Genomic DNA, 143843 nt, shown 5'->3' on the forward strand with positions numbered 1-143843 from the left:
CCCGGTTTGGAACCCTACAAAAGAAATGTATATATAGTCTGTATCAGAGGTGCACACGATCTGCAGGAATGGCAGATCTTTCTTTCTATAGAAAATACTGAATTCCAGAAGCAGATCAGCTTCAGAGGGGAGCGCTTTTGCTCGGCAGTAGTCCAGTAGCACCTTAAAGGCTAACAACATTTCTGGCAGGGTATGAGCTTTTGAGAGCCACACCTCACTTCTTCAGAAAAGCTCAGACCCTGCCATAAATTTTGTTAGTCTTTAAGGTGCTACGAGATTCTTGCTCTTTTCTGTGTGTGTTAAGTGCTGTCGAGCCGCTTCCAACTCATGGCGACCCTATGAATCAATGTCCTCCAAAAGGTCCTATCTTTGACAGCCTTGCTCAGATCTTGCAAACTGAGGGCTGTGGCTTCCTTTATTGCAGGGGTGGGGAACCTTTTTTCCACCAAGGGCCATTTGGATATTTATAACATCATTCTCGGGCCATACAAAATTATCAACTTAAAAATTACCCGGCCAAGCCCCAAGCAGGCAGCTGACCCAGATGACACCCCCCCCCACTCGCACGGGCAAGCAGGCAGGCATCCAACCGGTGGCACACTCGCACACCTGGTGGCACAGGATGGTCTGTTGCAGCACATTCCCTGCACATTCTCCCCCACACACACACATTCTGGCCCTGCCCCCTTTAACCCCTCCATTGTCACCACTTCCGCCCCCAGCCCTCTTGTAGTACAGAGGGAATACATTTCTCCACAGCCCGGGTAGGAAAGGGTTAACACCGTTTCTTGGGTGGTCCTAGCAGCTCCATAGCTAACGACTCTTCTGCAAGGGGGGAAAAAGGTTCCTATTCTCGGCAAAACAAACTCACATCCGCCTTGAATAGAGGCTATTCCTGTCCACAGGAGGGGGCAGATGGCAGTCTTAGATCTTTCTGAGCTAGAGATCTGCCAGGACCCATAAAGGGCCAGACCAAATGATTTTGCAGGCCTTAAACAACCCCAGACCTGACGTTCCCCACCCCTGCTTTATTGAGTCAATCCATCTCTTGTTGGGCCTTCCTCTTTTCCTGCTGCCCTCAACTTTTCCTAGCATGATAGTCTTCTCCAGTGACTCTTGTCTTCTCTTTTCTACAGCTATTTTCTACTGCCACATTATCAACTGGAACTGGGTTTATACTGTAAATTGTGTTCTGTCCTACCTGTGAGGAAGAAGCAAGGGATGTGGCTAGGGAATCGCCACCCATTCTGTCTGCTCTGGGCCAAAATAATTGCAATGAATGGCATACCACCTCTGAACTTCTCTTACCTTGAAAACCCTACGGGGTCACCGTAGGTCAGCTGTGACTTGACTGCAGGCAGTCTCACACACACACACACAGAGAGAGATCAGTGTGGGCTGAGAAGGGACTTTTTAAAAACTGAAGACTTAAAAAAAACTACACACACACCAGAAAGAAAGAAAGAAAGAAAGAAAGAAAGAAAGAAAGAAAGAAAGAAAGAAAGAAAGAAAGAAAGAAAGAAAGAAAGAAAGAAAGAAAGAACACATCTGCAGGGGGGTTGCTATTCTCCAGGAATCCTCTGCGGCAGCTTTCCCCCCTTCCCCCTGGCTCCCCTCCCCCTATCAGCTCCCCCCCACAATTGTTAACAATGGTCATTTATTTCCCAAAGAAGACGACGAAAGACACCGCATTTGCAACCGAGAGCTTTGAAAGAGGTTTTTTTTTTCTTTCCCAGACAGAAGTGGTTCTTCGTTTCTCTTTTGCTGGGATTTTTTAAAGGGGGGAGGGAATCGCAGCAATCCGAATCAAGCGCTGGATTTACACCTAACGACACCACTCAACACAGAATGAAATGGTGTGAGATAGGAGAGGGATAAATCAATGACATCCTACCCATGCATTAATGGCCGAAGATCCGGATGGGAATGGCGAAGGTTCTAACCCGGGTAAGGAACAGGGGCCCAGGGCACGTGAGGGAAAGCGAACCTGCCCACGGAGGCTTTCTTTGAACGCTTCTGAACCTCAAGTTTACACGCAAACGGTTCAAGCATGCAGACTCGCATCTGTCCAGTCGGTAGCCGTGAACACGTGTTTGCTTCGCAGCACAAAACCTTTGTAGCAGTAAACCACAGGTGTGGAGTCTGTTGCTGATGGCGACAGGATTCTGAGCGAAGAAAGATCCCTGGGATCAGAATGGGATTTCAAGAAACATCCCCAACGCCCCGTGAAAGAGATCTCATCGATTTGGGACCAACGGGTTTTGGGTTTTTCAGAAGGCCCAGATTCCAGCCTGCTTTGGGATCTCAGCCTGGCTGGCGCAGATCCAGTGAACAGCAAACAGTTCCCTGAATACAATTTATTATAAGGGAATAGGATTGCAGTCTATTGCCATGTTTTGTTGAACGCATCATCTCGCTTTTACGGCATCATGGTCTTCTGCAACCCACTTTCTGCACTGTTTGCGGTACCTCACGTTTTAGACAATTTTTATCTTAGCACTCTTCTAATTTCTGTCACAGTAGTCCTGTTTGAATGAATGAATGAATATTTATTAATACAGCACAAGCCAGACAACAATATATATAAATGTAGTTCTGTTTGCCTTGTTATTAGATGTCTTGTGCTGTCTGCTGGAATTGTTTTCTATATTGTGTGATCCGCCTTGAGCCTCCGTCAGAAAGGCGGGCTATAATGAAGTAAGTAAATAAATGATCGGCTTCCGGGGGTTTGCTAGATCTAATCCAGTCTGGTGGAGACCTTTGCTTCCCGAACCAACTTGTTTTTTTTTCCCTTAGGGACTCATCCGGTCAAAACCAAATATTTCATCCCTCTGATTGCCAAGGGAGGGGTACTCGCGTCCGGCTTAGCCCTGTTTACTTGGAAGCATATCCCCGACACGAGGGACTTTCTTTCCACTGTTACTATTCCTCAGTTTCAATCTCAGGCCAGTTTACTTGATAGTTAGTTCCACTACATTTACTTTCGAGTAAGCATGGTGTTACTCAGAATTTTACCGGTTCATCACTTCTGTAATATTAACTCGTGCTAATTTCTTTCTTTCTCTCCATCTCAACCTTCCAAACTATCCACAACAATCTTTCCTTCCTTCCTTCCTCTCTCTCTCTTTCTTTCCATCGCAACCATCCAAACTATCTACAACAATCTTTCTTTCTTTCTTTCTTTCTTTCTTTCTTTCTTTCTTTCTTTCTTTCTTTCTTTCTTTCTTTCTTTCTTTCTCTCCATCTCAGCCTTCCAGACTATCCACAACAATCTTTCCTTCCTTCCTTCCTTCCTTCCTTCCTTCCTTCCTTCCTTCCTTCCTTCCTTCCTTCCTTCCTTCCTTCCTTCCCTTCCTTCCTTCCTTCCTTCCTTCCTTCCTTCCTTCCTTCCTTCCTTCCTTCCTTCCTTCCTTTTCTCTCTTTCTCTCTTGCTTTCCATCGCAGCCGTCCAAACTATCCACAACAATCTTTCTTTCTTTCTTTCTTTCTTTCTTTCTTTCTTTCTTTCTTTCTTTCTTTCTTTCTTTCTTTCTTTCCATCTCAGCCTTCCAGACTATCCACAACAATCTTTCCTTCCTTCCTTCCTTTTCTCTCTTTCTCTTTCTTTCTTTCTCTCTTGCTTTCCATCGCAGCCGTCCAAACTATCCACAACAATCTTTCTTTCTTTCTTTCTTTCTTTCTTTCTTTCTTTCTTTCTTTCTTTCTTTCTTTCTTTCTTTCTTTCTTTCTTTCTTTCTTTCTTTCTTTCTTTCTTTCCGTCACAGCCGTCCAAACTATCCCCAGCAAAACTGAAATCTCTTGGGAGAAGAGGGCGCCTTTCCAAGGAAAGAGAGCCGACCCCTTAGCAAGACCTTCCATGAAAAGTACACCAGTATTTCACGCGTCCTACCGACTCCACTTCTGGCCTTTTGTGTGTGTGTGAAGTGCCGTCAAGTCGCAGCCGACTTCTGGCCTTTTACACGAAAGGAAATCTGGGCACTTGAAAATCCACCGACGAAAATGAACCCGATGAAATTCGCAAACGTGGAACTTGTCGGGCCCCGATTCCCTGGTGGAATGGGGGGTGGGGGGCAACCAGTTTCCCTTTTGCGGATTTCGTCGGCTTGGCCTTAACCGGGCGTGGCGCGCGTTTGAGGGCGAGCGCGAGAGGCCAGGCAAAGGCCTTGGACAGCGCAATCCCGGACACGGTTGCTCGACTCTAAGCCAGTCGATTCCAACGGACTTTGACCGGAGCGACTTTGCCTAGGATCGCGCTGTCAATCCCTGCGGTCTCCAACCTGCAAAAAGGGGATGAAATTGACCAGAAACTCTGGCGGCAGAAACCATTTATGCATGGAAGGTTTTGCCACGGATCTGCCGCTCTCTAGATGCGCATTTTCCCCATCCGAATTCTCAAAACTCTACACGGGTTTTAAGGATTTGGATGTGGAAAATGTGCATCCAGAGAGCAGCAAATCCAAGGCCAAACCTCCCAGGCATAAGCGGCCCTAGTTTGGCGCTGAAAGCCCGCCAGCGTCCTGCGGCAGAAGAAACCCGCAGATATGAAAGATGGGAAAGTCATAAATCAAAGAGAGAAAAGAGAAAGGAGGGGTCCCTTTCGGATCAAGGAACGAGGCTTAAGCTGGGTTGAGCTCGTGGCGGATGGGTGGCGCCGTCCGGAGCTGGCCGCCTCCTGGCGTCACCCGCGGCAAGACAAGGAAGATCCCCAAAGGCCCTCTTTGCATCCATCGGTGTCAATTTACGACCGGCTTCGGCGGTCGGTTTCAGCAGAGGCCGCTGAGGGAGGCGATCCCGAAAGGCTGCTTTGGCCGGGGCTTTTGCAAAGCCCGTTTGGGCGGCCTGGTCCTACCCGCGTTCCCTCTGCAGTCAGCCTCGCCGGTTTGAAGGAAGAAGGAAGAAGGAAGAAGAAGAAGAAGAAGAAGAAGAAGAGTTGGTTTTTATATTCCGACTTTCTCTGCCACTTAAGGGAGAATCAAACCGGCTTACAATAACCTTCCCTTCACCTGCCCACAACAGACACCCTGTGAGGTAGGTGAGGCTGCGAAAGTGTGACTAGCCCAAGGTCACTCAGCTGGCTTCATGCGTAGCAGTGGGGAAACAAATCCAGTTCACCAGATTAGCCTCCACCGCTCATGTGGAGGAGTGGGGAATCAAACCCGGTTCTCCACCGCTCCAAACCACCGTTCTTAACCACTACACCACTCTTTTACTCACGAGTAAGTGTGCAGAAGCCCGCAATAGTGGGGCCTGGATTGGATCAGGCCCGTGTTTATTCAGAAATAGTGTCAGTTGCGATTTATTCCCAAACTACTTGGGATTTATTCCAAAATAAGTGTGCCTAAGATCTGAGCTACGGTGCAGGAAAGCTCTGGATTCGATCTCATCGCTACCCACAGAATTATCTGACTGATCTTAGCACACTGGCGCATTTCTTTCCAGGATCACAGGAGCCTATTATATTAGGTGCTGTGGAACCCAGACAGGATAATGCTGCTGTAGTCGTCTTGTTTGTGGGTTTCCTAGAGGCACCTGGTTGGCCACTGCTGGACTTGCTGGACCTTGGTCTGATCCAGCATGGCCTTTCTTATGTCCTTACGTTCCTCACCTGCAGGATAGTGATCCCCCGAGGTTTTGAATAGAAAGGAGGGAGGAGATCTCCTCCTTCGGGGAGCTGTCTGGTGGCACCGTAACTGTGCGACCCTAAACAGATTTTATACCCTTCTAAAGCTATGCGTGTAACTCTGTTTAAGGTCATTGCAAGAAGCCTTAATTGGAGCAGAAGCTCTCCTGAAATAGACTGTTGACCCGGCAGCGGGTTCCAGGAAAAGGTCTGCCAAGCTTGTTTGGTTTCTCGGTCCCAGCGCTGCATTGTTTTGTTGATCTGCTTTTTGTAAAAAAAAATTAAAAAAACAACCCACCTATTTTGTAATCCGCCTCGAGTCTCAGTGAGAAAGTGGAGCTATAAATGAAGTGGGCGTTGTTGTTATTTCAAGTGCAACTAGACTTCTCGTTGTTGCTACCACAGATAACGTATAGATTTACGTTGTTTATAGTCCGCCTTTCTCGCTGGCACTCAAGGCGGATAACAAAACAAGCAACTGCGATGGGACAGTCAATAAAAAACGAAAGAGGATTTGGGTTGTAGATTGGCGTGGTTTGGCTCCTTGCAGTCAGGGCCGCCGGCTTTGCCTGGCCGTTTTACGCGGGGGGGGGGAGGTGGCTTAGGGGCTCCGATTCCCCCCACGCTCTCCTCCTTCGCTAACAGACCCCCTTTCCCCGAGGCTACGTTTGTCTTCCCGGATCGCCTGGGCTCCGCACGTCCCCGGGGGCTGCTTGCACCCTCCCCGCCCTCCAAGCAACATTTCCCCATCTGAATTCTCCAAACTCAAAAATAAGCCCCCCTGCAGAGTTTTGAGAAACCGGATGGGGGGAAATGGGCATCTAGAGAGCGGCAAATCCAAGGCAAAAACCTCCCAGGCATAAATGGGTAAACGCGGCTCCCTGTTTGCCCAGGTCACGGGTAACTTCTTCTCAACAGCCGGCGCCATTGATCCCTCCCCAGGAACCCCCCACCCACCCCCGGCGATCGATCCCATGAATCATCCCCCTTGAAGGTAAACGCGTGAAAGGGGCGGCCGGCTTTCTGCCCATTTACTCCGACTGCGAAAACAGACACTGGGGGGGAAGGGGGGTTTAGAGATCAACAAACACGCTTGCTGAAAGGGGCGCTTTTAAGTGTTGCGGATCTCGGGGGCGGGGGGCTGGCACCTGCCCGCCTAGGAAGCCCGCCTTGAATGGGGCTTTTGATTCTAGCGTCGGAGGGTGACAAGGTGACTTTTAAGAAATAGTTGGGGGGGCGAAGAGAGAGGGGGGAGCATTGACTTTAAAAATTAAGCAAGCGGAAGAGGAGAGAATCCCACCCGTCAAAAACCCGACGTGTAGACAAATAAGTGAAGCTTTGCGTTTAGGGTTAGAAAGGCATTTTTATAACAAAGTCAAAGACACTCCCTGCCTTCCCGCACCCCACAACTATTCTTAACTTCATATTCTGGTTCTTACAGACACGTGCAAAGTTTTGGATTCTGCATACCCAAGTAGGACTGCCTAGATTTGTGAAAACTGACTGGCAATTGCGTGTGTGTTTGGGGGGGGGGGGAGAATCACCTTCAGATCTTCAAATCACCTTCAAATCACCCTTTAGAAGAAGAGACCCTCCCCAATCCTTTTAATCCCTTCTGGGAGCGGGTTGCGCCAGTTCACACATCACAGAGCCTGCGATCCAGCAGGTTTCTCACTTCAGCCGCACAAACTCACTAGGTGGCTCTCTCTCAACTTCCCATCCGCAACGGGGGAACAATATCACTGGCCTACCTTACCGGATTGCTGTAAATATGATTGCAGTAACATAGATGAAGCACGCTGAACACTGAACGGGCTGTACAAATGCTTGCATTAGCGGCCAAGGAGCCCATTAGAGTAAGTCCCTGAACAGACAAGAAAAGTATCGGTGTAATGAGATTTAGAACATAAGAACATAAGAAAGGCCCTGCTGGATCAGACCAAGGCCCATCAAGTCCAGCAGTCTGTTCACACAGTGGCCAACCAGGTGCCTCTAGGAAGCCCCCAAACAAGATGACTGCAGCAGCACCATCCCGCCTGTGTACCACCCCACCCAAGATAAAAGGCATGCTCCTCTGATACTAGAGAGAATAGGTATGCAGCATGACTAGTATCCATTCTAACTAACAGCCATGAATACCCCTCTCCTCCATGAATATGTCCACTCCCCTCTTAAAGCCCTCCAAGCTGGCAGCCATCACCACATCCTGGGGCAGGGAGTTCCATAATTTAACTATGCGTTGTGTGAAAAAATACTTTCTTTTATCTGTTTTGAATCTCTCACCCTCCAGCTTTAGCAGATGACCCCGTGTTCTAGTATTATGGGAGAGGGAGAAAAACTTCTCCCTGTCCACTCTCTCCGAACCATGCATAATTTTATAGACCTCTATCATGTCTCCCCTCAGCCGCCTTCTTTCCAAGCTAAACAGCCCTAAGTGTCTTAACCGCTCCCCATAGGACAGTTGCTCTTGTCCCCTAATCATTTTGGTTGCTCTTTTCTGCATCTTCTCAAGCTCTGTAATATCCTTCTTTAGGTGTGGTGACCAGAACTGTACACAGTATTCCAAGTGTGGTCTCACCATAGACTTGTACAAGGGTAGTATGATATCAGCAGTTTTATTCTCTATTCCTCGTCTAATTATGGCCAGCATGGAATTTGCCTTTTTTACAGCAGCCGCACACTGGGTTGACATCTTCATTGAGCTATCCACCACCACCCCAAGATCCCTTTCTTGGTCTGTCGCTGCCAGCACAGATCCCATCAGTGTATATGTGAAGTTGGGATTTTTTTGCCCCAATATGCATCACTTTACACTGTCCGCTCCCCTCTTAAAGCCTTCCAAGTTGGCAGCCATCCCCACATCCTGGGGCAGGGAGTTCCACAATGTAACTATGCCTTGTGTGAAGAAATACTTTTATCTGTTTTGAATCTCTCACCCTCCAGCTTCAGCAGATGACCCCATGTTCTAGTATTATGAGAGAGGGAGAAAAGCTTCTCAGGGCGAAAACGCACGGTCGCTTTAGCCTCCTTTATTCCCCGTTTCAGCCAGGATTCAGCCAGGATCGAACTCACGTTCTCCTCCTCAGACTAAACCGATTTCCATTTCTCGTATTCTGCCATTAACCCTTTTCGCTTTCCCAGGGAGCCCAAGATAGTGGGGAGCGACACTCGGGCTCTTGTGAACCGAAACGACCCCTGGTTCTTTTCTTTCTCGCGGCTTCTGCTAGAATTCAGAACGGAGCAAACTCCCGGCAGCTCCGTCGTCGGAGCCTGATCGTTTGGATCTCCGAAGCACTCCGATTCTGCCACCCGAAATACCCTTGCTGGGGTGTAGTTCAGTAGGACATGCCGCGAAGTAAACATATTCACGACCGCACTGCGCGGTTTCCTTTACCATACTTATGGAGAGGAGACAGCGGCGCCACTCGCGATCCTTCCCCAGTACCGGAGAAAAGCGGGGCAAAACCCTTTCAATCATCAGGCTGAGCAACATTTGTCTGACCGTCTGAAATGTTCTTTGAATTCTCTTTCCTGAGCTTTACTTCTTTCTCTTTCAAAAGCAATTCAAAACTCGGCAAGAAATCCTGCATTTATGCACTGGAGGTTTTGCCTTGGATTTACCGCTCTCTAGATGCACATTTCCCCCATCTGAATTCTCAAAACTCTACATGGGGGCTTATTTTTGAGTTTTGAGAATTCAGATGGGGGAAATGTGCATCTAGAGAGCGGTAAATCCAAGGCAAAACCTCCAGTGCATAAATGGCAGAGCAACCACGGGTTTTCTTCATCCTGATTTCTCTCTCCTAACTTAAAACAGAATGCGGTCTAGCTAAACCCCTCTTATTTTCTTCCTAGCTTATTTTGTTCCAGGTATTAAAAATGGAGATTTGTTAAAACTTGAGTCGTATACACAATTACATCATTCCGCTGCTTGGCTATTTTTAAGTAGACTCTGTCTCTGTCAAGATCTGTTCGATACTTACCCAAATAAATTGTCCGGTCAACATCTTGACAAGTATATCTGCAACCCTTTAGAAAACTAACGATTTTGACCATGTGCGCAGGTCCAGCCCCTGAAAGCACAATGTTTTTCTAAAAAAAATTCTGATTACAAAGTTCGGTTTCTAAAGTTTAAAGATATGCCTGTGAAACCTGCAGATTCTCGTAAAGACAAGAGGCCGTTTATGCAGGGGCGGTTTTGCCTTGTATTTGCCCCGCTCTAGATGCGCATTTTCGGCAGTCGAATTCTCAAAACTCAACAATAAGCCCCCCTGCAGAGTTTTGAGAATTCTGATGGGGAAAATGTGCATCTAGAGAGGGCAAATCCAAGGCAAAACCTCCCATGCAGAAATGGCCAGAGAGATCCATTGGGATTTACTTTCGAGGTTAGGATCCTGTCCTGCAGCCCCTTATATAAAATATTACATATTTTAAGGGTGTGCATGCGGCTGCGACTTGACAGCACTTTACACACACATCTGTATATAGACATATATACCTGCCAGTTTAATGCTGTGGATACACAGGCTTCCACAGCCAACCTCCGTCTCGTCTTTTTCCTTCCTCTTTAAAATGCCAAAAAATAATTACAATCGACGACGGACAGGCAGAGAGACCCGCTCTAGCCCGGCCTTGGGAGCTGGGAAATCGCTCCTTCATTTCGATGCCACAAAATCAGTCGCCATTTACGCCTGGGAGGTTTTGCCTTCGATTTGCTGCTCTGTAAATGCACCTTTCCCCCATCCGAATTCTTAAAACTCTGCGTGGGGGGCTTATTCTTGAGTTTTGAGAATTTGGATGGGGGGAATATGAATTTAGAGAGCGGCAAATCCAAGGCAAAACCTCTCATGCGTAAATGGGCAGTGTGTTTAGGATTGCAGCCTGCCATTCCTCTCCTAAACTCTGATCCAGATTTTGTCCGCTCCAAGAGAGACGAAGGAAATCCCAGGGGCATCTTCATAGTCCGCCTGGTGATGAACATTTATGGGCAGAAGGCGATGCGAATCTGTGGGGGTGCAGACTTGGAAGAAGCCTGCCGATGCTAGAGGCACAAGCCGCTCCTCATTTAGCATAGATTTACTCGAAAGTAAGTCCTGGGGAATTAAAAAGCAGCTTCCTTGCCTCTGTTTTGTTGACCCCCACAATTAAAAAAAAACCTTCAGCTTCACCAGTATATTCCTCTATATTTCCTCACCTGCCTCTTCTGTTTCAAACAAATCATAATTTATATGTCAGATTACTACTAATAATTGTACATTCTGGATTGTGCCACAAACCCATAAAACTCACAGTGGAGGAAATGGCCATGTGCCGTTTACTCGGAAGTAAGCCTCGTTGAACTCAATAGGATTTATTCCCCGAGGGTGAGCACACGTGTGGGCTATTTTCGCAAAAGAGTTAAAGACTTTCTCGGGATTTGCTGTCCAAATATTTCCACAATCTAAAACATGACTTATAGTGGCGTCGGGAACCCACCGCCAGGGACGATTAACAGGGTAGTCCTAAAAATTCTGAGCAGACCTGTTTAGGATTGCACGGTATGGTCTTCTAATAGGTAGAGACCTATGGCGTTTGTAGAGAGAGAGAGAAAAATAGATCTTCTCATTCCGAGATGGAGACTAAACCGGAGTGAGCGGAATGGAGTGCGTTTAAATCGATTTGAATGAAAGGGCTGAAAATCCTATTGAATGGTAAACCAGAATAAGAGCCCGTGGGAGCCGATTGGCTCTCTGATCCTTCCCACCTTACTTAGAAACAAGCCCCGTTGCTATTCCCTGGTCCTGATCCGACTTTCAGTAGTGGCACTAAAGTCTCATTGAAAGATTCGCCATGACACGCACTCGAGTTATGTCTAGCATTAGTTTTTATAAAGGGAATACGGTTGTAGTAAACGGAGGGTTCTTTCAAAAGGCGCCAGCCTTGGAGTTTTATTGCGCTGTTCATTGTGTGCATTGTCTTGTTCATTCTGCATTGTTTTCTAATTTTTGCAAACCGATTGCTGCACTGTGTGTAGTGCGCTTTATACTTTTCCTTTATTAGGTTGTCTTCTCAGGGGGAAAGAAAGACAGACAGACAGACAGACAGACAGACAGACAGACAGACAGACAGACAGACAGAAAGAAAGAAAGAAAGAAAGAAAGAAAGAAAGAAAGAAAGAAAGAAAGAAAAGGTGTAGCTGGATCGGGCCATTTGTATTCCTGAATTAACAATAGTTTCGGGTTAAATCCTATCTCTTCCGTTATTCTGGGCTATGTATGGGGTGATTCTTTGAGAGTGAATCTCATTGATTTCAACTGCATTTGTGTGTGCGTGTTAAGTACAGTACAGTCGCTTCCGATTTATGGCTACCCTATGAATTAACACGGCCTCTGAAACGTCCTCTAGTTAACAGCCTTGCTCAGGTCTTGCAGACGGAGGGGCCGCGGCTTCCTTGATGGAATCAATCCATCTCAGGTTGGGTCTTCCTCTTTTCCTGCTGCTTTCAACCAACTGCATTTCCTTCCTGCTAAATCTGTGATCCTATAACACTCCCCAGGAAGAAAGCGCCCTTGAGCTGGGGGTGGGGGTTTGACTAGGATAGATTCCGGTTGTTCATTGACTTACAGGGCTTACTCCCAGGAAAGTGTTTTTAGGATTGCAACACACTGCTATTCAGTTCTTTCAAGACGGTTTAAAAACAAACAAACATGTGAATACTTCCAAAGGGGCAGCCGGGTTAGTCAGTTAGGGAAAGAAGCCAAGGGGCCGCCTTAACGTTTTATCCCAGATAAGCTTTTAGTGGACTCGAACCCAGTTCTTAAACCCGGGAGAAAAAATGTTACTAGTTTTTAAGGCACCACAAAACGCTAGTTTATTTTCCCAAGCAGGTGTTCTCTTGCAACCAGAATCGAAGTCGATACGTTATGCATGGGAGGTTCTGCCTTGGATTTGCAGCTTTCTAGATGCACATTTTCCCCATCCGAATTCTCAAAACTGCATGGGGGCTTATTGTTGAGTTTCGAGGTTTCTGAGGGGGGAAATGTGAATTTACAGAGCAGCAAATCCAAGGCAAACCTTCCCATGCATAACAGTGGCATGGATAAAAGAATCAACCTAAATTCCGGTTGCAAGTTCTGAAAAGGCAAACGTTGCAATAAGTGAAGAAATCTACGGCTCGCGGTTCAGCCGGCCCCCGGGAGGAATGGCTGGAAGGTCAGTAAGGCTGAAAGCAAAACCCAACCAAACCGGGCCAGACCGGAAACTTTCTGCTGGGAAATGGAGGGGATTCCAAGGGATTCGGCTTCCATTTCGGATCGTGGGAGGGGGGGATCTGAACATCCCCTAGCGGCTCGAGGGTCCTCACCGAAGCCCCACCATTCGCAACGGTTTAGTTGCGACACGACTGGTCGGTGCTCGTGGACTTTATCGCCCACCCTGTGCTCGGAGCTGTCCCGAAGGTTATTCTCTGGCAAGGACTAGAGGAGCCCAGCAAGGCCCAAGGAAACCGGTGCGAAACCGGAGTGATGAAGATCCGGGTGGCAGCCCGCCCTTGGAGACCAGGAGGGCATCTCCCCACCCCCAAAGCGCAAGTACCGCTCACGCGGGGAGGGGGGCGGCAACCAGTCCAAGAAGCTTGAGCGGGATCGTGCCCAGTAATATTGAACGTTGGGACGGAGTTTCTCATCACAGATAAGCCGGCTCTTAAGGGTCAAATGATGACAGGAAGAGGCAGATTCCTGCTCTAGATCCCCTGGGGAATTTCTTCTTAAATTCAGAAGGGGGGGGGGCAGATGGGGCCTCGACAACCGCAGAGGGGGGGATAACTCCCCCCAACAGTTGTTTTCGATCCATATCGCCCCCTCCCAGGTAATCTTTGTTAAGAGGGGGGAAATATACAGGGGTAGTGAATCTTGTGTGTCTATGAAAAGATGCTTATATATTGAGAGAGAATCTTGATAGGGATTTTCTTTTTTCAAACGGAACCCAAACGCCCTCTTAAATCAGATCTATATTACACACACAAACCTTGGATGTATTTTGTATGCCACTTTCTAAGACTTAGGTCAGTCGCTGTCTCTTAAGTCTAGCCTACCTCACAGGCCCGTTGTGAAGATAAAGCGGGGGAGAGGTTTCAAATGCAAGATAATAAACACACATAAACAAACACGATGTTGCAAGCGACTGAATCCGAGTGCCAAGGAAAACCAGCCTGATCCTGTGTACATTTGCCCAGACTACATCAATATTGAGTTGGATGGGACCCGGTTCCAGGTACGTGTGCACAGGATCGCAGCCTTGTCCAGATAAAAGGCAGCCACATTTTGCGCCTGCTCTGAAGTATCTCGAAAAGAGGAGATGAAGAAGGGACCGGTGTTGTCTACGCCGCTCTTTGGAATGCCCTTAGACGCTGGTGTCGTCTCTTTGTCCTGATCTTTCGTCTGTAAAAATACAAGAGATCTCTTTTGCCCAACTGTCACTCGCGCCCACGCTTCCACTCTCGACAAGAACATAAGAAAGGCCCTGCTGGATCAGACCAAGGCCCATCAAGTCCAGCAGTCTGTTCACACAGTGGCCAACCAGGTGCCTCTAGGAAGCCCACAAACAAGACGAGTGCAGCAGCACCATCCTGCCTGTGTTCCACCGCACTCAAGATAATAGGCATGCTCCTCTGATCCTGGAGAAAATTGGTACACATCATGACTAGTATCCATTTTGACTAGTAGCCATGAATACCCCTTTCCTCCATGAACATGTCCACTCCCCTCTTAAAGCCTTCCAAGTTGGCAGCCATCCCCACATCCTGGGGCAGCGAGTTCCACAATTTAACGATGCGTTGCGTGAAGAAATACTTCCTTTTATCTGTTTTGAATCTCTCACCCTCCAGCTTCAACAGATGACGGCGCGTTCTAGTGTTATGGGAGAGGGAGAAAATCTTGTCCCTGTCCACCGTCTCCAAACCATGCATAATTTTATAGACCTCTACCATGACAAGCAATGCAATCGAAATTTCTAAGGTGAAACTGAAGACGAACCCGATCGCAGGCCTTTCAGTGGCCACCTGGAACGGCCCACCCTTAAGAACATCAGGAAAGCCCTGCTGAATCAGACCAAGGCCCCTCGAGCCCAGCAGTCTGTTCGCACAGTGGCCAACCCTTCCTGAAATGACTTTCCACCAACCCAGCCTTCAATGGATGTGGCAGGAATGGGCGGTGGAAAGGGCCCTCCAGTCGCAGCCGACTGATGGAGACACCCCCCACCCCAGGGTTCCCAGGGCAAGAGACGTTCAGGGGTGGTTTGCCATTTGCCTGCCTCTGGGTAGCGACCCTGGGCTTCTTTGGTGGCCTCCCATCCAAGTCCTAACCAGGGCCGACCCGAGATCGGAGGAGATCAGGCTAGCCCGGGCCATCCAAAATGACATCAGGGAAATCTGGTTGGGGATGGAGGCCTGGATGGACGTCCGGGGCGGGTGTGTGTGTGTTAAGTGCCGACAAGTCGTTTCCCACTCATGGCGACCCTATGAATCAGTGTCGTCCAAAACGTCCTATTTCAACAGCCTCGGGGTCTTTCACTCTTCAAGGCCATTTATGCATGGGAAGTTTTTCGTTGGATTTGCCACTCTCTAGATGCACATTTTCCCCATCCGAATTCTCAAAACTCTGCTTGGGGGTTTTATTGTTGAATTTTGAGAATTTGGATGGAAAAAATGTGCATCTATGGAGTGGCAAATCCAAAGCAAAACCTCCCATGCATAAATGACCTTCGTCTTGATGTAGGTCGAGGGGGGAGCAGGTACTTTTCTTCCACTCAGCTGTCCCTGCTCTGTTAGCAACGCCTAATCCATAAAAAGAGAGGTCCCGGGGCTAAAAACGGCTGTCTTCTGGACCTTTACAGCTCAACTCTTAGATGCTTGAGGGCACTTCCTTGCTTGGCTCAGCGATCTTCCACCTGAGGACTGCAACATCCAGCGAGGACCGGCACGTGTGAATGACCCATCCGGGGTCAAACCAGGTGGAGCTTTTAGGTCAACTGACAGAACCAGAGCCCCCTCCCCAGGGGATCAGTCCCCCACGGTCAGAAGGCTGTCGTCCTACCTTGGCAAACGTGATGAGCATGTATTTGTGTGACTGGTGGGAGGGATACCCTCTGCACATGCTCAGAGGCGCCTGAGTGTTATTGCTATGGTTTCCCACCTTCCTGTGTACGGTCAGCAGGTCCCTGAACTCTGACGCTGCCAGCCGAAGTCCTGCCTGGAATTCTAAGTCCCGTTTGCTTCATTAGTTTTCGGCTTGGTTCATACAGATGAACTTGGAAACACGGGTTAGAGAAGACGCTGCTCATAGGTTACTTACAGTCTTTGCTCATCCCAGACACGGTTTCTTTAAATGGGGGGGGGGGGCGTTCAAGTCCTGGAGAAGATCTGGAGAACCAAAGATTTATTGAGGAATGTGAAAGAGGAGAAGGGAGAGGCGGGGGGTGGACGAGAAGAGGAGATGAGGATTGAGAGCGAAGAAGATGAAAGGCAGGAGAGAGTGGGGGGATCGACCTGGGGAGGAAAGGAGGGGTCACCACAGATACTAGCATAGAAAATGGGGGGGGGGGGTCCGCAAGTCATATGGTGAAAATACAAGAAGGAAGAGGGTACAGAAGTTACCAACTTAGAGCCTGGGAAAGGTGGAGTCAATATATTTTCTCCACTACCCCTTACTCCGTCGTTACTACTACTTCACAAAATCATTAAGGCACATAAACAAGTGACAAAAAAAAGTTGTCCTGTAGGTTTACAATTTGGGATGGATGGATGGATAGACTGTTAAAAAATCTAGCCGGCGGGCAGAGACCGACCTAGCTATGGACGCGTTCGGTATCTCTTAGGGTCCATTGAGGTTTCCTTAATTTGAACTCAGGCCCAGCATCTGTTCTGACTGCCAGGGCTCTGCCGTGGCAGATATGAAGTCAGTAGAAAGAGAACAGGCTGTTTCCGAGCATGTGCAGAATGTCTTTCCCTCCGCCACCCCTCAGCATTTCCCAGGCAACCGAGCAGGGTTTAGAGCAAGTGGCTCCCAAACTTTTCGGGTCACCGCCCCCTTGGTTCTTCAAACTCAACCCCCAACGTCCCCTACCCTATCCAACAACACAGTTGAAGGGGCCCACCTCTAGCACCCCTCTTGCTTCTTATTCCCCCCCTAAGTAATCCCACCGCCCCCCAGGGGGTGGTTCTGCCCACTTTGGGAACCCCTGGTTTAGAGGGAACCCCCTCTGTTCGGGAGCAGACCGCTAAGAATAGACGTGGGCACAGAAGAAGAGATCCCGCGATCCACTTCTGATCTAACTTTACATTTTTCTGCATGTTAATCCCAAACCATGGTGAAATAATCGACGTGCGACGAACTCTGCCAGCTCCGTGCAGCCGACAGGAGAGACGGAGCCCAGAAGAAAAGGAGGGCGCGCCGCGCCTACCGGCTGAGCCTAGCGACGCCCTGCTGAACCCTCCGCTTCCACCTCTGGCAGAAAGGCCTTTCTGTGCCATTTAGCCCCGCAACCGCTCGAGCACCGTAATGCCCCCAAGGCAGCCGACCCCTGAATTATTTTGGGGTCTTCTCCCCGCTCCAAATCGCCTTTCTTTCTGTCCCCCATCCCTCTTGTCGGTTGTCCCCCAAGGTGCTGGGATTTACATGGGGCCCCTGTGACCCCCGCCCCCATTCATTGGGGAGGGAAATAACACGTTACATTTAATGCCCCACTTTCTCCCTCTTACCCCCACCCCAGAACTGAGCATTGCTTTGAGGACTATGGCCGTAGGAGAGGAAGCAAGTTCCGCCAGGGTTCTGTAGGGAGGCTAGGAGCCGGCTCTTCGGGCTGCAGGGAGAGGAGGCAGCCCCCACCGCGACAAAAAAAGTTTGCAAAAAATAATCCTCAGGGCGTCGCTAGGCTCAGCTGGTAGGCTTGACCCGGGCAGCGCCTCTCCCCTGCAGAGCCCGGCGACAGGAGGGCCGCAGAGCGGACCGGATAACGGGAGGGGGGCTGGTGGAGGGGGGGCTCCGGTTGCCACTCAAGCCACCCAAAGCCGTCGGGGAGGGAGGCGGGCCGCCTCCAACGAGACGGGCCGGGCCGGGGATCGCGGCGGGGCGTCTTTTGCAGCAGGGGAGAAGGCGGGAGGAGTCCAGGCGGCGCTGCGGGCCGTAAGTCTCCGTCTCTCTTCGCCGGGCTCTGCCTTTAAAGGCGGGGAGGGGGGCTCTGTTTTCGGAAGGGGCCGTTAACCCTTGCCGCCCCGCTCGCCCTCCAGCTTCTGCCGCCTCCCGCCACCAGCCCAGCGTCGATGCGCGGGGGGAGTCGCGCAAAGCGATCCGAGGCGTCTGGGCTGGGGGCTGGGGGCTGGGCGCTGGGCGGGCGGTCCCCCCGGGGGGCTTCCGTCTCCCCCTAAGCGCGCCTAGGATCGCGGCGGGACGGTGCCACTGGACGCCGGGATCCGCTGCGCTCGGTCGGACTTGGCGCCTGGGGGATTCGGCCATTGATGCGCGGGAGGCTTTGCCTGGGGTTTGCCGCTCTCCAGGCGCACGTTTTCCCCATCCGAATTCTCCAAACTCTGCCTGGGGGCTTATTGTTGAGTTTCGAGAATTTGGATGGGGAAAACGTGCATCTGGAGAGCGGCGATCTAGGCTAGTAACTCTGCAAACCCGAGTCCGGTCGCGTTTACTAGGAAGTAAGTCCGTCCCACTCGGTTCCGCCAGATCTACTTCCAAGTAAAGATGCGTGGGGTTGTAACCGTCGTGTGATTTACCGTACAATTATTGTTGTTGTTTATTCCGTTGCAATAATGCGCACTATTAATCCTCGGTGGCTGCTACTGCTAAGGAGAATCGTCTTTCGCTTTGATTTTCCTCCCTTGCAAAGATTCGCTCCCGCTTATTAGTTATGCCGGAGCAAACAGGTTTCGGAAGGACAAATGCTGTTCTTGTCCTTTAAACACATTAAAGATGACCAGCCGGTGGATGTTTACTCGGGAGTAAGTTCCACCGAATCCACCGTCGCTTCCCCACCCCCCACCCCCAGTTAAAGGCGCTTGGGAAATCAGAGCTCAACTGGTTTGGGGCGAGGGGCGGCTATTTGCCAGAAGCCAAGCGGAACAAGATTTCAAAGTACCGTCCTGTGGCAGCTACATAACTCCCGCGGAAAGAAATTGGATTTACTTCCGAGGAAACGTGGCCGGGATCGGCCGTGTGGATTTAGTTGTTTCTGCTCGCTGCGGTAGTTTTACCCCGGGGGTGTTTGCGGACCCGTTTCGCAACCATCCACAAGCCACCCAAGCCGGGATTCTGGAATTCAAACAGAGCGGTACCGTACCAAAAAGAGAGACGCTCAATGCTCTAAAGTCGGGTACTGTGGCTTAGCTGGTATGTGGATCTCAGACAAAAGAACTATCCTCTTGACTAATAATTCTCACACACGCACGAGGAGGGGGGGGGAGTATATTTATTATTTATTTCCTGATTTTTATGCCCCTCTTTCCCGCCCCAGATTGCCTCCCAACCCGTCACCCAGCAACATGAACACACAGCTATCGATTAAAATATAGTATTTAAAAGTTCGGGGGGGGGTCAATGCGGAGCCCGGGCCAGGGGCGAGGCGGCCGGTTCTTTCCTCTTCTCCCTCTGGCCACGCGAATCCAGAGCTATAGGATACAGTGGCGGACTGGCCATTGGGTCAGCTTGCCCGAGGGCAAGTGGGCCCCGTGGGCCCCTGATGCAGTGGGGGCCCTTCAACATTAGACAATATGTTAAAAATAAAAAAAAATTAAAATTAAATGATAGCCTTATAGTTGTGGTTGTCTCCTGGCAACCAATATATTGAGACCCAGTCCGCCACTGATCGGATACGTACCCCGGAGCGCCCAGCGGGTGCGGAGGGAGCCAGGCCGGGCGGGCGATCCGGCGCTCTTAAAGCCGGCCACGACTTCGGCCCGTTGAGTCCAATGGGAGATGATCTGGGACCTGGATCCCGAAATAAACCCACGTCGACGGGGAGGGCGGCGCGCCTCTTTGGCCAGAGCACCAGAAAGGAGCGAGCGTTTCATAGAGAGACATTTCAACCGAGGAGTGTCTGGAAAAAGAAGAAGGGGGGAATCGCTAAGGTTTCTCTCGCTCCCGAACTGGCCCCCTTGAAGGGGGCTGCCTGAAACCTGAGCCTTAGAAGGAGGAAGGGACAGGGTTAACCGTCTTACTTAATTACACAGAGAGAGAGAGGCTGGGAGATCGCTGGGCCCAAGGAAAACTCATTTGAAGTCACATTAAATCCGCCAGCCTTCCCCGGCCAAATCCCCGATTCGGCCAGAGGCGCGATCAAGAGCAGCCTGAACCCCTTTCTTTCCTTTCCAAAAGCGCCCACCCAACATTCAAACGTGGCTCCTTCTCTTCCCCGGTCGTTCGATTCGAATTATGCCTTGGTCGGTGAATCGATCCGGAGTAGAACCTCCGATTCCCTCCCCTCCCCGTTCTGTCCCCAGCAAGGGCATTTTCGAGCAGGCCAAATCATGCACTTTCAATCCACGTTTGCAGCTGGATTTTATTGTGCGAAATGGCAAAATCCGCCTGCAGATGATTATTGTTAAAAGTGCACTGAAAGTGGATTGAAAGTGCATGGTTCGGCATGTGTGAAAGCGCCCCCCCAAAGGTCCCCAGCCCAGTTCCTTCGCTTGCCAGAATCCAGGAGGCGATTCACACACCCGCACCCATAACATGCTCGGTCCAAACCCTAAGCAAAGCCTGTTGATCCAGGAGTTATCTAAGCGGCTGGCGACTCCATTCACAACCTCCCCCCCCTCCCGGGTGGATGTTCTCAGCGCCCCTCGGCCCAGTTAGAGACGGAGGGTTGTGTGGATCACGGAGGTCTGGAGAGAGGCTCTGGCTGGAAAGAGGGGGAAGCCGGAGTTTGAGGAATGGTTTGGAGACGCCAAATACCCGGGGGGCGAGGAGGTGTGTGCATCTGCTAGTTGAGAGGGAAGACATCACGCGTGTGTAATTCAAGAAGGGAACGGGTTGTTTCTGTCTGTATTTTAAAGATTTCTTCCCGGCTTGTCGATCAGATCAAGGTGTTCTTACATTGCAATCGCCGCTCCCCCCCCCCAACCCTCTACTCAGTTTGGTTGCTTCTAGTTTAGCCCCCCCCCCCAAAAAAAAGTTTTAAGATTTTTTTTCTATCAAGGTAAGTAATATATTTTAAAGCAGGGTCATGTTTACTGAGAAGTAAGTTCCAGTCTGTTCAATGGGGCTTTCCCCAGGCGAGTGTGCATAGGTTGTAACCTTCGCTGGCAATCCAGAATAAGGGAATAAATTCCACTGGATGCAGAGGGTCTCACTTCTGTATAGATTGCCCCACCACATAAGTTGGTGGAATTGAACTGCGATATATTTGCCCTCAAGTTGCAGTCTCACGGCAATCAAGTAGGGTTTTCAAGACAAGAGAGGAAACACTGGCAGTTTACCATTGCCCGCCTCTGCATAAGCAGAACTGATATAGCGAGTCGTCTCCTGTCTAAATACTAACCGGGGCGACCCTGTTTCCCTTCTGGGATCTAACCAGATTCCGCTAGTCTAAGATGTCCATGTCAGGGCATAGATGTAAATATAGATGGGTGTATCAATTCAATCCCACCAATTTTAGGGATTTTGTGTTTGTGTATACATCCTCTAATTCATTTTTACCGGCAGGTTTCACACAGAATGAACCCTGATTTCCAAAGCAGGCAGGACTTACACATTTTAATTCTTTGCTCAGGCCCAGTCTTGGTCCAGTCTGCATTAGCAGGGAGTTCCATAATAGGTAGCTTATTAATTCAAAAGCCTATAAAAGCATAAGGATATTTTTTTTTTACTGATGCTGTGAAATGACTCACAACTTGGGTTGACAATAGGAAAATGAATGTCATATTGGTAGCATATTCGTGGGAAGACCCATGAATTGCTTGAAAAAACACATTGGTTTATTAGAACAGCAGGACGATGAAGCATTTCAACTCTAGACTACAATTTAAATGCAATTTGGAAGGCTAAAGGCATCCTTTACACTGGAGAAAGGATGCTAACTGTATTCCATTGGAATGAAATTCAGTACACACAGAAGATTTTTATTTGAACAGGACGGTGAGGATTAGCATTAAAAAAATCAATATTCGAGGACTACTACTCAGATGAAATTATTCCAGTGCCTACTATTGGGAAAGCATCCTTTCCTCAAGGGAGAAAAACCTCACACATTCGCGTTTAGATCAATATTTTCTTCTTCCCAGGGCAGCTTACAGCACGGTTCTCTCCTCCATTATATCATCACAGCCACCCTGGGTAGTAGGCTAGTCACCAGTCCAAGGTCACTCTAGTTAGCTTCCCCAGCAGCAGTTGAGGCCGGTTCTCCCTTGTCCTAGACTGATACGCTCAACACTACAACACGTCATATCTATAACTTGTGTGCCCAGAGAGGGGCTATTAAGTTTTGTTTTCCTTCCCCAGAGTCATTTACATTTTCACAGGAACACGTTTATTCCTTCAACATTTCCTCTGGATAGACCATCCTTTGTTTGTCTGGTTCCATGGACACCGGCTTGAAACTCTCTTGGATTTCAGTGGCGTTTATTTCCAAGTAAATATATTTAAGCAGTGGACTCTGATCTGGAGAACCGGGTTTGATTCCCCACTCCTCCACATGAGCAGCAGAGGCTAATCTGGTGAACTGGACTGGTTTCCCCACTCCTCCACATGAAGCCAGCTGGGTGACCTTGGGCAAGTTACAGTTCTATTAAGAGCTCTCTCAGCCCCACCTACCTCACAGGGTGTCTGTTGTGGGCAGGGGAGGGGAAGGTGATTGTAAGCCAGTTTGAGTCTCCCTTAAGTGGTAGAGAAAGTCAGCCTGTGAAAACCAACTCTTCTTCTTAAGACTGGAAGGGGTGCCACAGATACAGAACAAGTGAAGTAAAGGGACCTAAAATACTGGCTATCCCCATTAAAGCCAATCTCCCTGATCTGGATGGCCCAGACTTGCCTGATCTGGTCAGATCTCATAAGCTAAGGAGGGTTGACCCTGGTGAGTACTTGGATGGGAGACCATCAAGGAATTCCAGGGTCATTATGCAGAGGCAGGGAATGGCAAACGACCTCTGTTGGTCTTTTGCCTTGAAAACCCTATGGGGTCACCATAAATTGGCTGCGACTTGATGGCACTTTACACACACACATTACAGCCAATCACAAAATATTGAATTTAGGTGAATGGGTTTTCTTTTGCTGCCCAGTTAGAACATAAGTGGAGCCTGCTGGATCAGACCAGTGGTCCATCTAGTCCAGCATCCTGTCTCACACAGTGGCCAATCAGTTATTCCAGAGGGTCAACAACAGGGCATAGAGGTCTTCCCCCAATGCTATGCAGTCCCTAGAGCCACCGCTTGCAAGAGATAGAGGTTAAGAACAAATGTTTTTAAAGTTAAAAGGAAGGGAAGTGGAGAGATCTCAAAGACTGGTGGATGAGTCCCGAGTCTGCAGTTTCCAGAGCCTTAAGTTGGAAGGCATGTAGGCTGTGTATTTGGCTTTTGGAATTTTTTGGAATCTGAGAATGATCCCAGCTACCTGCAATCCTCCTTTAATCAGTTCACTGTAACAGACTGCCAGCATTGATTCAGAGCACTGCCTGTGCTCTAACTGTGGCCTAAGGCGCTGCTCACCCCAACTTCCAACCACAGGCCTACAACTACAAATCGATCCATGTTCAGATTATCTTGCTTGGAATCTTGCAATTACGAAAGGAGGCTTTTCCTAAAACCACAAACAAGAAACAGCTTGGTGAGAGGAGCTTCCTCTTTTAGTGTCAAAGGATAGCCATGTTAGTCTGAGGTAGAACAGCTAGATTTGAGTCCAGGGGGGAGCCAGTGTGGTGTTGTGGTAAAGAGCAGTGGTTTAGAGTGGTGGTGGACTCTGATCTGGAGAACCGGGTTTGATTCCCCACTCCTCCACATGAGCAGCGGACACTAATCTGGTGAACTGGATTTGTTTCCCCACTGGATGTGTTTACACACGAAGCCAGCTGGGTGACCTTGGGCTAGTCACACTCTCTCAGCCCCACCTACCTCCCAGAGTGTCTGTTGTGGGGAAGGAAAGGTGGTTGTAAGCCAATTTGATTCTTCCTTAAGTGGTAGAGAGAAAGTTGGCATATAAAAACCAACTCTCCTCCTCCTCCTCACATTGGGTTCTAGAGCCACCACTGGCAAGCCTTTGTCCTGGACGTAGCTCTGCTCTTACTGCTTTGCCCTTGACCCTTTTCCAGAGATGGAGCCGGGACAATCTTTGGTGCTTGAGTTTCCTAGAGACAAGCAGTGTATGCCCTCAGAAGAACAGCTGAGGCGGTGAAGCAATCATGGGTGTGCGGCTTGGGTTTTGGCATGTGGGCTGGACCAGGGAGTGGTGATAAGATGAAATCCCACCACTGAGATCTGATCTCCAAAACGAGCTACAAACCCCACACCCATCCCAGCCTGCCTCGGCTATAATTAAAGTGTGACTTCTGTCACTCCGCAGGGCTGGGAGACAATGTCTGTTTTATGGGACTAGGTTGGGGTTAGTCTGGTCCCCACTCTGAATGATTGCTCTTTCCCCCTCCATGATGCAATGAGATCCCTTCCTATCTGGATTTGCTGTTTGGTCCAAAATTATATAGAATCTTTACGCATTTAAGATTTAATTGCCCTTTTTCAATGGTTTTGCTGGGCCATCTGCTAAGGATCCCTTTTTCAGACCGGCTGTGTCCCTGCCCTCTTCAGCCAGTGGACTCCTCGGTATATATCCTTTTACACTGTCCTCACATATACCAACTTATGCTAAAATTGATTATACCATGTTTTAACAAATGGTCCACATCTTCTCAAGCAACTTTGGAGCAAAAGGTTCAGTTCCTCTTAGAAGATTCTGACCCTCAGCGAAATTATTTTGTTGCTCATTTTTTGGAGGCTGCAGAGAAGAGACTAAGGGAGGTGTTTTTAGAGATGGGCTTTATTTAAGTCTTATGGTTTTGTTGTTCAAGACCTTGGTCTAAGAACAGGGGCACAGAGAGAGATGCAATGAAATGTCCCTCCTATAGAAGTGTGAGTTGCCTATTGTATGGGTTTGGGGAGAACTTTTTTGGCAGAATTCTTTGGAGCTAGAAAATGTGGCAGATTTCTGTGCAAATAGATGTCTACCATGTAACACTGTCACAAATACTTGGCAGGTTCCCTAAAGTTTTATACAGAACAAGATAAATATTAAATAGGATCCCAGTGTTTAGTGGGTGGGCTGGTTAAAATATTTTATTATAATATAATATTTAAAATATTGATTAAAATATTTTAATTGCCAAAATTGCCTACATCAACATCAGCAGATTTTATTTTTAAAAAAATGTGTTTAATCCAAGTAATTACAAAAACTGCACATAGCAAATGCCACCTTGAAAGAAACATTCCCTCTTTTGTGAAACAGAAGGGAAATTACACTTTTAAGCTGGTGCCTGCTGAAAAGAGTGAGCGTTATCTAAAAACAAAGGAAGGCTTTTCTTTCTTTGTGTTGCGAATTAAGGCAGACAATTGATCCTGAACTTAATTGAATATAGTTCATGCAATTAACCAATGAAGACATCCTATTAATTTGGTGCCAAACCTAATATTTAAGGCACCTTGCGTCTACATTAAGTAATGTGTCTGGCTGTGTCAAAGGAGGACAGGAATTAAAATGTACTAAACGATAACTATTCTGCATCGCTTGAGCATATGGGGAGGGGCCTTGGCTTGGTGGCAGAGGACATGCTTTGCATGCTAAAGCTTCCTGGTTCAGCCCCTGGCATTTCCCATTAAAGGATCTCAAGCTGCAAGTGTTGCAAAAGGCCCTTCTCTGTGTAAGACCCCCCCCCCAAAAAAAAAAAAACCTGCTGCCAAACATAGCAGACAATATTCAGCTAGGTGGACCGACAGTCTAATTTATGATGAAACTGTTTCATATACGACACATACGACACATACAAAGCTGCCTTATGCTGAATCAGATCATAGGTCTATCAAGGTCAGTCTTGTCTACTCAGACTGGCAGTGGCTCTCCAGGGTCTCAGGGAGAGGTCTTTCACATCACCTTCTGTGCATGTGTGTTAAGTGCGGTCAAGTCGCTTCCGACTCATGGCGACCCTATGAATCAATGTCTTCCAAAATGTCCTATCTTTGACAGCCTTGCTCAGATCTTGCAAACTGAGGACTGTGGCTTCCTTTATTGGGTCAATCCATCTCTTGTTGGGTCTTCCTCTTTTCCTGCTGCCCTAAACTTTTCCTAGCATGACTGTCTTTTCTAGTGACTCTTGTTTTCTCATAATGTGACCAAAATACGATAGCCTCAGTTTAGTCATTTTAGCTTCTAAGGTCAGTTCATGCCTGATTTGATCTATAACCCACTGATTCACCTTCTACCCAGTCTTTTTAAATTGAGATGCCGGGGATTGAACAAGGCAAGAGATGAACCAAGGTGGCTTGCTGTTCTGTGATCTGACAAGATCAGGCTAGCCTGGGTCATCCAGCTCATGGCGTAAAGATGCTCGGAGTCTAACACTGCAATCCTTAGGAGAGTTACTCCAATAACTCTGCATAAGATTGCACTGTTAACCAACTAATAGAGAGCTCCCTTCTTAGGTGTGCAGTAGGCTGCTCAGCAGAAAGGCAGTTTGCACACGCAGGTATGATGTGTGTGTAAAGTGCAGTCAAGCCGCAGCTGACTTATGGCAACCCAGTAGGGTTTTCAAGGCAAGAGACTAACAGGTCTTTCTCTGCATAACCAACATGCTTGCCTCTGCGCAACAACCCTGGTGGTCCCATCCAAGTACTAACCAGGGCCAACCATGCTTAGCTTCTGAGATCTGATGAGTTCAGGCTAGCCTGGGCCATCCTGAACAGGGCGCATGTGTAACAGCCTATGATTAATGAGGCCTGTCACCCAAAATCCTTTCTCAAAGGAAGCCCTGCTATTCAAACCAAGTGTATATGACAACAACCTTCCTCAGCTCCCATCTAAGAAAGCTGCTCCTTCAGTGATCTTCTTCATGGGCTTCTGGGTTCTGACCTGCCCCTCTGCTTTGAAGCACTGGCTACACCAGGGTTTTGTTCAGGAGACACAACAAGGACTGAAGCAAGACACTGACAGTGCAATCCACATGCAATTAAATCAGAGACAAAACTCCCAGCACAGGTCATAAAGGATCTTCCATTGCACCATAAGGGAGCTGTGGCACAATCACATTCTTTGGCTGGTTCAGTAGTCTGCAGGTGCCTCCTAAGTCCCAGAGGATAGAAAACACGGGTCCTTAAAAAGATCTCTTGTAACACAACAGCTCAAGCTGCTGTACATGTGTGCACACTTTCTCTTATCAGGAAACTCTTCTGGCTGGTGTACTTTGAAGCTGCATGCTCCCACACAAATCTAAATCGATCCAAAGGGGAGGAGGTATAATTGTGTCATCAGAGAGGTTTCTTTTGTAGCTTCCCTCTTTCAGTTTGCAAAGTTGGCTAGACTTGGGTTGCAGGCTCAACTTGTCACCTTAGGATAATCCCTGCAGCGTGCACAGGAGTTTCAGGTCCTTGGTCTGTTTTGAGACAACAGATCTACAAAATGGTTAATCTTCCAAAGCAAGGTTTGCAGGGCACTTGGAGATTGCAGTCAAATAATTCCCTCCCCCAAACACATGAAGCTACCTTGTACTGAAGCAGACCTTTTGGTCCATCAGGATAAGTATTGCTTGCTTGGACTGGCAACAGCTCTCCAGGGTCTCAGTTAGAGGCCTTTCACATCACCTCTTCCCTGAACCATTTAACTGGAGATGCCAGGGATTGAACCTGCTCTTCAGTTGAGCCACAGCCCCTCCCACAAAACATTGTGGGTCTCAGGATGTGTTCACACAAAATGATCACTTGATGCAGGGGTGTCAAACATAAGGCCCACGGGCCGGATCCGGCCCCTTGAGGGCTCTTATGTGGCCTGCAACCCAGCCGAGGCAGCCACCCCCACTCACGATCTGAGCTGGCAAGGCATGGCCCGGTCCCAACCAAGTGACATTTATGTCATATCCCACCCTCATAACAATTGAGTTTGACACCCATGGCTTAATTACTACAACCCATGACTTTTATGTGCCTTGGAGACAGAATGATCAGATCTGCCCCAAGTTGTCTCAAATGCAGTCTTTTTCAATGGACCCGGTTCACACAAACTGCTGCCGGAGAGTAGATTTTGGCGGAAGAAACTTCCTCAAAACGAGAGGCATTCTACAATACTACTGGTTACCAAGGAGGCTCTCTGGCACTGGAGGTCTTGAAGCAAGGTCTGGGTAGCCATTTGTTGGGGAAGCTCTGGATTTACATTTCCTGAATGGAGTAGGGGCCTATATGGGGTGGCTAGTAAGGCCTCTTCCAACTCTCGGACTCCATGCTGATCATATACAGGTATATACAACTGTGGACAGTGAAAGTTCTGGAAGCAACCAATATCATGACTGTTGTCTGACCTATTATTTCTTAAGATTTGCTTTATGCATGTATGGAAGTGTTCTCTCCAGGATCAGAGGAGCATGCCTATTATATTAGATGGTTTGGAACACGGGCAGGATGGTGCTGCTGCAGTCATCTTGTTTGTGTGCTTCCTAGAGGCACCTGGTTGGCCACTGTGTGAACAGACTGCTGGACTTGATGGACCTTGGTCTGATCCAGCAGGGCCTTTCTTATGCATACCTCTTCTCTCCAGGATCAGAGGAGCATGCCTATTATATTAGGTCCCGTGGAACACAGGCAGGACAATGCTGCTGCAGTGGTCTGGTTTGTGGGCTTCCTAGAGGCATCTGGTTGGCCACTGTGTGAACAGACTGCTGGACTTGATGGGCCTTGGTCTGATGCAGCATGGCCATTCTTATGTTCTTATGTTGTCAAGTCGCAACTGACTTATGGCTACCCCAGCAAGGGGCATTCAGGGTAAGTGAGAAGCAGAGATGGTTTGCCATTGCCTGCCTCTGCAGAGCCTTCCTTGGTGGTCTCTTATCCAAGTCCCGACCCTGCGTAGCTTCTGAGATCTGACAAGAGGAGGCTATACCATGCTGCCCTCCCTCCAAGATTTGCTTTAGATAGGATTTAACTTTCCTTTCCTTATAAACTGCAATGGCTGGAAATACTAACTAAATAATACAAATTAAATCATTAAATTGTCAAAGCCTTATAAACTGCCTTGAAAACTGCAATGGCTAGAAGGTCTTCTATAAATACATTTAAATACAAATTAAATTGTTAAATTGCTGAAGTTTGGGACGCCTAGAGCTGAAAGATGCCTGGATGGGAAAGCCACTGGGAAAGCCTGGAAGTGACTTTGAATTTTCCAAAGACAAGCAGGATATAAACACACAGATTGTGGAAACAGACCAGCTCGGCCTTGATCTTTTGCCCATGGTGCCAAGTCATTTCCCTCATACGTTCGGTCAGGGGCTGCCTTTGTGCAAATATAAACCAAAGGCTTTGCATCTTGACTCCAGGGATTATATTCTGGAAAGTGTGTCTTGTTTGGGGTAGGATGCACACAGGGTTTAAGAACAAGGTGTCCTTCGCCCTTGTTCTTCCCCGGGCCTTTACAAAGTCGGAGGGGGTGCCTGAGAATCCCTCTTGCCTGCCATTTCAGGCTTCTTAACTGTGGAAACAGCCTGAGCTGGGATGGGGAAGAGCAGGCAAGGATCCAGGAAAATGACCTCAGCAACCCTCAGGATATTGCTCCTATTTAAAGAGAGGCATCTGTACAACCAGGCAAGGGGCGGGGGTGGAGAACCTGATGGAGAAAGAAGTCAGGAGCTACTGGCTTACCTTTCTTATCTATGGCTTATCTCTCTCTAGAGAAGCTAATCTTCCCTAGTAAGAGGAGAGAAAATTAGCTGCCAAATGAGTGTGGGTGGGAATATATGACAGAAAGGCCGCCATTGGCTCCCTATATTTTTAAGAGTGAGTTGGTAGGGTGTAAGAGTGAAAGAAAGGGGGAGGGGCTGGGGCTCGGAGCATCTGCTTGGCATGCAGAAGGTCGCAGGTTCAATCCTCTGCCTGAGACCCTGGAGAGCCGCTGCTGGTCTGAGAAGACAATACTGACTTTGATGGACCAAGGGTCTGATTCAGTATATGGCAGCTTCAGGTATTCATGTGACCTGGGAGACCTTGGTTCGAGTCTCACTCAGCCAACTTGGCTGCTCATCAGCTGGTACACTGGCCTGCTTCTCAGGGTTATTGTGAGGACAAAGGTGAGAATTTGGAGCTCCCTGAAGCAAGGGTGGGATTTAAAGTAGCAATAAGAATGTAGGTGGGGTATATGGTGGGATAAAAGATTACTCTTCTCTCTTGTGTAGGCGAATCACTTGAAGAATTAAGAGACAAAAGATTATGTGAAAGGGGGCCATTCTCTCCCCCCACAACACACACGTTTTTCAGTGGAATCCATTCACAACTGTCACTCACAGAGAATAGAGCAGTCCTAGACTCAAGACCAGGACTCTTGTGGGGAATGTTGGGCTCTCTCAGTTAGCCTGGACTTTCATCTGTAAAATGGGAATGATGTAGGGACTTGCTCACCAGGGTTCCTCAAAAGGCCAGCTCAGAAAAGGGCTATTAAAAAAGCATTATACATATTGCAAACCTCTTGCAGATGATCAGTAGTGAAGTTTCGGACATTCAATAGTCAGAAAGTTTTCAGACCCTCATTTTCAAACAGCAGCTGTTTAAGATTCCGCTCCCAAATAATGCAGTGGTGAGGGGGTTCTCTTTCTTTCTTAAATCCCAAGGGAAAATGACAAGATATTAATGTAAAGAATAACCTTGCTTGCCAAATAAAACCATTTTACATCTCCCCCCCAATACTGCTTCACAACATTCATAACTGAGAGTCTGAATAAAGCAATCAAACTAAAAGTAATGACACCACAATGGAGTTTCAATTACCTTGAGGAGCTGCAAATCTCCAGTGGTTTTCATTTCGTTAAAATGTCTATATTAGCGGTTAATATTATTCATGTCAGTATATAATTAAGGGTGTTACAGGACTGAAACAATAATTATCGTAGCATGCTCCTCGACCTTTATAATGCATGGTTCTGCCATATAGGATCGCTGTAGGGATACAGAAAAGGTGTAGCTAATAAAGATGACGGGCCAGAGTCTTTTAGCCGTGGATTAATTAGTACAATCAATTACTTCATTCACGGGAGATCTAAAACAGAGATTCGGTTTCCTTTTTTCAATGGAGGCTGGGCTCTTGGCAAGAGTCTTCAGAACTAGCATCCTAATGGGGAAAGGGAAAGCAATACCAGAAACGTTGGTGTGATTTTTAAAAATTCTTCGCTTTAGTTGTTTCCTGAACAAGAAAAGCGATCCAGTCAAAGATGCCCTCGAATTACCCCTTGTGTTGAAAACGTGGTGAATGCAGAACACTTCTGGCACAAGTTAACCGTTCTCCCCCCTCCCCTCGCCCCCAATCCCTCCAGTGTAACTTTCCCATTAATGGACGTCTGGAAACCGGTCGCCTTGAAATCTGGTGCTGAACTAGGGCTGGATCGAGCCCGTCACTTCGAGGTGACATCGAAATCAACCGGACCAAGATTCGGATCCAAGCGTTCACCATCTGGGCTTCGGTTATGTGAGCAGCTAAATCTGTCAGAAGCACGACCCTTGAATGGACTAAACGCAAAGGAGGCATCGCATAGCGATTGCCGTAAATATCTAAGACGCCCGGCCACAAACCATTTAGCCCACTGCAGAGCCATTGGCTTGGATGGGATTACTTAAACGAGTAAAATCGTGTGCACTGCTTTGAGAATGGGGTAGAAAGAAATAACTTGCAAACTCTAGAGATAACCTTAATAATATATGAACAATATTAAAACAATACATTTATAAAGAATCCCAGAGGGCAGCCTCCAGACACTCTCCTTGTTACTTATTTCTTTATTTGACTGCCTCAGTTGTTGTCCACCTTTCTCGTTGAGACTCAAGGCGGATTACAGAATTTTAAAACCGTGCGCTCAAAGATCAGGATAACACATCCGATAGACAATAATACAAAGTTGCATAAGAGGGTTATGGGCAACCTGGGCTCTAAATCTTCTTCCCAGGAAGGCTGGTTTTGCCAGGAAGGAGGGAGGGTTTCGCCTTCCTTCGTTTTATGCCCTTCTCTGCTGCCCTTCGAGCTCAGAGAGCTGCCACCCTTCCCTGCCCACCTCTGCGGGTCTCCATCGAAAAAGGCCCTTCTGGGCAATTGCGACTCTTTGGGGTCTAATGCAAGGCGCGGGCGGGGGGAAGAGGAAGTTCGGCCACCCACCACCCCCCTTCCCCCAGTTTCCAGCTCTCTCCGAGGGGTTGATGTAGCCGGAGTATCAGGTTGCAGAAGCCCCACGTCTGGTCGAGCCATGAAAAGCGATCCTGTTTCGCTGGCTGGCCTTCTAACGTTGCAGCTGAGAAAGGTGAAGGCGTTTGGAGGATGGCTTTCCAGGTGACTGCCAATTAAGCAGATTTATATGTCTGGCTCGCCCGGTAAAGAAGGCCAGACTCGGCCTGCCTACCTGCTGCAAGAATCTTCCATTCAGGGTTGCCAGAAAAGGCATTAGAACCGAGTGATCCGGGCTGCGGAAGTTTTGTTGGGGGTGGGGGGAGAGAAAGAAAGGAAGTCGATGCAGAACCCCCAGTTGAAACAAGCATCTCTGCTTTCTCCGTTTGGCAAGAAATCTATGCTGGATGAAAACTGGTGGGGCTGTGCTTGACACCGGAGCTGGGTTCTCTGGCCACAAGTTATTTTTATCTATGATTTTTAACACGCCTTTTCTGTCCAAAATACGTTTTTCGTGTGCATGAGTCTGTCTGTCTTGCTTTGGCCACATTGCTCAAAAGACTGAGGCCATTTATGCACGGGAGGTTTTGCCTTGGATTTGCTGCTCTCTAGGTGCACATTTTCCCCCATCTGAATTCTCAAAACTCTGCATGGGGGCTTATTTTTGAGATTTGAGAATTTGGATGGGAAAAATATGCATCTAGAGAGCGGTAAATCCAAGCAAAACCTCCCATGCATAATTGGCCTGATGGTTTTAACTTCTTCCTGAAGCTGTGCTTCTACACTAGAGCTTCCGGATCTAAAACACCTTACAAAAAGTCGAATCGTCACAGCAGCGTCGATAATCGCTTTCTCCTGGGCCATTTTTGTATGGGAGGTTTTGCCTTGGATTTGCCACTCTTTAAATGCACATTTTCCCCATTCAAATTCTTAAAAACTCAACAGGAAGCCTCCATGCAAGGTTTTGAGAATTCGGTTGGGGAAAATGTGCATCTAGAGAGCAGCAAATCCAAGGCAAAACCTCCCTTGCATAAATGGCCTTGGAGACCCACAAGAGTTTCAGGGCATGAGCTTTCCAAAATTAAAGCTCCAAGGGGCTAGTGGACTCTACTCTGGCCGCCCTACCGCAGACCAACAGGGCCAGCCGCTGAAATGATCTTCATGGGTATCTGCACAAGGGAGCTTTGACTCTCGAAAGCTAGCTCATCCCCTGAATCTCTTGATGGTCTCTAAGGTGCTCTTAGACTTGAGTCTAAAACTGTAGGATTTAAAACACACACACACACCCGGTTGACCGATCCCCTCCAATCCTAGGCTTCTCTTGACCCTCCCCAAGACACCGGGAGATGCGCACGCGCTCTCTCTCTTCTCTAGTCCGTTTGGAAAGTTGCCTGATTCTTTGGTGCGAAATGGGGGGGGGGGGCTTTTGACCATCCTGCTAACACGCTCCTCGTCCGCGTGCGATCACCCTCAACCAGCGACTTAAAGATGGACGGGGAGGGGTGCGCTCTGGAAGGAGCCCCTTGCTGTACGTTGCAAGAAAATGTGTGTGTGTGGGGGGGAGGGTTCAGAAGGAGAGAGAAGGGGGAGGAAAAGTAATTCAGAGGAATAAGGGGGGAGGAAGGGGAATAAGGCATTAAATAAATAGATTCAAAAAGGGGGAGGAGAGAGGAAATAAATAAATGGCTGCAGGGGAAAACTGGGGGGGGGAGAGAAAGAGGAGAGGGGGGAGGATAACCGAAGCAGGAAATAAATCCAAACTGAGCAGGGGAAAGGGGGGGGATAAAGGGGAAGGGGGAGAAGGGAGAAACTAATAAATAAATAGCTGGAGGGGGGCTCAGAAGCAGGTACAGGAAAGAGAACGGGGAGGGAAAGTAACTCAGGGAGAAAGGGGGGAAAGGGAATATGACATTAAATGAATAGATTGAAATAGGGGGAGGAGAGAGGAAATCAATAAATGGCTGCAGGGGGAAATTGTGGGGGGAGAAAGAGGAGGGGGGAGAAAGAGGAGAGGGGGAGGATAACCGAAGCAAGAAATAAATCCAAACTGACCAGGGGAAAGAGGGGGGAAAGGGAACTAATAAATAGGTGGAGGGGGCTCAGAAGCAGGTACAGGAGAGAGAAGGGGGAGGGAAAGTAACTCAGGGGGAAAGGGGAATATGACATTAAATAAATAGATTGAAATAGGGGGAGGAGAGAGGAAATCAATAAATGGCTGCAGGGGGAAACTGGTGGGGGGGGAGAGGGGGAGAAGGGGAGAAGGGGGGAGAAAGAGGAGAGGGGGAGGATAACCGAAGCAGGAAATAAATCCAAACTGAGCAGGGGAAAGAGGGTGGGGGGAGAAAGGGGAAGGGGCGAGAAGGGAGAAACTAATAAATAAATAGCTGGAGGGGGCAAGGAGGCGGTGGGAGGAGGGAAGCGCTGGTGAGACGGGGCAGGGCAGGGCGAGCCAGGGCGCACGGAGAGGCTTTCCTCCAGCGGGGCGGGAGCGGCCGGGGAGGGGGAAGGGCCGGGCCGGGCCCGGCGGAGGGCAGTCGCCGGGGAAGCGTCCCGCGCCGCTGTGCCCGTCGCCGCTGCGGGCCGCCGGGCGGGGGGGAGGGGGTCCCGCCTGGCCTGGCACGGCACGCCGAGCCTTGGGCCGGGCCGGGCTCTCCTCTATGGACGAGGGCAGCCCCCTGTCGCCCAAGGCCAACGCCTTCAGCATCGCCTCTCTGATCGCAGCCGCCCAGCGGGCCGGCCGAGGCCCCGAGGAAGAGGAGGAGGAGGAGGAGGAGGAGGCGATCGCGGCGCTGGACGCCCAGCTGAGCGCCGCCGGGGGGCTCCCCAAAGCCTACGGCCCCGCCGCCCTCGCCGCCGCCCGCAGGAGGATGCATTTCAGCGCCGTCACCAGGGACATGGAAGGTAAGCTCCGGCGGCGAACGGGGCCGTCGGGTGGGTGGGTGGGTGGGTGGGTGGGGGGCCGGGGCTGCTTTCTCCGCCTTCCCGGGCAGCTCCGATCCCGGGCAGGGGGCTCGGCTCGGGAACGAGGCATCCCCCTTCTCCCCCCCTCCGAGCACGCCGCGGTTCGTTGCCAGGTCTCCGGGCTTCCCCCTTCCCCCGAAAAAAACCCAGATCGGCCTCGGGGAAACCCCGAGCGATCCTCAACACGCCGGACGCGAAAGAAACTTCCGCCACGGGAGGAGGAAGGCGGCCCCGCCACCCTTCGGGGTTGACTTCCGAGGAAAGGCGCCCAGGCGCCGGCGGCGGGTGGCCAGATCCACCCGGCCAAGGAAAGCGTCGATCCTCCACGCCGCCGCCTCGCTTGGATCCGAAGCCACTCGCCTTGCGACTCTTCTCCCCTGGACGGTTTCTGCCGCTTTCCCCAAAGCTTCCCTTTGGCTGAACCGGCTTCGCCGTTCACCGCGCAAATCGAGGCTTCTCCCGTCCTTGCACCGCAGCCATTGCGCTGTCAATCGACAAGGTAGCCTTAAGCTATACACTTATGAGTTATGGTCTCGAAGAAGAAGAGTTGGCTTTTATGTGCCGGCTTTCTCTGCCACTTAAGGGAGAATCAAACCGGCTTACAATCACCTTCTTTTCCCCTCCCCATAACAGACACCCTGTGGGGTAGGTGGGGCTGAGAGAATTGTGACTGGCCCAAGGTCACCCAGCTGGCTTCGTGTGTAGGAGTGGGGAAACCAACCCGGTTCACCAGATTAGCCCCCTCCCCCTCATGTGGAGGAGTGGGGAATCAAACCCGGTTCTCCATATCAGACTCCACCGCTCCAAACCACCGCTCTTAACCACTACACCATGCCGGCTCTCGCAGCCAGCGTTGGGGGGGGGGGGGGAGCGAGAGGCTCCGGATTCCCGTGGATATCTTCGAGGTTCTCCACAAACACAGCCGCGCAGGGCACGATCCGGCGCCAAGTTAAGCGCTTGGAAGGATGCGCTCCCAGGCACCCTGTCAAGGGAGTCAACCCCCTGGAAGAAAGTGAGGCTTACTCCCGAGAAAACACGCCTAGCAGTCAGCTGCACATCCCGTTCATTTCAAACGCAACAGTTGCCCACAGAGATAAATGGGGCTTGAAATAGTTTCAGTTTGGGGCTAGATTGCGCCCGCACAGTATGTAGGTTTTGCGCTGATGCGCGTTTCCTTTCCGCGCTGCAGACGCACAAAAAGCACATGTGGGCCTCACTTCTGAGTAAGCGAGTACAAAGTTGCCTGCAGTTCAATTAGAATAAAACGATAATACTGCATTATAAAATCGATTGTGCAGCGTGTAAAACGTTGGCGTGTTTGAACGCTCGCCCTGCCCTAAAGTTACTTCGGGGTTCGTTCTATTTTAGGGTGTGTTTTTAATGGGATTTTAGTACAATTAAGGATGCAGGACCGGACATCTGCTACATGTATATCGGAACTTTCACCATATTAACTTTCTTCTAACAGCATTTGGGGGTTTAAAGCATAGTTGGGGGGGGGGGAATTCACCAGACAACACCAGAAACTTTTGACCAAGAGTATTTTAATCGTCTAATAGTAATCGTATGGAGAGGCAGCCCTGTAAAAATGGCGATATCATGTATAATGTTAGGAATACTAAAATCCCGCACAACCTCAGGCCGAGGCGAGTGATGTAAGAATGCATTAAAGTCGATCACGGCGGTGGATCGGCGCGATCTGTCGCTCACGGTGTTTGGGGAAAGAGCGAGGCCTCATCCCAGAGGAGGGAATGCCAAACGGGGTGTCAACTGGAAAGCAGACCCTTAGGAAAAAGATGCAAATCACAACTCGAATCGGCTGGACCGTTTCCTGCCAGCCCCATTCAAGTGAATGGGGAAGAGCGTCTTTTTGAGCGGATCCCATTCACTTCTATGGGTCTCCCAGGGCGCTTTCACACATGCTGAATAATACACTTTCAATCCACTTTCAATGCAAGTTGCAAGTGGATTTTATTATGTGAAATGGCACACAATCCACTTGCAAATGATTGTTAAAGTGCACTGAAAGTGTATTATTCAGCATGCGTGAAAGCGCCCCAAGAAAAGACCTCGACCGCTGCGCCTCAGCTGCGCCAAATCCCAAACTCAGAGCAGGCTCCCTGCTCTGCTGCCCACGTTATAAAACAACCCGGGCCACTTTTCAAACGTCACTTTAAAAAAACAGAGGTTGTGTATTTTAATTGCATCTTTTTTGTTTGTTTTAATACGGGGGGAACGCAGCTCCGATAGGAAAGACCTGACCCATATTTCTAGGAAAGGCAGTCCTTGAAATCCATAGGATTCCTTTCTAAAGGAGCGTGTTCTCAGGGAACGGCGATAGAAACGCAAGAGGTTTCGTTTCTCGGAGCGCCGCATCCGAAACACACTCGATCCATTTTGATCCCAGTGGATCTCAGTGGAGGAGGGTCGCATTAAACCAAGAAGTTGAATGTCAACCCTAAAAGAAACAAGTCCGAAGGGAGCCGGGCCCAGGAGCCTTTTCTTTCAGCGGGGCTCGAAAGGAAAGGATCGTCGCGTCCCGCCCTGGCCAGGTAACCTTCAGAATCTGAACGGAGCTCCGGCACGGATCGTGGGCGGCCTCTCGGCAAACCCCTGCAGAAACCCTTGCGGATCGCTTCCGTCCAGCGTGTTGAGGATCGCCCCGGGCCCAGAGGAGCCGGAGCGCGGCGGCCATCCCGGCTGAGGGTCCCCCCACCCCCCAGTCGGTTTCCTCCGGCGCTTGCATGTTCCGCCGAGCTCCTTGGACCTGGGCCTGATTCAAGGGGCTGGGACTGCAATCCCTTTCCAGAGTATCAGAAAGCAGGCTGGGGATCGCCGCCTTCTTGCTTTGGGGCTGCAGGGAGCGGCTTAAGGGCGCTGGGGATCGCGGCCGCGGAGGAGCCTTCTTGCTTTGGGGTTCCAGGGAGCGGCTTAAGGGCGCTGGGGATCGCAGCCGCAGAGGAGCCTTCTTGCTTTGGGCTGCAGGGAGCGGCTTAAGGGCGCTGGGGATCGCAGCCGCGGAGGAGCCTTCTTGCTTTGGGCTGCAGGGAGCGGCTTAAGGGCGCTGGGGATCGCAGCCGCAGAGGAGCCTTCTTGCTTTAGGGCTGCAGGGAGCGGCTTAAGGGCGCTGGGGATCGCAGCCGCGGAGGAGCCTTCTTGCTTTGGGCTGCAGGGAGCGGCTGAAGAGCCCCGGGGGTCGGAGCCGTCCCGGGCGGGACGCGGCGCGTTTGGAATCCCAAGTCCGGCAGCGCAGGACTTGGGGGGGGGGGGAGGAGGAGAGACCCCGACCGCCGGAGGCTTCGCCTCTTCTCCGGGGCCCAGGGGTGGGGGGGGGGGAGAAGGGGAGAGCGCGCGCGCACGCCACTCCGCGCAAGGCAGGGGGGGAGAGCGGCGCGCGCTCCCGGCCGCCAGTCCCCCGCGCGGGCCAGGGCGAGGCCGGAGCGGTCGGAGCGGTCGGAGGGCAGGCGGGGAGGGGCGGCGCGGAGCTCCCCCGGGCCGGCGAAGCGGCGGCGGGAGCGGGAGGCCGAGAGCGGCCCGCGCCCCTCCCGGCCCGAGAGCCCCCAGGGAGGGGGAGGAGGAGGAGGCGGGGCCAGGCGGGGCCCCCGCTGGGCCGGGTTGGGCGCGCGCGGCGGGGAGGAGGAGACTGACAGGCGGGCGAGCCACCCAGGGGAGGGGAGGGGAGGGGAGGGGGCGCGCGCTGCAGCAGCCCCAGCTCTGAGGGGAAAGGCGGGCAAGGGGCGAGTGGGCAGAGCGCGCGCCGCCGGAGAGGCTCCTGAAAAGAGAGGGGAGGGGGAGAAGCGAGAGGGGAGGGGGAGAAGCGAGAGGGGGGGGGCTCCGCGCCCAAGACCCGTCCCCTTTCTTCGCGCGCGCCTGCCTGCCTGCCTGCGGCTGGGGAGGGTGGCGGCGCTGGCCGAGGGAGGCCGGGAGCGGAGGGGAAAGGCGGGCAAGAGGCGAGTGGGCAGAGCGCGCGCCGCCGGAGGGGCTCCGAGGCGCCCGAGGAGGAAGGGGGAGGGGGGAAGCGACCGCGCCGAAGAGCAGGGGCGCCCCCTCCCCTTTGGTTATCGCGCGCGCGCGCCTGCTGCTTAAGGGGGGGGGGTGCGCGCGCGAGCGAGCGAAGGAAGCGCCTCCAAGGCGCAGGCGCGCTCCCCGCGGAGAGCGAGCCTCTCCTCCCTCTCCTCCCGGGCCGGCGCGCGAGGGGGGCTATAAGTGGCGGCGGGGCGGCGGGGCCGGGCGCAGAGCTGCCTGCGGGCCGGGAGGAGGAGGAGGAGGCGGCGGAGGAGGAGGCGGCGGCGGAGGCGGCGGCGGAGGCGGCGGGCGGGCATGATTTCGGCCATCTCCAGCCCCTGGCTGACGCAGCTCTCGCACTTCTGCGACGTCGCAGCCTTCACGGCCAACAGCCTGAGCAGCCTCAACGCCTCGGCCGGCTACCACCACCACCACCACCACCACCTCTCCCCCGCGCCGGGGGAGCCCTACGCCCAGCATGAGCCGCCGCCCCTGCCGCCGCACTACGAGCCCTGCGCCGCCCAGCAGCAGCAGCAGCAGCAGCAGCAGCAGCACCCCCAGCAGCAGCAGCAGCAGCACCACCCCGGCCCGCCGCCTCCGCAGCAGCAGCACGGCTACCCCTTCGGCGGCTCCGGCTCCAACCCGCCGCCCCCGCCGCCCCCCGAGACCCCCGAGGGGGCGGGCGGCGGCGGGTCGGCCCCCGCCTCGGCCAAGGCGCCCGTCAAGAAGAACCCCAAGGTGGCCAACGTCAGCGTGCAGCTGGAGATGAAGGCGCTCTGGGACGAGTTCAACCAGCTGGGCACCGAGATGATCGTCACCAAGGCCGGCAGGTCAGTGCGGGGGTGGGGGGGAGCCTTTCCCACCCTTCGAATCCCCCCCCAGCTCAAGACACACACACCCCGGAATTGCAATCGTTGTCCCCGAGCCCTGGGGGGGGGGATCTTGGCTCGGGGCATTGCCAGCGGCCCCTGGAGAGGGGGGGGGAGGTTTGGGTAGGATAATGCACGTTCAGTCCACTTTCAGGGCACTTCCAGTCCACTTGGGCACTTTCAGTCCACTTTCAGTCCACTTTCAGTCCACTTTAACGATTGTTTGCAAGTGGATTTTGCCAGTTCGGGTGGCCATTTATGCCTGGGAGGCTGTGCCTTGGATTTGCCGCTCTCTAGACGCACATTCCCCCCATCCGAATTCTCAAAACTCTGCATTGGGGGCTTATTGTTGAGCTTTGAGAACTGGCATGGGGGAAATGTGCGTCTAGAGAGCGGCAAATCCAAGGCACAGCCTCCCAGGCATAAATGGCCATGTGTAAATCCAGCTTCAAAGTGCACTGAAAGTGGATTGAAACTGTTGGAAAATCTGCCCTTCCTAACGGTGTCACTTGCCTACACATTAAGAGGGGGGACCGACCACAGAGAGTCAGATAGATAGACAGAAACTGCACTATTCGGCAGGTACGAAAGCGTGAACTTTGTGAACTGTGTGAACTGGCAAAATCCACTTGCAAACGATCGTTAAAGTGGACTGCAAGTGCATTGCTCAGCATGTGTGAAAATGGTAGTATTGCAGGCGATCCTAGGCCATTTATGCCTGGGAGGTTTTGACTTACCTTTGCTGCTCTCCAGCTGCACATTTTCCCCATCCAAATCCTCAAAACTCTACGGGGGGGGGCGTTAGTTTTGAGTTTTGAGAATCCGGGTGAGGAAAACGGGCAGCTAGAGAGCGTCCAACCCATGGCGAAACCTCCCGTGCATAGACCAAGTTGCACCCTGTAGGCCGAAGGGCTCTGAAGGGGGCCAAACCCTTGGATAAAAAAGATTTCTAGAGGGGTCTATCCTAAGAGGGTCTGCTCAGAACCTTACTCCAGTGTAATTCGACGGTGCTTACTCTCCGGGAAATGGCCGGCCGAGGATGGCACCGGGAGTCCTTCGCAGCCCCAAAATCGACGGGCGAACTGCGGCTCCCCAAAGGCCGGTCGCGCCCTACACTGCAAGGTTATTCGAGCGCAGAAAACCCATTGAAATTAAAAAGCTTTTAGAAACCGTCGGGGGGGGGAGCTTCAGATGCATCTCGACCCCGCAGACTGGCCGCTGGGAGGAAGACCCGCGTTTTCAGGGCGCCCCGAGATTCGGGTTCATCCCCCCCCCCCTTCTGTTTGCCGCGACAGACCAGACTTGATCGGCCTTATCAGGCGCCGTCCTGTCAAGGTTGACGTTTGTTTCTGACAGCGAAATCCCACGCAGAGTCAGTTATCCCCAGCCCAAACCCGTTGCTTTCCAAAGGGTTCCCACTGGGGCAGTTCTGCCCAGGACTGGCCTTGTAAACCCCATCGTTTTCGATTGGAAAGATTTAACCACGGGCTCACCCCTGTCGTGAAAATCAAGGGATTATTTATTTTTAATGCTCAAGTGTATTTGCTAAGACCCTGCTTGTATTATTAGCACGAAGAACCTGTATTGCAGTATTATTTTGCTTGGACTCCTGCCCGCGGGATCCCAAAGGCGCTTCCTCCCGAGTGGGAACGCGCTCGGGCTAAGAACACCGTCCTGCGCCTCTCCGTTTCGTTCGCCGCTTCCGTGGGAGCGAACCCGGTTGCTTTCGATTTAAGACTATAACCTTTAAACCTCGTTTTGCCTAGAAATCAGTCCCGTTTTAGGATTAACGTGGGGTTGGGTTTGAAGCTCAGCTTTACCGAGAAGTAAAGACCTCGCAAACCAATTGACCGGCAGCTCGTTAGGATCGGAGTCAAAGTGTGGGGCTCTTTGGACTTACAAATCGCCCTGTCCTGGATTGGTTCCTTTTCCCGCTGTTCCCCGGCCATTTGTGCACGGGAGGTTTTGCCTTGGATTTGCCGGTCTCTAGATGCACATTTTCCCCATCCGGATTGTCAAAACGCTGCACGGGGGCTTATTTTTGAGTTTTGAGAGTTCGCATGGGGAAAATGTGCATCTAGAGAGTGGCAAATCCAAGGCAAAACCTCCCCTGCATATATGCCCCCCATTGATTTATTAATAAATATTATTTATTTAATCCGAACGGTCTATTTCCCAGTAGTGATTCTCCATGTCTGCAGTCGTCCGCTGTTGTCAGGGTTTCTCCTCCTGCCCTCTCCTATTTTCCTTGGGGGGGGGGGGGGTTCATTAACGAAGCAGTTAATAATTAATCGATACAGAAGCATCTCAATCCACGCTTTGCTTTTGTATCAGCTTCACTTTTGATTCACGGCTCTCTTTTGATCCAGGGGTATAACCCGAAGCCTCTTCTCTCCCCCCCACCCCGCAAGCGCAAATGTTCCCGTGTGTGTTTGTTTTACAACCTCCCCCCTTCGTGACTAACCAACGCGTTGAATAAAGTGGGGGGCGTTGCTTTGAATGCGAGAGATTTCCTCGAAATTAGGACGGGAAACCAGGAAGGCGCTCACAAGTTCAAACTAGGCGTGAATTATTGTTGCTAACATGACGGCGGTGGCGATAAATAATGTCTGGAGACCGGTTCGAGGCGGTGGGGGTGTAAATCCTCAGCCTTCAAAAAAGGGTTCCCCTCCTCTGCCTCCCCCACCTGCACCCGATTTGCTTCCCCTAAGGGGTCAGTCCAAAAGCCAGTTTAGCGAACGCCCCGTCTTCAAACCGGTTTGCACTTCATGTAATGACGTGTAAATCACTCATTCCCGGGCGCGTGTTTTTTTTCCTTCCCCCTAACGTCTTTTGGCTGGGGGCGTCAGTGGTCTCCTGAATGCAATAAAAGACGCAACCCGGACCCCTCCTTTAAAAAAAAAAAAAAACACTTTCACGTCGAGCCAGGCAATTCTCTTTTGTCTTTCCCGTTTACATTTGCAAAGCAACTAAATTCCGATAGAACTTAGTGGAATTTATTTCCAAGTAGACGTTCCTAGGCTCGGCGAATCGGGCTGTATAACTTTCTATCGTGGCGGTTTGCATTCCCCAGAGGCTGAGAACAGGAGGGGGCATCTTAAAACCTCTCCAGTTTATGTTGTTTGCTGCATGACCTACGATTTTGGCTTCCATTGTCATAATTTTCTATCCCCTTTCTATGCTACGGAGTTTGGCCTCGGCTCGGTTTCGATGTTGCGCTCTTGTGAAACGTGGTTTGCGAAACAGTTTTGTGTTTTCCTTCCTCCCCGCAGTGGAGTGCAGTAAATTAGGATTTCTGCTACCGGTGGCCCTTGTAAAAATATATATCTCCCCCCGCCCCCAAAGGAACGAACTCAAATTCCCTTCGGGGGAAAGCTGGAAACATTTTTATAGGGCTGTTTTCGAGGAATATAGGGGGATCCCCGTCCCCCATTTTGCACAGTAATCTGCTTTTAGTCATTTGTGTTTCTTTAAGGGCAAGATCTGTGTTTTGTCCTGGTTTTGGGGAGGGGGGCTTTTTATGCTTGGGGGGAGGGGAGCAACGGCCAGACCTCATTCAGAAGGCTGGCGTTTACACTGGTCAAAAGGGGAGAGTGAGCCTTGGAAATATTTTATATTTTGGACTGGGAAGTGATAGTTTCTCCTCTTCTGGTGAATACCCCTCACGAGAAAACCCAACAGAATAAATTATCTCTGCATTTTCGCACATAATTTTTTTAAATTTAAAACTGTATTTAGCTCGTTATAAAATGTATTTTTTTAAAAAAGTGGCGTGTGTGTTTTAGTATCTGCTCCAGACTGTTGGTCTGTGCTTTTAAATATTCCCTTAAAAATCCTATTCAGGATTTTTGTTTGTTTGTTTTTAAACCGAGGGAGAGGACAAATTATCACCATCCTTTTATTATCAAAACGAACTAGGAGTATTCCCCCCGCCTGACTGTAATACAGTACCTGGGGAGAATGCCGCCAAATCTAATTTCCGAGTAATTTATATAAAATCAATATCTCGTAAGTCCCAAAGACTTCAAGAGGGTGGGGGGATATCTTGAAGGCTTAAAGCTTTGGTGGATCGCGGGCAGAGCGCAGAGCCGGGCCAGCCCCTCGGTGTGGTTTCTTAGTAGTGGGTATTGCAAATTCTTAGGTTCTCAATTCTCCACGCCTGCCGTTTCCCAAATGAATTCAGGCTTTGGGTCTGACCCATGGAAAATAACTCCCTCCTCCCTTTATAGGAGAACCAAATGCGAAGAAACTAGTAGTGGGCGGGGGAGGGCACTGCCGGTATTTTCGAGTCAGGGTTTTTTTTTGTCCCGGATGGTCTTATGGCGAAATATTGACTGTAGATCCGCAATGCACTTGTTTGCATACAGCAGGCTTTTGGTGCACGAGGGTTCGCAAACTGGGGCATAATTCCATGTCCACCCCCACACCTCTGCAGGCAGGATGTATACAGGCACACGTTTGGGGGAGGGGGCACACCATGTAGCCATGAATTCACCCTTTCAAAAGTCCCCGTTAGTTTCCGTGGGAGTCCTGCGGGTGATCCTGTAGGGGAGTTACTCCACTGATCTGGAATACCTCTGCATAGGGTTGCACCCTCGCCGCGCAGTTTTACCGGTGTGTTGGCTCAAAAGCGGGCCTTGCTGCTGACCCAAGCAACTGGGCACAGGATCGCAAACTTCCATTCTGTCATGCGTTTATTTGGGAGTAAAATTTCCCAACCGAGGAGACCTGCTTCTGGGCATAGGTCCCTGCTTCTCATCTCTCCCAGAGAAACCCCAATGGATGGATTTCAAGGGTTGCAAAACCTCAATCCCACGCATGGGAGACATCGTGGGAACTTTACTCCAGGGAAAGCATACATAGAATTGTGGCCTTCATTTTGGCAGGGCCATGCAGAGTGTGGTCTTGGGAGATAACCCTATTTTCCCCCTATGAATTTTTTTTTGGGGGGGGGGAGGGAGAGAAAACTGGGCCAAACCTCCCAAACGGAGAGAGCGTCTACATGCGCTCACAGCAACCAGGGTAGGTTAAACTTCTTGGCATTAGAGGCCTCCGTTTGCTCTACGAAGTCATTCGGTGCAAAGGAAAAGCTTCTTTCTGTCACTCTGATCTCGAGCAGACCGATCCTGGCCGCATTTACCCGGAGGAGGAATCCTATTTAGGCATGGGAGTTTTTGCCTTGGATTTGCCGCTCTCTAGATGCATATTTTCCCTAACTCAGAACTCTGCATGGGGGCTTATTGTTGAGTTTTGAGAATCTGCGTGAGAAAAAATGTGCATTTAGAGAGCGGCAAACCCAAGGCAAAATCCCCCGTGCATAAAAGGGGGTTTAACTCAGGAGAAAGCGTGCAGAAGATGGCAGCCTCCCGAGGGGGAGGGGGGAGGCAAATCGAAAGAAGCCTTTCCCGGCCTCCCCGAGAGGCAGTCCTGGTGAAACAAGAGACCAGCGCTCTGCCAGAGCTTCTCGAGCAAAGCAACATTCACAATAAGAGGAAGGCCATTTACACATGAGAGGTTTTGCCTTGGATTTGCAGATCTCCAGATGCACTTTTCCCCCATCCGAATTCTCAAAACTCTGCATGGGGGCTTATTGTTGAGTTTTGAGGATTCGGATGGGGGAAATGTGCCTCTAAAGAGTGGCAAATCCAAGGCAAAACCTCCCATGCATAAACGGTCCAAGGTTCCATATTCCGCTCTCTGTGTTTGTGTGTGGATGTAGCAGCCCTGCTAGTCTGTTGGCCCCCAAACTGGAAAAGATTGTTTTGGTACCCCAGAAGCTAACATGCTGAAGCCGAAGTTTTGGTGTGCTTTAAACAAGCCATCGTTTTGGTTCTGGGGTCTGGCAAGGCTTTATATAGTCACCGGGGGAGAATTTCAAGCACCTACGCATTTAACAAACAAACCAACAAAAGCTTTCTGGGTTTATTTCGGACTGATATTCTTAGCGTGGAACTGGTCCCCAGAGACTCTTCCGCCCTCTTTGCCAGAGTTTCTCCCCCCAAAAAAGGGGGCATTGGATTGGAAGGTCCATTTTTGTTTAGACATCCCTCCCCAATTTAACGCGATTAACACGTGAAGCCCGCGATCATAAGTGGGGTTTTTTTTTAAGTCCCATGGAAGACCATGGGAAGATTTCGATTGAACGTGTTTTAAGATGAGGGGAAGCAGCGAAATCAAATCTGGCTGGGCCCTACATTATAGATCGACTCGTAGAGCAACCTGGGTGCCTTTTGGGGAGAAATAGCGGGCTATAAATTCTAAAAATAAATGTACATATATTTTATTATTCACAAAGCACTTAAGCAACACTGGTTGTTATGCCCGCTGTTGGAATTTGGGTTAAAAAAAAAAACCTTATCGGGTCAAGCATTTCGACAGAAAATTTGCTGCATCTATGTAGACAACCACTATTCAATCCCATTAGCTCTTCTGGGAACCCAGAGAGATTTTACTCGGGAGTCAGGAGTCAGACTACTGTTTTCAGAGCGGTTTACTTCCACTGAAGGTTGCTTGGGGTCTGCGTGAGAGATCCTTCAGTTAACAGGGATGAGGGAACCGTCTGGATTCCTGCCAGTTTTCTTTGAATGTGTAGGAAAGAACCGTTCGGGGGAAGGGAAGATAAAATGGGGAAACAAGAACAAAGATATGATTCCTTGTGGCTTCTGCCTTTGTGTTTCCCCAACTGTTTTAAAGTCTTGGAAAGCACATAATCTAGGAGGTAAAGCAAAAATTTAGGCAAAAACAACAACCAAAAGCAGGCTTCTAGTCCCTGGTGAAACCATCCAGGGAGCATTCACAAGAGGTTTCTCTGAACTCTGCATCCTGCCTTGTTTTTGCGCTTGTTGGAAGGGTTTTCTGACTACCCTTTAAACGAGCAAACAAACAGGGCTTCCTCCAATAAAATATTGGGGTTTTCCTCCACGCAATGTGAACAGAGGGAGAGATTCAAAACTACTGAAATGTCCATTAGCTGAAATTATAATGCCTGTGCTCTTTGTCCATTCTGAACTGGGGGGGGGGGCTTTTCTTTCCCTCCCCTTTTGTTTGTAAGGACCGGAGCGCTGCATCGGGAGAAACAAATTAGGAGAAGAGAGTTGCTTCTTTTGTTTCCTTTAAAGTCTGCATTTTGGAGAGGGTTAGACTTTGCAAGACAGAGGGGCGTACGCTGGCTCACTCTCCCCCCCCCCACCTCTCTCTCTGACACACATACACATAAGCCATTTATGCCTGGGAGGTTTTGCCTTTGATTTGTCACTCTGACGTTTTCCCCATCCGAGTTCTCAAAACTCTGCATGGGGGCTTATTGTTGAGTTCTGAGAATTTGGATGGGGGGGGGGAATGTGCATCTAGAGAGCGGCAAATCCAAGGCACAACCTCCCAGGCATAAATGGCCATACACATACACACTGGGGTTGTGGCCCAGAGCGAGGAAGCATTAGAGGTCACGGAACACCCCGGCGGGAACAGCTGTCTGCTAAAGCCAGGCCGAGTCCTCTTTCGCCCGCCGTCGGCGCTTTCCAGTCTTCTACTCTTGGGCGGGGGGGGGGGAGCTACTCTCTCTGGTCTCCGAGCAGCTCAGCTTCACCGGGAACCGTGGGTCTCTCTGGTGCAAACCTGCCCAAGCTTCAGGTAATGGAACAACCATGCGGGTAGCTACAGGCTTCGGAAATAACCCTCACCCGGAAATCAAGGGGAAAGCTCAGAGCTAGTAGCGAAGCGACCCCATGATCACATTTTTAAAAAACCCACAATCCACCTAATGTACATCTGCCTGCGCCCCAGGATTGAGTGCGAGAAAAGGCCTTTAAAACCATGGTCCGAAACATCCTCTTCTCCCCACACATATAAAAAAAATATTATTATTATTTTGTAACATCCAGCCCAAAGAGTTCTGGAGAACTCGAAAGCTGGCACGCCATTTTGTGTTGTTTTGGGATTATGATTTCTTTCTTTCTTTCTTTCTTTCTTTCTTTCTTTCTTTCTTTCTTTCTTTCTTTCTTTCTTTCTTTCTTTCTTTCTTTATCTTGTACCAGGCTCTCTGCAAACAACGTTGGCCCATCTGAGCAGCTTCTTGCACGCCAGCAGGGGTTGTTTCGGCCCCCTTGCAGCCTGCGACTGGGCAGTCATTCCCAGTGGCTACAGGAGGTCTTGTCCTTAGATTTTCCCCTCTTGGAAAACCTGGATCGTTTTGATACTCCTTCTATCTGAGCGGTCAGGAAAAAGGGGGTCTCTGACCCAGCCGTGTGTGGGGCTGGGGGAGAAAGCTTTGCTGGCAAGTCGGCAAACTAGCCTCTGCCTCTTCCTCTTCAACAGCCAGTAGAATTTGCGCCCCGATAATGTTAATGGTTGGTTCTTGTAGGTTATCCGGGTTGTGTGACCGTGGTCTTGGTATTTTCTTTCCTGACGTTTCGCCAGCAGCTGTGGCAGGCATCTTCCACAGCTGCTGGCGAAACGTCAGGAAAGAAAATACCAAGACCACGGTCACACAACCCGGATAACTTACAAGAACCAATGAACTCTGACCGTGAAAGCCTTCGACAATGTTAATGGTGTTTTCTTTTTAAAAGTCACTGGGATTTGCGCGCTCCCCACGAAGGCTGCGTTGCTTTCCGGAATGATTTGCGTTTCCCGGGCTGGCTCCCTGGCTGCGTTAGGATAGGGACTACAAGGAAATGCCTTTCGGACTACTGAGGCATACGCTCCGCCATGCAGTCTTCTGGACGCCCCCTCCCCTTTGCCCCCGTGCTGGAATAGGTGACCTTAGGGAAAGACTTAAGAGTCTGGTCGCCTGGAGCGGAAGTTAACAATGGGAGCCTGTCTCCAGAGTAGGCAGGGGCACCTATGAGATCTCTCCCCCCTCACCAGACCGGGCTCCGCAAGCCAGTTAAGCGGGCATGCCTGCTTCGAAGTCCCATGTTGAAGCCTCAACGCATTTCTTAGGTGTCATCCGCACGGATGGCAGGGACGCAGTTTCAGGGTGCAATCTTATGTTCACTTAACTGGAAGAAAGTCCCAAGGAATCCACTGAGATTTGCGTCCCAGGAAACCTCCATAGGGTCCCAAAGAATGTTTAAACCATCAGGGTTTTTCTTCGAACTACTGTGAAAGGGGGGGGGGGAGAGAAGAGATGTAACTAGCGGGCTATAGAGTTGGAGGGGGGAACCGCCTCTAAAAGCAATTGGTGCTTTCTATGTTGCCAAGGTATTTACAGTGCCATCCTAAAAGGAGTCACGCCCTTTCTAAACCCACTCACTTCAATGGATTTAGAATGGTGTGACTCCGTTTTAGGATCCCCAGCCTTGACAGCAATGAGGCGTACTCCCTCGTCCTACATTTCTTTGTTTATGTATTTTATTTACGTTATATATACTCCACCTTTCTCCTTGAGGCTCAAGGCGGATTACATAGCATAAATCCAATCCAGTCAACAGGACGGGACACCCAAGGAACAGTGACGATAGGGGTTGGACTACAGAAACCCGAAAGCGAGCCGAACTCTAAAACAGCTGAAACAATGCATGAGCATCTGGCATGATAAACGACGTAGAAAACTACGCGGTCAGAGCATGCTTACCGTGATAGGCGGCAATACAGTAGTGTAGGCGGCAGTCCTGAATGGGACTCCTTCTTGGGGATAGGTAGGTCGCTCCCACCGCCCTCTTATTTTGTATGGCGACCCGACGGACATTTACTGGAAAGAATGGAACCGAGGCTTGGTTTATATAGGCGGAGAAGCCATTTACGCGTGGGAGGATTTGTCTTGGATTTGCCACTCTCTAGATGCACATTTTCTCCATCCAAATTCTCAAAACTAAAAAATAAGCCCCCATGCAGAGCTTTGAGGATTGGATGGGGGGAAATGTGCATCTACAGAGCGGCAAATCCAAGGCAAAACCTCCCATGCATAAATGGCGGAAGAGTTGCTTTTTATATAGCACTTAAGGGAGGCTCAAGCCGGCTTACAATCACCTTACCTTCCCCACAACTGACACCCTGTGAAGTAGGTGGGGCTGAGAGAGGTCTAGCAGAGCTGTAACTGGCCCAGGTCACCCAGCTGGCTTCGTGTGTAGGAGCGGGGAAACCAACCCAGTTCACCAGATTAGCCTCCGCCACTCATGTGGAGGAGTGGGGAATCAAACCCTGTTCTCCAGATCAGACTCCAGCGCTCCAAACCACCGCTCTTAACCACTACACCCAGCGGGCACCGCTTATACCCACTTCAGTTTGCATGTTCCACTGGGGCTTCATGAGAAAAGCTCTGCGCACATGAAACAAAAAAAGCCAGGCACGGATCGAGCCCTTCTCGACACTCATTTTCTACATGCAAGGAAGCCTTTGTTGTTGTTTTTAATGTTGGTGTGCTGTGCTTCACCGGACGGGTCCCAGCCCCTGGAAAGCTTTCCGCTCATCGGGCTGGAGGCTGCGGATGATTCCGCCCCAGAAGTGGCTTCCTAAAGCCCTCCTCCCCAAACGCGTGCCCAAAAGTCGGCTTGCGGAGAGTTACTTTCTCCCTGAAGTCAAAAAGGGCAAGAGTCCAGTAGCACCTTAAAGACTAACAAAAATATTTTCTGGTAGGGTATGAGCTTTCGTGAGCCACAGCTCACTTCTTCAGAAGAAAATATTTGTGTTAGTCTTTAAGGTGCTACTGGACTCTTGCCCTTTTTGACTACTGCAAACAGACTAACACGGCTACCCACTGTGAATTTTCTCCCTGAAGGTCGGTTAAGGAGGCGTTTTGCTGCGTCCCAGTCCCCTTAAGCCCAAAAGACTAGGAGTGACTCAGATGTGTAGCGCCATCCTATAACCCTTGTGGGAACTCCAGCCAAGGGGACTCGTGCTAACTGCGTGTAATCTGTTTTTCCTCGCCGCCCCCGGTTCACCCAACCCTGTTCTAATCCCGCTGATCTGAGAACGTCCCGGCGGCTTCCCAGGGCAGCGTTGGCTTCCAGTCCTGTCTTGACGATCAGGGCGACCGTGAGTCGCTCTTCTTTTGGCCGCTTCTGCAGCCTCCAGAAGCGAAACCTCCAAACTCTCCTACAAATTAGCTGCCGTCGATTGGCTGCATCCCAGCCCCCCCAGCCCTCCCCCAGTTCTGGGCCCGGTCTGCAAGTGCATCTAGAATCAAGGGAAATATAGACACGGGAGGTTTTGCCTTGGATTTGCCACTCTCCAGATGCGCATTTTCCCCATCCGAATTCTCAAAACTCTGCCTGGGGGCTTATTGTTGAGTTTTGAGAATTCGGATGGGGAAAATGGTGCATCTAGAGAGTGGCAAATCCAAGGCAAAACCTCCCATGCGTAAATGGTGAGTTCTGGGGGGGGGGGAGGGGAGGCTAGAATAATCTTGCCTTAAAAAAAAAAAACGAAGTTGGAGGGATCACATTTGAATGCTCCCTTGTATGAAAAAAATCTACCCCCCAAATTGAGCGCAGGATTTTTTTTTTCCTTGCAAGGAGTTAAAAACAACAACCGGATACCTTCTTGTAAAAATGTCCCTGAAGTGGCACAGTCCTCTCTACCAGTTTTTAAAATTTGTTTTTTATAGTTCTCCTTTCTCGCTGGAACTCCAGGTGGATAAAATTGATACCATCTACAGGATACCATCTACATCCAGTGCATGATGCAATAAGATTTGACTTGTAAAGATCTGGAACCAACCAGAGATCAAAAACAGTGATGAATCAGGAGTATTAACATGATACATCAAAGGATATATATATATATATATATATATATATATATATATATATATATATATATATATATATATATATATATATATATATATATATTAGGAACATGCTTAGAGCAACTGATTAAATACAGTGATAAAGTCTACAGTCCCCAACTATTTACCCCAAGCAAGTTTCTTTCTGAATCATTTTATTACAGCGTAACCCAATTTTTCTGGGTTCTTCCATTCCTTTCTGCCGCATCTCTAGCACTACAGCCCTTCTTTTGGAGTCAGCCGCATCGCAAGCCCGATACACAGCCGGGGCAGGCTAGGCACGCTTGGATTTAAGCCAATTTATTTCAGGAGGACTGAACCGGCTTAAGTCAAAAGATTTACGGCGCAATTGGCTTGCCTGTGTCATGTGAAGTAAATCTCACTGATTCCGTTTGGGACTTACTTCCAAGTAAGGACCGGATGCTTCGGATGGCAGCCGTGAGAACAACCGTTTCCCTGTTTTGATTCTTAACTCGTTAAAACGAATAGCCACACGCCCAGTATTTTATGACCTCTGTTTACAACACTGAATTCAATTCATGCCCGAGTCACACGCCCAGCTTTATATTGCAGTCGGCGGAACAGTCTCTCAATCTCGGTCGCCAACAATTTTTTGTTAACCAGTTCTTGCGAATTTTGCAAGAAGCCCCCCTCTCCATGCTTTCAGCTCAGGTAGGGCCGGGTTCACACATGCAAGGAGAATGCACTGTAAAATGGATTGGGCCGCTTCAGACTGCAGATAGTAGACTCCAGCTTGGAGTGTTCCTCTGCATAAAAAAATTAAACTAACAAAATGGCCTGCAGTTTTCCTGTCTGCAGAGAGCCAACCTGGTGTAGTGGTTAAGAGCAATGGTTTAGAGCGGTGGACTCTGACCTGGAGAACGGGGTTTGATTCCCCACTCCTACACATGAAGCCAGCTGGGTGACTTTGGGCTAGTCACACACTCTCAGCCCCACCTACCTCACAGGGTGTCTGTTGTGGGGAGGGGAAGGGAAGGTGATTGTAAGCCAGTTTGATTCTTCCTTAAATGGTAGAAAAAGTCGGCATATAAAAACGATTCTTCATCTTTCTTCTCCTTCTGGAATGTGCTTCTCTAGGGTTCCCACCACCACCTGTGGCTAAAGGGATGCCATCCACTCTACAGGTCTCTGCCACCCTTTTCTCCTGCATGTGTGAACCGCATCTTATCTCCACACTACTGACAGCCACCTCCCCTGCTAAGATTCTACATGCCAGGTTGAACTCCAAGGCAGAAAAGCTAGGCAGTCAAAAAGAAGCCAGCAACCCTACATCCTTCCAAGTTACTTTCCAGTGCTCTGTCTTGCTGTGCTGTTTATCACACCTGAAGCTGCCGTATGCAGAGGGAACTAGTACTGGGAATAGTATTATTTACTTGTGCTTGTTGGTGGGGGGGGAGGCAGAAGGGGCTGCAAACCCATTACTGCGATTTATGTCATTTGGAAAATAAAAGTTTACCTTCATTATCAGGGAGGGGTTGTGGCTCAGCGATAGAGCCTCTGCTTGGCATGCAGAAGCTCCCAGGTTCAATCTCCGGCATCTCCAGTTAAAGGGACTAGACACAACTGTAGGGGTCTTGACTCGGAGAGCTGACTCGCCTCCGTCCTGAGTAAAGGGCACATCTGGATTGCAGCCGTAATTCGGAAATCTGTCCTACATGTGCGGACAAGAAGGCATCTCTCTCAGCATTTGTTTTCAAACTTGTTTCCAGCGGCCCAAGGACAGAGATAGAGTTGGAACAAATCAGCGGTGTTTTTAAACTGCAAGACTAAAGCTGCAATCCTAAAGACACTTTCCTGAGAATAATCCCCACTTCATAACACTTCTGAGCAGACCTGTTTAGGAGTGCCCCCTGATTCTCCTTTAAACACGCCAAGTGCTTCAGTTCAGTGTGATAATGGATCATGCAAGATCAGTACCAGAAATTGGTCTTCTGCTCATCTTCTGCTCTGTGCTATTTCTCTCTCTCTCCCCCGCCCCACTTTCCAGGCGCATGTTCCCCACTTTCCAGGTGAAAATCTTTGGAATGGACCCGATGGCCGACTACATGCTCTTAATGGACTTCGTACCAGTGGATGACAAACGATACCGGTAAGTACAGCTCCATGGTGGAATAATAATAATAATTAATAATAATAATTTATTAATACAGCAAACAACAACAGCCACAACAGATAATTAAAAAACCACCACAACACCTACTACTGCTACTACAAATAATCTAAGCCTAACAATTACTTATTACATGTACGAATAAAATTTATATAAACATCGTATAACTTGGTGTAACCCCCTTAATATTTTGAGTAATAAAGTATTTCTGTTACTGTTATCCTGTCAGGATAATGGTGGAAGTTTAAAAAGAGTGTGTGAGTGCGTGTGTAAAGTGCCGTCAAGTCGCAGCCGACTTATGGCAACCCCTTATGGGGTTTTGAAGGCAAGAGACGAACAGAGGTGGTTTGCCAGTGCCTTCCTCTGCACAGCAACCCTGGACTTCCTTGGTGGTTTCCCATCCAAATACTAACCAGGGCTGACCCTGCTTAGCTTCTGAGATCTGACGAGATCGGGCTAGCCTGGGCCATCTAGGTCAGGTCTTAAAAAGAATGCCTTAACCCTATTCAAAACTCCGATAACTGGACAATTCAGGCATGTAATGTCACATTAGGGGTTTGATCTCCTGCTTTTGGACTTTAGCATGAGTATACCTGTGCATAGAGCAAGTGAGAGAACCCACAAACCCCAACTATAAGTATTTTGGTTCTTGTAGGTTATCCGGGCTGTGTAACCGTGGTCTTGGAATTTTCTTTCCTGATGTTTCGCCAGCAACTGTAGCAGGCATCTTCAGAGTAGTCCTTCAGTGTTACTACTCTGAAGATGCCTGCCACAGTTGCTGGCGAAACGTCAGGAAAGAAAATTCCAAGACCACGGTTACACAGCCCGGATAACCTACAAGAACCAATGAACTCTGACCGTGAAAGCCTTCGACAATATAAGTATTTTATTTACTTCATTTGTATCCCCATCTTATGTCGTTCCTTTCGCCTCCGTTCTGTCCTCTCAACAACGTTGAGTATGCAACCAGAAAGCTTTTGTGGCAGACTGGGGATCCTAGTTCGACACTTCATCCATCGCACCACATTTGCCATGACTATCAATAAATAACATAAACCAATAAAGATAGTTTCAGAGGGTTGCCCTGTTGGTCTGCAGTAGAACAATTAGATTGTAGTCCAGTGGTACCTTAGCAAATGTGGCCTAAGTCTAAGAGAACAACAAGATTTTGGGGGATGTAAATTTGGAGAGTCGAAGCCCCCGTGGTCAGTCTGAGGAAGGGAACTTGGATTCTCCAAAGCTCATATCCTAAAAATCTTGTCAGTCTCTTAAGGTGCTACTGGACTCCAGTCTAACTGTATAAACCAACAAGTACCATAATATTCTACCCTTCTAGGGATGCATAATAAATCAACATCATTAATTTTTTCAAATGCTTTCCTCCCAAGGTCCCTCACCTCTGGAAGCTACCAACATTAGCCAATAAAAGGCATTATAAAACAGGAATGCTCTAATAACGGGGTTTATTGATTTGTCAATCAACAGCCGTCAGATTGATAGCTCGCTCAAAAGCAACAACAACAATAACGCATTCATAGCTGCAGGGTGGGGCAAATGCCTCCCCTTTAGGGAGGAAGGCGCATTCGTGGAGAATAGACGGTTACAGCTAAAAACAGAGTATCTATATTCAGAGGCATTATAGACTTCTAAGGACCAGCTGCCAGGGACGGTCAAGGACAGGTGTCCATCACCCACCCAGGCCCCTTGTGGGTTTCTGGAGTGCTGGCTAGAAGGGTCTTGGATTGCCCCAGCAAGGCTATTTATCAGGCTCTTACAAAACATGGTGTAAAAACTCCAGGAGCCATAACAAATTATTTAATCTTTAAGATCCTGCCAGGTTTTCCATTTATGCATGGGAGGTTTTGCTTTGGATTTGCCACTCTCTAGATGCACATTTCCCCCCCCCCCGAATTCTCAAAACTCTGCACGGGGGCTTATTTTTGAGTTTTGAGAATTCGGATGGGGAAAATGTGCATCTAGACAGTGGCAAATCCAAGGCAAAACCTCCCATGAATAAATGAACTTTCCTATTTTTGTTGGTTTTCAGCTCTAACTATCCTCCCGGCACACCTGTATCTCTTTGTAAATCCGTTTAGAAATGTCTTGCTTTAAAACAGTGCTCTGCTGGGGTGGGGGGGAAGGGGAGCGAGAGAAGTAGATCCTGGATGTCTACTCGGGAGTAAGTCCCACTAAATCCAATGGAACATTTTTTGGGGGAGGCCATCGAGTTGCAGCTGATTTCTGGCGACCAAGAGACATTCAGAGGTGGCTTTGCCAATGCCTGCCTCTGCCTCGTGTCCCTGGACTTCCTTGGTGGTCTCCCATCCAAATACTGACCAGGGCCGACCCTGCTCAGCTCCCCAGATATATGAAACTTACTCCCAGGCAAACATGCAAAGGTTTGCAATTTGATCCTGCTGAATATGTCTCGGCAGGGAGATGTTTGCACTGTGGAAACAGTGGCCTAAACGCCAATCATTGTAATGTTTGATCATCTGGATTCGGACAGTTACATTTGCACATGTACCTGTAATCTAAATTTGGGGCGCAGCATTTTGCATCTGGATTCTGGTCAAAAGGGGAGCAGGGACGCTGCAGGAAGGAAAGAGAGAAGAAGAAGAGTTGGTTTTTATATGCTGACTTTCTCTACCGCTTAAGGAAGAATCAAAGAGGCTTACAATCACTTTCCCTTCCCCTCCCCACAACAGACACCCTGTCAGGTAGGTGTGGCTGAGAGAGCTCTTAAGACAACTGTGACTGGCCCAAGGTCACCCAGCTGGCTTCATGTGTAGGAGTGGGGAAACCTACATGGTTCACCAGATTAGCATCCACCACTCACGTGGAGGAGTGGGGAATCAAACCTTGTTCTCCAGAATCAAACCTGGTCCACTGCTCCAAATCACCGCTCTTAACCACTCTCTGAGCTGAAAATCTCTCCCCCAGGTCCTCTGACTCAGCAGGAGGCCGGAGTTTGCCATCCGACCTGAGGGGGTGGGGTGACTCGCAGATTCCAATTATCTTTCTTTTTGCTGTGGGGCGTTTGTAATTTGTAAGCGATTAGACCCAATTTTGTAGTTCGTAAAAAAAAAAAAAATCTGTCTCGCAGCCATATCCTTAGCACTTTATGTGGAAGGCGGTTTCTGAATTTACCCGATATTTCTACGGTGTTTCAGATCCTTGCAGGTGGTTGGCTTCTTCCAGCATCTCCAGCAAGCACTGCAATAAATCCACTGGGACTTCCTGTAAAGTAAACTTGCTTAGGATCGGGCTGGAAATGGTTGCTGGAAAGTGTACAGTTATTGGGGGCTCGAGAAAACTCTTGGCGTTTTCCCAAGGCCTGTCAAAATTATGCTTAATGATCATAGTAACCATGGGGGGTGGGGTGGGATAGGCCGGTCTGAATCCCACCTTCCCCAGGAACATTCAGATTAAGTAGAAAAGCGAAACACTTAAACTAGGCAGGGCCCTGTCAAAGTCCAGAACTTTTAAAACACCATAGTCCTATAGAGCATTCAGGGCCACACTGAAATCAGTGATTGTTTTCTGTTGTTTTCTGTTGCTCCAGAAGGTCGGACCAGAACCAACGGGTTGAAATTAAATCAAACAAGTTTTCGTCTAGACATTAGGAAGAATTTTCTAACAGTTAGAGCAGTTCCTCAGTGGAACAGGCTTCCTCAGGAGGTGGTGAGCTCTTCTTCCCTGGAGGTTTTTAAGCAGAGGCTAGATGGCCATCTGTCAGCAATGCCGATTCTATGACCTTAGGCAGATCAGGAGAGGTAGGGCACCTTGGCCATCTTCCGGGCGTGGAGTAGGGGTCACTGGGGTTGTGTGGGGGAGGTAGTTGTGAATTTTCTGCATTGGGCAGGGGGTTGGGCTAGATGACCCTGGTGGTCCCTTCCAACTCTATGATTCTATGGTCTTGGAAGCTTGCATTCATGTGCTGCTGACCAGCAGTCCAGGCCCTAGCAGAGCTACACCCTTCAAAGTCCCCATTGACAAACACTTGTCAGAGATGTTCTAGGCTGATCCTGTATTGAGCAGGAGGGGGTTGGATTTGATGGCCTATAGGGCCTCTTCCAACTCTACGATTCTATGACCTAAACTCTGCTAGTCATTGGGAAACGATCCGTGTTTAGATCTCTGGGGAAACACAGGAAAGCACAAGAAACCAGCTCTCCAAAGAGCAACCTGCCACCGAAAGAGAGTTCCTTGACCACTGAACCCTGTCACAGGAAGCAAAATGGTCAGTGGCGACTGCACAATTGGGACTGCAAGAGTGCTGGTGCATCGCAAATGCCAAAAGGGGTTTTTCCCCTCCCATGAACACATGAACACATAAAGCTGCCTTATACTGAACCAGACCCTTGGTCCATCAAAGTCAGTATTGTCTACTCAGACCAGTAGCGACTCTCCAGGGTCTCAGGCAGAGATCTTTCACATCACCTACTTGCCTAGTCCCTTTAACAGGAGATGCCGGGGATTGAACCTGGGACCTTCTGCATGCCAAACAGATGCTCTACCACAGCCCCTCACCTGAAAAGTCAGTCACTTCTTCATTTGAACAGCGTTTAATTTGACAAGGCAAGGCCGAGGCGCTTCTTGCTGGCAGCAGCCCTCCAGGGGGTCAACTCTAAGCAATTCTATATTTCGGTTTCCAGTTGCGGGGGAGGGCAGATGTCCTAGTCCCAGCCTGCACCCCTCTTTGGAAACTCTTCGGCCCTCCAGAGGTGCATGTTCTTCCAAGACCTTCTTTCTCTCTGTAGTCTACCAGAAGGCAGCGGCTTGATGCGGCTCTGCTCCCCCCCCCTTCACCAGTTATGCGCTTTGACTTTTTAACACCTTGAGTTTAAAAGGGCCAGTGAAAGACACATTATACACTTCGCTCGGCAGATCCAAGACGCCTGAAAAGCCCCTGTGCCTAGGAATCGTGATGCCGAAGATGTAAATATTTAGACAGATCTCCAGCTTCCCAGGGCGTTTCAGAACTGTTTGCTTGTCAAAGGAAATGGGATGTATAACATCCAACTGAGTATATCTCTCCCACCCGCCCCCTTTTTTCTTTTCTTTGTGTTTCTGCTCAAGCCCGATGCAAGATAGTTCTCCCCCTGAGCAAAGGCTTGGATTTTAAATAAACATGCAAACGGAGGAAAGGTCTGAGACTGCACTGTTGAATCAATACATACTTTGAAAGGATGGAATCGAGGGGGAAGGGCCGAGAGATGCTTTCTTGGCACCCGGACCTGGGTTTTGCCCCATACCTGTGCACACCAGAGACCCCAGACAAAGATTCTCTCCGACCCACTTCACATTCAGAATACAAGTAGGTGATGTGAAAGACCTCTGCCTGAGACCCTGGAGAGCTGCTGCTGGTCTGAGTAGACAATACTGACCTTGGTGGACCAAGGGTCTGATTCAGTATAAGGCAGCTTCATGTGTTCATATGACAAGATCTGTGGTTGGAACAGAGATAAATGCTCGTTTCCCTCCCCGGCATCTTGCCTGGTTCTCTGGGCCCCTGAAACTTTAGGCTCTCCCCCGCCCCCAGCCCTGGGGAGAAGGCATGTTTTTACTCCAGAAGTTTGGGGAGATTTAAATGATTTAACTAGGGCCACAGAATGTCTATTTCATCCCTCTTTTTAAACAAAGGCTTGGCAAATGGCACTAGCTGTACGCCTTCTTCTCTTTTTAGACATTTTGCATTTAACCAAAAGAAAGAAGACCCTAAATTTATGGAGAACCCTCCCCCCAAATGTTATACACAAAAATGTTTTATTACTGTATTTAATTGTAACTTGTATGGGAATGTAAGACAACCCCCTTTTTTTCTTTATGGTATTAGCAAGGGGACCTCATCTTCCTTTTGAGAAAATAAATCTCGTTATATTCCTTGTAACAAAATCGTTGCCATATGGGGACCACTCTTATACCCATACTGAAAATAGAAAGACTGAGGCTGGAAGAAAATGGCTTGCCTTAAGGCCTATCTAGGGAGTTCATGACAAGGGTGAAATCTGAACCCTAGGGTTTTCACAGCTTTGGCACTATGCTATACCAGCTCTTTTAGAAAAACTTCTTTGCAATAAAAGATCAGTCACACTTTTCTGCCAAGAATGATGTAAGCCGTTTGGGGTCCCTAATGAAGAGAAAGGCCAGGTATAAATAAATAATTAAAATAGAATTAATGTAGGTAAACATCTATATAAATACAGGCCCATATAAATACATCCACCCTGATGCATCACAGAAATACAAACCAGAGCCAATTCTGCTTTCCATGCTGGATAAGCTATCTCTATGCATTTGGGAATACACCTATAGGGTCCCTGATGTGTGATGAAAAACGACTGTTGTGTTCTGAGCCATGGCTAATTTTAAGACAGAGAAAAGGAAGCATTTCCTCACACTATGCATGGTTGGATGGTGGAGCTCCCTGCCGCACGATGTGATGATGGCTTGCCAACTTGGAGGGCTTTGAGAGGGGAGTGGACATGTTCATGGAGAAGAGGGCTACCCATGGCTACTAGTCAAGATGAATACTGGTCATGATGCAAAACTATTCTCTACAGTCTCAGAGGAGCATGCCTGTTATATTAGGTGCTATGGAACACAGGCAGGATGCTGCTGCTGCAGTCATCTTGTTTGTGGGCTTCCTGAAGACACCCGGTTGGCCACTGTGTGAACAGACTGCTGGACTTGATGGGCCTTGGTCTGATCAAGCATGGCTTTTCTTATGTTCTAAGACACAGTGTGAGGAGGGGCAGTATTAAAGTTGCCAGTTCCTACCACTGGTAGGAAGTTTTTGGGGTGGAGCCTGAGGAGGGCGGGGTTTGGGGAGGGGAGGGACTTCAATGCCATAGAGTCCAATTGCCAAAGCGGCCATTTTCTCCAGGTGAACTGATCTCTATCAGCTGGAGATAAATTGTAATAGCAGGAGATCTCCAGCTGGTACCTGGAGGTTGGCAACCCTAGGCACTATCACATGATGGCAGAAAGGTCCTTGCTGGAGTCTAGTAAACTATCCAGGCTGCCGCATTGCAGCTTTCTCATGCTTAAGCCTGAGGCTTAACTCAGACCTGGCTTTTCTCTCCACACAGATATGCATTTCACAGTTCCTCCTGGCTAGTCGCTGGCAAGGCCGACCCGGCAACCCCTGGGAGAGTCCATTACCACCCGGATTCCCCAGCCCGGGGAGCTCAGTGGATGAAGCAGATTGTCTCCTTCGACAAACTTAAGCTGACTAACAATTTATTGGACGACAATGGACATGTAAGTGTTACGAGGGAGAGGCAGAAAACCAGGGTTGACGGGCTTGATCAATGAAAGAGCGGACGAATCTCAAGAGAGTGGGATGCTGGATCCAGGCCTTTCTGTGGGTGAGCTGCTAGGCCTCAGAAAATGAAGAAGAAGAAGAGTTGGTTTTTATATGCCGATTTTCTCTACCTTTTAAGGGGAATCAAACCGGCTTACAATCTCCTTCCCTTCCTCTCCCCGAAACAGTCACCTTGTGAGGTAGGTGGGGCTGAGAGAGTTCTGAGAGAACTTTGACTGGCCCAAGGTCACCCAGCTGGCTTCATGTGGAGGAGCGGGGAATCAAACCCTGTTCTTCAGATTAGAGTCCGCCACTCAAGTGGAGGAGTGGGGAAACCAACCTGGTTCACCAGATTAACGTGCACTGCTCATGGGGAGGAGTGGGGAATTGAACCCAGTTCTCCAGATTAGAATCCACTGCTCCTAACCACTACACCACGCTGGCTGTTCAGAGAGGCAGCCCAAGGTTGAAGGGTTCACACAACTGGGACAGATATGTGGTCTTCCAAAACCTGAGACTTTCTAAAGGGCTACCAGCAGACTATTACAACAGCTATCCCCAAGCCTATCTAGAGTATCTCTGCTGTGTAAAGTCCCTTACAATCTTCCACCCATACAACATTCACACGAAGTAAGCAATTAACATGTCTTTTAATGGGGGGAGTACATTGTTTTTGTTATGAAAACAATAAAACAATATTAAATAATAATACTTTTATGGGCTTATATAACATTTGTCACTTTGTTGTTTTAAGCACCCTTTATACATAGTCTGCCTAGTAAATGTCGGGATGTGACATCACCCCATGGGTCAGGAATGACCCGGTTCTTGCACAGGGGACTACCTTTACCTTTTTACCATATTGACCATGCATGATGATGGCTGTCATCCTAACAATCGTTCTTTGAAAAGTATGGCCCCCAGAAATCAACAGCACTTACTTCCCAGAAAACACAGTTCTGGAGAGCACTTCACTTTTCTTTCCTAAAATTTCGCAACAGCTACTCCCAGAGCCCATTTAACAGATGGAGAATTGAGGCACAGAGATTCAGGCTTTCACGTGGACTCCGAGTTTATGATTGTTCAGGGATCCAAACCCAGTTTTCAGGTTACATCAGTAATAACTGTCTAATGCTTAATGTTGCCATTTTAAGGTTCCAACCAGCCAAATTTACAAGGGACCACAAACAAAAAAGTCCCATTGACATGCATAAGTGTGCATAGGACTGCGGTTTTATCTGTGTAGTCTTAGGTATGTTTATTTGGAAGTAAGTCCTAGTAATTTAAATAGGCAGGTATTTAATTGTTTAGAAGACTGCAGTCTTTAGCACTCTTAAATCCCATTCTTTCCATGGGCAAAGGGACAAATAAGTAAGTTCTAGATCAAATCAAGCCCGAACTCTCCCTACAACCTAAAATGACTAAACTAAGGCTATCATGGCACAGAGTGGTAAGCTGCAGTACTGCAGTCAAAAGCTCTGCTCACGACTTGAGTTCGATCCCAACTGAAGTCGGTTTTAGGTAGGCGGCTCAAGGTTGACAGCATTCCATCCTTCCGAGGTCGGTCAAATGAGTATCCAGCTTGCTGGGGGTAAAGTGTAGACCACTGGGGAATGGCAAACCACCCCATAAACATAGTCTGCCTAGCAAATGTCAGGATGTGACGTCACCCCATGGATCAGGAATTACCCGGTGCTTGCACAGGCTATCGTACTTTGGTTACATTATGAGAAAGACAAGACTCACTGGGAAAGACAATAATGTCAAGAAAAGCTGGATGCAGTAGGAAAAGAGGAAGTCACAACATGAGATGGATTGATGCAGTCCAGAAAGCCATGGCCCTCAGTTTGCAAGACCTGTCAGGACATTTTGAAGGACATTGATTCACAGGATTGCCGTAAGTCGGAAGTGGCTCAACGGCACTTAACACACAGTACACATTTCTATGGGAGAAGCAAGCCTATATTTAGTTCTCTTCCAACAAAATTTGTACTTAAACATTGGTGGCTAGATTGTACCCTTAACCGAAGAGCATCCATCAAAAGGTACTTGAAACTTAGCTAAGAGAGATCACTTGCCCTCTAAGTAATCTCTATCCGATTTTTAAAAAGTAATTGGAATTTCTTATCTCAAATGGAGAGTGCATGTAGTCAAATAACCAGAGGAGACAAAAGATTTTACCTTGGCAAGTAAAAATTAATTTTTAATAACATGGGGCTCTTCCCCTCTCAATAAATCAATCCAAATTATTCATGCCATGACCTGATAAACTTTGCCGTTTTCCTTTGTTTCTCCTCCCGTCCAGCTCTCTCTTCAAAGACAGCAGTATGGCCTAATGATTCCACCCCGCCCCATCCTCGACCCATGTTGGCTCCCACCCTGACATTGTGCATTCAGTATCCCGTGTTTGGGTATGGGGCCTGCTCCTCTCTCAACATGCTGTCTTTTGGTCTAGTAGAATGAATCAATTATGATCTCCCTTGCTCGTTTTATCATTCAGATCATTTTGAACTCCATGCACAGATACCAGCCTCGTTTCCACGTGGTCTACGTGGACCCTAGGAAAGACAGCGAGAAGTACGCGGAAGAGAACTTTAAGACCTTTGTCTTTGAGGAGACCCGCTTCACTGCTGTGACGGCCTACCAGAACCACAGAGTGAGTATCTGGAGTTCATTACTGAGACACCAGCCTTCCAGTACTTCATTTATCAAAAAAAAAAAAATTGTTCCCGCCTCACCCCACTTCCAGCAACATGATGGATGGGGAGCTGGAGAAGGCAAGGCAGGAAGGATGGCTTGTTCAGAGCAGTCAATCAACCGGGGCTTTAGTTAGGGGAAAAAACAACAACCTCAGAACCAAACAATACCGGCTGCCGTCCACAACCCGTTAAGAGGCAAAGCAATCCCATTTTTGATCAGACTAAACAGAAAGGATTAAACATGGCTTCAATAAATGGAGGTACGTCGTCTTTAAAAGTGTTTGTGGGATTCACATTATTAATTGCTAGCTGTAAAGGCCTGCTTCGACCAGAAATACAACAATTGACATGTTTCCCCAAACCATTCAAAGCTAATGATATTTGCATAGCACTTTCAATCATCTAAAGTTTGTCACATATATTTTAAAGTATCATTCATTACCAAACTCTACATGTTATCTACTTAAGATCAGGGTTGGTAGAAGACATAAGAACATAAGAAAGGCCCTGCTGGATCAGACCAAGGCCCATCAAGTCCAACAGTCTGTTCACACAGTGGCCAACCAGGTGCCTCTAGGAAGCCACAAACAAGACGACTGCAGCAGCACCATCCTGCCTGTGTTCCACCGCACCCAAAATAATAGGCATGCTCCTCTGATACTAGAGAGAATAGGTATGCAGCATGACTAGTATCCATTCTAACTAATAGCCATGAATTCCCCTCTCCTCCATGAATATGTCCACTCCCCTCTTAAAGCCCTCCAAGCTGGCAGCCATCACCACATCCTGGGGCAGGGAGTTCCACAATTTAACTATGTGTTGTGTGAAAAAAATACTTCCTTTTATCTGTTTTGAATCTCTCACCCTCCAGCTTTAGCAGATGACCCCGTGTTCTAGTATTATGGGGGAGAGAGAAAAAATTCTCCCTGTCCACTCTCTCCAAACCATGCATAATTTTATAGACCTCTATCATGTCTCCCCTCAGCCGCCTTCTTTCCAAGCTAAACAGCCCTAAGTGTCTTAACCGCTCCCCATAGGACAGTTGCTCTAGTCCCCTAATCATTTTGGTTGCTCTTTTCTGCACCTTCTCAAGCTCTGTAATATCCTTTTTTAGGTGTGGTGACCAGAATTGTACACAGTATTCCAAGTGTGGTCTCACCATAGATTTGTACAAGGGTAGTATGATATCACCCTGACCTGGACAGCGCAGGCTAGCCTGATCTCATCAGATCTCAGAAGCTAAGCAGGGTCAGCCCTGGTTAGTATTTGGATGGGAGACCACCAAGGACTACCAGGGTTGCTATGCAGAGGAAGCATTGGCAAACCACCTCTGTTAGTCTCTTGCCATGAAAACCCCCAAAAGGGGTCGCCATAAGTCGGCTGCAACTTGACGGCACTTTACACACACACACACACAGTATGATATCAGCAGTTTTATTCTCTATTCCTCGTCTAATTATGGCCAGCATGGAATTTTCCTTTTTTTACAGCAGCTGCACACTGGGTTGACATTTTCATTGAGCTATCCACTACCACTCCAAGATCCCTTTCTTGGTCTGTCGCTGCCAGCACAGATCCCATCAGTGTATATGTGAAGTTGGGATTTTTTACCCTAATATGCATCACTTTACACTTACTCACATTGAATCTCATTTGCCATTTAAATGCCCATTCTTCCAGTTTGCAGAGATCCTTCTGGAGCTCTTCATAGTCCGATTTTGTTTTAACCACCCTAAATAATTTGGTGTCATCTGCAAACTTGGCAACTTCACTGTTTAAGCCCAACTCCAGGTCATTGATGAACAGGTTGAAAAGCACCGGTCCCAACAGAGATCCCTGAGGCACCCCACTGCTCACATCCCACCATTGTGAGAACCTACCATTGATTCCTACTCTCTGCTTCCTATTTTTCAGCCAGCTCTCAATCCATAAGAGGACTTGTCCTCTTATCCCATGACTATGAAGTTTGCTTAGCAGTCTTTGATGGGGGACTTTGTCAAAAGCTTTTTGGAAATCCAAATACAATATCCACAGGCTCATTCCTGTCCACATGCTTATTGACGCTTTCAAAAAACTCTAATAGGTTAGTGAGACAGGACCTACCCTTACAGAAGCCATGTTGGGTTTTGCCCAGCAGACCTTGCCCTTCTATATGCTTGACAATTCTATCCTTAATAATGCTTTCCACTAATTTACCTGGAACAGACGTTAAGCTAACTGGCCTGTAATTTCCTGGGTCCCCCCTGGAACCTTTTTTATAAATGGGCGTTACATTGGCCATTCTCCAGTCCTCCGGTACAGAGGCTGATCGAAGGGATATATTACATATCTTTGTTAGAAGTTCAGCATTTCAGAAGTATGCACCATAATACCAGTTCTGTTTCTGTTGGTGATCTTTAAAAAAATCCTCTTCTTGTCAAAATAAATATCAATTTGGTGTATACATTCAGGCATGAATTTAAATATAGTTGTTTTAAGACTGGAAGGATTATTTGGTTAAACTCTGCAATTAGTCACTCAGCACCTCAAACTTCCTAAATGTATCTTTTGAATCAGAGAATGCCTTTAAGACGACCCCCCCATATTGACAATTAATCACTTGTCAGGAGAAACACTAGTTGTACAGATTTCTTTTTATTTTTCCTTCATATTAAAGTGTATAAGGAACATTGTACATAGAGTTAACAACAACAACAACAACAATAGTAATCCAGTTAGCATTTACAAAGTACTTTCAGTTTTCAAAGCCCTTCACAAACATGACTGGTGTAGTGGTTAAGAGCGGAGGTTTGGAGCGGTTTGATTTCCCACTCCTCCACATGAGCGGTGGACACTAATCTGGTGAACTGGATTTGTTTCCCCACTCCTCCACATGAAGCCAGCTGGGTGACCTTGGGCTAGTCACAGCTCTCTTAGAACTCTCTCAGCCCCACCTACCTCACAGGGTGTCTGTTGTGGGGAGGGGAAGGGAAGGTGATTGTAAGCCGGTTTGATTCTTCCTTAAGTAGTAGAGAAAGTCGGCATATAAAAACCAACTTCTACTCCTACTCCTTTTTGTAACAGCCTTGTAAAGTAGACCAGTATCATTATCCTCGTATTATAGATGAAGGATTGAAGGAAAGCGAGAGGGGCTTGCCAGGCAGAGATGAGATTTGACTTGAAGACCACACCTCACTGTCTTAGCCACTACCTACCAGTCTCATTTTTTCCCCACCAAGGAATTCAGTGTGACGTACGTGTTTCTCCACTTTATTGTCACAGAAACCCTGAGAGGTAGGCTAAGTTGACAAAGAGTGACTGGCCCAAAGTCACTCAGTGGACTTCATGTTTGAGTGAAGTTCTGAACTCGGGCCTTCTAAGTCCTAGTCCAAACATTACGCCATGCTGATTCCAAAAGAAAATTCCAGTTGGGGCAACTTGCCTTCGCTGAGAAAGTATAATGAGATGGCAGGTTTTGTTTGTGGGTCCTGCTCAGTATAAAATATCCATAAATGAACAACAAACAAAACTGGAACACCAGGACAGTAAAACAAGCTGCAATTAAAAAAAAAAAAGACTAATCAGCCAGGTAGTATTAAAAAATTAAAAACCAGTTAACTACAAAATAAAGTAAATAGATTTAAAAGCTGATCAATAGAATAACAAGACAGAACACAGTCAGCATGATAGCGGTATAAAAGCAAGGCTAGTATCAAAAGTATACATAAACCGTTCTAAAAAAGAGGTATCACTGAACTCTAGAAGAAGAAAGCATATGGATCCCGTATATAGTTGTAGGCTTGGCGGTGTGTGAAAGCCAGATAGTAGCAGCAAAAGAGTTTCACACACTTGGCTGAAAGGAAATGCTTTCCAAGTAGGAAAATCAAAGCAGGCCCCAAATTCTTGTGTTTGTTGTGTATTAGAGGTGACCCAAATGCCACGTTGGCACAGCATCATCAAATATAGTCTTATACCGGAATGCTGAAGCCAGAATTTTGTTTTGCAACCTGAACCTATGGACTTTGGTAACAAATCTCTGTATTTTGTTAAACCTTGCCAACGCGTCTTTGGTTAACTATGAGCTAGCTTCTTGATAGTTTTTTGTTTTATGAATCTCTCCACTTTGCCAAGGTATTATTGGTTTGCAATTCTTGTTATGAAATAAATGTCCTTAAAACGTTCTAGAACAAAAACAAAAAACAAATACGGTCTTATACCATTGCTGCTGCAGCATCACAGTCTGATATGTTGACATCCCTTTTATCATAAAGCTCATATGCTTACCTGGTGAGGCAGGAATTAAGCCAGCACATTTATACTTGAAAGTTCCACCAGTTCATGGAATAAACCTGGTCTGCAAATGCAACAGTTGGACGACATTTAGAAGTCTGCTTTTGGTGATAGCATCTTACTTGCTTTAATGATACTGTTCATATGGCCAATTCGGCCTGAACAGTGTCACACTGTTATATATATATAGTTCCTTTTATTTAATTTTCATCTTAGTGTGACACAGTTCAGATATCTAGATAAGCAATAAGAAAATTAGTATTTTTATCTTGACTGGGGGGAAAACTTGGCAACTGGCAATGTAGTATTAAAATCCACCCACGCTCAAAGAACCCTCAGATTTTTCCAATTCACAGACAGATTCACAGATAAAGCGATAGAATCTTATTCTAAGAAACCAGTGCGTATAACCGCTAAACGAAAAACTTAACACCTGTAAATTTTCAGGTTTTGACCATGTGTAATAAAGGGAGGGAAAGGTGGGGAGGGAGGGAGTCACAATGGTGGTTTTGAGTTTTGACAGCCTCCGAAACGACTCTCCCCCTACCCCCGAGCAGGGCGCTGTGCCTTTAAGAGACTCCCGAGGCCTTCCCAGGCTGGCATTCATCTGATGGCTGGGGACAGCTGCTCCTTCTCTCCTGCTTTCTATCAGTTTGACCTCTAAGGCTGGAACTGTCACTGAGGGGCTTAAAGTTTGTTTTTCAACCCATTCCGGAAACTCACAATCTCATACTTTATCCGTGGATTTGCTTAAATATAGAAAAAAAATGCCCTGTCTCTCTCCCTGGTGAATGAAATAAATACATGACTGCTCTGTGGTGGCGGCAGGGAGGGGGAGTGGAATCGTGTAATGTGGCGTCCGCTTACAAGTGCATTCACGGCAGACAGCTTAGGAACTGCCTTTCTCTGGTGCCGTGAATTAGTGTTACACTGCATACGATTCTGCTTTGGGGAGGAGAGGGAAACCAATTCCAAGGCAAAACTGGAGCTCTCCCAAACAGTCTCGATGCTGCCTTTCTTCTTTGGAGGGGAGCTGGGTTTGCAAAAAGCAGCCCTGTTGCCTGTGAGCAAGGAAAAAACAAAAACGTAAAGCCACGTCTGTCCCGAAACAGAACTTTGGCTTGCATGTTGTATCTTGCAAATTAGGAACGATTTCAGATTTCCAGTTTTGAATGTCTACTGTTTAGTCCTGGAAAATATGCATTTCGGTTTTGTTTCTCCCTCATGCAAACTCAGCTTGCTGGGGGTAAAGGGAAGATGACTGGGGAAGGCACTTGCAAACCACCCTGTAAACAAAGTCTGCCTAGTAAACGTCGGGATGAGACGTCACCCCATGGGTCAGGAATGACCTGGTGCTTGCACAAGGGACCTTTACATGCAAACTGTGAACACCGCGATGATTTCGTGCCGTTCTCTTCTTCCTCGCACCAAATTTTCTCATGAAACAGGCTCATGTTTTTCAACAATGTTTTTGCATTGATCCATTAGTATTATCCATTATACATAAAGTAAATGTATAAATGGCATACGTTGTGTCTACACATTGCACATAAAGCTATATGGCATGTGTGCCCAATGCAAAGGGATCTGCAAAAACAACAGTGAAATGCAGAGAACTGAAACTATTGATGAAAATATAAACAGATATATAAAAAGAAGAGAACTGAGAAGAGTTGAGCAACTCTTCTAAATCTAAATCCTGTTCCACAAGGAGGCCCCAGAAATGAAGCTTTGTGTGAGGGCTGGGGATTATCTGTTGTAGATCTCTATGTTCCCCACCTTGTGCAATTCCCGGGATTCCTTATAGGAAAGCAGTTTAAATGGGTTTTGGTGCATAGTGTCCACATGACCTTAGGGAGAAGGTTGTAGCTCAAATGACAGAGCACATGCCATGCTGACATGGAGACCTCTATGTATCCTCACTCCCCCACCCACACGCACCTATATTAGCAACTTGGGAAACAAGCTCCCAGGTTTGTCACTGTTGACCTCAGATAACCATTAGCGTACCTCATTAGTGCGTTCCACCACTCCGACTCCCTACAGAGATGAAAGTAAGCGGGTACGGATAAGTGCGGGGTACTGCCCGGAAGTTGGTCTCAGGTACCCGGCTCAAGGTTGACTCAGCCTTCCATCATTCTGAGGTTGATAAAACGAGTACCCAGTTTGCTGGGGGTAAAGTGTAGACAACTGGGGAAGGCAATGGCAAACCACCCTGTAAACTAAGGTCATTTATGCATGGGAGTTTTTCCTGAGGTTTGTTGCTTGCTGGACCCACACTTTCTTGTTTAGAAGCTATGCACCAGCAGTCTCCAAGCTCAAAACAAGAACCCCGCCTCTTGAAATGCCGCTTTATGATTGGCTGTAGTTCTATCTTTGAGAGAGAAGTCCCCCCCACGGAAATCCAAGTGCCCAGCCAAAATGCATTTTAAAAGAAAAAACAAACAAATCGGAGACCCTAAAAGGAATAAGTGGGGGGGGGGAACCCAAGACTCGTTTTAAAATCAATTATTCTGCCCAGAAAGAACTCCCAGGAAGCAGGAAGTATTTAAATCCCCGCCTCTTTACACACTGCTTTGTATCTGGCTGTGAGAGAAACCAAGCTTGTGTGCCCTGCACTTCGCCTTATTTATGGGGATTTAACCAGGGCTGAGCTCAAGGGAGGTGGAAGAATCGGATTAACAGAGGAACGGGAAGACCCAGGGTTTGTGAGGGCTGGCAGTGAGGTCATCGCTAAAGGAGGGGAAACTCATACATAACTTCAAGGAACAACCGAGGCAGACTGGGGATGAATGTGAGCGAAAGTACCCATGCATAAATTACCATTGTCTGCCTAGCAAACGTTGTGATCACCCCATGGGTCAGTAATGACCCGGTCCTTGAACAGGGCCTTTTTATCAGTGCCAAAGTGGTGCTTTTCACCTTCTGCATCGAGCCCCTGAAGAGAGACAACACCAGTCAGAAATTGTCTCCTTATACACCCAGCTCTACCTGAGTCCTCCACCGTCAGCTATTGATTGCCAATAGGTCGGAGAGAGGGAGACAAGGGAGAGAGAGGAACCCTTGACGTCTTACCTCAGCCATCCCAGAGAATCCCCTCCCCAAGTACCCTTCTATTTGGTACAGAATGCTGTTGCAAGAATGTTGACTGGATTGTGTCACAGAGTCTATATCACTCCAGCCTTGTTAAATCTACATTCGCTTCCAATTTTGTTTCTGGGCCCAATTCAAGGTGATGGTATTGACCTTTAAAGCCCTACACAGCTAGGTCTAGCATACCTTAAGGACTACCTACTCTCGCACGAACCTATCTGACAATTGCAGTCATCTTTAAGAGCCTTGCTTTGGGTGTCCCAGTCATCTGAGGCAGGATGGGTGGCAAACCGAGAAAGGGCCTTCTTGGTTGTGGCACCAAAGTAATGGAATTCCTTCCCCAGGGAGACTCATCTGTCTCCCTTTATTGTTATTTTCTGCTAATGGTTGAAGTCCTTTTTGTTTCATTTGGCATCTCCCTTATTGACCCTCCTTATTTATTTGTTTGTTTGTTTCAATTTATACTCCTCCCTCCTCCTGTTTATGTTTTAAAAGGTAAAGGTCCCCTGTGCAAGCACCGGGTCATTCCTGACCCATGGGGTGATGTCACATCCCGACATTTTCTAGGCAGACTTTGTTTATGGGGTGGTTTGCCAGTGCCTTTTAAGTACTCTTTTAAAAGTTGTATTTTAATATTGTTCATTGTTTGCTTCCTTGAGAACCCAAATTGGGTATGAAGGCAGCATACAAATATTTTAAATAAAAATTTTTTGATTTGTATTTGTCTTTTTGCTCAGCTTCCCAGCTAATTTCATACATAAAGACAGAGTGGTGTAATTGATAGGTGGTTGGGCTTGGGGGGTAGGGGCTGAGCGTATATTGCTGCTTGCTTTGCATTTATTTAAGTACTTCTGCCTCAACCTATTTCTCCCCTCCCCTGTGTCTCTTTTCAGATTACCCAGCTCAAGATTGCCAGCAACCCTTTCGCTAAAGGGTTCCGAGACTGCGATCCAGAAGACTGGTAAGGCTGGGATTTCCCCCCTTCCACTGCTAAAGTCCTAGTTGGGAATAGTTTACAACCCAAATGGGATCACACTTTCAGGATGCCCAGTAATTTTGTGCTGTAATTGACATACCCATTGATACACATTGATACACACAAATAAGGTTAGTTGGGCCCAGTTCAGTCGAAGGGAGAACCTTTCATACAGCAGAATCCTACTATATTTGCCAGAAATTATCAAAGCTCTTTGAATCAGAGACCAAAGCAACTTTGTATTACTCTCCTAGCTTGTCTACCACAGGGCCCCTTCGCTGTTTCAAACCCAGTTTCAAAAAGCTTACTTTTATCAGGACTACATCTGGCTGTTTTTGGACTGTACAACAGTGAGATTGGACCCAAGGGCAGAATTAGACTTCTGAAGAAGCGTAGATTCCACTGAAAGAGGAAAACCTGAATTTTCTTCTGGTCCTGGTTTCTTAATCTTTCAAAACAACTAGGAAGGAGGCTTTGGTCAAGGCTTCCAATCCACGAGAAGTGGGCATACTCCTTGTTTTCCTCTTCTGTAACTCTGTTTGCACACACCTCCCAATCTATCCCCTCCCCTTCCAGTTCACACTGGCATTTTTGCAGCTAGAAATAAGGACTTTGTAAACCTAGCAAAATCATGGGAATGTGTGTTAACTTGCTTTGGTTGCTTTGGAGTGCAAAACGTTTGGTGTGTTCAGTACAGGTTTTGGAGTTTGGTTTCAAGAAGCTGGGGTTGAGAGGATGCACGGGCGTTGGGTTGTCCTTGCCTTCCAGGAGACAAGCCCAGAGAGAAGGCTGTTGCCTTCATGCCTTGCTTTTGGATTTCCTGGAGAGATATGTATAGTCCCTGTTAAAAACAGGATACTCTTAAGCTCTTTACGCCACAGACAACATTGTTGGAAACTTAGCTAATTGGAAAAGCAAGTTATTTTCAAGGCAGGAAAACAACTGATCAAGTAGTATTCTTGCCACCATGAATGAATCCCATTAGCAGTTTCCAATGAATGTTTGTCTAAAGAACCAGCCATACATCAGAACAGTGTGAGGTTTAGGGCCATACACCAAGGCTGGAATAATCAGTACTTGGGAAGAAGTCACACTTCTCAAGCATACAGAGAGATTAGCTTCAGCCTACCATTGAGTTTCTAGCAGTTCCTAGAGAGGCATGATGTCACTTCCAGGCTTCCTGTGGAAGCAGTGTCATGCCATTGGCCCAACAGCCCTGCTTCCAGGGTGCACCAGCTCTGTGTTTTCCTTTCTTAAGTCTTCCATTCCCTTTCAGTGTGGTCTGTAAGGATGTATAAATATGCCACCTTTCAGGTCTTGCACCTATTTTTCGTTGTGGAAGCTCCCGTTTTGTTTGTTTTCTTGAACACCATTCTTATGCCATTTTATACCACCCCCACCTCCAACAGCCATACTTTTTTGATGGTAATAATTCTGTCCAGTTTTATTAGTATGGTTGGTTGAGGGGCAAAGACACTGCAGTTTCATTCCAAGAGGCGAGAACCAATGCTAGGAATTGGGGGTTTATTTATTTATTTATTTATGAAAACATTTATTTATTTATGAAAACCTCTTTCCCCGTGGGTCAAGGCAGCTTACAATATTAGCTAAAAACATTTTCAGTTGAAACCAAAAATAAAACAGGAAACCCCAAATCTCTCCTCCTCCCGCCTTAAAAGATGACTGCCATTCAAATCCCCTCGAAAGCCCTGGTCATATTCAGTGAGAGTGTGTTCTCAAAATTTAATAATTTCCCTAAGGCAGCACCCTCTAATTTATTGTGACTGTTCTGTTCCCCTGTATTAGGCCCAGGAATCACAGACCTGGGGCCCTGCCTCTCATGAGCGCTTTCGCCAGGTCCAGAAATCCGGTGTCTTCCCCAGTGCATCAGAACGGCAACGAGAAAGGTGAGTTTCTATCACGTGTGTGTGTGTTAAGTGCCGTCAAGTCGCTTCCGACTCATGGCAACCCTATGAATCAATGTCCTCCAAAATGTCCCATCTTTGACAGCCTTGCTCAGGTCTTGCAAACTGAGGGCTGTGGCTTCCTTTATTGAGTCAATCCATCTCTTGTTGGGTCTTCCTCTTTTCCTGCTGCCCTCAACTTTTCCTAGCATGACTGTCTTTTCTAGTGACTCTTGTCTTCTCATAAGAGAAGACTATAATTGAGGACAGCCTATAATTGTAGCCTATAATTGAGGACAGCCGCAAGAAGAAGATCTATCTTTACTGGCCTCCCCATCCGGCCCATCTTGCCCCCTTTTGAAATCTGGGGGCTGATCAGCTAATATTTGTCTCTGTGGCACCTAGGGTAGTTACGGCCATCTGAGTAGGGTTTTAATGGTTTTAATGATTATGGTTTTAAGGATGTTTTAGATGTAGTCTGGATGTAATCTGTTTTTTAATTATTGTTATCCGCCCTGAGCCTGGCTCGCTGGGGATGAGGGCGGGTTATAAATTTGAATAAATAAAATAAATAAAATAATGTGACCAAAGTACGATACCCTCATTTTAGCTTCTAAGGTCAGTTCAGGCCTGATATGATCTATAACCCACTGATTTCTTTTTTTGGGGGGGGGCAGTCCAGGGCATTTGTAGCACTCTCCTCCAACACCACATTTCAAAGGAATCTACTTTCTTCCTATCAGTTTTCTTCAATGTCTAGCTTTCACTCCATACATAGCAATAGGGAATACGATGTGAAGGGGGAGTTTCTATCATACAGGTAGGGAATGTATTGTATTCCCTGCAGCAAGGTGGGACAGCATTTAGAATTAGGGACTATGGTAAGGATTTCGCCCTGCAAGTCTTGTAAGAGTGCTCTCGGCTCTACGTGCTGCAATGCAGAGAAATCTAAAATGAGATGTGCTTAACAGCAAGAACCACTAACTAGTTAAGACACAATGCTTGGGACATTTGCCAGTTGGGCTTTGTAGACTTACAGGAAAAAACATCTCGCTCTCAAGTGTCAGCGGGCTCACAGAGCCTTGGAGACTGAGAGCTCCTTGCCTCTACTGGATGATCTGGTTCTTGTTCTAGAATTTGCTCCTGGGTATACATTTGCAGCCTCATCCCAAGCGCTTATTTGCTGATATAGCCAGTCTTAGAATAGGACGTTTATCCCGGTTAACCAAGGGGGACTAAAAGCCTGTTCTTCAATGAATTAGCTTTTATCTAGTGTCTTCAATCTGCTTTAGGAAACAGGTTTCCATAAGCAAAGTGGTTGAACCAAGTGTACCAAATCCTTCTACTCCAGGGGAATTTAAACACACACATCTTGCAATAAGGAGCGCACATGCAATCCCCATAGGGTTGTCAGGTCCCTCTTCACCACCGGTGGGAGGTTTTTGGGGCGGAGCCTGAGGAGGGCAGGGTTTGGGGAGGGGAGGGACTTCAATTCCATAGAGTCCAGTTGCCAAAGAAGCTATTTTCTGCAGGTGTACTCATCTCTATCGGCTGGAGATCAGTTGTAATAGCTGCAGATATCCAGCTAGTACCTGAAGGTTAAGCAATCAAAAATGAACACCTCTGTACTAATATCAAAGATTAGGAAGAAAGTACAGAACACAGGCAATGCTGTATCAAAAATGACAAAAGTGTAATTCATACACAAGTTATCAGGCGTGTAAATACATATACAGTAACTTTGAATCCAAGGTTGAGGCCTTGAAAAAGAAGGGGTGAAAAGGAGTATGATCATTTCAAGTCTCAAGTCTTCCTCAGTCCCATTCAATAGAATCAGTAATATTCACACTCGTCTTGTAAGAGGCTTCTAGAGCCAGAAATTTCTCTATCCCATAGGGATCAGCAAAGGCAAACCATGAATTCTTCTTACATAATTTCCTCCATAGGGATAATAATTCACTGATACATGGTTGCACAGACAATTTCAGCTAGTTACAACGTTCCCGAGAAGGATACAATCAGTACCTGAGGGTTGGCAACCCAAAATTCCCATGCATTACCCAACAAGAATCCCCTTGTTTCCCAAGTCACTATTTGTCCAAGGGCAAAACAGTGCATGGTTATGGAGACAGGGAGCTGTGTCTTTTGCTCCTACAGGCAGATTTTGCTCATTCCTCTGGACATAGATATGCTTGCAGGCACAGAGAATGGTTGAAAGGTACTTGATAGAGCAGCCAGTGAGTGGAGGGGGAGACCTCCTGGATACCCTACCCATGGCTAGGGTTGCCAGGTCCATCTTTGCCACCTGCGGAAGGGTTTGGGGCGGAGCCTGAGGAGGGCGGGGTTTGGTGAGGGGAGGGACTTCAATGCCGTAGAGTCCAATTGCCAACGTGGCCATTTTCTCCCGGTGAACTGATCTCTGTTGGCTGGAGATCAGTTGTAACAGCAGGAGATCTCCAGCTAGTACCTGGAGGTTGGCAACCCTGCTCGACATACCTTTTCATTCTACTGTATGTATAGGCCAGGCAGTTGTTCTCTTCGATCCAAATATTTTGGCCGAATAGGCATGCTGAACTGCAACCGGGGCCTTATTTTAATAATATTTTATCGGAAACAAGGAAGGTGCCTTGAAATGGGACTTGCTCATACAAAATGTCCCAGAAGTGCAAAGGCGTGCATATACAAGCCAAAGCAAGCATGCACCTGGGGTAGCTTACCTGTTCCCTCTGCAGCAACTCCTCATATAAAACTGAAAACTACTCTTTAAGCTTGGGAGATGCTGAACATAAGAACATAAGTAAAGCCATGCTGGATCAGACCAAGGCCCATCAAGTCCAGCAGTCTGTTCACACAATGGCCAACCAGGTGCCTCTAGGAAGCCCACAAACAAGACGATTGCAGCAGCATTATCCTGCCTGTGTTCCAAAGCACCTAATATAATAGGCATGATCCTCTGATCCTGAATAGGTGTGCATAATGACTAGTATCCATTTTGACTAGTAGCTATGGATAGCCCTCTCCTCCATGAACATGTTCACTCCCCTCTTAAAGCCTTCCAAGTTGGCAGCCATCACCACATCCTGGGGCAGGGAGTTCCACCATTTAACTATGCATTGTGTGAAGAAATTGGGTTGCTGTCTGGCCTGTTTCTGAGAACCAAAAGAGCAACCAAGGTTTTTCACTGGCTGATGTGCTGGCATGACAACAGTGGGCATCATGCATTAGCTTGGAGCGCACGTGGATCTACCGGGTTAGGTAATGGAATTATGCCTGTATTTCCCAACTGCTGAATACAGTATTTAACTCCCCCCCCCCCCCATGCAGTAAGTTTTGGCACACCTGGCATAGCAATTCTACTTGTGGAAACCTGTTTCCACACATAGATTGCATTCGCTGGATCAGCATGACTGTGTTTAGGGTCAAGATGCTAGATGGGTGGTGTCAGATATTCATCCAAGCATCACCTCAAAACACTCAGCAGAAATGAGCAGTAAAGGTCATCCTGGGGTGTACCATTTCAAGCTGCAGGTGAGCAATTGTACATTTCGGTGCTTTAAAAAAACTCCTGCTCATTCCACTTCCAGGATTCAGCTGCAAAGCTAGTTTGTTTACGAAGGGAGTTCAAGGCGCATTGAAACATGCAACCCCCCTTGCTCCATACATACTTGCAACATAAAGTGGTACATTCTAAAAACAGCTTCTAGAAATACATGAACACATGAAGCTGCTTTATACTGAATCAGACCCTCGGTCTGTCAAAGTCAGTATTGTCTACTCAGACTGGCAACAGCTCTCCAGGGTCTCTGGCAGAGGTCTTTCCCATCATCTACTTGCCTAGTCCCTTTAACTGGAGAAGCTGGGGATTGAACCTGGGGCCTTCTGCATGCCAAGCAGAATAGAATGGGACTCTCCTACCATCTCCCTCCTAGGGTTGCCAGCTCTGGGTGGGGAAATACCTGGAGATTTTGGGGAGGGGAAGGACCTCTGCAGAGTACAATGCCATAGAGTCCACCCTCCAAAGCAGCCATTTTCTCCAAAGGAACTGATCTCTGCTGTCTGGAGATCTGTTGTAATAGTGGGAGATCTCCAGGCCCCACCTGGAGGTTGGCAACCTACTCTCTTCTGATACAGCCTATGGGGTCTTCAAAGCACTGTTTCTGGGGAGGGCTAGGTACATGCTGGGCAGATTGTGAGGGGGGGCGGTTGCAGTGGGAGTTCAAAATCAGCAAAAGGCACACTGATCAGCTGATCCTGCAGGGAGTTGGACTAGATGGTCTGTATGGCCCCTTCCAACTGTTATGATTTAGGGTTGCCAGGTCCCTCTTCACCACCAGCGGGAGGTTTTTGGGGCAGAGCCTGAGGAGGGCGAGGTTTGGGGAGGGGAGGGATTTCAATGTCATAGAGTCCAATTGTCAAAGCGGCCATTTTTTATGATTCTATGAAAAAACATGGGGGATGTGACATGACAGCAAATTACAATATTTTAAAAATCTGTATTCTGGATATAAAGCACACTGCAACAAATTAACATTGTACTATGCCATCAGGTTACACGTAGAAAAACAAAACCTAATCAAATCTAATGGCTCATAGTATTACTACTAAATATTAATTATTAGTATTAATTAACAGTAAGTAAAACACACATCTGTACAATGAAGATCAAATGGCACTGCTCAAAAATTGTTTCAGTATTTTTAAAATAATATTGTATTTAGACATTCTTTCCAAAGACTTTTTCAAAAAATAGATTCTACTAAGTTTTAATGTCTTTCAGTTTGCTTTGATCTTGTGCAAGTCTCCATGGATGGGCCACTTTCTCCATTTCCAATAATTTCCAGGCTCTTTACACACTGATGTTTTATTGAAAGCAAAGAGGTATTTGCCCAATGCTTATTGTTTTTTGTTCTAGCCTGATATACGACTAGAATAAAAGTGGATAAACATTGGAAAGATAATTTAATACGTGTTAATATACAAATACACCTACATTTTGAAATGTTCCAATACATGAAAATTTGATAGGGATTGAATGTACAGTTAGGGTTGCCAGCTCAGGGTTGGGAAATAGCTGGAGATTTCTTTGAGGCGGAGCCTGAGGAGGGTGAGGTTTGGGGAGGAGAGGGATTTCAATGCCATAGAGTCCAATTGCCAAAGCGGCCATTTTTTCCCGGTGAACTGATCTCTGTCGGCTGGAGATCAGTTGTATTAGCAGGAGATTTCCAGCTGCTACCTGGAGGTTGGCATCCCAATGTATAGTCTTAGAGGCTTTCTTGAGATATTCCTTTCAGCACAGCATTGTTGATTTGGGGGGGGGTGGAGGAGAAGTCACAGGTTTTGCTTCTAAAATTGACTCTGCATGTAAATATGCCTTGTTGTTGTTTTTTCATCCTTTCCGTTCCCTTTCCCCCCATTTTCCAAGATCTGTCCCCCATGCCCAGCATTCTCACCATAACCCGAGAATGATTTGTATACTCTGCTTTATTTTCTTTACTTTAAAAAAAAAAAGAGCAATGTGCAACGAATCCTAAAATTCAGTAGTTGTATTTAACTTTCTGCCAAGCCCAGCATACCCATTAGGAACTTTGCATTGATTCTCTTCCATTATGCAGAGTAAACAATTGCAAAGAGCAAAACCTGGGGGCCCTTTTCTCCCTGCACACTCCAGGCCTATTAAAATAAAGAGAAGTCTCTATTTGTTTAGTGTTATACAATTGCAAAAATTTCAAGCGTGTGCAAACTTGTCACTCAGCTCTATTTATCATAGTCAGAATGTCTTGTCCCAGGAGCACGGATTTCTGCCGAACACAATGTTAAACACTTCATTATTATTTTTTAAAGAGCTGCTATTTCTGGCATTCCTCCTCTTCTTCTCTGTTAACATAAGATCTTTGCATTAAGGAACAACAAAAGCGTTTCTTGGTTTTGGTTCTGAGACACGGTGGCATTGAAATGAACAGTTCTAACAGGGGTGTGTGTAAAAGAAATTTCCAATGGTGAGGTTAAAGCAAGCAAGCAAAAAAAAAAAAATTGACTGTCTAGCATGACTGCATTCCTTGGTGCAGAATGTGCCCCTTGGACAAAACTGAATAAGGTGATACCCAGACTGACTTCTCTTTAATGAAAGGCACCCTAGTTTTGCTGGGTTAAAATCCAGCATTGGGAAAAGGCTGCAACAGAAAATGAGTTCTTGCATAACTTCAAGTATCACTCCTGTTTTCTGGTCCCAGTAAATCACTGTCCCTATTTTCTTCCGATTGTTGCCTTGTAAAATTATTCTTGTCATTAAAAAATTGTCATTTTTTTCAGCATTCAGCTTCCTTTCCAGGGTCTGTAGATGTCAAATCCATGAAAGGTGGGGAGGGGGGAATCCAGGCATCTGATCCATAATGCACATGTGTATAAATACAGCGCATGAACATTAAGGCACCGTACAATGCTATTGTGTCTTCAGAAAAGGCTCGCTTTGAATTGTGGATAATAACAGACTGTAGGACTAGGGTAGCCAACCACCAGGTATTAGCTGGAGATCTCCTGCTATTACAACTGATCTCCAGCCGATAGAGATCAATTCACCTGGAGAAAATGTCCACTTTGGCAATTGGATTCTGTGGCATTGAAGTCCCTCCACTCCCCAAACCCTGCCCTCCTTAGGCTCCACCCCCAAAACCTTCTGCCAGTAGCAAAGAGGTACCTGGCAACCCTATATAGGACAGTTATATGTTTTTTCCCCCTCTCCTGTCATTGTTTTTCGTGCAGACTTCATGTGTACAGCAGGGCGCTGGGCAGTAATCCTTGGTATGAGAATAGGGGAGTTACAAGTGTGTCCCTGTCTCCATCTGTGAAACAATGCAGGGTATGCTCTTTGCTATGATTAGGGTACAACTTCTGGACCCTCCCCAATCTCCCATTATCTGGGTGAAAGGGGTGGAAATAGAGGCAGGGAGTATTTTGGATTGGGAGGCAGTGGAGAAAATGGAAAGAGATAACTCTTTCCTCCGTCTCCTATAACGCTAGAAGTTGAGGTCACCCAGTGAAACTGATGGGCAGTAGATTTAGGACACAAGAAAATACATCTCCACTCAGTGCGCAGCAAATATATGGAATTCACTGCCACAAGTTGCAGAGATAGCCTATAGCCAAAATAGTTTGAAAAGGGGAATTGAACAAACTCATGTAGGAAACGTTCATTAATGGCTGTTGACCATGAGACACCTTGTTCAGTATCTGGCTGCAAATGTGTTACAAAATTGAGTACTGTCTGTCTAGGCTTGAAATTTGTCTGCTCATGGCATGTAAATCCCTGTCTTCAGCTCCAATACTCTGCCATCAAGAAGCTGAGGTGTAGGAGAAAAAATAGTGATGCTCTAGGAATTTCCCCATATCTCTGTGGTCTTTACCATAGAGATTAGGGGAAATTTCTACAGTATTTTCTGTGGCAGTGCTGGCAACACTATGTCTGTCATATTGGCTCATACCCATCTGCATCTTTAGTAGTATGTAAGCCACCCTTTGAACCATGGCGGCTAAACCGATAAGAAGACTTGGCTACCTGGCTTCTCTTTGATTACCTCTCCAGACTCTAGTCCTGTCCATGGGGATGGTCATAGCTCAATGATAGAGCACGTGCTTTGTATGCAGAAGGTCCCAGGTTTGATTCCTGTTTATTGCCACTGAAAGAAGCTCAGGGGCTGGGAATGATTTTGGGGAGGGGCTGTGGCTCAATGGTAGAGCATCTGCTTGGCATGCAGAAGGTCCCAGGTTCAATCCCCCGCATCTCCAGCTAAAGGGACCGGGCAAGTAGGTGATGTGAAAGACCTCTGCCTGAGGCCCTGGAGAGCTGCTGCCAGTCTGAGTAGACAGTACTGACTTTGATGGACCAAGGGTTTGATTCAGTACAAGGCAGCTTCATATGTTCGACAAGGAGTTCCCATGAGGCCGCCGAGGTCTCCGTCAGTTACTGATTCTTGTGCCTTTCCCTTCCATCTTCCTCTGGCACTTGTTGCAGATGCAGCTGAGACTCAGCGGGAGTATGAACGGGAAGCAGCCAGCGGGACACCTCTGCACGCTGACCCCGCTCACCAGCAGCTCATGTCTCGAGTGTTGAGCCCGGCGCTGCCTGTGCCTGGCGGAGGCGGCCTGGTTCCACTCACCAGTACGGCAGGAAGCCGGCCCAGCCCTCCGCACCACGAACTGCGCCTGGAGCCGTCCGCTTCGGAGACCCTTCATCACCACCCCTACAAACATCCCGTCTCGGCCTACGACCATTACCTGGGAGCAAAGAGTAGGCCGGCACCCTACCCTTTGCCCAGCATCCGGGGACACAGTTATCACCACCACCACCACCATCACATGAATCCGGCGGCTGCGGCGGCTGCAGCAGCGGCTGCTGCGGCCAACATGTATTCCACGGCAGGAGCTCCTACCGGCTATGACTATGGACCGAGATAACACCGCCGTCCGAAGGTTCTCTAAGCTCTGACTGGCTTTCTGCATGGTTTGAATTGCTCAGTAGCGTATGTTTTTGGAGAGCGCTATCTTGCTGGAAGGACTGGCACTGTCACCTCTGCATTTCCGCAAGGGGGTGCTTTGATCTCTTGCACAAGTTTTAATCCCCCTCCTCTGCAACTCCTACCTTTGCACCCTGAGAATCATCAATCAAGACTGGTTTCCTTCCTTATCCCAGGGGAATGAGATGATGTGTGTGTGTGAGTGTGTTAAGTGCCGTCAAGTCGCTTCCGACTCATGGCGACCCTATGAATGAAAGTCCTCCAAACTGTCCTCCAAAATGTCCTAACATTTTTCTTCTTCAGAAAAATGAGATGATAGGCCGGCTTAACTCAACTCGGTGTACAGTCAGATGGACCGAGCTCAGCACCAGAGTGATAGATGGAGGTCGGGACTTCCTCTGCAGCATTTCACACCACCTCCCACCATGTTCGGAGGGCATTGGTCCTCCCAACCCCACCCCCAGACACAGAAATTGCCCACTGCACTTTTCTTTTGCTCTATAAATGAAGCCATATGTTGCTTTATTCTCTTGCTGCTGTCATCATAATATAACCTTTCCTCTTTTTGTTTTGCAGTTATTTACCTGTTCAAAGTGCTCGAGGAAGGCTGCTTCCAACACCGTGTTATAGGTAGGACGGCTAGTCCCACGGACGGCCCTACAAAACCAAAGCAAACTGATAATGGGTTGACATTAAATCAAAAGGTTTTCCTGCTAAACATTAAGAACTTCCTGACAGAGCGGTTCCTCAGTGGAACAGGCTTCCTCGGGAGGTGGTGGGCTCTCCTTCTTTGGAGGTTTTTAAGCAGAAGCTAGATGGCCATCTGTCAGCAATGCTGATTCTGTGAACTTAGGCATATCATGAGAGTGAGGGCAGGAAGGGTTGCGTCAGTGTTTGGCCCTTTCTTACATGCCCAGGATAATGCCAATCGCCACTTTGGAGTCAGGAAGCAATTTTCCTCCAGGCCAGATTGGCCAGGGATCCTGGAGAGGTTTTGGTGCCATTCTCTGGACATGGAGTAGGGGTTGCTGGGGGTGTGGGGGGAAGTAGTTGTGAATTTCCTGCATTGTGCAGGGGGGTTAACTAGATGACCCTGGTGGTATCTTCCAACTCTATGATTCTATGATATTTGTCAATAGCCAGTCTAACATGATGAGATTATGTCTGAAGCAGTAAAAAGGTAAAGGTAAAGGTCCCCTGTGCAAGCGCCGGGTCATTCCTGACCCATGGGGTGATGTCACATCCCGACGTTTCCAAGGCAGACTTTGTTTGCGGGGTGGTTTGCCAGTGCCTTCCCCAGTCATCTTCCCTTTACCCCCAGCGAGCTGGGTCCTCATTTCACCGACCTCGGAAGGATGGAAGGCTGAGTCAACCTTGAGCCGGCTACCTGAAACCCACTTCTGTCGGGATCAAACTCAGGTCGTGAGCAGAGCTTTTGACTGCAGTACTGCAGCTTAACACTCTGCGCCACGGGGCTCCTAAAGCAGTGCAAACACATTAATCGGTTTAACGTTGGCAGAGCATGCTGATGTGCAAGCGTCCTGTGCAGTCATGCACCTGGAAGGTTGAACATCAGCTACACACAGCAAGTCACCCAACCTTTAGGATCTCTAGTAGACGACCAGTGCTATCCCTGGTGCATTTATTTGCCAGGTTTTGTTAGCAACATTGGCACCAGCTCGCCATATACCAGGCTAAAAGATGCAGTTTGTATCTCAACCATTCAACGCATACTCTGTGGCATCAGGTCTCTCGTTCCAAACAGGGCAGAGAGCTTGGGCAGCCCAGCAATGCTACCGTAACTGCTCGCCTCCTCAACCACATAGTATCTCCACTGAATGCCAAGAATGTTCAAGGAGATCTATAAGATCTGTAGCATGTAAGTCCAAACTTCAGGAACTCCCACGCCTGACCCTTCACAAATGGCACTGCATGAGAAAAGTGTAATCGTATGAGCGATTTGCACAGTACTTTTGATCCCGCCACCACGGAGTCACAATAAATACACACAAACGCCCAGTTCACGTGCAATGTCATTTGCACAGAGGGGGCTGCGCTTGATCCCAAAGAGCAGCCCAGCTGCCCACCAACCATGCAAGGCTGACCGTCTGAAAGGGCCCAAATAATGGTGCTGGAATTGTAGATGTAATTGCCTTGCGAGGGAATGAATGTTCTAACAATAATCATTCTAGCAGTACTAATACTACAGCATTGTGTATTTGATAGGGTTGCCAACTGCCAGGTAGTAGCAGGAGATCTAATTCAACTGATCTCCAGCCGATAGAGATCAGATCACCTGGAGAAACATAGCCGCTTTGGCAATTGAACTCTATGGCATTGAAGACCCCTCCCCTCCCCAAACCCCGCCCTCTTCAGGCCCCGCCCCCAAAATCTCCCGCTGGTTAAGAAGAGGGACCTGGCAAGCCTAGTATTTGATCATAGCATCTCGCAAAAGGCATTGCAACCAAACAATCCAGCAACGTTTCCTTCCTGTTTCGCGAATTTTCAGTAAGGAAGGTATAGCAGGTTCTTTGGGCAGAAACAAATGAGCAAAACACACACACACATTTTGCTGAGTTTTAAAATTTGAGAGTGTCGGTGGGGGAGCTGATGAATACGGTGCAATATGCATGTATCGATCTCCCTCTGCAGACAAAACTAGCATGTCCAGGGAAAGGGCTCTAGTTTGACCTCCTCTTTGATGTGCAAATTTTAGATGCTCAGGGTATTACATATAGGAATACTGAAACAGGCAATCTTCTCCTTGCTGTCTGAAAAGATACAGCTCATACCTGACTGCTTTGCTTGCTTGTTTGTGGCTCTGGCTTTATTAAAGGTAAAGGTTGACCCCTGTGCAAGCATCGGGTCACGACATTTACTAGGCAGACTATGTTTTACAGGGTGGTTTGCCATTGCCTTCCCCAGTCGTCTACACTTTACCCCCAGCGAGCAGGGTACTCGTCTCTTTCCAATACCCAGTCCAAGTGTGCTCAGGGCCAGCCCAACCCACTAGGTGGCACCGACAGCTGCCTTAGGCAGTGTTCCCAGAGCCCAGGCTTATCAGCGAGTCCCTTCAGTAGGGATCTCCTCCCCCAAATTCTTGGGGCAACAAGAGCCGAAACATGCAGGCAACTGTGTCCCTCCTGGAGTTTCCCCAGCTGCAGCCTCTTTTCCCTCCCTTTACTCATGCGAACGGAGTGAAGCTTCAGTTACAGCTCCCTTTCCCTGTTTCGCACAAATGAGTGGATGCTATACCCATTCAGTTCTATGGAGTGATGGGGAAAGGGCTGCAATTGGGTAACGAGGAGCCTTACAGGAAAACATTAGCTGAGGCCCTGCCCACATCTGAGAAGATAGCACAATTTTAATTTGTGTTGTTCCAAAGACAGAAAAGGTATCAGCTGGAGATTCAGATTGTTCCAACATTGGTTAGCATAGTTGGTTGGACTTCTCCCCTGCTTCTTAAGTTACCATTAGACCATTTGGGGTCCTGCCCAAGGGCTGGTAAACACAGCTGGCAGGTATTCAGCAGCCACTGTTTTTTCTGCTCATACGGCCATTCAGTCACCACCAGGATGAACTGGGAGCTCGCCGTTTCTACGTGCATGAAACAAGTCACAGCTGAATCAAGCTCTTCATAGCAACCCCAGGGAACTCTGGTGTTTGGCTGTGTAAAGAGTGACAGATGGGGTGCAAATTCACCACATGTTTGAAGACACCCATTGTAATTTGTGTTTGGAGACCATAGCTCTTTACATGTTTAATCCAGCAAACACCGGTGTGCTCCTCAAGGCACATAATGTGGGAATCAGACTGCAGACAACAGTCACTACTTCAATATCATTCTGAGGATAAAAAACGGAGCAATGAAGAATGATATTGTTTGGGTGCTTTCTGCCCCCATTGGAGAGAAAAGTAGCAGGGTACAAATATCTAAAAATCAGCTACAAACGGGGAGATGCTGTACATTGAGGGAAAATAAAAGGCTGTCTGGGCGTATCAACTCTGATTATTAGCTGGCCCTACATATTTCCCATTGCTAAACAATCCATGTATAAAGTAAACCCTATACCCCCCCCCCCCAGCTCTGACCAGGGTGGCCCTGGCTAGCCTGATCTCATCAGATATCAGAAGCTAAGCAGGGTTGACCCAGGCTAGCATTTGGATGGGAGACCTCCAAGGAATATCAGGGTCATGACTCGGAGGCAAACCACCTCTGAATGTCTCTTGCCTTGAAAACCCTATAAGGTTGCCATAAGTCAGCTGTGAATTAACAGCAACCCCCCCCCCAAAAAAAAAACACTAGCGCTTTCACCAGCAAGTTTTAATGTCATTAATGGCTTGGCAATTCTGTGCTACTCAACCCAATGCCCACTACACCAGGGCAGTAGCCAGGATGTGGCCAGAGCTGGCAATACCACCCTACCTAGAACACTGATTTGGCTTAAGAGACCCTGGAAAACCAACCTCCCTTTAGCTATCATGACCGTGAACTGGAAGGCTACAAGGGGTAAGTTTAGGGCATTTTTAGTTAAGGAAGGCATTAATTTGTAAGCAGATTTTTTAAAAATTCTGGATATAAAAATACTTGATTGCTATTCAATTTAACAATTTATAGACTCTAAAATACCCAGAAGATTGGCCGCAGGGATCTAGAAGTTCCTGTTGGTTTATTATAAGGAAATCAATTATATTTCCACGTATTGACTTAAAATCCTATTTAGAAATTTAGCAACGAATTGCTTGAGATAAAAACTCCATTGAACACAGTGGGATTTATCAATGAAAGACAGTGAGCTCCCCCTTCACAATCCACACTGTGGTAGTGTGCCGTACTAAATGCAGTTTCAGAGGGAACCACGGTGGTCTGCAGTAGAACAGCTAGATTAAAATCCAGTCGCATCAAGAAGATTTTCAGGGTCTAAACGTTCGAGAGTCAAAGCTTCTTTAGTCGGATACAAGTATCTGATGAAGGGAGATATAAGATACAAGTCTTGTTTCTGATGAAGGGAGCGTTGACTCTGGAAAGCTTTTACCCCAAAAATCTTCCTGGTCTCTAAGGTGCTACTGCACTCCAATCTAACTCTTCTATTGCATACAGCGAGACTTCCTTGCAAAGAACCATGAGTATGACTGGGCTTCTTACATGGAATGCATAGGATACTATTTTGATTGCATTATTTGCTAAGAAGTTCCATTCAGGATTCTTTTGCAAGAGGCACTGTTTTTTTGAAAGCACATGATTGTTCAGTGTAACAAATATAGAAAATGTAAATATCCAGAAATATAATATTTCCACTTGCCTTAAAAAATGTAGACCAACTTCCTAATCCTAAAGGATTTCATGGAAGTAGATGCCAGTGATATCAATGGAACTTGCATTACATTAAAGTGTTTAGGTTGGCAGTGAAAAATACAGAAGCAGTTCGTTTTTGTACGGCATGGGTGCAAAGACATTTAGAGCAGGCTGCTGTTCTTGAGAATGCCTCCCTCATGCCAAAATCCTAAAGCACAATAACTTAAGAATGGGTCAGAACTGCTTAGCACTCTGGGAACACCAAGAAGGCTGGTGATTATCTTCCAGGGTTGCTTTGTAACACATGACGCAGGCTGGTCGATTCACACATTATGCAGGGCAAACCCAGATTTGCCAAAGAGCCTACACTCAACAGAGAGTGGCAGCTAATCACAGCAACCAGAGAAATATACCTGTGTATATATCTGATCTCCTGCAGTTACACTTTACAATCCTAGGTGGAGGAAAAGGCCCACAAACCTAGGGTTGGATCCAGTCAGCTTTTCTGTTAATGAAAAAGGAAAGAGGGGCTTCCCTTTGTCTATGACTGAGGATCATGCGAACTGCATGGACTCATGCGGGGAGGCGGGACTAGAACAAAGAAGGGAATTGCACAAGATGGTGTGAACGAGCTGGATAGATCCAACCCACAAAGTGTGAAGAACTGTTCAATGTACTTAGGATTTGGTGTTTCAGCTGTAGCCCAACTTATCCTGCTCAGAAGTGTCCAGTGGAAAGCCCCACCACCACTCAAAGCCATTCCCGATGCAGGCTTTGAAAAGCTGCGAGCTCATTTTTCTTAATGGCAGCCTTTAAAAATATGCTTGCTATCTTGACCCGCATCTAGCCTAAACATACCCAGGCTTAGGGTGTGACTTCCTCCTTCATGCCTCTTTGCTCCAAATTCCACAGGCTTCTTCTTGCTCTAAAGTATATCCCCGTCTCCCCTCCCCCCCCAGGATATGCAACATTGCTACCACAGGGTAACAACAGCCCCCTGTTCAGCACTCACAGCATTCTGTTTCCTGAAGGGTCTGACAACATTAAGAAGAAGCTAAATCAAAAGAAAGTACAGGATGCCATGCATATTATAACCACACTTCCAATATATTAAATCCAAGACACAATTCCAATCTTGTGTACGATATTGCCACTAGAACTCCTCCAAATGAGGAATACATACAGTCCATATAGAGTCCATAAATGGAAATCCTCAAAGCAAAGTGTATCTTGGATATTCCAAACAGCGATGTTCAGTTCCAATTCCAATTTCTTGCACAGACGGTGATTATAGGGTAGGACAATTTTCCATTCCCATCTTCAAGTAATTTCCAAGGTTGAATAACATTGTATGTATTCCTCATCTGGAGGAGTTCTAGTTGCAATATTGTACACAAGATTGGAATTGTGTCTTGGGTTTAATATATTTGAAGCGTGGTTATGAGATGCATGGCCTCCTGTACTTTCTTTTGATTTAGCTCTTGTCACTAGTACAGAGGTATTTACTTTTTTTACTGAACATTAAGAAGTGCAGGCAGAAGCAAATTCGTTCCTTAACCTTCTCTTTCCTTTTCTACTGTGGCAAGCATCTGAATCCATGATAAAACAGCGTGTAAGAAACATGCAACTTTTTTTTAAAAAGGAAAAAAATATTTGCAGTGAATTGTGAGTTTCTTTAAAGTATCTGACTAAACCATGCTGTTGAATACTGTTCTTAAGAAGACTGGTGTAATATTGTCTTGTGTGCGTTGCTCGCTAGCTCAACAACGCTCGTCTGTGTGCGTTTCTCCCTTGGCCTCTGTTATTTCAGAAGGGATTCCTTCCTGCACACGGGTCAGTGCCAAAGCTGTTGGTCAAGCCTTTCACGATGTTGGTATATTTATTTTTCTTTCTTTCCGCAATTTATGCAATTTGTGTTTTTTCTTCTTTTTGATCGTTGCAGTGTAAGAAAAAAAAGGCATTCAATTCAACCAAAGAGTCATATCTGCAAAAAATGTAGATAATTTGTAGATATTTGTAGATACGTGTAGATAAAAAAAAGTACCACAATTACATTGAAAGAAAGGTGGACAGTAACGTTTATAAAAAGTTTTCCTCTTCTTTCGTTCTCCCTCTCTCTTTTTTGTTGCAAGATAATCCTGGTGTTGTGACCTGTTGTGGGCTATGAAATCAATTTGCTTCTTTGATGGGTAAAAAATCAACCCTGGATTTATTCTAGTGCAGGGGTCCCTAACTAGGGTTGCCAACTGCCAGGTAGTTGCAGGAGATCTCCTGCTAATTCAACTGACCTCCAGCCGATAGGGATCAGGTCACCTGGAGAAAAATGGCCGCTTTGGCAATTGGACTCTATGGCATTGAAGTCCCTCCCCTCCCCAAACCCCGCCCTCCTCAGGCTCCGCCCCAGAAACCTCCCGCCGGTTAAAACCAAGTTACATACAGGACCTACGGTTGCCAACCTTCAGGTGGTGGTTGGAGATCTCCTGCTATTACAACTGATCTCCAGCCAATAAAGATCAATTCACCCGGAGAAAATGGCCGCTTTGGCAATTGGACTCTATGGCATTGAAGTCCCTCCTCTCTCCAAAACCCCACCCCCAAAATCTCCAGGTATTTCCCGAACCAGAGCTGGCAGCCCTAACGGAACCTGTCTACCTTTGCAAAATGCATATCCTTCCTTTATTGTAAGGAACTCCATTCTAAACAGGATAGGGTAGAGAAAGGTTTCTAATCTAGTCTCACTAACTAGGATGGATGGAGATGCAGGATCCCTGCCCTGCCCTCTTGGTGCCAAGACAGAGAAGAAAAGTGGTGTGGAGAGAGAAAGTGTGAAAGTGGAAGGAAGGTTTCCTTGAGAGTAGCAATCTACATATCAAAGTGACAGCAAAGAGAAGCAGTAGAAAGGAAAAGATGTTCACGATCCTGACCTATCTATCCACCTCTCTCCATCTGGTGAAAACGGGTTCCATTTGCCAGCTCCAGGTATTTCCCAACCAGGAGCTGGCAACCCTAGGTCAGCCACATACTCTCGGCCTAACCTACCTCACAAGGTTGTTGTAAGGATAAAATGGTGGAGAGGAGAATGCTGCAAACTGCTTTGGGTCCCCACTGGGAAGAACAGTGGGGAAAGTGGAGGGCTGCATTGTCTAATGATGCCTTGCACAGGGGAAAGAAGTTCTAACCCACAGGCAGAGCCCTCATATGTCCTCAAACACGGTGCTTTTCCCTGGAAGCCATTCACACTTCCTGCTGTGCAAGAGGGATTAGAAACAGAACAATGCACACCTGGGATCATCACACCAGGTCATCTCCTGAAGCTGGAGGGTGAGAGTTTCAAAACTGATTAAAGGAAGTATTTCTTCACACAATGCATAGTTAAATTGTGGAACTCCCTGCCCCAGGATGTTCATGGAGGAGAGGGCTATCCATGGCTACTAGTAAAAATGGATACTAGTCATGATGCATACCCATTCTCTCCAGGATCAGAGGAGCATGCCTATTATACTAGCTGCTTTGGAACACAGGCAGGACAATGCTGCTGCATTCATCTTGTTTGTGGGCTTCCTAGAGGCACCTGGTTGGCCACTGTGTGAACAGACTGCTGGACTTGATGAACCTTGGTCTGATCCAGCAGGGTCTTTCTTATGTTCTTATGGGATCAGAAGCATGCAACGAAATCGCATCAGATACAATGGTGGCTTTGGAGAAGTTAGACATGCATATTGGAGGCAACCTGTTGCAACCAGTCCCACGCACTGAGACGAGACTCTGAAGATCTAACATTTGTTTTCACCTGAATTATGCCAAATGGGTAGGGTTGCCAACCTCCAGGTACCAGCTGGAGATCTTCTGCAATTACAACAGATATCTGGCAGACAGAGATCAATTCACTTGGAGAAAATGGCCGCTTTGGCTACTGGACTCTATGGCATTGAAGTCCCTCCCCTCCCCAAAAACCTGCCACCAGTGGCGGAGAGGGACCTGGCAACCCTGCAAATGGATATAAAGCAGAGAAATAGGAACCTGAATTTTAGAGCAAAAGGTGGGTAAGGAGTGGTTAGGGTTGCCAGGTCTCTCTTCACATTCGGCAGGAGGTTTTTTTGGAGCGGAGCCTGAGGAGGGCGGGGTTTGGGGAGGGATTTCAATGCCATACAGTCCAATTGCCAAAGCAGCCATTTTCTCCAGGTGAACTGATCTCTTATCGGCTGGAGATCAGTTGCAACAGCAGATCTCCAGCTAGTACCTGGAAGTTGGCAACCCTAGGAGTGGTAAAGCCTCTCCTACTCATGAAATCCCTCCTCCGGGCTCTTTTCTAATGTTGCCTTTGTGATATCAGAAGCGAACCCAACTGGGCAGAGGCGGATCTACTGTGAAGCTAATGAAACTTAAGCGTCAGGGCCCCTAATCCCAGAGGGGGCCCCAGAAGCAACTTTTTTTATTGAGTGAACTTCGCAACAAAATCGATGGGAGTTTTTTTAGAGATAGAATCATAAGCCAAAGGGGTGAAGTACTTAATATTGACTTTAGAATATGCTCCAATACTCATTTCATATGGCCTCAAAATGTCCCTGTAATTGGTCAAATTTCAAAATTTTCTCGGGGTCTTGCAGCGCTCAAACCCCCAGCTGTTGGGCTCCCTGAGCTCGCCAGAATCTATTCATAGCCTACATTTTGGCAGCTGGATCCTCGAATCCTTCGTTGGTGCATGGCTTAATAGTTCTATAGTTTTATTTCATCACTGTATGGCCCATTTTCAAGGACTCCACCCCACCACCCTGTTCTCCGCCATTTGGGCCTCGAGGTCCTTGCAAGGGCAGCAAGGCCCTTTGGACCTTGCTGGATGTTGCCCTATTGTTGCTGGATATGAACAGCAGTACGAACGTCACAGTTCAAGCTTCAGGGCCCCCAAAATGTAGGTCCGCTATTGCAACTGGGAGAAAAGCACCATTTTATTTCCCTGGCTTTAAATGTAGCACAGCCTTAAATCCTGGCAAGGAGACAGAAGGAGCCATGCAAAATTCAAACATGCGTCCGAAGAGCAAGCGCCCTCTAGAGATCAATGGCTGCACAGAATGACGGCGGCGGTCCAGTTGCTGCCAAATTGCTGAAAAATTGCTAGGCAGGGGAAAGCATGCAGATATGCGAAATGAGCATAACAAAGGCCCTTTCTAAGACTGAGAGAAGTGGGGGCTGGGGGGGGAGGACTGTCCATTTGAGGTCCCCCCTTTCTCACAGAGCCTTCACTTGGGAAACAAAGGGTGAAAACGCATGGGAGGTTTTGCCTTGGATTTGCTGCTCTCTAAATGCACATTTTCACCGGCCAAATTCTCAAAACTCAACAATAAGCCCCCATGCAGAGTTCTGAGAATTCAGATGCGGGGAATGTGCATCTAGAGAGTGGCAAATCCAAGGCAAAATCTCCCATGCGTTTTCGCCCAGATTAGATATGCATATAGTCCAATTATAGTCCAATTGCCAAAGTGGCCATTTTCTCCAGGTGAACTGATCTCTAGTGGCTAGAGATCAGTTGTAATAGCAGGAGATCTCCAGGTGGTACCTGGAGGTTGCCAACCCTAATAGATCCTGTTCCATATAATGGGAGCTACAGCTTTATGGACCATAAGTTATAGTTGGTCAATAATGTTGATGTGTGAGGGGCCATTTTCACCATCAAATAGCTGGGTAGATCCAACTCTGATTCAAACCTAGACTGTTGGCCCTCTAGCCCAAAACCACCACTGTTCCCCTTTCTAAGACCTCCCCAAGATTTGAACTTGGGACCTTCTGCATTCAAGACCACCACTTGACCACTGAGCTACAAGGCCTCCTGAGCATAGCCCTTGGTTAATGCACAGTTATGGAAAGGAACCCCAGAGATGTGGGGCTGCATGCAGGGAAAGCCAAGGGTTAAGGTTAGTGCTCCAGCTTGATGGTTGGCCAACAGAGGTGTTGCTGATCTTGGGTGATGTCTCCTCCCCTGCACTAGAGAACAGAAAGGAGAGCCAGCATGGTGCAGTGGTTAAGAGTGGGGGACTCTAATCTGGAAACCCGATTGGTTGCCCGACTCTTCCACGTGAAGCCTGCTAGTTGACCTTGGGCTAGTCACAGTTCTCTCAGAACTCTCTCAGCTCCACCTACCTCACTTTTCAGCCCCCCTGCTTAGCATCCAAGATCTGATGAGACCAGGCTAGCCTGGGCCATCCAGGGCAGGGCAATAGTGCTTTAGCCTGGTCAAAAAAAATTGTGTATTCTATGACATTGGCTCTGCTCAGACATTTGGGGAAACCACACTTAATTAAACAAACTAGCGTGGTTGCCTGAATTTGGATCACTCTGTTAACTTGTCCTTCGAGTGAGCATGTGACCACAGTTAAAATAAGCCCTGCTTCTGCATTATGTCTGTATTGAACCCATTTCTTTACTGCTTGATTAATTCAGTTCTTTCAAGCGATGTTCCAGGGACAATGGAAAAATACTTCTCTTTGCTTTGCCCCTTCCAACTCTAGGGCTGTAGGTGACACACACTGCTTCTCTCTCATGTTATTGTTGTGAATAATGAAAACTCGTTTCTTAACGAATAGTGATATTCATTCATGATACTGGAAATCCTCGCTCTGTGGACCAGATGATCAGGAGAACTGACCGTTGCAGCTTCCACTTCAAGACTGAAATTAAATCAAAAGAGTTTTCGTCTAAACATTACGAAGAACTTTCTCACAGTCAGAGCGGTTCCTCAGTGGAACAGGCTTCCTCGGGAGGTGATGAGCTCTCCTTCCCTGGAGGTTTTTAAGCAGAGGCTAGATGGCCATCTGTCAGCAATACTGATTCTATAACCATAGGCAGATGATGAGAGGGAGGGCATCTTGGCCATCTTCTGGGCATGGAGTAGGGGTCACTGGGGGTGTTGGGGGGAGGTAGTTGTGAATTTCCTGCATTGTGCAGGGGGTTGGACTAGACCCTGGTGGTTCGTTCCAACTCTATGATTCTAAGATGCCAATGCGAGGGGGGGGGAGGAATTAAGTATTTGGTTTTCCCCATATAAAATAAAATCTGTAGAAAGAATGTCGGCACATGGGGAAGAAGGTTTCTTCAAGCCTACTTCCTGAGCTGCTAGCTTTCTACTTTCAGGAAGTATGTTTTCCTTAAAATGTGCCAAGGGGGCTACCTCGCATGATTCTCCTGCCTGTCTGTTTCAGCTCTGTTAACAGACACTTTGCCTGGGCAGAGCCAGAATCCCGCTTACTACATTTGCAAATCAGACACACATGTGTGTGTAATATACCTATTATATTCCATTTATAGCCTATGACATTCAAACAGTTTGTATATGTCACATATGTTTTGCATATATGGACAACAGATTTGGCTGACTCCATCTGCGAGTAAATTAAGATAAATGGGAGTGTTCCCCCCCGCTTCCATATGAGAAATCAAATGTGTTTCCAGATTTTTGTGAAAAGAAAAATATCAAGAACAGCCTATATTAAAATAATGACTATAAATCGCTCCCATTTATTTCCATTAAGCATATACCGTATTTTTAAAAACCAACAGCTATAGATGTGCAAAAGAAAAGAGTCCCAAACGCTGACATCGGAGGATTGCTGAGTCACACGGCGTCCCCAGGGCAGGAGGTCCACATTTGTCTTGCTACATTGGGCACCCTTTTGTAAAAAGACTTACAGTCAAAGACCAAAACTCCATCAAGATGCTCATATATTCTCAGGGTTTAACTCCCTTTCCCGCCACACTCAGTCAAAAAGAGAATGACTGCATAGGTCAAACTCATTTAAAGAATGTCAGCACAGTGTAGCATTGAGAAGGTCAAGCTAGGATGGGGAAGACCTGGGTTCAAATTCCCACTCTGCCATGAAACTACTGTATGGCCATAGGCCAGAGTAGAGTTGCCAGCGTGAGGCTGGCAACCAAGGGGAGACTCACTTGTGAGAGTCACCAGTGATACAATGACGTCACTTCCAGCAAAACCGGAAGTGATGCTATGGCGGGTGCTGCCACTGCGATGACATCACTTCCGGTTTTGCTGGAAAATGAGTGATGCCATCACATCAGGATGCTGGCAATCGCCCCTCCTATTTCCCCTTGTTTTTTCTCCTGCTGCCCAGGGAAAGACTGGCCGGCGGTGGGAGATCCCCTGCTGGCAGCGGGAACCTCGCGACTCTGGAGGAGACACCAGCGGGGTGTAGTGATTAAGAGCGGTGGTTTGGAGCGGTGGACGCTAATCTGGTGAACCGGGTTGGATTTCCCACTCCTGCACACGAAGCCAGCTGGGTGACCTTGGGCTAGTCACAGCTCTCTTAGAGCTCTCTCAGCCTCACCTACCTCACAGAGTGTCTGTTGTGGGGAAGGGAAGGTGATTGTAAGCTGGTTTGATTCTTCTTTAAGTGGTAGAGAAAGCTGGCATATAAAAACCAACTCTTGTTCTTCTTCTTCTTCTCTAACCTACCCCACAGGGTTGTTGTGAAAATAAAGAGAGGAAAGATGAGCCAGGTCTACTGTTGCCACCCGATGCTTATTTGGAGCAAGGCAAGGTTGAAAGTTTAATGTTTAAAGGCAGACCCATACGCCGTGTGCGTTACCAGGCTTATTTTAAAAGACTGTCCCGTCCCCCATTACTAGATTTTAAAGACAGCCAGTGTGGTCTAGTCAGTGTGTAGGATGTTGGACTAGGGAGTAGGGTTGCCAATCTCCAAGAGTAGCCTGGAGATTTCCTACTGCTGATTTCCAAAAGACAGAGATCAGTTCCCCTGGTTTGGAGGGTGGACTCTATGGCACTAAACCCTGCTGAGGCCCCTCCCCTCTCCAACCCCCACCCTATGCTCCTCACCCAAATCTCCAGGAATTTCCCAACCCAGAGTTGGCAACACTAAGGGCTCCCCCAGTCTTCACTGGGAAATCCACAATAGGGGCAAGAGTGAAAAAGCCACACCCTCCCCTTTAAACCACACACAGCAGCTGCACTGTATAAAATGAAGAAATATTGGTAAAAAAGAATGACCGGGGTGGGGGGAAATACATTGTTCTGCCCCTCGAGTGTGATCTGGGAAGTGGCCAGTTCAACTCTTTTGTTGTTGTGGGTACTCTTTATTAAATTTCTGCATGAGATTTGCAACGGTGACCACAGCGAAAGGAACAAAGCCTCAACAAAAGCCAAGATTTCTAACACCTCTCCCAAAGAAATGACTCCCCAGCCTCCCTTGGCTTCTTTCCATGGTAAAAATAATAAGAAACATATCCCAAAGCTGCCGTCCTGTGGATCACAAGAGAGTTTTTAGACACTGAACAGAATGGCCCAACGCAGACATCACGTGAAACCTTGGTTTAATTAAACTGTAATTAACGTGACTGTCAAAACGTGGGCTCGCTATAGTTCATTAGGATCTGACAAACCAGGAGCTGAAAACCACAGTTTGAAGGTGGTTGATTCACTGCAATTAATTTAAACGAGGGTTTCACAGGATGTACCATCATAGAATCCCCACTTTACAATTGGAAGCCAGCATGGTGTAGTGGTTAAGAGTGGTGGTTTGGAGCGGTGGACTCTGATCCAGAGAGCCAGGTTTGATTCCCCACTCCTCCACATGAGCGGCGGAGGCTAATCTGGTGAACCGGGTTGGTTTCCCCACTCCTACACATGGGCCAGTCACAGTTCTCTTGGAGCTCTCTCAGCCCCCCCTACCTCACAGGGTGTCTGTGGTAGGGAGGGGAAGGGAAGGTGATTGTAAGCTGGTTTGATTCTTCCTTAAGTGGTAGAGAAAGTCGGCATCTAAAAACCCTACTCAGACTCCAGCCCCAAAATCTCCAGGTATTTCCCAACCTGGAGCTGGCAACCCTAGTCATATTTAGGGTTGCCAACCTCCAGGTACTAGCTGAAGATCTCCTGCTGTTACAACTGATCTCCAGCCGATGGAGAAAATGGCTGCTTTGGCAATTGGACTCTATGGCATTGAAGTCCTTCCCCTCCCCAAACCCCCGCCCTCCTCAAGCTCCACCCCAAAAACCTCCCACTGGTAGCAAAGAGGGACCTGGTAACCTTAGTCATATTACATGGCAAGCTTCCTTCTATCCAGATGAACTATTGGGGTCCATTCAACCCCCAGTACAATCCGCTCCAACTGGCCCCATCTGTTTTCTGGCCAGGGCCTTCTGTCCTAGCCCAGAGGGCCATTCCTCTTTTCAGCTGGTTCTCTGCCAGGAATTGAACCCAGGGCCTTCTGGATGCAAAGCCGCGCAGGCTACTAGCTAACCCACAAGTCTGAGCCATTGGTCTAGGCAAGCTTGAGAGACATGCATTAACTGTGCGGACTGCTTAACCGCCAACCACGGGAAAAGAGACGGGGAAGGAACCAGAAGAAGACGGCGGGAGGGCTTTCCCGGAGTCTCCCAGCAGCCCCTCACATATTTCTTCCATTTCAGCACAGAAAAAAGGCCTTTGATGCTATTCTCAATCCTGCTTGTCAGGAGCTACTTCGAACCAGATGAGCTGATGAGATAAACCTGAAATACTTCAATGTCTCTATTTTGTTAGGTGCCAAGTCTTGCCGGCTGGCAAACGGGGCGGGGAAGAGAAAACCACCGCCTGTTGGAAGGAGGATCGGAACAAGAGCAGCTGTATTTCAGGCACCCAAAGACTGGCGGCCAGCTTCCAGTCGTTTTCGGGTTAAATTAACTTTTTTTAACTTCTGGCAATAACACCCCAGGATCCAAATCACACTGACGCCCCGTCTCTGAGATTTGCCCAGAACCAGTAAATCTGCCTAATTGACTTTGCTTCCAACAGCCAGGTTTTCAGATAACTTGAGATATGTATTTGGCAAAGACAGAAGCAACAGAATGGGGGAGGGAAAGATATAGTGATTAGGGTTAGATTGCCAGTAGGGTATTTGTGTTGGTGTGTGTTTGGGGGTTAGGGCTTGGCAGGCCCAGGAGAAGGAGGTTTATAATATTATGCATTCTTTTGTCTCCCTGTTGTTTCTGCTTGTGCTCCCCCTTCTCTCCCCTTCCAGAAAGCAACACGTACAGAGGTGGAGTTATGTGAAGGAACTTGTAGGGATGCCGGGCTGGTGGCCAGCATTAGGGTCGCCAACCTCCGGGTACTAGCAGGAGATCTCCTGCATTTACAACGGACCTCCAGCCGATAGAGATCGGTTCCCCTGGAGAGAATGGCCGCCTTGGCAATTGGACTCTATGACATTGAAGTCCCTCCCCTCCCCAAACTCCGCCCTCCTCAGGCTCCACCCCAAAAACCTCCCACCAGTTGTGAAGAGGGACCTAGCAACTCTAGCCAGCATCCCTGGGAGTTTTAGGGGCGGGGCCAGGGAAGGAAACGACATTGCATGATGTGTGACATCATGCGTGACATCATGCAACGTCATTTCCATCCTTGGACCTTTCCTCCGCCCATCTGGTGAGCAAGGGAGGGAGGTGGGCCCACCAGCAGGAGTCCTCCCACCATAAGTGGGCTCTTGGTGACCCTAGACAGAAGGAGGGGAGGAGGGCTCATCATCCCTCCCTTCCACCTTCTCTTGTGCTTGCCATCTTCCTTCCCTCCCTAGTAGGGTTGCCAACCTCCAGGATGGTGGCTGGAGATCTCCTGGGATTACAACTGATCTCCAGGCAACAGAGATCAGTTCACTTGGAGAAAACGGCTGCTTTGGCAATTGGACTCTATGGCATTATACCTAATTGAAGCCCCTCCTGCCCTCAAAACCCACCCTTCTCAGGCTCCACCCCCAAAGTATTTCCCAACATGGAGCTGGCAACCCCTTTCTAGCCCTCAAACTAGCAGTGAGAGGATGAGGAGTGAAGGGTATAGGTTTATTTATGACTCTTCCTCCAAGCAGCTGGGGTGAAACACACAGACAATCCCACCCCCCTTTCACTCTTACAACAACCACGTGAGGTAGGTTCCACTCAGCCACAGAAGCTTGCCGGGTGACTTTGGGCCAGGCACGCATTCTCAGCCTAACCCACCGCGCATGGTCGTTGTGAGGATAAAAGGGAGAAGGAGCTACAGACAGCCACGGTTTCTGGGTGGGACTGTACCACTGCACATACCCATGTGTTAACACAAAGCCCTTCCCCCCCTTGGGAATGACGGAGTTTACCAGAAGACATGCATGATAGAGAAGCATTGATGCACCTGCTGCACAAAGTGTGGATTTGCCTTCTATGGGTGTATTCTCGGGCCATTTATGCATGGCTGTTTCCTCGCCATCACCCCGCTGACTATTCTGGGGCTTTGCTTTATGACTGCATTTTCCAACCGTCCGAGGTCGCCTCGCCCTCCCTGTGCATTTCCGTGCGTTTTGCCCGTGTTTTCTGGATTTGTGTTTAGCCAGCATCCAGAAAACGTGGGGGAAACGCGCAGGGAGAGCGGTTGGAAAATGCAAGCATAAATGTCCCTCTCCATGGAAATCTTTAATAAAAGGCAAAAGATTTATACGATCTGGAGAGAAATCAGAGTATTACAAAGGAGGTAGCAAAGTTTCTTTTAGCAGCTATAAGGATTCAAGGAACCAAGCGTAAACCTATTTGATTGTTGTCATGATTGATTTTATTTACATATAAACTGTATCATTTTAACTGGATATAACCATATTGAATGATTATAACTGTAATTCATATGCCATTACAGGTAGATAGACAGACAGACAGACAGATATAAATGCAAGCATAATCAAAGCAAAGCCCCGAAGCAGGGGGTTACCGTACTTTGTATTCCCAGCGATGTATTAAGAGTTTGAAAATGTTATAAAAAACATCGTTTTAAAAGGGTTTTTGGATACCATGCCTTATAAATGGTTGGAAGACGTCTTTACAGCTAAAGGGGCCAAACAAAGTGCGAACAGTATTTTTTATAACGTTTTCAAACCCTTAATACATCAGTACGAATACATAGAAAGCGCGAACAGTATTTTTTATAATATTTTCAAACTCTTAATACATCGCTGGGAATACAAGTGCGGTAAACCCCGCAGTTGGCAGGGTCACCACGAGGAAACAGCCATACATAAATGACCTTGGTTTTCTCACCCGAGATATTTATTTATTTGTTTATTTTATTCCACTTCTACCCCACCGGCCCAAAGGCCAGGGTCAGGGCAGCTCACAAATATAAAACAATAAAATCAATAAAAACCCTTAAAATATAATTTAAATACATGTAAAATAGCGCAAATCATTCAATAAATAGTCTCCTTGATGGTGCTAAAATCACATCATAATGGTCTGCAGCATAATAGATGGAACTGACCTCCCCCTAAATAAGGGGAAGGGCTCAACCGTGGGATGGGGAAAAGGACTAGGGAGGTCAGAATTTATAAGGAGAACCGTCGCTGGGCTGAACTATAAGCCCGGTGGAATAGTCCTGTACCGTATTTTGGAGAAAAAGCCTGAGGAATGAGCATTGAATATATACCCTTTCGAGTGGGGCTTCCATCTCGCTCTGAGCTGCCGGGGGGTTTATTCCCTCCCGGTGCTATTCATCAAGCATTCTTTGGCACTTTAATGTATAGAAAGCCCGCAGTTGAGATTGTCGCAACTTAATGCTTGCATGGTGAAGGGTTTTACCCATGTGATTAATGGTGTGAAATATATCTGGCCATGTTCTTACTAGCATGACTGTGTGGTGCTTTATTCCAGCTGTGCTGTAGAGCTCTGCTCTGTGGGAAAAGAACACATCTATTAGGTATCAAACGACCCTAACAGAACTTTTCAAGTGCAGCGTTTCTCAGTCTTCATATAGAAACTGCACCGCACCTCCCAAACGGAGGTCTTCTTTGTGCTGCCTCCCACCTAGAAATCTCATCCCACCCCAAATCTGGTCCTATATCTCCTGTTTTCTTTATTTTTAAAAAAATTAAAGCCGGCAGCTTCACACAATGCCTTGGATCAATGGGGTACTTTTAGAATGCAGGGGATGGTTCGGGTGCCCCCGGAGCTGAAAAAGGAGAACCAAAATGATCACAGAGCTGGAACATCTTTTTTACAAGAATAAAGGGTCCGGGGTCTTTTCAGTCTACCCCCTCCCCAAAAGAGCGACTAAAGGGAGACCATGAACAAAATTTATAAAATGATGCAAGAATCAGAGAAAGTGGTGGAAGAGAACTTTTCCTCCTTGAACACATGAAGCTGCCTTATACTGAACCAGGCCCTTGGTCCATCAAAGTCAGTATTGTCTACTCAGACCGGCAGCAGCTCTCCAGGGTCTCAGGCAGGAGTTTCCCCCATCACCTACTCACCTAGTCCCTTTAACTGGAGATGCCGGGGATTGAACCTGGGACCTTCTGCATGCCAAGCAGATGCTCTATCACTGAGCCACAGCCCCTCCCTTCATGAACTTGAGGGTCCTCCGGTGAACTTGATGATTCAGGACAGACAAAAGGAAGTATGTCTTCACGCAACGCATAATCAGCGCATGGAACTTGGCACACAACGTAGTGATAGTGGGATTTCACAGGGGACTAGTCCAATTAATCCGTGACAGACAGCGTCATGTAGTGGTTACAGTGCCACACTAGGATCTGGGGCAGCCAGGTTTGAATCCCCATTCTGCCATGGAAGCTTGCTGGATGACCTTGGGCCAGTCACACACACTCTGCCTAACCCACCGTGCAGGGTTGTTGTGAGATTAAACTGAAGGAGAAAAGTACAGTGTAAGCCAAGGGTGTCGAACTCAATTGTTATGAGGGCTGGATGTAACAAAAACACCACTTGTTCGGGCCAGGCCATGCCTTGCCAGCCCAGATCGGGACTGGAGGGGGTGGCTGCCTCAGCTGGCTTGCGGGCCGGATAAGAGCTCTCAAAGGGCTGGATCTAACCCGTGGGCCTTGTGTTTGATACCCCTGGCGTAAGCCATTTAGGCCCCCATTGGGGAGAAAGACGGGGGTATCATTGAAAATAAATACATAAATATTATCCAGTAGCTAGAAAACTAGTTGGGGAGGGAAGGTGGCGTGGTATAGCCCAATCTTGTCAGATCATGGAAGCTAAGCAGGCTGGGGGACCACCAAGGAAGACTCTGCAAAGATGACCCTTGCTGAGGTCACCGTAAATCAGCTGTGACCCGACAGCACTTTACACACAGAGAAAACTAATTGTCTAGGACAGGTGAGGGATTGTGGCGTAGCCTTGTCCTGACATGCTCGCTTTCTATAGGCAGGGATCTATTTATTTCTTCTGGCAGGAAGGCACATTCATTTATACGCTGCGGTAACAGCGCAGATGGAAGTTGACCACCATGGTAAGAATTAGGCCTTACAGCTAGCTCTTAGTAGTGCTTTGGATGTAGTGGGGTTTTTTAGGCATGGTGATAAACAGTCATGCGTACATTTCAGAGCGACATGCAAATAGACTTCGAAGGCACGGGGAATAAGCAGTAATTTTGCAAACCGCACGTCCTGCCTGAAATATGTCAGTAATTTTGGAGTTGTTAAGAGCTAAAGTAGAGCACGGTTTATGCAATTGGTTTTAATTAGAAAACTGCCAAGGGCAAGTTTGAATGCAGGAAATATTTAATTGGTCTGCAAGTATAAATTACATTAAAAAAAAAAAGTAAAGAAAATAGCTTCATAATTCCTGTGTTTCCGACAAATCTCAAAATGTAGACAAGTTTAGAAGTGCCCAAACCGGTCTCTCCCCCTGCCGCCTGTGCATGCATTTAATCATTCGAAATGTTCTGGGATGTTCTGCAGGAGACGGCGGTGGGTTTGTGCCTTTTTAAAAATTAAGCCAAGTGTGAGGTTTTTTACTTTACAAAAGTAAAATAATGGGGGGGGGGGGAGCATAATGTGGGATGGACATTACAGCAGTTACATGGATTAAAAACTAGGTTATATTTACATTCACTGAAGTTTCAACAGTTCTTTCATGGATTTGGCCAAATAATTAGGGTTGCCAACTTTAGGACTGCCAACTTCCAGGTAGTCGCTGGAGATCTCCTGCTATTACAGCTGATCTCCAGCAGATAGAAATCAGTTCACCTGGAGAAAATGGATGCTTTGGCAATTGGACTCTATGGCGTTGAAGTCCCTTCCCTCCCTAAACCCTGCCCTCCTCAGGCTCCGCCCCAAAAACCTCCCGCTGATGGTGAAGAGGGACCTAGCAACCCTACAAATAATACATAAAATTGTGGGAGTAGGCCCTAGACATCATTGACTTGGCCTCAATGATGGAGTGACAGTGGGGTGTAGTGGTTAAGAGTGATGGACTCTGACCTGGTCACTTCCCCCTGATCCTACCTGACAGGGTTGTTGTGAGGATGAAAACGGAGAAGCATGCATGACATCCTGAGCTCTCTGGAAGAAGGGCGGGATAAAAAAAATTGTATCAACAAATAGGAATCCAACTTTACAGTAGTTCATAATGATGAGTTATGTAGTGGTTAAGAGTGGGGGTTTGGAGCGGTGGAGTCTGATCTGGAGAACCGGGTTTGATTCCCCCCTCCTCCACATGAGTGGCAGATGCTAACCTGGTGAACTGAATTTGTTTCCCCACTCCTACACATGAAGCTAGTTGAGTGACCTTGGGCTAGTCACAGCTCTCTTAGAGCTCTCTCAGCCTCACCTACCTCACAGGGTGTCTGTTGTGGGGAAGGTAAGGGAAGGTGATTGTAAGCCGGTTCGATGCTTCTTTAAATGGTAGAAAAAGTCAGCATATAAAAGCCAACTCTTCTTCTTCCTCTTCTCTAAATCCTTGCAAAAGTTCAGTAGAGTAGTCCTTTGCAGCTTCAAGGAGTTTGCTTCAAATGAGTTGATGTCAGAGCATGGGGCGAATGGGAGGGTGTGTGTGTGTGTGGGGGGGGTGCTCCTCCACAGGGATGTCCTTGGAGATTTCCTTTCCTTTGGCGGCTCCTAGCTCCGAACACAAGTTCACAGTCCTCCAGTTGGCTCCAGAGGGCAGAGGATAGGAACTTCCCACCAGCTGACGGGAGGAAGAGCTTTGGAACTAATTGATTCATTCGCAGGAAACGTCTGGGGGTCAGAGATCAGCGTCCCTTTCCACGGTGATGAATATCCCATGTAATTGGTGGACAAATGCTGGTGTTCGAGATTTATTTCAATTAATTGAGGGAGGCCAGTTGCTTTCGCCCCCTTTCCTGATTGCGGGATCACAGCCACCCACTGGCTGGGAGGAGGTCTGGTGCCTTAACTTAGTTGTCGTCACCTTTGCTAGGCTGCAGGTACCAGTGGCTCACTCCTTTAGGTCTGCCAGGCGAGGGTCAGGGCTACATTATAAAGCGTCTGGATTTAGCACTGTGTTGGCTCCTGGAAAGTCTGTCCACATTCAATTTTAAATTAGCCCCGAAATGGTTGAGGCGCACCTTTGACTCCTACCTGTAAGAGCTGTTTGAATTTTTGAAAGAAAAATCGTCTGTTCTTCTTGGTCCCCTCTTCTTTGTATTCTTATGACGCTGATACAGTGGAATACTGCTTTAGCGGTGATTTCTTTCCCCCCAGGTAACCATGGGAACTGTAGTTTGGGGTGTTAAGAGAAATCAGGCAAAGAGGGGTAGCATCCGCACCCAGGATCCAGGGTGGAGGGGAAGAGCCATGACCAGTAAACTAGTATAGTGTAAGTGAATAGTATAGCGTATAGTGTAAGAGAAAATGCCATTTGGCCTAACAAACTGTTTAATGTACACACATCCTTAGAAGCCCTGCGTGAAATACAAGCTGGGGCATGTGAGCCATATGCTGGTGTATATGGAATAAATAATTCTACAAGAAGCTTCATAATACTAGAAGGGCTTTTAGGTGTGTTCTCCCGTGCATTATGACATTATACTGTTAGGATGTGTACTCAACTACAATTCTATGCCTGACCACTGAGGAAAGCCTTTTTGAGGCCGAAACTCGTTTGGTACTTATTTGGTCCTACTTTGGTCATCGTTCGATTTCACATCAACTGTGAAATTCATGTATTTACTGATTGTGAATGACTTGCCTATGGTATACGCCTTATGCTTTTAACCTTACTGTGCACCATATTAAAATTTACATATTTGTACTTTTAGTGTTTTTTTAGCTCAACCTTTTCACTTTGGATTCAACATTTTGGTTAAGTTTGTTTCCCCCCCACCCTTGTTGTTGTAAGAGAAAACGCGCCATCAAGTCACAACTGACTCGAGCAGACCCCGTAAAGTTCCACCTCATGGGGTTTTCAAGGCAAGAGACGAGCAGAGGTGGTTTGCCATTGCCTGCCTCTGCATAGCAGCCCCAGTCTGGCAGCCCATTCCTGAGCTGAGGCGTACGGGGACGGCGGGGAAGAGGCTCAGCAGCCCCTCTTCCTAAGCCGTTTCCCTAACGCCGTTAAACAAAAAAACAGTTTTGCAGCTTTTTTTTGGTTTAACTGGGGCTTTTTGCCCCATCAAAACTGGCCCCGCCGGCGGCATGAATGCATGTGACCTCGCCGCCTCCTATCGACTTTTGGCCTGATTCTCAGGAATGGGCTGTTCCTCGGTGGTGTCCCACCTACCAACCTTGCTTAACTTCCAAGCTCTTATGAGAATAGGCTAGTCTCAGCTATTAGGGCTGCTAGGCATCAACATATAGTGCTGAAATACTCTTTCTTCTGAAGAGCAAGAGTCCAGTAGCACCTTAAAGACTAACAAAATTTCTAGCAGGGCATGAGCTTTTGTGAGCCACAGCTAACTTCTTCAGGCATTTGTGGCTCACGAAAGCTCATAGCCTGCCAGTAATTTCAATAGTGTTTAAGGTGCTACTGGACTCTTGCTCTTTTCTGCTGTTACAGACAGGCTACCCATCGTGATCTTTCTTCTGAAGTCGCCTTATTTTTCAAAAAAAGTGTAGTTTTTTGTGATGTGACCCAGTGTGGTATAGTGGTTAAGAGCGGTGGTTTGGAGCAGTGGAGTCTGATCTGGAGAACTATGGCATTGGAGTCCCTCCCCTCCTCAAACCCCACCCTCCTCAGGCTCCGCCCCCGAAATCTCCAGGTCTTTTCCAAGCCGGAGCTGGCAACATTAGTTCTCTACTTGCCAAAGAAGAACTGCATAACTTGAGAGCCAGCATGGTGTAGAGGTTAAGAGAGTGGTGGTTTGGAGCGGTGGAGTCTGATCTGGAGAACCGGGTTTGATCCCCCACTCCTCCACATGAGCGGCGGAGGCTAATCTGGCGAACTGGATTTGTTTCTCCACTCCTCCACACGAAGCCAGCTGGGTGACCTTGGGCTAGTCACAGTTCTCTTAGTGCTCTCTCAGCCCCACCTACCTCACAGGGTGTCTGTTGTGGGGAGGGAAGGGAAGGTGATTGTAAGCTGGTTTGATTCTTCCTTAAGTGGTAGAGAAAGTTGGCATATAAAAACCAACTCTTCTTCTTCAGGTCCCTGAGCTGTATTTTGCACTATGCACTAGTGATAGGGAATGCACTTTAGGATAGTTACATTTTCTCAGGATAACTCAAACTATGACATACTCTCTTGGCTTCTGTTTCCTGGATACTATTTTCCTGCCTCCATAGATGCCAATGAGAACGATGTGTCCTACCAGCTCAATTCTCCAGTGTGAAAACATACTCTTGGGCGATTTATGCTTGGTAATTAGTAGTGCACTCAAGGCTGAAGTGCCCCACATATTTTTTGAGTTTTTCACGCTGAACCATCATTCAGGAAGTGTCTGCGAAGCCGGCGCATACCTGCTTTGCATTTCTTCAGAGCCCCTTTAACGTGACCTTTTGTATTTGCTCCGCCCCCGCACCGAAGCATTTACTTAAGGAACCATGAAAAATCACAAACTCAGCTTAGCTATGCAAATGGCCATTGCCAATGGCTATGCAAACGAAGGAGTGAAGGAGCAGACGAGTGGGGATGGAATTTCTCCTTTTGCATGGGGACCGTGAATAGGCATTTTAAAGGTCACATTTTTAAAAAGAGCTTTAAGTGAGCATCAAAATTGACCCTGCGTAAATGCCCTTGATAGGAGCCCCGTGGCGCAGAGTGTTAAGCTGCAGTACTGCAGTCAAAAGCTCTGCTCACAACCTGAGTTCGATCCCAACGGAAGTCGGTTTCAGGTAGCTGGCTCAAGGTTGACTCAGCCTTCCATCCTTCTGAGGTCGGTCAAATGAGTACCCAGCTTGCTGGGGGTAAAGGGAAGATGACTGGGGAAGGCACTGGCAACCCACCCCGCAAAACAAAGTCTGCCTAGAAAACGTCGGGATGTGACGTCTCCCCATGGGTCAGGAATGACCCGGTGCTTGCACAGTGGACCTTTACCTTTTTAAATGCCCTTGAAGTCTCTAAGGAAAAGGCATTAAATGGCTCGCCGGGAGCTTTACATTGACTGCAGCAGAGGCAGAAGTTTCTTTTCCTCCACCTCCACCTCCCTTTCTCTTGATTGATTACAAAGCTGAGGCGACAGGAGACAATGAAATTTGCATCTGCCAAAGGCTGTCCCTTTCCACATTCTTGGCAGCCAATTTAAGTTGAAAAACGAGGAAGAGTGTGAACAAATTAACGATAGCTCCAATAAGAATGAACAGGGAGGGGCAAAAGATAAACCCCAACATTCACATGCATGGGGGGGGGAACACACCCGAGCGTGGCCTAATGTTGTAAAGTGTAAATCAAGAGTGCTTTGCATATATCTCTACAGAAATCTCACCGATTCAGCCATGCACACACACGTAACCCAGACATTTATCCGTAATCTTCATTAGATTGGGAAACCTGCTCACAGAAGCAGATCAGTGGCAAAAACTAGACAAGAACCACTGGTTGCTTCCTTCGGTTCAGTAAGTCTCACTCCATCTCTTGCAACTGGCACTTGGCGGTGGGATACTGGTCATGTTGCATACCTATTCTCTCTAGTATCAGAGGAGCATGCCTATTATATTAGGTGCTGTGGAACACAGGCAGGATGGTGCTGCTGCACTCGTCTTGTTTGTGGCTTCCTAGAGGCACCTGGTTGGCCACTGTGTGAACAGACTGCTGGACTTGATGGGCCTTGGTCTGATCCAGCAGGGCCTTTCTTATGTTCTTATGAAGTGCCGTCGAGTCACAGCCATAGTCGCAGCCGACTTATGGTGACCCTGTAGGGTTTCAAGGCAAGAGACTAAGGCCATTTATGCAGGGTCGATTCTGCTCCTCGCTCAATGCTGATTTTTTAAATCCGACCTTTAAATTGACCATTCACGGTCCGATGCAAGAGGAGAAAGTCAAACAAATCTACCCCCCCTCGCCTGCTCCTTCGTTCCTTCGTTTGCATAGCCATTAGCAATAGCCGTTTGCAACCCACCCCCAACATTTTCTAAAGTGTCCTGCCGCTGGAGTCACTTATGAAAGAGCTGCTGAGCCCTATCGCGGTTCAACTCTTTTACTGTAAACTTTGGCTGGCCTCGTGTCCAATTTTCCAAGCCTCTCTCAAGTTTGATTATATATTGCCCAGATGCTGACGCGGTGATCTTTGGAGGCCGCGGCCATCAGTCTTTGGCTGGGCTGACTGTGGTCTGAGAAGGCCACGCAATGGACAGCTGCGGTGTGGTAGTCCAGTACGGCCAATGGCTTCAGCTTTTTCCAGCCAAAGATACGGATGCGGTAGTCCCAGCCAGCACTGGCCAAAATCTTCTTGTCGGGTCTGAGGGTCATGTCAGCAATCCCAGGGTTGGTGAGCTGGTACGTCTGCTGAATCTGAGAAGAAAAAGTGATAAGATGACTGAAGGCGCTGATCTGGAGGGTTATTAGATGGTACAGCTACAGAAAAAGATGAAAAATGAAAAAAAGAAACATGATACTAATACATTTTGTAAAGGCTGAGTATCCCTTATCTGGACTACTTGGGACCAAAAGTGGTCTGTATTTCGGATCTTTCCATATATTGGAATATACATATAGCCGTAGAGGATAGCCGTAGAAATTGTCTTGTTTTGTTTGCTGACATACATTTCCATACACAATACAGGTAGCGTATCCCTTATCTGGACATCCCGTATTCGGACTGATCCGAAAACCGGACCCTTCGCGCTGGCATGCAGGCAGATCCGTGCTGCCTGAACAAAAGAACATAAGAAAGGCCATGCTGGATCAGACCCAGGCCCATCAAGTCCAGCAGTCTGTTCACACAGTGGCCAACCAGGTGCCTCTAGGAAGCCACAAACAAGACGAGTGCAGCAGCACCATCCTGCCTGTGTCCCACCGCACCCAAAATAATAGGCATGCTCCTCTGATACTAGAGGAGTACCTGCTTTCTGTTTCCTCTCTGAAGGTTGGAAACGGCATGCATAATCCAAAACAAAGACCCAAAGTCATTGGAGGGGTGACAGCGCGTGAAACGGCCATGCATAAAAGACCTTAGTCTGTCTCACCACTGGGCTGGCTGTGGATGCCACAGTGAGGTCAAATGGAAGGTGAAAAGCTGGAGGGGCCATGGCTCAGTGGTAGAGCATCTGCTTGGCATGCAGAAGGTCCTAGGTTCAATCCCTGGCCTCTCCAGTTAAAGGGACCAGGCAAGTAGGTGATGTGAAACACCCCTGCCTGAGACCCTGGAGAGCCGCTGCCGGTCTGAGTAGACAATACTGACTTTGATGGACCAAGGGTCTGATTCAGTATAAGGCAGCTTCATGTGTTCAAAGATGATGTGGAGATAGCTCAGTTGGATCACCTCTATGGGGACAAGGGCACATGCCTGGTTTCTACTTCTTGTGCACAGATGGAAAAGTCATTCTGATCGGTAGACTGCAAGAGTCACGTCCGGTTTGACAGGCCAAAGCGTTACAAAAGGAAACCTACAACTGGCCTTTGAACAACTGGCCTTTGAGGGGGTGAGCTGTAAGTCTTAACATGTGTGATGACCATCTTTATATATGTGTGTGTGTGTGTGTGTGTGTGTGTGTGTGTGTGTGTGTGTGTGTATGTATGTGTTGTTTATGGTCCCTACACACCTTGAGCCTTCAGGGGGAAGAATCAGACTTAAAAAGAAACAATAAATGCAAAACATGATTTCAACCAATGTCGGCTGCTCCAAAGCACAGAGTTGAAACAAAGATTTGTAAATATTCAGAATCAGCAAAGATACTTTTGCATTCTTGAGATACTGCAGGAATCCCCCTGGGCCTCCCTTTCTCCTACTGTTCTAAGACTATTTTTTATTTTACTTACTTATTCTGAAAATGTATGCCCCACCTTTCTATCAGTAAAGTTCCCCTGAGGCGGCTTACACAAATTCAAATATACACAGAACAAATCCAACATGTCGACAACCAAAAGCATCAAAACGGCAGCAGACCACCACAGCTGAAAGCAGAACTTAAAACAGAAGCAGAAATAAAACTTGAAAAAAAAGTCTGAAGCCCACAACCTACAATAAAATCAGGAATACTACCCAAATGTACTGATTAACCCATCAACAAGACAGATAATGAAAAATAAAATAGCTATAAAAATTTAAAATTTCTACCTGTAAAGCACTCAGGGTTCTTGGGGAGGGGAGACTATATGAAAGAAATAGCCACTGCACTGATTATTCTCGATATCATCTGGCTTTTACTGCAATGCCTTTTACCTGTGTAATTCCACTATACTTCACCTAGGAAGTTGAGATTTGCATTGTCTACTAATTCTGCTATTCTAGTCCAACTGCATTGCTCATTGGATGTTTTATGCAGTATGGTTGCATTATTTTTTATTCCGTAATGCGCCTTGAGTCTCAGAAGGAAAAGCAAGCTATAAACAAATAAAATCACCTCTCCCACTTTCATGGGGTTCATGGATGCCTTATAGAAAACTTATTCCAAACCAGAGTATAAATAATAGAAAACCACACAAATTCATAAAACTATTTAAAACTGTTAGAAAGACATGTTACATATACCAGATGTCCAAGCACCCACAAAGACGGAAGGGCCGTAGCTCAGTGGTAGAGCATCTTCTTGGTATGCAAAAGGTCCCAGGTTCAATCCCCGGCATCTCCAGTTAAAGGGACTAGGCAAGTAGGTGATGGGAAGGAACTCTGCCTGAGACCCTGGAGAGCTGCTGCCGGTCTGAGTGTACAATACTGACTTTGATGGACCAAGGGTCTGATTCAGTATGAGGCAGCTTCATGTGTTCATGTGACTAATGAACTTCATCAAAAAAGCCCTTGTGTACAACACTGCTTCATAGACCTTGAAGGGCAATGGGGAATGGAACTTTCTCGCCCCCTCTGGAAGGCTGCTCAAAAGAAGAGTGGCTGCGACCAAGAAGTCTGGCAAATAGGCCTAAACAGATTTCACGTCCCTATGAGATGTAGCGGCTAGAGCTATTGGGAAGAACAGAGTGGTCATGAAGGTTCACATGGGGACAGATGGCCTTTTAAGAGGTCACACTGCCTTTCGAGTACCGGTATGTGAGGCAAAGGATTAACATGTGTTGCTTGTGTAACTTTAGGAAGAAGAAAAGTTGGTTTTTATACCCTTAGGAAGAAGAAGAAGAGTTGGTTTTTAGACCCTGATTTTCTCTACCTTTAAGGAGTCTCAATGCGGCTTACAATTTCCTTTCCTTCCTCTCCCCACAACAGACACCATGTGAGGTTGGTGGGGCTGAGAGAGTTCAGAGAGAACAGTGACTGGCCCAAGGTCACCCAGCAGGCTTCACGTGGAGTGGGGAAACTAACCCGGTTCTCCGGATTAGAGTCCGTTGCTCTTAACCACTACACCACTCTGGCTCTCTAGTTGTACCTCAATGGTACAATATCTGCTTGGGATATAGAAGGTTCCAGGTTCAGTCCCCAGCATCTCCAGTCAAAAAGGATCTGGCAGCGATGTGAAAGGCCTCTGCCTGAAAAACCTGGGACAGCCACTGTCCATCTGAGTAGACAATACCAACGGTGACAGACCGATGATCTGATTCAGTATAAGGCAGCTTCATGTCTGTGTTGAAACTGGTAGGCTGCTGAAGGGCCGTAGCTCAGTGGTAGAGAATCTGCTTGGCATGCAGAAGGTCCTGGGTTCAATCCCTGATGTCTCCAGTTAAAGGGACGAGGCAAATAGTTGACATGAAAGGCCTCTGCCTGAGACCCTGGAGAGCTGCTGCCGGTCTGAGTAGACAATACTGACTTTGATGGACCAAGGGCCTGGTTCAGTATAAGGCGGCTTCATGTGTTCATGTGACTCTTTCACTCATCACACATCAGAAAGCTGGCGTTTGCTGGCGGCGGCTTTCTGGGCAAATGCATTCGCCGTCGTCTCACATCTGGGTAAAACCATGACCGTTCAGCCACCCGAGGAAGGCTCCTGCACGCCTCTGCCTCCACCTAAACCATTACCCCTTAACATTGCATCATCTCGGCCTAACCAGTTCCTTCGCTCCCTGACACAGGCGGCCTCCCATCAGTCTTGGAAGTGACCGATGAAGGCTCCTACGAACCTTGCGGGGATAAGAGGGGCTAGCTTCACCGGCTCTTCACTTGCACACTGGAACGGTGCCACCCCAAACAGAGTTTGCTGCGCCGCTCTTGCGTCATGTCTTCGGATAGCTGGTTGCCGAGCCGGAGCTGTTGAAACTCTTCAGAGTAAAAATAACGTGCCACTGAGTGGTTTTTCAAACACCACCGTTACCTCAGGAACATGGAATGTCAAGGGAAAGCCCCATCTGGTTCGTATTATTAATCCAGTACGGGAGAGGGTGGAGGAGAACAACTTTGTGTATTTGTGTCTTCTAGCGGGTTTTAGCGCTTTCGTTGGGGAGACAACTGATCAGGGCAGGGCAGCATGAGGAAAGTGGTCTCGAACCAATATTGCACCCCCCCCCAAAAAAAGGATAGGGATCACTCAGGGCAACAATATCTAGACCTGTTATTTATCAAGTTATTTATCAAGTTCCACTGTACACTGCATTGGTCAGGCTGCGCCTGGAGTACTGTGTGCAGTTCTGGAGGCCTCAATTCAAAAAGGATGTGGACAGAATCAAGCAGGTGCACAGGAGAGCGACGAGGATGATCAGGGGTCTGGAGACCAAGCCCTATGAGGAAAGGCTGATGGAGTTGGGAATGTTCAGTCTGGAGAAGAGGAGGTTGAGGGGGGACATGATTGCACTCTAAGTATTTGAAGGGCTGTCACTTAGAGGAGGGCAGGGAGCTGTTCCTGTTGGCAGCAGAGGACAGGACTTGCAATAGTGGGTTTAAATTGCGGGAATAAAGGTACTGGCTTGATATTAGGATTTTTTTTTTTTTTTTACAGTAAGAGTTGTTTGACAGTGGAATCGGCTATCTGGGGAGGTGGTGAGCTCCCCCTCACTAGCAGTCTTCAAGCAGAAACTGGACAAGCACTTGTCAGGTATGCGCTAGGCTGATCCTGCACTGAGCAGGGGGTTGGACTAGATGGCCTGTATGGCCCCTTCCAACACTATGATTCTATGATCAAGACACCAAGCACCATCAAGTACAATGAGCAAGGCGACCGAACTTTGGAAAGGGCTCGAAATAAAAATATCCCAAGCTCGCAATATACATGACTGCGTTGTGAGTCACGCTATTTTGCCCTCAGATTCTTACTTGGTTTATAAGCAAAACTGAGATATATTACAAGTGTAACAAGTACCTGTTGGCCAACAACAAGAGCATCATAGAGGGGTCAGGAAGCAGGCGGTCGTCTCCCTCCGGTTCAGCCGATTCAGAAAATAAACATATGATCTGCTCTCCTAAGATTGCACTATTTCAGAATGTGTATAGGTAAAAAGGGGAGAGGAGTCACATATCTGAGTGTCACAGACTTGGGTTGTAGAAAGAGGTAAAAATGGATTGTAGAAAGAGGTAAAAATGCTAGGCAACAGCTTTTCTTCTTGGCAGGCTAACTTTCCATCTGCAGGAAGCTTTTCATGTTGGGGGAATATTTAACAAGGCAGGCCTCTGTAACAGGGGTGTGGTAACACCTCTATCAGGAGCCCCATGGCACAGAGTGATAAACTGTAGTACAGCAGTCAAAAGCTCTGCTCACAACCTGAGTTCGAACCCAGTGGAAGTCGGTTTCAGGTAGCCAGCTTAAGGTTGGCTCAGCCTTCCACCCTTCCAAGGTCGGTAAAATGAGTACCCAGCTTGCTTGGGATAAAGTGTAGATGACTGGGGAAAGCAATGGCAAACCATCCCGTAAATACAGTCTGCCTAGTAAACATTGGAACATGACGTCATTCATTGGGTCAGTAATGACCCGGTGCTTGCACAGGGGACTACCTTTACATTTAACACTTCTATCTGGAACGTTTGATTCATCGCTAATGAGTCTGATTGAGCCAGCGTGGTGTAGTGGTTAAGAGCGGTAGTTTGGAGAAGTGAAGTCTGATCTGGAGAACCGGTTTTGATTCTCCACTCCTCCACATGAGCGGAGGACACTAATCTGATCAACTGGATTTGTTTCCCCACTCCTACACATGAAACCAGCTGGGTGACCTTGGGCAAGTCACTCTCTCTCAGCCCCCCCTACCTCACAGGGTGTCTGTTGTGGAGAAGGGAAGGCGATTGTAAGCCGGTTTGAGTCTCCCTTAAGTGGTAGAGAAAGTCGGCATATAAAAACCAACTCTTCTTCTCTTCTTCTTCTTAATTGGAAGTTATTCCCTTAAAAGTATGCATAAGACTAGAGTCTTAATTTCGTTTTTAAAAATGGCAATTATGTTAATTTATCCACACTGCATATTGGACTATCTAAGCATAGCTGAAATTACAGATATTATGTATGGTTTACCAATAATCAATGTGTGACTCTTGTGGTATTGCAGGGATATGACCCGGAATCTGGCCCTCAGTGAAGTACTACTTAACCTCTTGCCATTGACACTTTTTAGATCAACGTACAGTTTACAGCGTGACAATTACCATCTGGTGTCATTCTCTTCAAGACAACCACCACCATCAAGGACAATCAGCTCAGGAGCCGTTCTAATGAAGCAGCTGTTTTGGCAAACAGCAACGGCTGTTTACGCTGTTCCTTTCAATTTAATAAACTACCTTTCCTATTACAGACTGGTATGTCCGGAGAACCCCACCCAAGGCTTAATTTCAGATCAGAAAGATCCAAATCCCATTAGAACGGTTTAAGATTTTTTTACTAGGAGATCCAAGATGGCTCAGTGTAGGAGGAAACAAAACGATGAGGCATTTATTATCGTAGTCACGGTGAGAGAGGCTTGAACGTCTGGAACTTTTCAGTCTAGAGAAAAGACAGCTAAGGGGAGACATGATTGAAGTTTATAAAATTATGCCTGGGGTGGAGATAGTGGGCAGAGACCGCTTTTCTCCCTACAACTCTGGGGCATCCTATGAGGTTATTGGGAAATAGGTTCAGGACACACAAAAGGGACTACTTCTTTACTCAACGAGTAAATTAAACTGGAATTCACTGCCAGTGGAGGTAGAGATGGCCACAAGATCTAAAAGGGGGTTCGACAGATTCATGGAGGAGAGCGCTACCAATGGCTACCCGCCATGGTGTCCGAAGGGAGCCTCCAAGGCTGGCCTAGATGGCCAGTGGTCTGATCCAGCAGTAGGGTTGCCAGGTCCCTCTTTTGGGGCAGAGCCTGAGGAGGGCAGGGTTTGGGGAGGGGCTTCAATGCCATAGAGTCCAATGGCCAAAGCGGCCCTTTTCTCCAGGGGAACTGATCTCTATCGGCTGGAGATCAGTTGTAATAGCAGGAGATCTCAGCTACTACCTGGAGGTTGGCAACCCTATCTAGCAGGCTCTACTTATGTTCTTAATGTTAGCAAGGAAGAGCTTCTGGTTCCCTAGTGTGGTTATAAAGGAGCCACCTTTAGGTGAATGTATGAGATGGGACGTTAATCCGCCTCCTTTTTAAGCAGTATGTAGTCCATTCTATGAGAGTCAGAAGCAAAGCTTGCTTTAAAAACAAAACTTATTTTTTGTATACCGTAAGTGGTATCAAATAATTCAGAGTATAGACTCTATATTTATTTCCACATTTTTAGCTGCCATTCCAACCAGAGGCGCTTAAGGCAATGGATTCATTATAAAACCTGAGGTAATGAAACACTTTAAAATCCAAATAAAAACTACCCTTTAAATACCAGAATGCTCTAAATAAGTAACCAATCAACACTAAAAACCATGCCCAGCTCAGTCCATTCCTGAAAATAAGTAATCTTTAGCTGATGATGGAAATTGTATAGGGCGAAGTACAAGACATAAATAGATTAAGGAATTCCCTACAATATTATTTATAGTATATTGGAATTAGAGTCAAGTGGGGGGGGGGGAAAGCTTTACATTGTCAGGAAGTTTGTTCATATATCAAGATCTGCCATATTTCCAGCAACTAAACGCAGCAAACTTTAGAGAAAGACTGAAATGTTGAATAATGCAGTTGGTCCATTAACTGCTGTTTGCTGCTATCTTCCAGGTTTACAAAAATGGTGACAGGCAAATGCCAATTAAATGCAAAGACAAGCCACAAGTTTATGGGATGCTTCTAATGTGACCTAGAGAATAAGAAAAGAATCCTCCCCTTAATGCATGGAATAATTGTGGATCGCAAAAGGCACATTTTACCACGTGCAGTAGGCCCAAAGCTCAATGTATTGTTTTGGGGATACTGATATTCTCAGAAGTTAGTAAAATCTCAAGATTAGCAATAAAATCCAAATCTACAATTTGCTTTGCTGAATTTGCAGTCTTAAACCAGAGTGGTATAGTGTTTAAGAGTGGTGGTTTGGAGTGGGGGACTCTAATCTGGAGAACCGAGTTTGAACCCCCTCTCCTCCACATGCGCGGTGGACGCTAATCTGGTGAACAAGGTTGGTCTCCACACTCCTACTCCTCCTTCTCCCCCTCAACAGAATTACACCTTTCTAAATTCATTAAAGTCTATTAGCTTAGAAGACAGCAACTCTGCTTAGGATTGCGTTGACAGTTTGGTAAACAACATCCCAGTAAGTCAACTGGCTGGCTCCGGTACAGATGATAAAAGATGCTAAACCAGACCCCTCCCAAACAAGGCAGACATTCCTACATACTCAGGGGATTCCCTGGGTACTTAGTAAATTGTAAATTTATCAAGAGAAAAAAGATCTTCAAAAACCAGACTGATGAGGACTAAATATGCCCTTGAAAGTATTAAGTGTTGAGGACTGCCAAGCATCAGCTAAAGAAAAGGGAAGAAAGAGAAAAATCAGCTTGCTCATGCCCCTCAGAGATTAGAGAACCCTGGAAAGGGAAGATTTTGGAGTGTGAAAGGTGAGGTTTCAAAACTGCGCCTTCCTACAATTCCTCATGGGCCCCAGGTGGATATATTTCTAATAACTGCCTCAGTGAAGATTGCTAAGTGATGGGAGTCTATAGCTTCATTTGTTTGAACAATTATGGAAAGTTGCTGTAGTATAGGTATGTTATTTATTGTAGCATCTTTATTATCTGACATTGTTCGAATTGAAATATTTGCTCTTCTTTGTTCTATGCCCTTTGTTTGTGTGGTAATTATTCCACTGGATATATATGACTATTGCTTATTACTGTAGAAAAATTGATGTGTGTGTGCGTGTATACCCTCCCCTTTGCTCAAATTCAAAACTCATTTTTAAAATCCACAATTCAAATTTGTAAATAAATAATATCAGCACATAGACTGCATTGTTCAAAGCTATGAGTCCCGTTTTCCTAGGGATTGAAAACTGAAGTACATATTTGGGGAAGGGGGGAAAAGCCTTACTGTCATATAATCAGCTTGCACATTATCATAATGTATCCAACAAAGTGACAATATTTAGAAATATAAACTAGGGTTTGCGTACCATAAGATCTACGTAGAACCCGCAGAAAGAAAGATAATAAGAGGTTTGAAAGTGTACCCCCTATAGCCGGCTTCATCTGGATCCCCGCTAGTCTGTGATTAATCAGCAAGGGATCCGCAACAACTGCACTTCATGACTAAATATTTTTTCAGTCTATCAAACGGTAAGTGCAAAACAGAACAAATAGCACAGAGAGGGCAACAGCGCTGACCTCTAGGTTCTGCTGCTCGTTTTGGCTCCAGACACTCAGCATCTTCTCAGACGAGCCCGACACCCCCTTGGCCTTCTCCGAGTCAAAGTCAAGGGCCATGATTGGCTCCTGATGACACACGAGTCGACTCAGCCTTTTCCCCGCCGACAAATTCCACAGTACCACTGACCCATCCTCGTAGCCAGCCAGAAGGGAAGGAGACGAACCAACGCCAGGCTGATGGAAAAACACAGTACAGATGATCGGAACAGGTTGCGCAATGCCCGCATTTAGGTCCGAAATTCCCAGGCCAATATATGGCGCACACAAGACTCCCACAAAGGTACTACTGTAAATCACTTCTCCCAACCCCTCCTCATCCCTGTGAATATCCAAAAGGGCTACAATAAGAGCCTGTTTTGATGCGTAGGCTGATTTACAGGGAAGGAAAAAGCCACTGAAAAGATTATACCTGCACAATCGAAACATTCTAATGCCGGCTGTTTCAAAAATCTCAATGTGTTTATTCACGGTCCGGGTTCCGGTTATCCATTACACGTAACAGTAAAGCAGGTGGCTTGTGGCAGTCTCAAATGCAGCAAAACTGCTACTCAGGCAGGCAGAAAAACATCACTTCATAAATTATCCAAAAGGAAATCGGTGGAAAAACACAAAACAGCCAGTTGAGGACTGAGTATGTACCAGGAAACAAGGAATGTTGAGAGCAGTTGAGACTTGGAAGGGGAAAAAATGGGGGGAGGGACAGGAATGACTTGCAAGCCCCTTATAACATTTGGAATGGGAAGACTTGAATGGGGATAAGATTCCAAATCCCCTCCCCCTTTGTTTTTTTTTGTGACCCCCCCCCCCAGCTTGTTCCAATTAATACTGAGGCTCCTAGTCAATTCACAAATAAGGTAGAGTTTTCTGCATATCCAATGGAATCTTGAAGTACGGTGAACACACGAACACATGAAGCTGCCTTATACCGAATCAGACCCTTGGTCCATCAAAGTCAGTACTGTCCATTCAAACTGGCAGCGGCTCTCCAGGTAGAGGTCTTTCCCATCACCTACTTGCCTAGTCCCTTTAACTGGCGATGCCGGGGATTGAACCTGGGACCTTCTGCATGCCGAGCAGATGCTCTACCACGGAGCCATGGCCCCTCCCCGTGAAACGTATTCTTTGTAATCAAGAAGGAAGACCGCCTCCCCTGCAACAGTCTGATGAGGCACTAAGCACGCTTTAGAGTCCGAAAATGCGGAGATTAGTTAAGCATCTGTTAAAGAAGGAATAAAAAGGAAAACGGGAGGACGTGGGAATTGGCCTGCTCAAGCTTCTTAGAGTTTACATCCTGCAGGGGAATATTTGGGAGAGGAAATTTTCCAATTATCCCCCCACACACACACATATATACACACATACCATGCTTGGCCTTCAGCTTCTTAGCTTTTCTCATTCATGACATATTCCAATTCCCCCCCCCCAAAGATAATGAAATGCTCAAGATAAACATTTTTCCAAATCCCATTTAAGAGACTTCCCCCCCCTCAATTTTTTAAAAAAAGGTTCTGAGAGCTCCCAAAGAGTTAACAGGCCCGAGTCCGACTGTAACCAATTGAGAGATATTTTGATTAATGATGTCACAGGCCAAAGGGCATGACACCCTGGGCAGACACCTAATTTATTTAAGCCTCTGAAATAACTCAAAGAAAGGAACGTTACTGGATTACATGTCACACTTAAGGAAAATATTCATCATTGCGCTCGGCAAAAGAATAATGGCCCTGTAAATTGGAAAGCTGGTGATCGAATGAAGACTCCAAGTCCTAATAAAAGAAAATTAAAAAACATGCGTTTGTTAACACTGGTTATGGCTTTAAAAGGAGAACAGCCAGCCAAGCTGGCCCCAAACTCTACCGTGCTTCAACAGCAGTGCGCACTCATTGTTATTTTCCTTGTTTCCAAATGCATTTCTTATTAATCTTGTGGAGATTTTAAAACAAGATTAAAACAACAACAACAAAAAGCTTTTTGAGGACTTTTACTTATTGCTCCAGATAATCATGCACCTGATTTCCCTCCATCACTCTTTCAGGCTAATCTCTTGTTCACATTGTTAAACTATACATATTAGCAGCAGTTATGCTAACAAAAAAAATTGTGGTCCTGCTGATGAGAACTTTTCTTGGGAAAGAAAGTAGTGTTGCTTGACTACTTGCTTTCAAGCTCAGCTGCCCCTCCTCTATCGGCCCCAAGGTCCATGTTCTCTCCAGGGTATAGCCAGCCTTGGGAAAATGCCCACTGTTGGAACTAGTCAACAGATGAATGACAGGCTGGGGACACCAATGGAAATGGAACAGAAGTAGTCTGCCTGGCAGGAATATAACTCATGCTTTGAGAGCACAATTGCTCCCAGTTCAGTTCCAGGGCTAGGAAATCCTTTGCTTGAGATCTTGGAGAGCAAATATAGAGGATGGTGCACGTTGTTTTCTGTTGTCCCAGAAGGTCGGACCAGAACCAACAGGTTGAAATTAAATCAAAAGAGTTTCCGTCTAGACATTAGGAAGTATTTTCGAACAGTTAGATCAGTTCCTCAGTGGAACAGGCTTCCTCGGGAGGTGGTAAGCTCTCCTTCCCTGCAGGTTTTTAAGAGGTTAGATGGCTATCTGTCAGCAGTGCTGATTCTATGACCTTAGGCCGATGATGAGAGGGAGGGCATCTTGGCCATCTTCTGGGCATGGAGTAGGGAGTCACTGGGGGTGGGGTGGGGAGGTAGTTGTGAATTTCCTGCATTGTGCAGGGGGTTGGACTAGATGAACCTGGTGGTCCCTTCCAACTCTATGATTCTATGAAACACCCGTCTAGGTAGACAACACTGAGCTGGATGAACCAACCGTCTGACTCAGCATCAATATGTTCATTGGTCCATCTAAAGCACTATTGTTTGCTCTGATCGGCAGCCATTCTACAATGTCTTCAGCAGAAGCTCTCCATGTTTTCAAGACTGCATCAGATGGACCAGTGAACCTGTTTGCTTGGAAAGGGCCGATGAATTTGCACGTTTTCTTGAAATCATGCAAGCGGATGCTTTTTATTTACACTGCTGTTGCACTTGGTGGATGTCAAACTTTATTGTTCATGTAATGATTGCTATCTATTACTATTATATTTTACATTATATTCTGTGAGAGAAAAAAGTATGTTCATAGAAGGAAACTTGTATGAATGGAAGTTTTCTCAGTTTAAGGGAACTTCAAGATCTAACCCACTGTCCTTGCTAGATATTTAAAAAGTGTTTCTTCAAAGTGTGGTCAGATTGTACATACACAAAGAATTTTCTAAAAGTTACCTCCTCTGCTATTATAGCTAAGTGGGAGGGGCTGAATTAGAACCATCTTTCCTTAATTTTCCCACCAGACAAGGAGCTGTGTTGTGCAATGGTGAAAAGGAAATTTTTTTTTTAACCGGGATTCATGTAGAAACTAGAAATGCAGTAAGCACTTTATATATACTGTAGTTAAGACAGGATTCCTGCCAAGTTGACAGTGACTCTCCTCCTTTTTTGACAGTCTTCCAAATGACTTTGTGTACACAATAAAGTGTTAATTAAAGGAGTATTTTTTTTTTCATGAAACAAAGATATGATTAAGATTGCGCCAGTCAAGAAGCAGCTATTGGTTCACTGGGGGTGTTGCCGCGAGGATAGGTGTGAATGACTGAAGCGCTGAGACCAAGAAGAGGCAAAGGGTGAAAGTGGGAGGGAGTCATAAGGGGGGAGGAGGAGGAAGAAGAAGGCCCAACAGCATGGGAACTGACCCCCTTGTGGTGTGGCCTCATACTGCTTCTGACAAACAACAAACAGTGAACAAGGTGGTTCTTTCTATGCCAGGGTCACCCCCTAGAGAAGTGGCCAGAGTGCAAGTGGGCAGTAACCCTCTCATTTACGAAATCCGTGGAGATTGTCCATTAGACATTAGAGGAGTGGTATAGGGCTATATCCTCAGGAAACAGCTCCCAAGCAACTGTCCAGAATGTATGAATTAGTTTACCCAGGACAAGACGACGATGGTGATGAAGATGAAGAAGCAGCAGCAGTGTTGGTTGTTATATGTCAACTTTCTCTACCATTTAAGGAAGGATCAAACCGGCTCACAATCACCTTCCTTTCCCCTTCCCACAACAGACACCCTGTAAGGTAGGTGGGGCTGAGAGAACTCAAAGAGAACTGCGACTAGCCCAAGGCCACCCAGCGGGTTTCATGTGTAGGAATGGGGAAACCAACCTGGTTCACCAGACTGGCATCCACCGCTCATATAGAAGAGTGGGGAATCAAACCTGGTTCTCCAGATTAGAGTCTACCACACCAAACCACCACTCTTAGCCACTACACCACACTGTGATCCTCTGGCTTCTCCAGGCGAGGCCCACCTACATGGTTCTCCCATTTATCCTCACAACAATCCTATGAAATAGGTGAAGAGACAGCAAGAGGCCCAGGGTCACCCAGGGAAGTTCATGGTCAAATCTGGATTGGAACCTGGGTCTCAATCAGACACCCTAGCCACTCCACTCCACTCGCCTTCAAAACAGGCCCCAGGGCCAAGAATGAATAGGGAAAACAGCAGAACAGGAAATCTGATCTGAAATACCTAGGGGCAGGGCACTTCCTTCCCCTGCTCCGCTGGAGAGTCTTCTAGACTTCTGCTCACAGGTACCAGAAGAAGAAAGTCTTCCATTCCATGCAATCATTTTTAAGGGGCCAAACAAGGCAGATAAAGATATATAACTATCAACAAACTTTGCACCCCAGGCCAAGAACACTGAAGAATATAAGAAACAATTTTCACTCTGTGATACTATGGATTACATGGTTTTTGAGCTCAAAGAATATTTTGACATTTGTCTGTTACGTTCTTACAAGTTCTTAGCCTGTGAAAGAGTAGTTTGTTAACTGCATGTTTTAGTTTTCATAGTTCCAGCCTGTCACTCTCGTTGGCAGATTTATACAATCGCTACATACAGATGGCTTAACCGCTGGCATCTCCCAGTTAAAGCACCTCAAAGAGCAGAAAGGACAGACTCCTATCTGCTTGTTTATTTATTTCATTTATACCCCGCCTTTCTCCTCGATGTGGACCCAAAGCGGCTTGCATCATTCTCCTCCATTTTATTTTCACAACAACCCTGTGAGGTAGGTTAGACTGAGAGTGAGTGACTGGCCCAAGATCACATGAACACATGAAGCTGCCTTCTACTGAATTAGACGCTCGGTCCATCAAAGTCAGTATTGTCTACTCAGACCGGCAGCGGCTCTCCAGGGTCTCAGGCAGAGGTCTTTCACATTACCTACTTGCCTAGTCCCTTTAACTGGAGATGCCGGGGATTGAACCTGGGACCTTCTGCATGCCAAGCACATGCTCTACCACTGAGCTACAGCCCCTCCCCATGATTGAGAACACATGAAACTGCCCTATACTGAATCAGACCCTTGGTCCATCAAAGTCAGTATTGCCTACTCAGACCGGTAGAGGCTCTCCAGGGTCTCAGGCAGAGGTCTTTCACATCACCTACTTGCCTAGTCCCTTTTTACTGGAGATGCCAGGGACTGAACCTGGGACCTTCTGCCTGCCAAGCAGATGTTCTACCACTGAGCCACGGTCCCTCCCATGGCACAAGTGGGGATTCGAACCTGGGTCTCCCAGACACTAGTGATCCTGCTTGCGATCCTGGAGACAGCATGCGGCACAAATTTATAGAACAAATATATGTGCAACACGCTGCACTTCAATCATTCAAAAAACATGGGAAACAATAGTGCGCGATACAATACAAATACAATACAATACAAACCTCAGAAGACACAAACAACAATGACGAACATATTCACAAAAGGCCACAATACCTGGAATGTCCGTGATATGATGTCCTTCGGGAGGAACTGAAGGCTAACTAAGGGACATTATACCACGGACATTCCGGGGATTGTGGCCTTTTGTGAATGTGTTCGTCATTGTTGTTTGTGTTTTCTGTGGTTTGTATTGTATCGTATTTGTATTGTATTGTGCACTATTGTTTCCCATGTTTTTTGAATGATTGAAGTGCAGTGTGTTGCACATATATTTGTTCTATAAATTTGAGCTGCGTGCTGTTTCCTTTCTGGTTGAATTGTTCCTTGTACAGCATAGGGTTTCTTTATTTGCGATCCTGGAGAGCCACTGCCGTGCAAAGTAGGCAATTCTGAGCTAGATGGATGTACGAGTGCTGTAGCTTCTTACCATGGCGACTTCAGCAACTTCGAGGCGAATACCTAGACTGTGAAACGTTAAATCAATCAGATTGTCATCAGTTGGACGGTGTGCAAAGATGATCCAACATTAATCTTCAGTGCGTCTGACTCACTTTCTTCTCAATGGATGAAGGTGCGCATAAACTCTGCCATGCTACACTTTGCCGGGAACGTTTGCAAAACATCTCGTATTATCTGGAAAGCTCTGGCAAAGGATGTTCCCCCTTTCCCTCCCACCTGTAATAAGATAATTACTTGATTGCTGTTGACAATCAATCAACAAAACTCGGAGTGAAGAATGATTCATGTGCTCCGTATTTTTATTTTTTTAAAAACGAATCGGAGGGGAAGCATTTCAAAATTAGCATGCTCCCGTTGGCTTACCTGCCACAGTTTGAGACACAGGGGCATGCCCAGTTTGGCTTCTGCCTCTGGCTTCAAGGTACAGACTGACGTCTTGGATGGCAGCTCCAAAACCCGAACCTGACATTAAAATAAACAAGTTTGGTTGACCGTGTGCCAGATACAGGTATGAGTCTTCTAAGGTTATTTGCAAGAGGCTGGTACAAGCACTTTCGTTGTTGTTCAGAAGAGGACGGGTGGGGAGGAGAGAGATCAACACAGACAAGCTCAGGTAGATTTAAGTGCTAAGCAAAGGAGTCCTGAGGCGCCTTAAAGATTAACAGATTTGTGTTAACTTGCAAGGACTAGGGGGTCCTCCTCACTGGATGCATAAAGTAGACCCCGGCTGCCAGATTTCATCTGACTAAGGGAGCTTTGACTCTTGAAAGCCCCTACCCCCAACATCTTGTTGGAGTCTAAGGAGAAGAAGAAGAGTTGGTTTTTATATGCCACCTTTCTCTACCTTTTAAGGAGAATCAAACCGGCTTACAATCTCCTTCCCTTCCCCTCCCCACAATGGACACCTTGTGAGGTAGGTGGGGCTGAGAGCGTTCGGAGAGACCTGTGACTAGCCCAAGGCCACCCAGCTGGCTTCATGTGTAGGAGTGGGGAAACCAAGCCGGTTCTCCAGATTAGACTCCACCGCTCCTAACCACTACACCACCACTAAGGTGCTACTGGACTCCAATCTTGCTCTCCCAAGTCAGTGGACACGGGATTGCAGCCATAGCCGCAGTTCAGCAACGGAGCCCAACCGCAAAGGGCCTCTCTCAATGACGGCACTTAAGTCATCGGTGGAATTTGCTGCCACAAGAAACTGTGATGGCGTCTGGCTTAGATAACTTCCAGAGAAGTAGAGATTCACGGAGGATAGGTCAACCCCTGGCTCAATGGAACTTCCAGGTTCAGAGGCAGCATACCATTTGCTGGGGGGAGGGGCAACAGTGAGGGAAGGCTGTTGCCTTAAGTGCCTTGCTGGTGGGGCTTCCCTGAAGCATCTAGATGATCTCTTCAGGTATTAAATGGATTAAACAGATCTTTGGTCTGATTTTTTGATGTTTTTGACTGCCCCATTCATTCATGCAGCTCCGATTAAACAGCATGAGCACACACACACAGAGGTCATAAGAACATAAGAATGTCCATGCTGGATCAGATCAAGGCCCATCAAGTCCAGCAGTCTGTTCACACAGTGGCCAACCAGGTGCCTCTAGGAAGCTCACAAACAAGACAACTGCAGCAGCATTATCCTGCCTGTGTCCCATGGCACCTAATACAATAGGCATGCTCCTCTGATCCTGGGGAGAATAGGTATGCATCGTGACTAGTAGCCATTTTGACTAGTAGCCATGAATAGCCCTCTCCTCCATGAACATGTCCACTCCCCTCTTAAAGCCTTCCAAGTTGTCTCTGCAGAGCCTCCTCTGATTCTTTCTTCCCACTGCCACCTCTTTTTAAAAAAACACAATATTATTTTAACAAACACAAACAACCATAAAAAACATTAACATAAACTCAATATAACAATATATATGAAGTTTGCCGTTCAAAATTACACTTCTATTGTCGGCCTCATTGAATTACATTGCTCTTTGTTTATCACATATTCTTCCATATCTGTTAGTACATTTATTACTTATTGCCTAAAACTCTCTCATTTTATCTAAGTTTGATTCAGTTCTGTTCCAAATATCTGTGTGTGTGTTAAGTGCCGTCAAGTCACTTCCGACTCATGGCGACCCTATGCATGAAAGTCCTCCAAAATGTCCTATCTTTGGCAGCCTTGCTCAGATCTTGCAAATTGAAGGCTGTGGCTTCCTTTATTGAGTCCATACGTTCCATTTCTTGTTTAACAATTTCAAGCTTACCCTGATTCATGCTTCTCACATTTCATGTTCCTATTATATGCGTCGAACAGCTTTGGACTTTCCTTTTGCATCTATTCATGTCAACCACTGAACGTCCTTTCGGCTTTAGTCCAATCGCATCATTAAGAACAGAGCTACTCGTACTTGTCCTCTGCTCTACCCCAGTAGCAGATTGAGTGCCATCTGACCTGGGGGTCCCATCTTCCAGCACTATATCTTTTTTCATTTTGGATTGTCTCATCATAGGGTTTTCAAGGTAAAGGTTGGTCAGAAGTGGTTTACCAGTGCCTTCTTCTGCGCAGTACTAACCAGGGTTAGCCGTAGTGGAACTGCTGTTGTCTACGAAAGATCCTCCGCCAGTGTCACCTTCCACTACTGCTGCTGCCCAGTAGCTAACCTTCAGGGATTCCTCTGCCCCCATCCACATTGGAACTGCCTGTTCTCTTTTGCGGATGTGGCCATTGATCCCTTAAGGGGGTGGATGCATCTTCGTCTGGTGTCTCAGCTGTGACCATTCCGTCTTGAGTGACTCTGCTACGAGTTTAGTCTCTTGATAGAGTCTAGACCCCTTACGGTATTGCTCTCAGCTTCCCTGACACACACAAACCCCCTCACCACGTTAAGGTGTGGATCCAGAATGGGTCCAAATATCTAGCTATATAATTAAAAAAAAACTTCAATTTTTCCTGAAATTCTTAGATTGGCCTATTATGTATAAAAGATGTCAATTTTGCCATAGTTGTATATTCTATTAATCCATTCATTTAAATCTGGGCATTTCTGTGTTTTCCATTTTGCTGCATATACCACTCTTACCACCATCACCATATACTTAAATAGTTCATTATGTCTTTTTGAAATATTGCTTGGTGAAAAATTTAACAACATAGATTTCAAGTCCGTCACAAACTTAATTTTTAAAAACTTTTGCATTTTGTCATTATCCAATATTTCCTTGCTTTCTTACCACATATGGTAAAATGTTGCACATGTATTATCACATTTCCAACGTTTTCTATTATAGTCTTTGTTGGCTTTTGCTCTATGTTTAGGTGTGAGTTGCTGTCTAAAAAACATTTATACCACGGCCACCTCTTGATCCCATTCCCGTTTCTTGTACTGAGCATTTCTAGGGCAACAATTTAATGCACAGCTAAATTGTGGAACTCCCTGCCCTGGGATGTGGTGATGGCTGCTGACTTGGAAGGCTTTAAGAGGGGAGTGGACATGTTCATGGAGGAGAGGGCTATCCATAGCTACTAGTCAAAATGGATACTAGTCATGATGCGTACCTATTCTCTCCAGGATCAGAGGAGCATGCTTATTATATTAGGTGCTGTGGAAGACAGGCAGGATGGTGCTGCTGCAGTCGTCTTGTTTGTGGGCTTCTTAGAGGCACCTGGTTTGTGTGAATAGACTGCTGGACTTGATAGGCCTTGGTCTGTTCCAGCATGGCCTTTCTTATGTTCTTAACATTTTTTAATTCGCTCATCCAGTTTGCTAAGGCTACACACACAAAAAATGGCTAGCGGGAAAGCCTCACAGTGGCAGCGTCCTCCATTCACTAAGCCATTCAAAAACCCAGCACTTTCACGCTGAAACCTGCTTCACCCCGGGGGAAATCAGTGAGGCTAAGCTGGTTTAAGTGCACGGAGTCTCATCTGAGCAGTTTGTGGATTTATATTACAAGCACCCAAGGTGGAAAGATACACCCACGTCTATAATTTACTGCTGATGCAAGGTAGGGGTGGGCGGGGAGGTTGTGTTTTTAAACACCAAGGGCACCATTCAGCAGGAAACTTTGCAGCGCAAGCTCCATGCCAGCGCAGTGTAGAGAGCCAGCGTGGTGTAGTGGTTAAGAGTGGTGATTTGGAGCGGTGGACGCTGATCAGGAGAACCGGGTTTGATTCCCCACTCCTCCACATGAGCGGTGGAGGCTAATCTGGTGAACCAGATTGGTTTCCCCACTCCTACATATGAAGCCAGCTGGGTGACCTTGGGCTAGTCACAGTTCTCTCAGTCCCACCTAACCCACAGGGTGTCTGTCAGTTGGCCTGATCCACTGAAGCACCGATGTCCTTAAGCAAGACGGCAGACTCACGGGCAAGCAAGCACATATTAATTATGCCTTCGATGTTCTGAGGTCATGGGTACATATTCTTGCTTTGGATGTTCAACACAATCAGTGCCCCATAAGGATTTCAGTTAAAAAAGAAAAAGACAGACCTTGCAAGACCAGTCTTTCCACTTTGGTCTCAGTGACTCCAGAGCTCAGGACAGACCATGAGCAGAGAATGAGAAGGGAGCCAAACTAGCATCATTTTATGCAAAGACCGCGTTTCTCTTACACAGAATAATTCAACGCTGTTGATGGGAGCAGAGCTTAGAAAACCTGTCCGATGAAATCAGAGCAGAGAAACAGGCAGGTAGTTGGTGAGAAGCTCAGGGGATGTTTTGCCAAGAGAAGAAGAAGAAGAGTTGGTTTTTATATGCCGACTTTCTCTACCACTTAAGGGAGACTCAAACCAGCTTACAATCACCTTCCCTTTCCCTCCCAACAAAAGACACACTGTGAGGTAGGTGGGGCTGAGAGAGCTCTAAGAAAGCTGTGACTAGCCCAAGGTAGTGACCTTGGCTTCATGTGTAGGAATGGGGAAACAAATCCAGTTCAGCAGATTAAAGTCCACCGCTCATGTGGAGAAGTGGGGAATCGAACCCGGTTCTCCAGATTAGCATCCACCGCTCTTAACCACTACACCATGCTGCAGTCACCCTGGGACTGCAGCAGTGACGCATCATTTCGGCCTTTGTCAGCAGCCAAAGGCGGATTGGGGAGGGAACGCAGTATGGTATAGCCCGATCTCGTCAGATCTCAAAAGCTAAGCAGGGTCAGTAATTGGCTGGGAAACCACCAAGGAAGACTCTGCAAAAGAAGGCAATGGAAAACCACTTCTGTTTCTCACTTGCTTTGAAAGCCTCTGCCTGGAGGGCTTATTGAAGGGCACACTCCCTCTCTGCCAGGAAGACCACCACCTCAAGGGAAAAATCAGCCTTGCCCCAGCCACTGGCAGCAGCAGGAAACTTGATTCTTCTCTCCCTGCCAGGAAGAATTTTGCTGTAACTGCTAGTTGCCCTGGAAAGGCAGGAGCAAACAGAAGGACTCTCTGCTCTTGTGACACTGGCCAGAGGACGAAGGGGTGCAGGATATTTCTTTTTCTTTGTTTTTATTTGTTGTAATGCACCCTGGATATCACTGGGCGGAAAAGCAGGAACGTAAACCACTAAGACGAGTAAGACAGCCATGAACTTAATCACTCCGGAAAGCCACAGCATTTCTGCATCTCAATTTCTATTCCATTCCTCCAGAGCTGAGCCAGAGAAGCAGAAGAAGCAGAAGCAGAAGAAGAAGAGTTGGTTTTTATATGCTGACTTTCTCTACCACTTAAGGGAGACTCAAATGGCTTACAATCCCCTTCCCCTCCCCACAATAGACACCCTGTGAGGTAGGTGGGGTTGAGAGAGCTCTAAGAGAGCTGTGATTAGCCCAAAGTCACCCAGCTGGCTTCGTATGTAGGAGTGGGGAAACAAATCCAGTTCACCAGATTAGCCTCCGCCGGTCATGGGGAGGAGTGAGGAATAAAACCTGGTTCTCCAGATCAGAATCCACCGCTCCAAACCACTGCTCTTAACCACTACACAAAGCTGGATATCCCTGGCAGAAAAGCAGAAACGTAAACCACTAAGACGAATAAGGCAGCAATGAACTGAATCACTCCGGAAAGCCACAGCATTTCTGCATCTGAATTTCTATTCTGTTTCCACCAGAGCCGAGCCAGTAATGTAAAGGATGCTACTGTCACTTTCATTTTATATCTGAAGGATAGTTTTAATTATTTGGATTGCTAACTGCTTTGAGTGCTCTTAAAGCAGAAAAGTGGGTCAAAATCTCTTTTAAAAAAATAAAAAAGACTGCAAAAGTAAACCAGGGAAAAGTCGGCAAAGTGTTTGCTACAGCAAGCAAGACGGCAGGGTCCACTTGGGATAAACTGACCGCCCAAGAATCCGTGTCAGTCTCAAATATAAACCCCATCTCTTGGATTTTGACAACCGTAACTTAAAACTCCAAGTTCTGTGATTATGCATTTTTGTTTTGTTTTGCTGAATAGGAGAAAGCGCTTGCCTTTGCCGGAGGTTAAGAGCATTCCTGGGTGGCTAAAGGTGGCCACAAGGAAAAACACACCCTGCTCCTCCTGCACATTTATAACGCTCCTGAGATGTTTCTGGCAAATTGGCAGGAGAAGCACATGTAACTCATAATTGGTGATTCAAATGCAATCAAGAACAGATAAATTCCTGTTCAGATCTTATTATTCATAGACTGAACTTGCTTTTGAGGCAGAATTACCCTCTTTGGGCACCAGCCAAGCATAAACACATATTAAATCTTCATGTTAATCATACGCCTCAAACGTGCTTTCTCCCACCACGTTACCGATTTGAGAACGCAACACCTTTTTTTTCCTTTAAAGGAGCCTCCTCAGATTTTAATGGAATCTCTGACATTCTGCTAATCTGAAGGTTTGTGAGCGTTTTTGTCTGGTGAGACAGCAAGTCAAGGATTTCAGACTGAAGAGTACAACGTAAAATCTGGATTTAAAAAAAAAACTTCCTCTTTTTTAGATGAGAGAATTTTCAATACTGCTGTTCTGAGTGCGGCGCAAAGGAGGGGGTCCCCACACTGGTAAGGGTGCCTAGACCCATGCCTGCAAGTAAGAATCGAAGGCTCTCTAAGCATCATAAAACACAGATACACATGGTCTACATTCACAACCTAAGAAGAGCCCTGCTGGGTCAAACCAATGATCCATCTAGGCCAGAATCCTATTTCTTGTAGGGCCTTCCAAATGTCTTTGGAAGGCCTAAAAGAAACCATCACACCATTACTGACTCTAGGTATCAGGTATTCAAAGGTATTCTGCCTCTGAACATGAAAGGTTCATTCACTCATCATGACTAATAACCATGCCCAATGTCACATCCTGTGGTGGTGAGTTCCACAAGTTAACTAAGTGTGGTATAAAGCTACTGCCCATCAGCTTTGCTTAGGGTTGCCAACCTCTAGGTAATAGCTGGAGATCTGCTAATACAACTGATCTCCAGCTGATAGAGATCAGTTCACCTGAAGAAAATGGCCGCTCTGGCAATTGTACTGCATGGCATTGAAGTCCCTCCCCTCCCCAAACCCCGCCCTCCTCAGGCTCCACCCCCAAAATCTCCCACTGGTGGCAAAGAGGTACCTGACAATCCTAGCTTTGTTGGGTGCCCTGGCCATTGTAGAAGAGGCCTTCCTTTATCTCACGCATAATTTTATAAAACCCTATCATGCCAGCATTAGTTACCTTTTTTTCCTAAACTGAAAGGTCCTAAAGGCTTTAACCTCTTCACCTCTTTAGATTCCGGCAGCAGGATATGCAACGGGGTTATCCGCTGCAAATATTAAAATGTCAGCAAGAGCCGCGTTAGAAAAATTCCATTAGCAACATAGAAGGTTCATCATATTCTTGGCAGACCTAATTAGCAGACACAAAGAATTCCTTGTTTCTCTTCTTGAGAAGCTATTTTACGTAGATTATGATATTTCCATATTTTGGACCACCTAATGCATGAAACGAGAGCATGCCAAACATTATCCTTGCTCCAGAGACAAAGCTAAAAGGAGAAATAAAGAAAAAGACAAGGAAGAAAGATCACCTACCTCTTCTAAGTCTTTGCCTGGCATAGCCATTAGCCAACGTCTCTCTGCCACCTTCAAGAGGGAGCATTTGCAGAAACCAACGTTCTCTGTGCAAACAGAGTCTGTGACGTCCTTCCTTCCTTCCGCCAGGTCCCACAAGCAGACATTTTGATCGCGCCCCTGGCTTTGAGAATGAACGTTATGCATCAGATAACTAAACCCCCATATCTTAACTTCTGTACCTTTTGTTTTATAGCAGATCCCTCCACGCCACCATATAGGATACCACAGGTCACAATACAAACATATCTAATTGCCTTAACATTAAGGCAGACAACTAGTCCGCCTAGATCACTATTGTCTTCTCTGGCAGCAATTCCCCATGGTCTTGAGAAGGTTTCTCCCTAGTATCTGCTACCTGAGATCCTACTACCAGAGATGCCAGGGGTTCATGTGGAGGAGTGGGGAACAGTGGCGGATCTACTATGAAACGAATTACAGTCTAATCCCGGAGAGGCCCTGAAGCAACTTTTTTTTTTTAACGAGTGAAATTTTCAACAACGTCGATGGAGGTTTTTTTTTTAAGTGTTAGTTATTAAAATAAGGCTATTTTAGTGATAGACTCATAAGCCAATGGGTCGAAGGACTTAATATTGACCTTAGAATGTGCTCTAATACCTATTTCATGGGGCCTCAAAATGTCCCTGTAATTGGTCAAATTTCAAAATTTTCTCGGGCACTTACAGCGCCCAAACCCCCAGCTGTATGGGCTTGCTGAGCTCGCCAGAATCTATTCATAGCCTACACTTTGGAAGCTGGATCCTCGAATCCTTCGTTGATGCACAGCGTAATTGTTCTATAGCTCAATCCTTAGGCTAGAGCCAATCGGAACCATAAAAAGACATCTGAATTCTCAGGGAGGGGCCGCGGCTCAGTGGTAGAGCATCTACTTGGCATGTAGAAGGTCCCAGGTTCAATCCCCAGCATCTCCAGTTAAAGGGACTAGGCAGGTAGGTGATGTGAAAGCCCTCTGCCTGAGACCCTGGAGAGTTGCTGCTGGTCTGAGTAGACAATACTGACTTTGATGGACCAAGGGTCTGATTCAGTGGAAGGCAGCTTCACACGTTCATGTGTTCAGGCTGCACTCATCTCGCTTGTGCATTTTAACACCCAAAATCAGATTTTCACCTCTTTATCCTAACAAGCCCCCTCTGATAACCTTCTACCTCTCTATTAGAGAATGAACCAGTACATCTGCCATGGAACAACCCCATTGAAGAAGATAACCGCTGTTACCCAGACCTTATTGCTGGTGGGAAGGGGCTCACTGCATGGCCCATTTCCAAGGATTCCACCCCGCCACCCTGTTCGCCATTTGGGCCCCAAGGTCCTTGCAAGGGCAGCAAGGCCCTTTGGACCTTGCTGGATGTTGCTCTGTTGTTGCTGGTTGCAAAGTGTAAACATAACAGTTTAAGCTTCAGGGTCCCAATAACGTAGGTCCACCACTGGTGGGGAATCGAAAACAATGCTCCCATCTTAACCAGTCTGTTTATCCAGTTTCCTTTCATTAAGAGACAGGCAAGAAGAAAATGTAATCCAGTTTCCTAACAAACAAAAATGGATCTTGAAATTATTTAAAAGAAAATTCTAATTTGGTTAAAGCAGGTGCATAAGGTTATTTGCAAAGATTAATGCAATGCCCTCTGGGACGGGCCAGAATCCAGGCCCACCTGCTCTGCAGAACAACATTCTAACACCACCACGACAGGAACACATTTTAATGATGGATTCACTCCATGGACTGCAGCATCCACTGCTAGAAATCAGTTCCACAAAGCTCCTGTGACCCAGTGGCTTTGGACAGTGCTTGGAACCAGCTGCTGTTTTTATGGTCATTTGATTTTTTTTAATGTCAGAATGGCAGAAGGTGAAATTGGCAGCCTGGACGAGTGAACGTCCTAAATCTCAACCAATGTCTTTAAAAAAAGGATTGAGCAGGTACACCCAACTGCTTTTCATTTTGCCCTCCTAGGGTAGGGAAGTCTCCCAGAGCAATCGAATGAATGAAGTAGCAATGAGTCATACTTGCATAAAGATGCGTTGGGTGCTGAAGTATGTTAAAAATACAGAAGAGTTCATTTCAGCTCTGATTCCCAAATGGAAAACGGTCAAAGGAAAGCAACACATGCGGGCAACAACTTGTAGAGTTTACTGGCACTAGGTAGTGATGGCTGCTACCTGGAATGATGGGTTACCCTCCTGGTTAAGTATGTGTTTGCTCCACATAAATCAGTGATCTAATAAAGAGCCACCATGGTGTGGTGGTTAAGAGTGGTGGTTTGGAGCGGTGGATTCTAATCTGGAGAACTGGGTTTGATTCCCCTCTCCTCCACATGAGAAGTCGAGGCTCATCTGGTGAACCAGGTTGGTTTCCCCACTCCTACACATGAAGCCAGCTGGGTGACCTTGGGCTAGACACAGTTTTCTCCAAAAACTCTCTCAGCCCCACCTACCTCACAGGGTGTCTGTTGTGAGGAGGGGAAGGGAAGGTGATCGTAAGCCGGTTTGATTCTTCCTTAAATGTCGGCATATAAAAACCAACTCTTCTTCTTTTTGTTTCACTTTCTCTCTATTAGGTTTTGCCTTTCTCCAAAGGAAAGATGGCAAAAATATCCTGAAACGACTTGAAAGATGGAAAGCTAAGGGATCCCGAATGGAGAGAATTGTAGCCCTGGAAGATTACAGGTATTTCCAGGCAGACATTTTACGGGGTAGCATACGTGAGACGAAAACCCTGTAATTATGTTGACAATTCAGATTTAAAGCGAGTCTTTTGAGGTGCTAATTGTGGTTATGCAGACGACAACAAATATAAATGCTAATATGGTCTGCTGCAGAAGATGTCTTTTCTCGATAAACATGTCAAAACAACTCCAAAATCAGACCGACACGCTGGCAATCTGCTCCAACGGAAGGCGGAACATCGAGTCAGTCGAAGCAACCACAGATCTTGTGGAATCTCAAAGACGATCGCAGACTGATTGCGGCAGAAGCTTTTAGGGACTCGAGTCCACAACGTCAGGTGTGCAAAATATTATCCTCAACTGACAGCCTGTTTTGTTTGTGTCAACAGTTCATTCCCCACCTTTCAATCAAATGACATCCGACCGTGCAAGTCCCAGACAGAGTGTAGCTCCCAGCTCGTCTCTTGCCGGGGGAGCAGTTTTTGTGTCAGAAATCAACCACCAATTTCGACTCAAACACCATCGTGAAATTTTCAGATCCAAATGTAGTAGTCTGGCTTATTGCCTTAATGTCACACATTTGTTGCTTAGCTCTAATGCCAATAACTGGTGGTGGAAAGGGCCGTCAAGTCACAGCTGACTTATGGCGACCCCGTTGCAGTTTTCAAGGCAAGAGTAGTTCGGAGGTGGTTGGCCATTGCCTGCCTCCGCGTGGCCTGAGAGAGTTCGGAGAGAACCGTGACTGGCCCAAGGTCACCCAACAGGCTTCAGGTGGAGGAATGGGGAACTGAACCCGGTTCTCCAGATAAGAGTCTGCCACTCTTAACCACTACACCACACTGGCTCCCTTATTACCAATAACTACCCAATAACACCAACCACCAACAAGAGATGGATTGACTCAATAAAGGAAGCCACAGCCCTCAATTTGCGAGATCTGACCAAGGCTGTCAAAGATAGGACATTTTGGAGGACATTGATTCATAGGGTCGCCATGAGTCGGAAGAGGCTCGACAGCACTTAACAATCACAACACAACACCAACCACAGATATGTGAGCCCAGCAGAAACTGGGATACCACCATGATGCTCATGGTAAGATACTGAGTAGGGATTTGAACAGGTGAGGCACTCAGTTCCACATTTTAATCCCTCATGGGTGGCAGGCTTTCTTTCCTGTTGTGCTTGTACTGTAGCAGATCTACATATAGCTCCCTGCTTCCACATGCAGAAAGCTGCTGTTGGAGCAGAGGCCTATATACAACGTCCTGTCATTACCCTGGTGAAGGGATTTTAAACAAGTTGTTTTTCTCTTGAGGCCAATATCTGTCTCATTTCACATCTACGTGGATTTCCGGAACCTCTACAGCAAGAATTTTTACAGGCACATTATTTACACACCTAAGAAGCGTATTTCGGTTGCCTAACGTTTTCACCCAGAACACGGATTTTCCGCCGTGACCATTCAGCGTTGTGTCCATCCTGCGTGTCTTTATGTTCCAGATGTGGATCAGCCCATCCGAAGACCTAACACAAAACAAAGCAAGGAATAAAAAAGGTCACTTCTTCAGGAATGCGTCCTGTTGCCATTCCAACAGTGCAATCCTAAGCAGTTACACACGTCTAAGTCTTACAATGGACTTAGAAGGGTGTAACTTGTCTTAGGATGGCATTGCGAGAGTACCAGACCCTGTCTGCAGACATCGCTGAATGTGCAAACAGGTTACTGATTGGTAGTTGGCTGATTGTGGTGTAGTGTTTAAGATCGGTGGTTTGGAACAGTGGACTCTAGTCTGGAGAACCGGGTTTGATTCCCCACTCCTCCACATGAGTGGCACAGGCTAATCTGGTGAACTGGATTTATTTCCCCACTCCTACACATGAAGCCAGCTGGGTGACCTTGGGCTAGTCACACTCTCTGAACCCCACTTACCTCACAGGGTGTCTGTTGTGGGGAGGGGAAGGCATTGTAAGCAGGTTTGATTCTTCCTTAAGTGGTAGAGGAAGTCGGCATATAAAAACCAACTCTTCTTCTTCTCCTCATAGAATCACTTTCCCTTTTTTAAAAAAGTGAAGGTTCTCAGCTTACTACATTTCATACCAGATCTCGCAATCTTGTAAGACATCAGGGTGGGATTCGAACCAGTCCTTCAACCAGCCCTGGCCTGCACCACAGGGCAAGTTGCTGAGCAAAGGTTAGGGGAGATCTAGTGTAGCTCAACAGTGTCACCTGGGATGCAATTTCTGTTTAGCTTTAAGGCATCATCTGACTGGCCTTCATTAAACGACCCCAGGGGCTCCCATAAAACCTACCAAGCCTTGGCATTCACTTTCTCTTCTGACTAGACAAACTGACTCACCTGGCCCATACTGAAACTGTGCTCCCATGTTTTCTCACTTTGCCCTTCCCACTAACTTCCTGGAAACTTGGCCTCACCTCAGTTCACTTCACTTTCCCTTTGGCTCCTGTCAGACCTTCCCCCTCCATGCTCCACATCCCACAATAGGAACCTGTACGTGTAATCCCCGTCAAGTCACAGATGACTTATGAGAACCCCGTAGGGTTTTCAAGGCAAGAGATGTTAGAAGGTGGTTTTCCATTGGCTGCCTCCGTGTAGGGTTGCCAGGTCCGGGTTGGGAAGTACCTGGAGATTTTGGAGGTGGAGCCTGAAGAAGATGGGGTTCGGGGAGAGGAGGGACTTTGGTGGGGTATAATTCCAGAGAGTTCACCTTCCAAAGTGATCATTTTCTCCAGGGGAACTGATCTCTGTTGCCTGGAGATCAGTTGTAATAGCGGGAGATCTCCAACCACCTACCTCTGTGTCACAACCATGGTATTCCATGGAGGTCTCCCATCCAAATACTTGCCAGGTTCGAGGCTGAGTGTGTGTGACAGGCCCAAGGTCATCTAACAAGTTTCTATAGCAGACAGGGGATTCAAACCTGGGTTTCCCAGATCCTAGTCTGACACCTTAACCACTAACATTATGTGCCATCACATGCCATCACATGATATGCCATCACATGCCAGCAATGCCCTTCCACAATCTACATTGGACAAACAGGTCAGTCTCTTAGACAAAGATTAAATGGACATAAGTCTGACATCAGAAACCACAATATTCAAAAACCAGTGGGTGAACATTTCAACCTTCCAGGACATTCTGTTGCAGATTTAAGAGTAGCAGTTCTCTTACAAAGGAATTTCAAAGGGAGATTGGGAAGAGAAACTGCTGAATTACAGTTGATATTCAAACTAAAGTCAATGCATTTACCTGGGCTGAATAAAGACCTTGCATTCATGGCCCATTACCAATGCTGATTTCTCCACACCCATCTCTCCCCTGGACATCACAGACTCTTCTGCATATCACACCTAATCCCATCAAACCTGCTATTCACATTTACATACTGTTCCTCTACTTAAAGACCGATGGATTCACATTCTAGCTGTATCTGAAGAAGTGAGCTGTGGCTCACGAAAGCTCATACCCTACCAGAAAATATTTTTGTTAGTCTTTAAGGTGCTACTGGACTCTTGCCCTTTTTGACTACTGCAAACAGACTAACACGGCTACCCACTGTGAATCACTAACATTATGCTTGTGATGCTTGTGTGGGAGCTGTTTTGCAAGATGCTAGAATTGTTCCTTTGCCAAGGATGATGCATACCTATTCTCTCCAGTATCTGAGGAGCATGCCTATTATTGTGGGCTTCCTAGAGGCACCTGGTTGGCCACTGTGTGAACAGACTGCTGGACTTGATGGGCCTTGGTCTGATCTACCATGGCTTTTCATATGTTCATTGTGGTGACGGATGCTAACTTAGAAAGCTTTAAGAGGAGTGGACATGTTCATGGAGGAGAGGGCTATCTATGGCTGCTAGTCAAAGTGGATAGTAGTCATGATGCATACCTATTCTCTCTAGTATCAGAGGAGCATGCCTATTATCTTAGGTGCCGTGGAACACAGGCAAGATGGTGCTGCTGCAGTTGTCTTGTTTGTGGGCTTCCTAGAGGCACCTGGTTGGCCACTGTGTGAACAGACTGCTGGACTTGATGGGCCTTGGCCTGATCCAGCATGGCTTTTCTTATGTTCTTATGCTGGCACCCACTTGGTAATTACCCAGCCACGAATGAGGGGAAGAGAAAGATGTAGGGAAGGAGACACAGGCTCCTCTGGGCTTGTTCACAGAACAACAAAACACAATTTGACTTGATGCCCGAACGGTACCATATTGTCCTTCCTGCACTCACCCTGAGAAAAGAATGGGAAGTTCAGGTTCCGGATCCGCACAGTGAAAGCACAGAGTATTGACTGCATCGTTAGCTCCTCGGAGAACATACTGTGGATCCGGAGGGGGGAGAGCCATAACAGCAAAAACAGAGAAACAGCACCTGCAGAAGAAAATAAATCAGAGATGAGCACTGCTCTTATCGGGTGCCTTTTATCCATAGCTTTTATTGTCTGTTGACCAGAATATGCTCCTCTGAACTTTAGAAAGACCGGAGGTACATTTTTAAATAAGTAAAACAAATAAAACAGTCAAATCAATCTGCTTTAGGATTACAACTGAGGTGTAAACTGGAAATTAAGGTAGTTTTCATCCCCAACCTGTGTTTAGATTTAGAGATCTTCATTTGGGAGGGGCCGTGGCTCAGTGGTAGAGCATTTGCTTGGCATGCAGAAGGTCCCAGGTTCAATCCCCGGCATCTCCAGTTAAAGGGACTAGGCAGGTAGGTGATTGGAAAGACCCCTGCCTGAGACCCTGGAGAACCGCTGCCGGTCTGAGTAGACAATACTGACTTTGATGGACAAAGGGCCTGATTAAGTAGAAGGCAGCTTCATGTGTTCATTTGAGCGCCATGATGAATTACATTTTGAAGGGAGGTCTTTGCATCTGTCCTGGGTTTTTATGTCTGTCTATTACATAGCTTTTGTTCAGGGGGTTTGCTATCGTTTGATGGGTCTACCTGCAATCTCTCTCTGTTCTGGAAATACACAAATCTAGCTAATAAGGAGACCAGTTCTTCCACTAGAGGAAAATGACATATGAAGTGATTATGCTTATGGGGATTCCCCCAACCATAAGGAAATATTACCCCCACTTGGCTTCCATTGAGGATATTACAGAGCTTGAGAAGGTGCAGAAAAGAGCAACCAAAATGATTAGGGGTCTAGAGCAACTGTCCTATGGAGAGCGGTTAAGACGCTTAGGGCTGTTTAGCTTGGAAAGAAGGCGGCTGAGGGGAGACATGATAGAGGTCTATAAAATTATGCATGGTTTGGAGAGAGTGGACAGGGAGAGGTTTTTCTCCCTCTCCCATAATACTAGACCATGGGGTCACCTGCTAAAGCTGGAGGGTGAGAGATTCAAATAAAAGGAAGTATTTTTTCACACAACGCATAGTTAAATTGTGGAACTCCCTGCCCCAGGATGTGGTGATGGCTGCCAGCTTGGAGGGCTTTAAGAGGGGAGTGGACATATTCATGGAGGAGAGGGGTATTCATGGCTGTTAGTTAGAATGGATACTAGTCATGATGCATACCTATTCTCTCCAGGATCAGAGGAGCATGCCTATTATATCAGGTGCTGTGGAACACAGGCAGGACGGTGCTGCTGAAGTCGTCTTGTTTGTGGGCTCCCTAGAGGCACCTGGTTGACCATTGTGTGAACAGACTGCTGGACTTGATGGGCCTTGGTCTGATCCAGCAGGGCCTTTCTTATGTTCTTATGACTCTTTATCTAGTGCATTATCAAAAAATTTTAATCTCCAGTATTTTTAACATAATGACTATCATGTTTTTCCTCTGCTCTAACCCTTATAACCGACTTGTGTGTTTTTGGTTGGCATTAGAGAATTATTGATCAATTACTGATTTTTTATATTTACAGTTGGCGGCTCTCTTTTCAATTCTTTCCAGAAAACCAGAGGTACAACCTAGTCCCAGCTTCACCCAGCACCACTTTATCATTTGAGAGCCAGTGTGGCGCAGTGGTTAAAGCGTCCGACTAGGATCTGGGAAACCCAGTTTCGAATCCCCCCTCTGCCACGGAAGCTTGCTGGGTGACCCTGTGCCAGTTATTTTCTCTCAACCTAACCTACCCCACAGGGGCGTTGTGAAAATAAAACTGAAGAGAGGAGAACAATGTATGCTTCTTTAGGTCCCAACAGGCAGAAACGCGGGCTATAAATAAACAAAATTTCAAACCTGGTGGGCTTATTACCCAGGCTGCAGCCAAGGCCTTAAGTTCAAGGAGTGAAACACTTTCTCTTGCCCACCCCTTTTCTCAAACATCCTTCCCGGTGAAGTGCTTTGGACAACTCAAAAGCTTGCACCCCATTCGGTGTTATTTTGGTTGGCCCCGACAAGAAGGTATCACATGCCGTTTGGTTTTTATTACAACAGAATCTCCATAATAATAAAATGAGTTCTACATGCTACCCTATTGTTCTTATGTAATGAGCAAAGATGACGAGTCCAACACAATTTAATTAACTTGGTTGTCAGTATTTAGGACATTGCCTGTCAGTTTTGCGTGGTTGGCAAAAATCAGTGGAATCAAGATTCAAAGGAGAGATTCAATGGTGTCTTTGTGCATCACTCTTATTACACTTGCCGATACAGAAGATCACCGTCATGGCAGCAATGTCCTGACAAAGACCTTCAAAATGACAGTGATGTTTGTTGCCCTATGTGTATTTAGTTTCTGTGCCATGACTACAACAAAAACCATAAGGTGTTGTCCTTTAAGGACAGGAACGATTCTGAAGCAATATTCCAGGACTGGAGGGAGCAGAGTCACCCCAGAGGCTATTGAGAATTACAAAGCAGGATTTAAGATGACGAGTCCAACGCAATTTAATTCACTCGGTCATCAGTATTTATGACGTTGCTTGTCAGTCTTGCATGATTGGTAAAAATCGGCGGATCCAAGATTCAAAGGAGAGATTCAATGGTGTCTTCGTGCATCACCCTTATTACACTTGCCGTTACAGAAGATCACTGTCATGGCAGCCATATCCTGGCAAAGACCTTCAAAATGATGGTGATGTTTGTAGCCCTATGAGTATTTAGTTTCTGTGCCAGGACTCAAAGACGACTACAACGAAAACCTGCCACAGGGTGTTGCCCTTTAAGGACAGGAACGATTCTGAAGCAATATTCCAGGATAGGGAGGCAGCAGAGTCACCCCAGAGGCTATCGAGAATTACAAGGCAGGATTTAAGAGAGGTTTTTCCCCCTAATTACCAACACAGAGTTTTGCTGACAGTCAAGTCTGTGTGTGAACATGGGGAGGGTTTCAGCTGGCGTGAAAATGATGCTTCAAAATGCATGTCTTTACAAGGACACTATTTTAAAAAAAACTCTTAAAAATTAAACGCAGGGGGAAATAGTTGCGACTGTACGCTAAATCCATTTGTAAATAGAGGTGAATATATTTTTGGTTGCCACATACCGGTAGCTCCTACTCATGCAATAAACTATATCTGGGTTGATCAAAGTAAATCCCTCTTTGTAGTTCTGAATCTGTAATCTTCTCATTTTTGTTGAGCAATCAGACTTCTACCCCCAAATGGCAGAAGATGGCTCACATATACTTCCCCGAAAGGTCAACTGGAGCTTGGCATTAACCAGATCTCCCATATTTTATAATTCAGGCAATGCCCAATTGATGCCACCAACAGAAACGGAAATAGCTTCGCAAGAAAAGGCCGCGGACAGCTTGGCCTTTCAGCCCCACTGCTTACATTTTCCCCTCCACATCCGTCTCTGCATCTCTGCCAAACAAAGAGAGTGCTTCATGAATCAGAGAAAATGGGCCACCGTCCATGAAACCTCGTGCCATAATGTCTAAGTTGCCATAAGGCTCTATTATATTATGCATCACGTAAAAAAATTTTTACAAAACAAAATCTAAGAAAAGCCTGCTCCGATAATCTTTCTGTCCTTTAAAGAAGTGACAGCGTTTTCAGAGACCTGTTTTATCTCGAATTTGGAAACACGGGCAAAACGCGGGGAAACACGGGGGGAGAGTGAGGCGGCCTCTGACTGTCAGAAACGGACTGCATAATCAGCACAAAGACCCGAAGTCGTCGGAGGGGTGACAGTGAGGGAAACAACCGTGCAGAAAAGGCCCATGACTTTGA

At 47.1% G+C, this 143843-nt stretch overlaps 2 protein-coding genes and 1 pseudogene across 3 annotated transcripts; 1 reads left to right on the forward strand and 2 right to left on the reverse strand.

The window, feature by feature from the left end:
• Nucleotides 1-34637: 34637 nt before the first annotated feature.
• Nucleotides 34638-82536, forward strand: TBX1 (T-box transcription factor 1). 2 transcript variants are annotated; one of them, XM_056859428.1, is made up of 8 exons: nucleotides 34638-34881; nucleotides 39323-39776; nucleotides 53552-53653; nucleotides 60769-60940; nucleotides 63484-63639; nucleotides 71938-72005; nucleotides 73827-73927; nucleotides 81933-82536. In XM_056859428.1, the coding sequence occupies exons 1-8, from the start codon at nucleotides 34638-34640 to the stop codon at nucleotides 82373-82375; spliced, it is 1740 nt and encodes a 579-aa protein (XP_056715406.1). In that variant the 3' UTR covers nucleotides 82376-82536. The 2 variants fall into 2 exon arrangements, with proteins under 2 accessions (XP_056715406.1, XP_056715408.1); XM_056859430.1 differs by having other exon boundaries at nucleotides 34801-34881; nucleotides 81939-82536.
• A 17569-nt stretch (nucleotides 82537-100105) lies between these two features.
• On the reverse strand, nucleotides 100106-100213 carry LOC130486630 (U5 spliceosomal RNA; annotated as a pseudogene).
• Nucleotides 100214-109120: 8907 nt separating this feature from the next.
• Nucleotides 109121-140062, reverse strand: GNB1L (G protein subunit beta 1 like). Its single transcript, XM_056859712.1, has 6 exons — nucleotides 139947-140062; nucleotides 137092-137217; nucleotides 132968-133130; nucleotides 125327-125425; nucleotides 118675-118890; nucleotides 109121-109387 (listed from the first exon to the last, which is right to left on the reverse strand). The coding sequence occupies exons 1-6, from the start codon at nucleotides 140060-140062 to the stop codon at nucleotides 109121-109123; spliced, it is 987 nt and encodes a 328-aa protein (XP_056715690.1).
• Nucleotides 140063-143843: the final 3781 nt, after the last annotated feature.

Source organism: Euleptes europaea, chromosome 13 (genome assembly GCF_029931775.1).
Source record: "Euleptes europaea isolate rEulEur1 chromosome 13, rEulEur1.hap1, whole genome shotgun sequence".
NCBI classification, from domain to species: Eukaryota; Metazoa; Chordata; class Lepidosauria; order Squamata; family Sphaerodactylidae; genus Euleptes; species Euleptes europaea.

Excerpts from the sequence above, each read along its gene's own strand:
- GNB1L (XM_056859712.1), bottom strand. The coding sequence starts at position 140,062 with ATGGCTCTCCCCCCTCCGGATCCACAGTATGTTCTCCGAGGAGCTAAC. Across the intron at positions 137,218-139,946 it reads CTTCCCATTCTTTTCTCAGG|GTCTTCGGATGGGCTGATCC; the intron begins GTGAGTGCAGGA and ends GTTTTGTGTTAG. Across the intron at positions 133,131-137,091 it reads AACCGAAATACGCTTCTTAG|CCAGGGGCGCGATCAAAATG; the intron begins GTGTGTAAATAA and ends TCATTCTCAAAG.
- TBX1 (XM_056859428.1), top strand. The coding sequence starts at position 34,638 with ATGGACGAGGGCAGCCCCCTGTCGCCCAAGGCCAACGCCTTCAGCATC. Across the intron at positions 63,640-71,937 it reads CGGCCTACCAGAACCACAGA|ATTACCCAGCTCAAGATTGC; the intron begins GTGAGTATCTGG and ends GTCTCTTTTCAG. Across the intron at positions 72,006-73,826 it reads GACTGCGATCCAGAAGACTG|GCCCAGGAATCACAGACCTG; the intron begins GTAAGGCTGGGA and ends CCCCTGTATTAG.